The 120,469-nt window shown below is 32.4% G+C and overlaps 1 protein-coding gene across 1 annotated transcript; it reads left to right on the forward strand.

Moving 5' to 3' along the window:
• The first annotated feature begins 321 nt into the window (after window positions 1–321).
• Window positions 322–118,449, forward strand: LOC133335714 (putative mediator of RNA polymerase II transcription subunit 26). Its single transcript, XM_061544015.1, has 5 exons — window positions 322–1,218; window positions 1,300–1,586; window positions 1,617–1,852; window positions 114,264–114,424; window positions 118,360–118,449. Exons 1-5 carry the CDS (start codon window positions 367–369, stop codon window positions 118,417–118,419), a joined length of 1,596 nt encoding a protein of 531 aa, XP_061399999.1. The 5' UTR covers window positions 322–366; the 3' UTR covers window positions 118,420–118,449.
• The last annotated feature ends 2,020 nt before the right edge of the window (window positions 118,450–120,469 follow it).

Genomic DNA, 120,469 nt, shown 5'->3' on the forward strand with positions numbered 1-120,469 from the left:
GCGGAACCCATAAACAGGAAACAAACAAGGTGTATTGGCAAGCTACGCTAGAGAATTGCCAAAAAAAATAAGACCTTTCCTACCGAATCGATTTACATTATGAACAATTCCTCCCTGACTCTATACTAAGCTGCAGGAATATTAATCAATTTTTTTATTTTTCCTGAGAAAAATTCCCTGAAAACACACAGAAAAGAAAATCAATTTCTCCCCCTCCTCCCCCCTCATACTTCGGACAATTTTTCTCCCAACTTGGCAGTACCAGGAAATCGCATCAAGATTACGTTAACACATAGTCAAAGTTTAAAAGTGTTGAAAATACCGCCCATCATCAGTGACTACTGTAAAAGCCTTAACAAAAGGAAAATGTTTTTCTCACTGATACAGACACTGGTCTGTGTGCTGCTGGTCAATGGTGGCCTCTATGCCCTACACCTAACGGGCTCCAATGGTGGTGGTGGCGGTGGCAGCAGCAGCAGCGGTGGCAGTCTAAGCGGTAACAACAACAATCTTGCCTCCGCCTCGTCCTCCCTCAATGGCGGCCATAGTTCCTCGTCCCACCTCAATTCGGGTGGCCAAATGAAAAATCCCTCCTCGTCCTCCTTTCACAGTTCCAGCAATCGCATCAACGAGGAACTGGCCGATTTGGCCCAACGTGAACGGGAACGTTTGATGGCCATTGGTTTGGCCAAACAAACAGCCGAGGAGTCGGGCTATCATGGCCGTCCCGTCATAACGGGACGCATTAAAATGCATCCGGTCGATGACATGGACTCGGAGTATTCCAATTGGCTGAATCAACAGGCCCGCAATGTCATGTTCGGCAGTGTGGTCAAACAGCCCGCTCCACCGCTCATGAACGAGGAGGACTATGAGGATGAGTTGAGCTATGAACCGTTGGGTCGACGTCCCACCAAATACGAATATGGTCGGGTGGTACAACCCGCCGAAAGGGAATTTGAAAATCCCCACAATTTGGATTTGGATGAATTCATGGAATTGGAACAAATGGCCGATGAGGAGGATGCTTTCCCCGATTTGGATGGCTATGCCTATTTGGAGGATCTCATGGCTGAGGAAAATAAAGAGCGGATGCAACAGCATCATCAGCAGCAACAGCAACAACATCACAATGTTCCTCAATTTCCTGGTTTCCGACAGCAGCAGCATCATGCACAAAATCCCTATGGCTATCAAAGTCAGGAGCCACAAATGGAGGCCTTGCCTCAGACTTTGCAGGAATTTCTGGAAAAAGAACAACATCAACAGCAGCAGCAACAAAAACATCATGCCTCGCAGCAGCAACAACATGCTCAACAATACAACACCAAATATGCCAACAACATACGCTTGCAACAAAAATGGCAACGCAAACGTGCTCAAATGCAACAACCACAATTGCAGCGTAACATTTTCGGCCAAAAGAACAAGCAGCAGCAGCCGCACTATTTTAAGGCCGTCCAATCGACTCATAAATTCTCGCTGGCCAATTCCGAGGCCACTGCAACCAGTAAAATCAATCCTCATCTAAATGAATTCAAGGACACAAATCAAATGGATAATCACAGCGGCAGCAACAACAACAAGCAGAATAAAACAGAAAAATCCAGCAGCAGCAACAGCTCCGGAACCTCGAACAACAACATTGTATCAGCCATTGGTGAACAACAAAAACCCGATCAGCTGTTACATCCAAATCACAAACGTTCAGGTGGTGGTGGTGGCGGCACAGCTGGCATGTCAGCAGCCGCCGCTGCTGCTGCAGCAGCTGTATCCTCACCCCACAGTCTGGCCAATCAGTTAATGTTACGCTCAGCGCGTGGACAAAGGCAATATGATGTGCCACAAATTGGTAAGTGAGAACATTTTATTTCTATTTTCATAATTAAATTTTAAAGTTAAATATTGCAGTTGGGCGCCATTTTAAGGGTTTCTTTGTTGTTGAAAATTTTGGTTAACCAAATTTCTTGAAAAGTTTTTTTTTACAATTTTTATAACTTTTAACTATGTTGTTATGTCATTGAACCATACACACACAAAAAAGGATTGTGGCCATTTTATGACTTGTCGTCTCTGTCGTTAACATGTTTACCAAAAATAAAACAAACCAAAAAAGGGATTCTTGTCATTTTATGAGTTGTTGGTCTTCATTTGATTAACAACATTTTTTTTTTTGTTTTTTGAAAAAGTTGCAACGCAAACAAAGTCCTGATAAACTTAGTAGACAATGAAAGAGTTTCTATTTGTTTGTCTTCTTGTTTCAAATGAAGTTTCCAAACTCAGCAGACAATAAATGGAAAAACTCTATTTTGCAATTTTTTACATATCTTGAGGTCTGACCATTGACTTTGGAAGTCTTAGGAAAATAATGACCTTTCTTTGATAAGAAAATATTTTAGTAAGAAAAACATTAAGATAGATTCTAAGTAATTTTCTCTATCTGAATTATTTGGGTGGAAAAGCCCTTGAGAATATATTAAACTCCCACTCTAAAGCTCATTAAGAGGAGGCATTATATATGCTTTAAAGATATTGCAGGTCATTTTTGATATGACATGTCTTCAGTCAAATCGAATAGGGAATATTTTTGTAAAACATTTCATCTTTCTATCTCGGGTCCTTGGGCCCGAACTTAAAGTAAATACGGCAAGACGATATTTTTTGACCACCAAATAATTTAAAAAAATGAAATAAAAATCATATTAAATTCTCGTTGATGGGGTCTCTGAAGACGACTAATCGGCACTGTTATGTTTTATCGTCCTTTTCTACCGTTTTACTTGATCCTTGTTCAGAAAATTTTATAGCTACCAGTACTAATGAATGTTGAATGGTGGACAAAGTGAAATTTCGATCATCGGCCCCTCAATAATTATTCCCACTAGGATACTTCCTCCTCAACCTCTTGTTAATATAAACATTTTTTGGTTGATTAAAAAAATATAATTTTAATACTTAAAGACCCAGCCACTCTGATTCATTTCGAATTTCATCACAATAAATGAAAGCAAGTAATTATCGTAAAATTTCATGTGCCATGAAATTTGAAATGTGTATGTGTGTGCAATAATCCTGCAAATTTATTTGCAACAAAATCCTTTTTTGTTAGCGTTTTAAGCACATCAAAGAAATATATAAAGAAAATGGATTAAAATACTAAATGTTTACGTATGATTAGCAAAAAATTACCTCACCACACCCCGCAATCTTTATGTTCGTTTCCTAGAATAAAAGGTCAAATAAGAATATTTCATATGTTGCCTTTCTTTATGTCTGGCAGGCAGACAGCTTAAACATTTTTGCTTTCAAAAATATTTGGGAATTAGAAAATGGAATATTTTTTTAAAATTTCATATGAAAAATTTTTAGTAAGAGTTTTTAAAATGTGTGGGAAATATATCCAAAGCGAGATAGAGTTAAATAAGGATATGTTCGTCATCGATTTTTACTTGAAGTCCCCATTAGGTGATATCTCTGGATCAAATATAACATTAAGATGTTGGAAGTACCTAAAAGATCCATTTTTTGTTCTGTTTAATTTTGAAACCACTTCTACCATAAATTTTATCATCATTTAGCATCAATAGAAAAAATCGAAATCTCGAAACAAGTAAAAGTAACATAGCATATCGAATTATATTATAACTACTTAAGTAAATCGGAAGCGGAAATTCTAAATTCGTTAAAAAGTCACCAGGCAAACTTTGAATATTTGGGAAATTTTCGATTTTCAAAATGTATGAACCATACCCCTAGAAAACTTGTGATTTGCGGTCTGTAGATAAAAATGGATATACTCTATAATTTTATTAGAAGTTCGGAGGTAGTTGAAATATCTAAGGCCAACAGTTATCTATAAAATGTCATCCCAACTTGTGAAATCGATAAAAAAATAAATAAAATAAAAAATATTGTTTTTTCGATGTTTTTAAGTTTTTACAATTTTCTTCTAGAAATTGAGAATTTAACCATTTGGTGGCAAGGGAAAAAATAAGCTACGCAAAATTTCACAATTAATCTCCGAACAAACAAAATTGATATATTCGATAGATAGACACAAAAATTTCCTACCAATTTGAGTATATAAACAATTTTAATATACATTTAAAATTCCAACATTTTCCGAACTCAAGCTATATTTTGACAAAATTATTCATGTTAGAAGAAAACTATTAATGGGAAAAATATTCAGCTTTAAATTTTATCCAAGGTCTTCGAACAAACGAATGTTGTAGCTCTGTTTTACATCAATTAAAAGTGACCTTCAATTTTGGTATAAAAAAAATATTTTTTGAGGTATTTTCCTATTGTTTTTAGTTTAAAACTTCAACCGAGTAGAGTCAAAGAAGAATTTAATCCTCATCGAATATGAATAGGGAAAATATCGAATCGATATGACATATGCAAAAAAAAAAAAAAATATATATATATAAATATATATATATATACTGCACCAAATTTCACCATAAGTCTTTAAAAAAATTCTATATATTTGGGTACATTAAAAAATTGTGAAAATTTCGCATATTCTTTGAATTCCAGCTATTTTCTGACAAAATTCTTCAACTAAGGAGAAAATTGTTAATGGGAAAGACATTCAGCTTTGCATTTTATGCGGGGCCTCCCAACAAACGAAAGGTGTAGCTCTGCTATATATCAATTAAGAGGGACCTCCAATTTGGGTATAAAAATAAAATTTTTTTTGTGGTATTTTCGCATTTTTTTTTTAAATTTTATTTTTAAATTGTCAAATATATACGCAAAATAACATTTGAACCGACTAGAAATAAAGAAGAAGTTTATTCTCATCGAATCAAAAGTCTTCAAACAAGAAAAATCTCTAGAACCAATATATATCCAAAAACGCCAGAACGAAGTTTGATATAAGGAAATTGAGTCAAATTTGGGTTTTCTTGTATTATTCACTAATTTCGGTCCTCCGGAGGTTTGCTGACTAAGTATGAAATATTCTACACAACATTTCATGTATGTTCCGAACAAGCAAACTTTTCAAATATAATATATATCTAGGAAATTATCATTAATATTTTGAAGCTTTCAAAAAATTAAAAATTTTTTGTTTTATTTTGTCGGAAAAGTGACACACGCTAGAAGAAAAGTATGAAAGGCAAAAATATTCAACATTGAATTTCATAACGGGTCCCTGAAAATACCAAATCTACATCTTTATTAAAAGTGACCACCAATTTGGATTATATACCCAAATTAACAATTTGGGTTATACATCGATTTTCAGACATAAGATTGGAAGATTGGAAGACATATGAAGATAAATTGGGATGCTTATTTTGCATATAAATATTCTTTTCCATAAATTGTTGACAATTTTTTGAGGGAGGTACAGGTAGGAGTATACCGATATCTCATATGTTCGGACTTGGTCTAAGTTGAAAAAAAAATATTACAATATGTATGAATGATTTTGGATCAAATCCGTTACTCCCTATGATAGCCTTTGTAAGTCAATTGAACGCACCTATTTATATCGATTACAATTTTTAAGAGATTTTTATACCCTCCGCCTTATTTGCTGAAATATTGTAATGGGGGAACATATTCGTCGTATCATATATACCCTAATATGGCTTAAAGATCATCTAGTTCTATATTGAAATGTCTCCTCATTACAAAATTTCCAGATCCTTATTCAATACTAAAAAACCCCTTTTCGTTATTTCTTTTCTATGCCAAAAATAATTTTTTATTCACATGTTTCTTGTTGATCATCATCTTATATTGAAAATCCTTTACCCCTCTCTCCCTTCATTCCCAAAAAGTATTTCAAATGAAATTCTGAAATTTAAAATGTAAATCATCAACTCAACTTATGTTCGATAATTTGATTGTGAAATCTTCTTTTTACACAATTCAATTGATTATGGGATGCTTTAATGGTGGTTTTTTTCCAATACATATATATAAAAATACAAAAACAAGAAAGAAAAATCATAAATTGAGAAATTCTACCACAAGAAGAAGAAGAAGAAAAAATAAAGAAAGGAATTCCTTTAAGTTCGAACATGATGGTATTCCGTTTCTTTTTTGGCGGGTAGATTTATATTTGATGGCAGGATAATGCGTTTGATTAACATGGAAATTCAATTACATTCCAAAAGGAAAAAAAATCAACAAGGAGATGAAGAACAACAGAAAACAAAAATTAAAAAATGAAAACGAAAATTTATTCTGTAAAAAAAATTACGAAGAAAGAAAGAAGGTGGGTGGGTGGTTGTTTGTTGTGTGCAATGACATTTCAATTGTTTGGCGGTTAGTTGCAGTTAAAACGTAACTCCATATATTTTTTTCTTTCGTCTACTAATTCTCTTCTTTCCCTACTCTCCTCCTTTTCCCCCCTCTTCTCTCATCAATGCTTCTTTACTTTCTTGTTTGCTGTCTTGTGGCATTTCTGCTTGAAAAAAAGAAAACCCCAAAACAATAAAAATAAAAATTGCCAAAGCATAAACTTAAGTCAGAGACATTGACAAAAGCTTATCTTCCTTGGTTTGCTCTTTCTTCACTCTTCCTCTTCCTTGCCTTTACTTTTTGGCTGCTTGGCTGGCTGGCTTACTGTCGTCTACCCATTCATTCGTAAGCCATCAATATATAATCAATGAAAATTGTCTTTGTGTGTGTGAGTGACTGAGTCTCTTGCTGTTTTTTTTTTTTAATTTTAAATTTGAACGAATTGGTTTTTGGCCACAAGGAAGCTCTACACACACACACATACAGACACATGAGTCTGTAACCACATCCTTTGACATTCTTGTGTGACTGTTGTGTGCTGTATCTATGCAGACAGCAGCAGCCGAGTCTTGTGACAGCATCACCATCGGAATCCCTGTATCCATATCGTATTGGTATCCGCTTCGTATCGTATCCATATCAGCATCAGCTTATGTTTATTATCCTTCTTACGCATGCACATGTTTATGAGCGTCGAACTTTAAAGTGAAACGAAATGCCAACTTTACGCACGTAGACACGATGACGACTTGTGAACCTTGAACAGCAGCAGCATCAGCCGTTGATGGAGAGATGATGGAGACGAGGAGTAACACACACACACACACACATTGGAAATGATGCCATCAGTGGTAGCTGCACGAAAAAAAAATCAAAATGCCAAAAGCGAAAATAAATCTAGAAAAAAATATAATACAACAACGTTTTCGTTTTTTGCAACAAATTTAAAATAAAAAAAAATATTTTATTTATGTGTTTAGAATGGTGTGACACACAAACACACACACATTTGTTTCGCAGGGTATAACTGCTGAATGAATTGTGGCTGATGATGATGACGATGCTTTGACTCGTTCATTATTTATTCCCTGTGCATGCCTTGAATGTTATCCAATTTACTTTTCATTGTGGCTTAGATGAAGAAGAAGATGCAAAACACGTTAAGACATTTTTTTTTTGGTTGGTTGTAAAAATTCCCTAATGACAATGTCATTAGGGCATGAGCAACATGTGCTTGTCAAACAAACTCACACCCACACTCACACTTTTCCGGACACATTCAAACATCCATCCATCTATCCATTCAACCTGTATGGTGTGTTGCCCATTTATTTTGTTGATTGCCATGTCGTCTTTATTGTCGTCTTCCTTTTTTGCCTTCCTCGCTTCCTTGACTGCCTTTTAATCAAAATAATATCATTAATAATAAAATTGTAATTAATTTAAGTATTTGTGTGAGAAATTATTCACAAATGCAGACATGCATGCAATGTCATCTAAAGATTTTAATGCCTTAAGAGGTGGAGCGGAGGGGCTTGAGTTAGGGGGGAGATCTTAGTTTAAATTATTGGAGGTTAATGGGAGGAAGCATTTAAGTTTTATAGATTATTTGGTGTTAAACAAAATGGAGGAGGGGGTGGTAGGAGTAAAAGAAGGGAAATTTGGTAAAAGGTCATCATGACAAAGGGAGTTTTACGATTGATTCTTTCAGAATGCTTTAAATTTTAACACAAAATGTTATTTTAGCAGAATATAGTTAGAGAAGAATATCTGCATCACTGCAACGTACAAAGGATTTCATTTCGGGGGGGGCCCGGTAGTACAAAATGAAAAAATCGCTGTGGCAAACATAAATTTACTGTGAAAAAAATTCATTTCATATATTATTTTTTTTTGTGCATTTCTGTTAAATGGCAAGGGAAGAGGGATATTCGGCAAAAATCGCCATAAGAAGATAGAAAATATGGGAAAGTTTTTGTTTTTTACGATTTTCAAAATGTGTGGAATATACCCACAAAATTTTAAATTATGGGGGTATAGTTAAAGAGGAATATATTCTTCATCGAAATTAAGTAGAAGTCCTCAAGTGGCTTAACCCTCTGGGGCCAATAAATATCAATAAAATATCAGCTCCAATTGTTACATACATAGAAATAATAAATAAATGCCGATTTTTGTTTATTTTTCATTTTGAGCCGATTTCTTCCACAATTTTTAAATTTAGCCTTTTGGCATTAATGGGAAAAATATTCTACACAAAATTTCACAATAACTCTCCACATATATAAAATTGCTAGATTCGATAGATTGCCACAAAAAATTGGCATCAATTTGAGTATACCAAAAAAAGTCTGTAAATTTTAAACCTTTTTTGTATTCGTGCAAATTTCTTACCAAATTCTTCACTTTAAAGGAAAATTGTTAATGAGAAAAATATTCGCCATCGAATTTCATTATGGGTCTCCGAACAAACGAAAACTGCAGCTCTGCTATATATTAATAAAAAATCAACACCTATATTAACAAAATTCAGTATATCACAAAAGTATGGAAATTTTGGACTTTTTTAAATTTAAGTAATTTTTGGACACAATTCTTCACTTTAGGCGAAAATTGTTAATGCGAAAAATATTCAGAATTGAATTTCATTGTAGGTCTCCGAACAAACGAAAACTGTAGGTCTGCTATATATCAATAAAAAATCAGCACCTATATTAACAAAATTGAGTATAACACAAAAAGGGTATACATTTTCCACCTTTTTGAATTCAAGCAATTTTTCGGACACAATTCTTCATTTTAGGCGAATATTGTTAAGGAGAAAAATAATCTGCATCGAATTTCATGAGGGGTCTCCGAATAAACGAAAACAGTAGCTCTGATATATATCAATTAAATTTGACCAACAAAATTCAGTATATCAAAACAGTGTGGACATTTTTGACCTTTTTGAATTCAATCAATTCTCGGACTCAATTCTTAACTTTAGGCGAATATTCTTAATGAGAAAAATATTCTGCATCGAATTTCATTATGGGTCTCCGAATAAACAAAATATGTAGCTGTAACCTATATTAATTAAAAGTGGCCACCAATTTACCTTTATATAGGCAACAAGGTTTTTGGGCGATTTCTTCTGTTATTTCCAAAAAGGTGTCAGATTGACGCTCAAAACTTCAATTTAACCGACTAGAGTCAAAGAAAAACATATTCCTTATAATTTTTTACTATAAATCTTCTGATAATAATAAATTCTAGAGCCACTAGATATCCTCAAAACACCTGCACGAAGTTGGATATACACATATAGAATGAAATTAGGGGTTTTCTTGAATTAGTGCAAAATTCTTTTTGTTGTCGTCACTTTAGGATTTCGAATACAATGAAAGAAATATTCTACACAACATTTCAATATAAGTCTCCAAACAAACAAAATCTCTACATATTACAGTTTACAAAAAAAATGAGTATTAAATTCGATGTAATCAAATAAATAATGTAAAATTCGAGACTTTTCGCTTTGGAGCAAATTTTTTTCAACAATTCTTCACTTGAGAGCTTTGATATTAACGATCGAATTATTCTACACAAAATTTCACTAAAAGTCTCCAAAGAAACAGAATCTCTACATATTAAGGATTACAAGAAATAAATGTACATAAAATAAGATGTGTTCAAAAATAATGTAAAATTCATGACTTTTCGATTTGGAGCAATTTTTTTCCACAATTCTTCACTTAAGAGCTTTGATGGCAATGAACAAAATATTCTACACAAAATTTCATCATAAGTCTCCAAACAAAGAAAATCTCTACATCTCATAGATCTCAATAAAAATATTATATCAATTAAAGGATTCGAAAAAAGAACGTCAAATTCATGCTAATTCGATTTAGCAAAATTTCCCCCATATACTTTATCCTAGAGCTTTGGTATTAGTGGCAAAAATTTTCTACACTAAATTTCACAAAAAGTATCCAAAGAAACCATATTTGTACACATTATATAACTCAAGAAAAATTTTAAACAATATAGGCATATTATGAAATTCAGTGAAATTTAGCCTAATTCGACTTTTAGCATTTTTTTTCACATATTCTGCATTTTAAAGGTTCGCTGTCAATGAAAGAAAAATTCTACACTAAATTTCATTATAAGTCTCCAAACAATTTAAATGTCTACTCAACACGGAACTACGTTAAAAAATTATTTTCAATTTGTAATTTAATTCGAAATATAAAAAAATTTAATTAGGCTTTTGTTGGAGGTGATGCAATTTTTTGCTATAAAACTTAAGTTTAGAGGGCTGCCGTTAAAGGAAAAATTAAACTTCATTAAATTTCACTATAAGTCACGTCGCACAAAAAATCGGTAGCTATAACATATACCCTTAAATATATATGACAATCTTGAAGGGAGTATTACGTTTCATTTTTTTATCTCCATACACATATTTCTAAAATATTGTAATTCATTTAATTTAACTTTAAATTTTCAGAACCAACATCGTTTTTTATTACTTTTTATATGTGAAACGAAGTATTCCACGAATTCTCCATTAAGCTCCTGAGAATGTTTTCTGAGCTGTACAGGTGTTTTTTTTTTTTTTTTTGCAAAGGATGCACTTTATTTAAATATTTCAAAGAATTCTAATCCTAGGAGTATTTTCAGTTTTTTTCCTTTCCTTTTTTTTGATATGAAAAGAGCAAAGAGAAGAGAAACCTGATGTCAAAATAACTTAAAATAAAAAAACAGTCAGTCAGTCTGTCAGTCATTCATTCCGCCAAACAAGCAAATGTTTTTAAAAACCCCGATGAATATAATTTATCATATGAAGGAACAATTTCGCACGCTTACTTCATACTCCGCTCACCTCATAGATGATTGTGGGCTCTCTGCCTAAGATGATTTTTTATATAAATATATTTATTTCCATGTGTGTATGTATGTGTGATTGTGAATTATACAAATGCATGCAAACAATTATGAACAATTAAGAGAAGTGTGTTTCGCTAGCTCCAGGGTATTTTCAATCACATAGCTTTGAATTCAAGGATTCATTTCGTAAATTATTTGATGGGTGTGTGTGTGAGAGTAGAGAGGACAGAAAATAGAGTGCAAGTAGATAATAGTTATTGCTTAACGCCATACCCCCTGCAGGGTGTGTGATTCCAGCTAATGTCATCATTCTGAACTCAAAACCTCGACTGAAAAAGCGAAAAACTGGCCATTGACCAACAGCATGGTCATCTATACGCCAAATACCCTGACGATGCGAATGTGTACTAAAAATAATTGCAATTAAAATTTGAACTAATGCTGGCCACTGATATGTTTGGGTAATTGGCACATTAACAAGGCGAAAGTATGGTGGGCACACATAGGCGTAGGACCTTAAAATTAATCATTTGTTAAACTAAGTGTCCACTTTTCGTTTTTTGTAATCCTAAGGACTTTCAGAGATATCCTTGAAAGCTCTTATTTTATGTTGGTTGTTTTATATATTGTTCATAAATGAAAACAGGATTAGAATGTCCTTAAAAAACATTTCATAAATTTTTGAGGCAAAAGGGTTTCTCTAAAAGCCCTATGAACAAAAATACCCTTAAATCCCCTTTTAGTACTCATTTTAATACTCCACCAAGATAATATATGGCAAGGACATTTATGATCATAAACATAAATATTACTTACTAGACCAAAAGTGTTAACAACTAGGAATTTGAAAAAGGCTACTTGCAAATATATCCCCCACTATAACAATTTATTTTCATTTTTCACTTTTTCTGTGCGTTTTTGTTTTCACAAAAATTCGTTAGCTTCTTGTTCTTATTCCCCAATACATAAATATCTTATGTGCCAAAAATCCTAAAAAGGTTAAAAGTTTGCATGTTTACTCTAAAGTAAGTGGCAATCTCAACAAAAAAGGATGTGTACGTATGTATGTTTGTGTGTGTGTGTGTGCGTTTTACAAATATTTATAGAACAAACACCAGAACATAACCAAGTCTTTTATTGATATTGAATGGTGGAGAGAGCGGCAACATCCGAACCATTTTGTTACATCCCAAAACCAAAAAAAAAAAGGTTAAAGTTCGTTCAACATATTTTTTTGACTAACTGGCTGTTGTGCGAACATCATATCATAACAGTGTGATGGACACATGTATGTTAGAAATCACAACATTCCAGCATCTCCTGGGGGCACATCCAAAGAGTGCGGTGGTAGAGTGAATTTCATAGAACATAGTTTTGCATACATTTGTCGACAAGTCGACATTTTTTTCAAAAGGCCGTCCATAGCCTGCCTTAGCTTCTGAAAACTAAAAAAAAATCACAACATATGTGTGTGTGTTTGTTCGTTGTGATTTGAATTGGTTAAAGTTCAACACTTGTATTCACAATACCAATATTGTTTGCATTCGATTCACACTTGTTTTTAGGAAGGGGGATAAAACAAAATGAAACATTTTGTTTTGTTAAGTTTCCAATTTGTTGTCGATAGGTCAAAGGATGGAGGAAGGACAGAATAGGTAAATATCTATAATTTTGGAAAAGTTAATTTATTTCAAAAATTTTTTTTAAATACCTTTGGGTTATATACAATTGTTATTGATATTTCTGGATATATATTACATCTAGCGATTTTGTTTTTGTTGGTGACCCATAGGGAAATTTCGTGGAAAATACGCATCATTAACAAACCTGGCAAATTTGGTTCCATTTCGAAAATTATCATAATAAACAGCAATTTATGGAAGAGATAAATATTTTCATTAATAAAGCCAAATTGTAGTTGATTTTTGTTAAGATATATTACTTTTGGAGACATCTATTCTTCGGCGACCTATAATGTAATTTTGTGGAGAATATTTTCTCTCTTGGCATCATCCCGCTAATACGAAGTCCTGTGGCAAATTTGGTTCCATTTCGAAAATTATCATAATAAACAGTAATTTAATGGAAAAGATAAATATTTTCGTTGATATAGCCAAATTGTAGCTGATTTTCGTTAAGATATATTACTTTTGGAGACTTGTATTCTTCTGGGACCCAAAGTGAAATTTCGTGGAGAATATTTTCTCCCTTGGCATCATCCCGCTAACACAAAGTCTCATTGTATATTTAGCTCTATTTCGAAAATGATCTTAAAATGAATAAAAAAGGTAATTTCCGCTCATGTAGTGAAAATGAAGCTGTAGTGAAAATGAAGCTGATTTTTCATAGGATTTTCGTTAAGATATATCACTTTTGGAGACTTGTATTCTTCGGAGAACCAAAGTGAAATTTCGTGGAGAATATTTTCTCCCTTGTCATCATCCCGCTAGCACGATATTGTATATTTAGCTCTATTTCGAAGATGATCTTAAAATGAATAAAAAATGGTAATTTCCGCTCATGTAGTGAAAATGAAGCTGATTTTTGTGGAGACATATTTTCTCATAATGCATTTTTGTGGCATCATCACGCTAAAACATAGTTTAATGATATATTTGACCTGATTTAAAAAAATTACCATATTGACAAAGCCAAATTGCAGCAGATTTTAATTAGATTACATTTCTTTGGGAGTCTTATTGTCTTCGCTGACCTCAGTGAAATTTCATGGAGAATATTTTCTCCATTGATACCAACTTCCTAAACCGAAGTCTAATGCCACAAATTGACTTCATTTTGAAAACAACCATATTTAACAGTAAAGAAATAATCAGCATTATTTTTGGAACAGATTTCTCAAAGATTTATTACTTTTGGAGATTTATGTTATGTTTGGAGACCTGCCGGGAAATATTGTGGAGAATATTTTCTCCATTGACACTAACTCGCTAGGATACATTTTTGAGGGTGATCCAAACGATTTTTTAAAACTCTATATATTTATCTTAAGAAAACCCAGAAATACCTTTTAAATGATATATCCGATTTGGAGCTGATATTTCATTGGTATATATTTATTTTGGAGACAACATTTGTTTGGAGACGTATAGTAGAATTTTGTGTAGATTATTTTTTCCATCCACATCATACTGCTAAAATTACTTCTTGTGGTCCAAATTGACAAAAACAAAAATTAAAAATTAAATTGAAATTGGGAAAATACATATGTATTATAGCAATATATATGTATTAATTTTGCAACTGATATTTTCTGAATAAAATTTCTATGTGCGGATTTCTTTTGTTCGGTAACTTATACTGAAATTTTGTGCAGAATATTTTTTTCATGCAAAACCTTCCCCTAAAATGTGTTCTAGAGGGCTGAAATGACAATCAATTGAAGGATAACCAAATAATTTTTTTTTTTATTTTATTTTTAAGCATATATCCGATTTTTCAACCGATATTTTGCTAATATAATTCAAATATACATATATTTTTTGTTTGGGAGACTATAGTGAAATTTTGCGGAGATTATTTTTTCCTTTCACACCTGCCCCCTAAAATATGTCCTTATGGACGGAATTGGAAATAATATGTAAAGGGTCGAAATTTACCAAAAAAGGTATTTTTTCTATGGGTCCGATTTTGTGGCAATCTTTTTATTGATATTCGTTAGCTCTATAAAATTCTTCTGTTTGGCGACCTTTAGTGAAATTTGACAAAGAATATTTTCTTCCTTAAGACCTAGGTCCTAGGATGAAGAGGAGGGTGAAATTTTGCTCTCGTTTTAAATCAATTCACAAAATTGCACTAAAAACTGTTGCTTAAATTGATCGTTATTTTTTATGAATATATATTACAGCTACAGCTATTTTTATTGTTTGGGGTATAATAGGGAAATTTTATGAAGAATATATTTTTCTTTGAGGTCACTTCTGTAGGTGCAAAGGTTGTGGCAGATTTCGGCATTTTTCAAAAATCTAACCGAAACTTTGGGATTTTTTAGAAAACTACCCAAAAATGCCCCCATAATGCGGCGTTAGAGGGTTAATATATTCCGCAAAATTATTGCTTGTTGCATACATAATAATATTGTCTACCATGTCCCCAGGATCAGAAAAAATCATAACCTATTTTTTAAAGTTGATGTAGATTTCGGCGTTTTCTAAAAATCCAACCGAAATTTTAGGATTTTTTAGAAAGGTGCTCAAAATTACCACTATAATGTGGTGTTAGAGGGTAAATATATTCCGCAAAAATATTCCTCCTAGTCTCCTTAGTAATGTTGTCTATCATTTCCCCAGGATCAGAAGAATTCCTAATCTATTTTATAGAGCACAGAACAACAATTAAAGCAGATAACTTCCATCGTAAACACCATTTTAAAACAATTACCTAAACATTTGTGCATACTATGCTACTATAACAACAACAACAGTTGTGAGTGTTATCCTTACACATACACCATTTAATTTAAAATTACACACAGAGCCTACTAACATATGTACGCGTGTATTAATTGTCGGCAATGTGTGTGTGTGTGTGTGTGTGCGCGCGCGCTTAGTAACCAACATTATGTTGTGGCACTCTACGGCACTAACTGTAATTTACATTTACAGCCCAGCACCCCAGGGTGCATTGAAATTTATTTAGATCAACAATGAACTCTAACACTCGAATCCACACTCCTCGCACACATCCACACACACACGCATACATACCACACGAGCACACACACTGAGTCACACATCTACACCCACCACAGGAGCAGCAGCCAGGAAATTTTACAATGAAACCACTTTAGTTGTTAAAAACAAAATTGACAATGAGGATGACGAGGACGATCATCATCATCAGGATGGTGATAATGATGATGATGATGTTGTTGTTTGTAGTGATAATTGTCCAAGGATAATTTGCTTAGTTTGAAACAACATGTTTTGAAATAAAAAAAGGCTAGTGTTGGGCTGGATTGTCTTGGGGAAAACCTTAAAACCGTTCACAATGCTGCTGCCTGATGAATTTCGTTCGTTAGTTGTTGTTGTTTCATATGAGCTATAAGGACTCACTTAGCGAAAAAGAGTCAAGTGGGTGCTAGGGTATGTGTGTGTGTGGCTTGGGCATGGACACGTCTCATTTTTAGTTTTCTTACTAATTGCTACTAATTTTCAGTTACTTGGCTGTTTTTTTTGTTTTTTTTTTGCTTTTCGGCAGTTATCCTTGCCATGTCACCAAAAGGAAGCCGCCGCCGTCACTTAAGTATCCGTTTCACTTTTTTTCTGCTGGTATTGTTGTTGTTGATTTTTTTTTTAATTGTAATTTGAGTAACTGTCAACCGTGTGATGGTAGTTGTTGCTGTAATTGGTCACTCAGAGAACAAAAATTGGGACTTTTTTTACTTTTAAGTGTGAAAATGTTCGTCAGTAAGTCTGCCCACCCGGAATATGATATCTTTACCTAGCCCTGTGGTGGAATGGTTGCTTTGCAGCTCATTTGATGGAATTGTTCCATTGTGACCCTTGACCGACCAAAAACCCTAAAAAAGGGTGTTGACAGACATGTTATTGCGCAAAAATTTCCATGGAATTTTGGTTATTTGAGTCATTTTGCGGACAGAGAAGAGGGGGTCATTAAGGCATTCATTTTGTGGGTGAATGGTTGGTTGGTCGGTCGGTCGGTTGTTTGGTTATGTCACAAAAGAATGAGAGTAATTTTAAAGAATTCGTTGAGTACCTTTGAGAGTGTGTATGATTGTTTCTATGTGTGTTTGTGTGAGCCAATCCAAAATGTCTTGTTGTAATATATGGTACATGTATGTGACATACTTAGATCATGGCATTTATTTGGGGCGTCTGAATGTCTCGTTTTCTAGTGCATCAATATCATCGCCATCACCACCATCATCCTCATCATCGTGATTACTACTACCACTTCTAGAACGTTTGCCACAATCCAAGCCATTTACTATTTGTTGTTGTGGTATTTTTTGTTTTTTTTTTGTTGCTCATTGCATGTGTGACACACTTTTTCTCATCTCCTCTACATTTTTCTATTCATAAACGCTGTTTATTTCCTCGTCATCATCGTCGTCGTATTGCAATCTGACTTACATTTCTAAACAGAATAACGCAACAACAACAACTGGAAAATAATTTCTTGTTTACTTTGGCTTTAGATTTAGTAGATATTTGTAAAGCATTCCACACAAACACTAATATAAATATGTGCTGGTATATGTGTGTACTTGTAAGAGTAATGACATAGAGTTGGAAAAATTATAGGATTTTTTTTTTTCATTTTTAGCCATAAAGTAACTACTTGGTGTAATGTTGAAAATGGAAAATTTATGCAAAAAGTTTTCAAGTTTCATTTTTCTTATATCTGTTAAGAAATTAAAACTAATTGATAGAAAGGATGTGACAGGATATCGTAGGGGTATTATAAGGATTAGCGTAATCTGTTAAAAGTGTGGAAAATATTTCAAGAACGTATTATGAAAATTTTTTGAGCAAAGGGAAGATATTGGGTAGATTTTTTTGAAGTCTTTAAGTTTTTGGCAATAAATATATTTAAATATATAAGCAATTTTGGAATCCATATTTTATGAATATAATTTGTATATACAGATTTATTTTGTTCGGTGACCTATAGTAAAATTTTATGGAGATTATTTTTTTCCTTTCACTTTCTCCACCTAAAATTGGTTCTTATTGGCTAAAATGACAAATAATTGGAAGGGGACTTAATTTGGAAATAGGCTTTATTTTTATACAAATATATACCCGATTTTATATCCGATATTTTACTAATATAATTTAAAAATTTGCAGAGAATATTTTTTCCTTTCACTCTCTGCACCTAAATTTGGTTCTTATAATATAAAATTGTAACTAATTCCCCAATTGCATTATTTTTCTATAAATATATAAATTGCATTATTTTTCCATAAATATATAATAAAGATATACATATATTTTTTATTCAGAGATCTAAAATGAAATTTTATGGAGTGTATTTTTTCCACTCACACCCTCCTCCAAAAATATTGTCTTGGGCCCTAAAATAGAGAATATTCTAAAATATTTGCCCTATTCAAAAATATTCTGAATTTTTAGGGCACTGGGGAGATATTTGTATCACCTGGAAAATTCTCCAGGTGTTTAAATTTTGAGGATCAACATAGGTATTTTTGTAATGTATTTTTTATAAGGATATATTTTTTAGGGATATTTTGGTTGAAAAGATTCGAAAGGTATTTTAGAGGGATTATTTGAGATGTTATAGAGTTATGTTATGAAAATTCAAAGTACATGAATTAAAAAAAAAAAATATATATCTGATTGAACTAAAATCGACTCAAGCTATAATCTTGGAAAAAAATTGAGTGGAGTAGTGATTAATAATCAGGACAAATTGAGAAATATTTTTCGAAGAACTATCTAAGATAAAATCGGGGGTGGGGTCCCCCCCATTCTCGGGGTCAAAAATTTTTTGATTTAATTCGAATCTACACTAATTCAAGAATGTCTCTACAAAATTTCAAGTGAAAATCTCAAGAACTCTTGAAAATATAGCCGATTTATGGTGTCAGCATCAAGTGACGGCTAAAGGGCTTCTCAAACTTTAAACGCGTTTTTCTCGTTTGCGAATGGCGGGCATGATAACTCAAAAACTAATAACCTAATCGATTCCAAATTTTTACACGTTTCTCGGTGAGTGTATAGCTATCGTATGAACTAGGATAAAGCCAATCGGTAAAGATCTTCCTTATTTTTTAACTTGGTTTTTGGTAAAAAATCGGCGATTTTCCAAAAATATTTTTTCAAAGGTCCACCATTTTGTTAATTTTAGAGCGAAGTCAATAATCCTAGTTCATACGAGAGCCAGACATGTACTCTTTGTAACACCGTTGGAATTTTCGGATTCCGATGTTCCAGTGAGGAGTTATCATGCCCGCCATTAAAAATAAGGGCTTTTCTTTAATTACAAAAAACAACAACAAAACAGTAACAAAAAATTTTTGTAAATTATTTTTCTTCTCTTTTAAATCCTCAAATATATATGAGCAAAGTTACAAACCTTAATAAGCATTGGTATTGATTTAACAGCCCATTGAAAACCTTGAAAATTTTAAATCCAGAATGGGTGGGGTTCCCTTAAAGAGAAGATGTTTTCAGGAGTCATCTGAGCTGTAGGTCGGATTTTTCGGTTCCATCAGATTTTTTTCTTTTAGGTAAGCTTCGTTTTTTTTAATTAAAAGTGGGTTATGGTCACATTGATTACATTGGGGAAAGTCAGAGAAGACTATAGTTTCTCTTAGCTTTTAGCTTGGGATGTTATCCCAGGCAGTCATGTATCACTCCACTAAACTAAAAACCCTTCTTCACCAATTTTGTTACGTTCACAATACCAAACCTACATGCTACTAGAGAAGAGCTCTGTTTGAGAATAAATTGAAATAAAAATATTGAAAATGGCCCAGGATATTGTAAAAAATCGTCAGTAGAAACCGAAAGTTCTCCAGATATTCAACAAGTTCAAGGCATTCTATAAAAAATAATAAAATAAATAAATACTTTTCTTAAAATCTAACATGGTCGAAATGTCCTCTTACAATATATCCCATTTTAAGGGAAATATAAAAATTTCTATGGGGATCCATTTTATTAAATTCAAAACTCTTCCTTCAATCCGTTCCACAAATTTGAAAATTTTCTTTTTTTAACAAAAATCATCCTTCAGTTTTTTTTTTTCGAATAATTGAAAACCCCAAAGGCATGTGTGCACATAAATTGCCTCAGTTTACAATGTAATTGTTATAAATTATTTGTTACACACACACAAGCATACACATCCATTTAATTTATGACTTATGTGAACTCATTTAACAGCAATAGGTGGTCTATCAATCAATTTTACTGCATACCGACAGAATGCAAGGCAATTCAAGTGTCCTGAAAACGTATGGAAGGATGAATGGACGAATGACCATTTTGACCATTGGTGGTATTTGGAGCAGCACAAAAATCGAAAAATAAATTGTTTTGGTATAAATTATGGAATTTTACAAACAAATACAAATATTGGGAATACAATAAAAACACGAACAATTTTTACAAATTGAATTAGAGGATAAGAGAAATTTGATATAATAAGAAATAAAAAAGAAATTCTAAAAATTAAATTATGAATGAGATAAAAAGTTTTTGATATACAGGATCTGAATTGGCATGGGAATAGGTGAGAAAACATAGGTTTGCATTTTAAAAATTAAATTAAAAAAATAATCATTTCAAAACACTCTTCCCTAATCCCCTCCCTAAGACTGACAACAAAATTTGATATAGAACATTGCCATTTGTTATCTAATTCATCATCATAAGCAGCCTCCACTTTTTTAGATTTTTTTGTTATTGTTTGTTGTTGTTGTTCTTGCAGTATGTTGTTGCCTTGCCCATTGTTGTTTGATAAACACAACATGACCTATAAATTACAAAAAAAAAACCAGTAAGGAAAGTAGTAAAGTCGGACGGGGCCGACTATATGATACCCTTCACCACTATGGGTATATTAAACAGGACTATTACAGGACTATTCGTGCAAATCGAAAGATATATAGAGACTTGGGTGAACCATATACATGAAATCGGACGAAACTATATATGGGAGCTATATAGAAATCTGGACCGGTTTTCTCGAAACTTGGCAGACATCATTCTAGGCTCAATTCAGTACGTTATGCCAAATTTCGTGCAAATCGAAAGATATATAGCGACTTTGGTGCATCATTTACATGAAATCGGACGAAACTATATATGGGAGCTATATAGAAATCTGGACCGATTTTCTTGAAACTTGGCAGACATCTTTCTAGGCTCAATTCAGTACGTTATGCCAAATTTCGTGCAAATCGAAAGATATATAGGGACTTTGGTGCACCATTTACATGAAATCGGACGAAACTATATATGGGAGCTATATCTAAATCTTGACCGATTTTCACGAAACTTGGCAGACATCATTGTAGACTCAATTCAGTACGTTATGCAAAATTTCGTGCAAATCGAAAGATATATAGCGACTTTGGTGCACCATGTACATGAAATTGGACGAAACTATATATGGGAGCTATATCTAAATCTGGACCATTTTCTCGAAACTTGGCAGACATCATTCTAGGCTCAATTCAGTACGTTATGCCAAATTTCGTGCAAATCGAAAGATATATAGCGACTTTGGTGCATCATTTACATGAAATCGGACGAAACTATATATGGGAGCTATATAGAAATCTGGACCGATTTTCTTGAAACTTGGCAGACATCTTTCTAGGCTCAATTCAGTACGTTATGCCAAATTTCGTGCAAATCGAAAGATATATAGCGACTTTGGTGTACCATTTACATGAAATCGGACGAAACTATATATGGGAGCTATATCTAAATCTGATTTTGAAACTTGGCACACATCATTCTAGACCTAAATGATTAGGCTGTACCAAATTTCGTGCAAATCGAAAGATATATAGGGACCGTTTACATTAAATCGGTTAAATATATATATGGGAGCTATATCTAAATCTGAACCGATTTTTCCCAATTTCAATAGGGTTCGTCCTTGGGCCAAATAAGTGACCTGTGCCAAATTTCATTCAAATCGGATCATAAATGCGACCTGTACTTTGTTTACAATTTAACATCTACAGACGGACAGACGGACGGACAGACGGACAGACGGACGGACGGACGGACGGACGGACATGCATAAATCGACTCAGAAAGTGATTCTATTATTCTCAAAAGGAACCATGTGTCTATCTCGTTTCCTTTTGCCTGTTACAAACATATGCACAAAGACATAATACCCTGTACCACAGAGTGGTGAAGGGTATAAAGAAAGAAAGGCAATACAAAAATACCCCATTTTCATTTTTTTATATAGACATGTTTACATGACCAGACTCACTAATAAAACACACACACATAAACGCACCCATACACACACACAAATCCATATGACAACATACAAGCTTCGGAACAGCTAATACTAGTAAAAAACGTATGGCAACAAAAAAATTTGTCTTTCATTCATAAAAGTTTGAAGCTGGAAAAAAAATGAAAGAAAAAATCAATAAACCGCACTCATACAAGCTACAAATTCATATACAGCTTAATTATGGTGTGTGGATGTGTGTGTGTGTGTGAAACTACACCACACGCACACACACACACATAGTTCGTATGGAGTGCCAAGCAAACGACACCACTCATCAGGACACCAACGCTTGTATGGTAAGTTGTTGTTGTTGTTCGTGTTGCTGCTGTCGTTGTTGTAAACTTTGGTTTTAATGAATGACTTGGTTATCCTCCTGGTAACAAGCATGTGTTTTTCATCTCTATCTGAATATTCTCTGCTTCATTTTTTTGTTTTTGCTTATTCATACACATACACAACGTGTACATTCATAAGCTTGTTTTGTTTTTGTATTTTTGAAATGAGCCTAAATGTCTGTAAAAATATATGCAAGAACAACAACAACAACACTAACCGACGACAAGGACTACCACACTAAAGCTATGACGATGATGACAACCAAGAGCCAAATCACACACATCATCATCAACAGCCAGCCAGTCAGCCATCCATTCAGCCAGCCAGCAATCCAGTCATGCCATAACAACTTCTCTCATCTCTGCCCGTCCGCCATGCCCATTTACCACCTCTCTGCCAACTCAACTTAACTGGCTGTTGACAACAACATTGCATCATCACTGAAAAAAAAAATGCGAGATGTCCGGGTTATGACTAAATACTGGTGATGTTGTTGTTGTTGATACTGCTGCTGGCTAGCTGGTAAATAGGAAAATAAAAACGGGGCTAAACAACAATAAGAATAATATTCTCTCTCGCATGTATGGGAAAAGTCCTTGACGCTTCATTGACAAAAAATGTTGAAAAAAAAAAACAAAACAAAATAAAAATTGTAGGAAAAAAAGCTACAACAAATTTCAAAACAATACCCAATGCAAAGAAAAGCCCCCAGAATCCTGCAGACAATCAACAGCGTCATCACTTTGCAAAAAAAAATTCTCAACGAATTTTCATAGAGCTTAAATTGTGTTTTTTCGCTTGATAAGGAGCCTAAGCTTGGGAAAAATGAGAGCAGAGCGGAAACAAATCAAGAGTCCTAGCTGCTGGCAGGCAAATGAGCGAGCTGAAAATTTTAACACAGTATTTATTGTTGTTGTTGTTTTTTTTCGCCTGACAATGAAATGGAAATTTGTTGAATCAACGGCAACAAAATAAAATTCAATCACAACATTTGATTGGCCACAAAAGAAGAAAGAAAGAGCGGGTGGAATCTCAAGGAGCCCTTACCATAATTTTTAGATATTTATACCCTTCACCACACTGTGGTACAGGGTATTATGTCTTTGTGCATATGTTTGCAACAGGCAAAAATAATCGAGATAGACCCATGGTTCCTTTTGAGAATATATATAGAATCGCTTTCTAAGTCGATTTATGCATGTCCGTCCGTCCGTCTGTCCGTCTATCTGTCTGTCCATGTTAAATTGTAAACAAAGTACAGGTCGCATTTATGATCCAAATTGGATGAAATTTGGCATAGGTCACTTATTCGGCCCAAGGACAAACCTATTGAAATTGGTAAAAAACGGTTCAGATTTAGATATAGTTCCCATATATATATTTAATCGATTTAATGTAAACGGTCCCTATATATCTTTCGATTTGCACGAAATTTGGTACAGCCTAATATATATATATTTAATCGATTTATATGCTCCCATATATAACGGTGCCCCAAAATCCCTATATATCTTTCGATTTGCACGAAATTTGGCATAACGTACTGAATTGAGCCTAGAATGATGTCTGCCAAGTTTCATGAAAATCGGTCCAGATTTAGATATAGCTCCCATATATAGTTTCGTCCGATTTCATGTAAACCAAAGTCCCTATATATCTTTTGATTTGCACGAAATTTGGCATCTGAATTAAGCCTAGAATGATGTCTGCCAAGTTTCGAGATAATCGGTCCAGATTTGGATATAGCTCCCATATATAGTTTCGTCCGATTTCATGTAAATGGTGCCCCAAAGTCCCTATATATCTTTTGATTTGCACGAAATTTGGCATAACGTACTGAATTGAGCCTAGAATGATGTCTGCCAAGTTTCATGAAAATCGGTCCTGATTTAGATATATCTCCCATATATAGTTTCGTCCGATTTCATGTAAATGGTGCCCCAAATTCCCTATATATCTTTCGATTTGCACGAAATTTGGCATAACGTACTGAATTGAGCCTAGAATGATGTCTGGCAAGTTTCATGAAAATCGGTCCTGATTTAGACTCCCATATATAGTTTCGTCCGATTTCATGTAAATGGTGCCCCAAAGTCCCTATATATCTTTTGATTTGCACGAAATTTGGTACAGCCTAATCATTTAGGTCTAGAATGATGTATGCCAAGTTTCGTTAAAATCGGTCCAGATTTAGATAGCTATAGCCCCTTTTATTATAGATTGATATTAAGTAATTGACGCACCATATATATTTTCGCCCGATTTCAAGTAAATTGGGCATCAAGACGTCGACATGTCTGTTTGGGTCATAGCTGAAAAATGTTAGAAACAAACACTTAGAAATGCCCACAAACTTATATACAAAACAAAAAAACATACACACATTTTTATAATGGGCATTCCCAGTAATTTTTAAGTTTTTAACAGCAAGGAATCACTCACGAACATATACACTCAAACGAACATACACACTTACACCTATCCAAATAATATAGAAGTATAGAGAAAGGAGTAAGAGAAAAATAAATTGTTATCCAAAAGAAAAACAAGAAAGGAAACCTAGGCAAGACAATGAATGATATAATTTTATGTTTATGCAATTTTCACACACACACACACACACATACCCTTCCACTCTTACTTGCACATCTATCCGTGTGTGTGTGTGGAAGATATTCTCCTCGTTTTTGGCACTTTGACAATAGGAGTGAAGGAAAAATAACATATGTATTTTTGTATAGCATTGGCTGTGTGAGTATGTATGTGTGTTTGTCGGTGTGTGTGTTTAAGTGATTATGCCATGCGGTTTATTTAGGTTTTCTTGATTCTTTAGATATTGTGTTCTCTTTACTATTTTTTTATATAAAACTATGTTGGAGTTGAATTTTATTGCTTCCTCGAGTTGTCTTCGTTTGGGATATAAAAATTAAAAATAATACTGAATGTGCCAAAAGTGTTTTGTTGGTTGGTTTTTTGATAGTAGAACAGTGGAATCTACTTCTTGTGGGGCTTCAAAAATATTATTATAAATGGTCTACTTCTAATAGAACTTAAAATAAATTATATAATCCTAGAATATTTGAAAAAGTTGTATATGTCAATAATATACGACTTCAATTGGATTCCTTAAAAAAATCCTGAATGATAGAAGTAGAATTCAAATAAATTGCCTACCCATCATCTGTATGACTCTAGATGAACGACGATTTGTTTTACCTATATAACATAAGTAGTTGGATTCTAACAAACACAATTACACCAGGAGACATTATACTATAGATTTTAAGGTGCGCTACATATCAGACAAATCGTCACTAATTCACTCCCCGGACCGAATTTACTGATTTTCTACAAATAAGACAATCCCAAAATTACAGCTTTATATAGACTGTAAGTAGCGTCACCTATCGGACAAATCAATTAGTTTTGTACTTAGCAAATATCTCAACCTGTAATTAATTCTGATCGAAAAATATTGAAAGAAAAATTTGTGGGTCTTAAAAATATTTTTACAGATGTTTTAGCTCCAATAGAACTACAATCATTACCAATGTTAAGCCAATAATTAGATAATTTCATAAGAACTATGCTAGAACGACATCGGACAAAACCTAAGACTATATAATTAGCAAAGATACTCACCAATATCAAGTGAGAGGTGAAACATTATAGCAGCAACTATTACCAAAGTTCCTTACCAATATTAGACCAAGACTCAGAAAAGCATCAAAGCTTTGCAAGGGGAAAATTATTGTAATACCTTTCAAAAAACCGAGAGCATGAAGAGGGAAGATGGGAAACAGTATTTTTTCCGTATAAATCTTATTTTTTTATTTTACTGGAATATTAAACCCTAACATGAAGTTCTTATATAGCTCAACCTTTCGGAAAAATTGCAATTTTTTTATATTACTGGAACCAAATATTAAACCAAAATATTTAAAGGTGTTTTTTGGAGACATGATATTACAATTTAAAGATCAGGTTCAGCAGGTTCACGGCTCGATGCAAGCTATATAACTAGCAAAGATCTGCATCAAATGCTGAGGAGAGGTTCACAGGTTCACGGCTCGATGCAAGCTATATAACTAGCAAAGATCCGCATCAAATGCTGAGGAGAGGTTTGGATGCCGGATAAAAATGTAATCAAATATGATCTTGGTCTAGTGAATCACCCTTTAGGTGTATTTCATAGACAAAAACCGACAACAAATATCGATTTTTGCATGCCGAAGGTAATATAGCGAAAATATGTGTTTTCCGGCGATATTTGTCCTGTAATGACAAAATGGTACTTTGTCATTACATTTCAAAATTAAATATGATCATGGCCTATTGAGTCGCCCTTTAGGTGTATTTCATAGACACAAACCTTACGAGAATAACTATCGCTCTCTCGCATAGCAAATTGAGAATTTTGAGAACATGTTCAACGGCGAAATTTGTGCTGAGTAGTGACTAAATTAGTCACTGATTAGTCCTGAGAGAGGTCGTTGCGTTTTATTGAAATTACAAAGCAATTTACGCGATCTCCACGATCGGATGGTGTTCGAACAGTTCATGAGAGTACATAGTCGAGAATCTTCACATAAAATAGTGGAAAATGCATTTCTAAATATTTAAGATCCTTCTCAAATATAAACCTCAAAAACTTCCACCTATCGTAAGAAGGAGAGTGATATAGATGACATATAAGGTCACCTTCTAAATATATCACATAAAACCACGTCTATCCGCAGATTTGGCATTTTTTAATTAAATGTCATTCTGGCCTAGTGAATCACCCTTTAGATGCATTTCTCAGGCATATATTTGGGCGGCGAAATTAGAACTGAATATACTCAAATATAGAGGTCGCTGCTTCATAGTGCGATCGACCTGCTGTTTTTGAGGTTAAAAAGCAGTTGGTAATGTGTTTGAATAGATATGATGGTGTTCGGATAGCTCAAATTTTGAAATGGTGCATATCTTAATTTGTTATCGATATGAGTTTTTTTGAGCGCTGTAAAGTCTATAGAGGGCGCTCAATTTGTAAGACTACTTGAATAAGAATGAAAATTTTAAATACAAATAATCCAATAAAACCTCGCCAATATCCTCTTTCCTAAAATTGTAAATACAAATAAACCTATAAAAAGACCCCTTTAATATCCTTTTCCCTCAATTATTTCCCTGAGGGACTATGTGTAACCCTTTGTGATTTTCATTCATAAGAATTTTCCCCCAGTTGGGACCTTGCTCTATAAAAAGGAAAAACTCTCCCCTCCAAGCAAAACAAATCACATTCGTTTGTTCGTTCGCTCCCGCTTGCTCAATGTCACTGTCATTAAGCTGCAGCCGTTTTGCAAAACTAAAATTCAAGTCTATTTTGGAGGGATAGATAGAAATGGCCCAGGAATTGCATTCTCGGTATCAAAACATGACATTAAATGCCGCCAGGCTTTACCATGGGGTTTCCTACTGATGCAATGATGGTGATGATGATGATGATGACTGGAACTGGAAAAATGAGAAACGGATGTGGTGCTGAGGTCGCCACTGTTGTTGGCAGCAATAACAAGTGTTGCTCCACGACACACAATGACATACACACAAAGAGACACACTCATATACGAAGCAATGAGACACACATATACACAAAGCAATGAGGCTGGCAGGTTACACACAATGCTGATTGCATGATGGTAGTATCTCGGTTATGTGTCTAAGGGTGTCTATGTGTGTGTATGTGAATTTTTGCTCTAGTGTTGATGATAGTGTTATTATTAGGTTGCACACACACACACATATGGTTAGACGGGGATGTGTTGGTAAATACTGAATGAGTGTAGCTGAATTTTTGCATTTTTAACACATACTTATGCCAGGACACACACACACACATGGACTTATTGTTGTGATGAGCCTGGTGATGTTTGTGACGCCTAGCCATGGTGATGATTATATTTCACAGCAAACACTCACACACATACATGTATACATTCATGTATACTCAATGTTAGTTAGTGTGGGTTTGAGGCATATTGTAAACTAGCGTTGCTCTTCGGCGGATGCTGTTGTTGTCGTCATATTTTTTATTGTTTGCAAAAATATGCCTTTGTGTGTGTGGAAAAGGAAAAATGCGGGAAGGATAACAAAAACCCACTATATTATGCCATAATTATGAATCACAGCATTCTTCTGCTTCTCTACGCCTGCATATGTGTGTGTTTGTGTGTAAACAACAGAGTCATTCAAAACAAGTGCAGTTTTATTTTTGGGTATAGCAGAAAACACAAATACCACGTCAACGCCTGGCTGGCTCTTCCTTTATTTTTATGGAGGAGAAGGAAAGATTTTTTTTCTAAAAATAGAAATTTAAAAACTGGGTAACATTTTTAACAATTTTGGAATGGAAAAATAGACAACGAAATTTAAAAATAAAAATATTCAGATTCTGTAAAAAATCAGATATTTTTTAAATTAAAAAAATATATTTTTTAAATTAAAAAAATATATTTTTTAATTAAAAAAAATATTTTTTTTAAAAAAAAATTTATTTTTTTAAATTTAAAAGAAATATATTTTTTAATTTTTCTCTCATTTAGAAAAATTGTGAATCACAGTTCCCATTCCGTTTTATTGTTTGTTTGCCATTTTTTTTAGTTTAGTCTGCAGCTTTTCTGCTGGTCCATACTATATTCCGAATGCATGAAGATGATGTCATTATTTATTGATTTCAGAGACAGACAGACGGACGGTAGAGACAAAAAAGAATGCACAAGAATGAAAAAGCAAGACGACAACGACGTGGATGGCAACAAAAAATAAAACGGCCAACAAAAATAGCAAAAGTTCAGAATTCATTTTGAACACGTGCCCTAGGTATTATATCACCGACTCTTGACATGTCTCTGCTTTTTCTCACACACACACACAGACACTTCGTGTGTGTCTCATACAAATTTTCAATGAATATAGCAGTCAAAGAGGAGGCAGGATGTCATCTCTTTAAGCTGCCTGCTGCCCATGTGTTGGTGTGTGAGTGAGTGTGAAAAATAGCGCTTAAAACCAACACCACCTCGACAATCATCACAAACCGGTAAATGTTACATCCTAAGGATTTACGTCATAGCTATTACCAAAACAACAACAGCAGCAACGCCAACAACAACCACATGACTAAAAATATATAGTATTATGAATATAATGACACTAGTTTTAATAGTACAGGCTCTCGCACACACACACATACATATGTGCACCCATAACTATTCAACAGCATACATTTTTGTGTTCACCATCAATTAAACCGGTTAATAAAAGGGGTCATTAACTTGGCTAAAAATATCTACGCTTTGGTTAGCAAAAACAAAAAGGTTAATTTTGCTGCAGAAAATAAAATGGATGGATTTTAAAATAGCATGAATTGCAATTTTTAGATGTGTTGACTTTTAAAAATATGCTATTTTAAATAGAACATGAAATAATTTTAGATAGTGGTGCATACTTTTGGGGGCGAACAAAAAATGAACATTTATAAATATATAATAAAATATTTGAATGCGTTCGGACTTTAAAAATAATGAATTATGTATTCCAAAGCCCAAATTATTTATTAAAACATGTAGCATATTTATAGGAGTCTATAACAAAAACTTTTAGTTTTTCTAAAGAAAAAAACTTAGAACAAAAGTTTCAAGAATTTTTTCTATAGAAAAAAAACTTGGACCAGAGGTCCTGACGAATTATTGGTGTATTTTACGGACACAAACCTTGCGAGAAGAACTTTCATAGTATACAAAATCGGGAGCATATATTTAGTGTCAAAATTAGTACTGAGTATACTTACATATAGAGGGCGCTGCTTCAAAATGTAGTGTGACTACTATGGTTGAGATTAAGAAGCTGTTTAAACATTCAGGTCCCTCATATTTTCCCATGGTGAATATCTTGATTTACTATCGTTTAAGATTTTTTTACCCACATGCCTCCACTTATAATTTTGGTCCCAGCTCTGCATAAATTCTTTTGATGAAGTTCAATTTCTAAGGCTATTTGGAGAAATGAACATTTAAATTTCAAATTAACCAATAAAGACCCCTTAAATATCCTTTTTCTGACATCATTTTCCTGAGGGATCATGTTTATCCCTTTGTGATTTTCATTCATAAGAATTTTCCCTCAGTTGAATTCTCCCCCATTTGGGAACTTGCCCCCATTAAAGAGGGAATCTCCTTTCGAAGTAAAACAAATCACATTTGTTTGTTTGCTCACGCTTGCTCAATGTCACAACAATTAGTATGCAGCCAGCATAAAACTTGAATTAAAGTCTATTTTGGCGGGATAGATAGAAAGAAAACGTCCTGACGAATTTTTTCAATAAAAAAAAAAAACATAGACCAGAGGTCCTGACGAATTTTTTTCAATAGAAAAAACATAGACCAGAGGTCCTGACCAATTTTTTTCTATAGAAAAAAATAGACCAGAGGTCCTGTTTTCTATAGAAAAAAAGTGGACCCGAGGTCCTGACGAATTTTTTTCTATAGAAAAAAAGTGTCCTGACCTATAGAAAAAAAGTGGACCAGAGGTCCTGACGAATTTTTTTCTATAGAAAAAAAGTGGACCAGAGGTCCTGACGAATTTTTTTCTATAGAAAAAAAGTGGACCAGAGGTCCTGACGAATTTTTTTCTATAGAAAAAAAGTGGACCAGAGGTCCTTACGAATTTTTTTCTATAGAAAAAAATAGACCAGAGGTCCTTACGAATTTTTTTCTATAGAAAAAAATAGACCAGAGGTCCTTACGAATTTTTTTCTATAGAAAAAACTTTGACCCAAGGGTCCTGACGTATTTTTTTCTATAGAAAAAAAAGTGGACCAGAGGTCCTGACGAATTTTTTTCTATAGAAAAAAATAGACCAGAGGTCCTTACGAATTTTTTTCTACAGAATTTTTTTCCATAGAAAAAAACAAAAATAGACCAGAGGTCCTGACGATTTTTTTTTTATAAAAAAATAATGGACAAGAGGTTCTGAAGATTTTTTTTCTTTAGAAAAATCTTCACAGATTTTAAAATAAGCTTAGAAAATTTTTTTTCGATTTTAAAGATTTTATAAAACGCTGTGGGATAAAAAAGTTAGTATATTTTTGGGATATAATGAAGTAATTTCTCAATATTAAAAATTATTTTGATATAATTCTATATTTGGAACGCTTCAAATACGTAATAAGACACTGAATGGTTTCCAAATGTTAGAAATAAACAAATAAAGAAATGTATCATCCTTTTGGGAGAAATCAAATGCAAATCAAAATAAACTGTTGCCTATTTATAGGCAATAAAATCTAAATATGAATGAAAAGTAATTCCATACAATATTTATGTCATTTTTTCACCTAGAAGTATGCTTTATTATTTGAAATTGTTATGAAAAATATTATCTCTTTATGGAAACAAAATATTGTTTTTCCTAGAAGTATGCTAGAGCTGTTTTATTATTTTAAATGCATACGAATCATATTTTTGGAAGAAATCAAATGTAAATGAAAATAAAATATTGCCTATTTTTTAGGAATAAAATGTTTTAAATTCTAACGACGGACAAAAAGTGATTCTAAAATGTTTCTCTTTCTCTCTCTCTCTCTCTTTCTTTGGAGTATGCTTCATCTTTTTTTGAAAAAAAATATAAATATACATTTATATATATATATATATATATATATAACCCTCGTTTGTTTATTTGGAATGTGAGAAAAATTTGCTAAATGAACAAATGAAGTATACTTTTAGGATTACAGGTGAATGGAAAATATAGCCTATTTGTAGGAGCATAATAAATAAATTTGTATTAGTACAGTAGAAAATACTTTCTAGTATTTGTGGAGAATATTTATAGCATTGATTTCCCTAGAAGTATGCTGCATTTTTTCATTTTTTTTATTTTAAAAATTTTAATAGGTATTTCTTTGAAAAAATAACAATTTTATTATGCATATTAGTTACAAAACTTTATTATGTATATTAGTTACATTATAAAAAAATAAGGGTCATTTCCATTGATTTCCTGTTCAGTATATACATTTTCCCATGCTGAATGTGGGAATTAAATAATAAGAAAAATGAAGCATAATTTTGGGAGCATGTAAAGAAAATATTTTCGTTTTCTAGAAACGAAACAATTCTACTATTTATAGTATTCCCCTCCTAAAAGTATGCTCTATTTTTTGTATTATTTTTAAATAATTTTATCTATTTTATTTTTCTATATTAATTTAGAATTAGGAAAAATCTAGTATTCTGGCTATTGAGGCATACTTTTAGGGGGTCCAACAATATTCACCACTTCCATTGATTTTTTGGTATTGCATGGTACCTAACTTTTCCCTCCATTGCCTTTTAATCACATCATTGGCTAATCTCTATCAATTTATTTATCAACACTCATTTGCTTCTTCGCCTTCGCCTTTTACCCTCTTTTCCCTGTCACTGTCAGAATAACAAATCCTTTAACTGTAATTTGATAGATAACTCTGTCTTAATTTAGATAGAGTAGAAATTGCTTGGGATTTAAACAATTTCCATCACTTGTTGTCTATCTCCCTCATCCTCACTCTCTCTCCCTCTGCCTCTCTCTATCTATGTGTGTGTGTGACAAATATTACCTCGTTAGAGGCTATTGTCCATTATTGTTCGATAATTCATCAAAATGTTGAGAGTGGGGGCTGCTGGGGTGAGCGAATTGAAGTAAAGCTACAAAATGAAAACTTAAGTGACCAATCAATATGACGTTTTTGTTGTTATTGAGCTTGATGAGTGGGTTTTAGTAACAAGAATAGCAGCAACTATAGCAAACTGTATTACAGTTGCAAGCTCTAGTTGCCAAACGAGCGAACTTCATTTGGCAGCAGTGTTAGCAGCTAAGCCTGCAATAACCAAAAGCAAATCCCCAAGAATTGTGGCATTTGTCTTTCGTGTTTTTTTTCTATTTTGTTATTTATTTTCCTCTACTTTTTTTCAAAAGTACAGAATGGTAGTAAGGCAAGTTGTGACAACAAACAAGCACAAAAAAATATGATTGATGACAAACTGTCAACTGACAAAACAATTGTTGTTATTTTCACTTCGTTCGTTTCTTTTGCATATTCTTTTATTTGAGTTAAAGCTGGATTACATTAGCCCATTCACCGTACACCGCCCTCCGCCCGCCATCGAACCTGGCTACAAAATCTTTGGAATTTTAGAATTTAACTTGGTGTTGGTGGTTTTGTAAAAAAAGAATGAATAAAAAGAATTGAAAAAAGGTAGAAAAAATAAAAAATACTTAGCAAGTCAAAAGTTAAGAGAACACAGAGGGGTTGTGAGTTTTTAACAAAAATCCATAGCTCACCTCCATTATCCAGCCCAGCCAACAACCATACATCATTCAAACCATCACCGTCATCACTTTGCTTATTTTGTAGTTGCGCTTTTTTTCTCCTGTTTTTAAGTTAGAGCTATGATACGAACAAGGCATGCAACAAAGTGGCAAATATTATGATGAAGATTAATGATAACTCACAAATTATTGAAATGGCAAGCCATCATCAGTGTAAAAGTTTTTCAGAGTCTACCAAAGGGAAAGATAGGAAAAGGGAAAAAGAGAGAGGGGTAGGGGGCCAAAGGAATATGGAGATGAGCCAAAAGATGTTAGCAAGTAATCTTTTTGAGAATTTGCATTAAAAAAAATAATAAAATGTTAAGTGATATAAATACGAAAATGCAGATAAGCCCCTTAAAGGTATGCCTCAATTTTATTGGGAACTTTGTATGGCATATTTTTAGGGTAGGCTAGTAATTTTTATAAATATGTTTTTTGTGGAGGTGTTGCATACTTTTAGGTGAATTATTTTTTAAAATTTTAAAAAATAGTTTATTATGAAAATGAAGCATTTTATTCATATTATAAGAAAGTTTACAGAAAAAGTGTTAAAAATGCTGCATACTTTTAGGAGATGTTTTTTTAAAAACGTGCAGAAACTTCAAATTCCTCTAAAATTAGTTTGAATGTTATTTTTGTATACTTTTTGGGGAAATTCGGAAAGCTAAGATTTAGTTTTTATCCATTAAATATGCTACACATTTATACGGAAAATATGTTGCATACTTTTAGGGGACTTCAATACTTTTTCAAATTTTATAAAATAGTCGAATTTGGGAAAAAACTTATATTTTTTTTTGAATTTCATAACAAATTGAATTAACAAAAAAAAAAAAAACTCAGAAATACTGCATATTTTTAGGAGTTATTTTTTATGAATTTTTGGTCTCTTCAGTATGTTTCAGATCGTTGGGGAAATGTATTGCAAACTTTTAAGGGCATTAAATATTTTTTTTTAAATATATTGTTTTAGAGAAGATTAATAAGAAATACGGCATATTTAAAAAAAAAAAATCAGACAAAAGTTATACCCAAAAATTATTTGGAAATTATTTTTGTAATGTTTAGAAAACAAATTCTGAAAATGTTGATTTATTTGTTTGTATGTTTCCCCAGTGATATGCTACAAAATTTTTTTTAAATTGTATTTGAGATGCAAGAAAAGCTCAGTTCATCTATAAAATGAAGACCTTTTGATGCCATTGCTTCCATAAGAATTAAAATATTCTCTTCTGATTGAGAGAGAGAGGGGAAATGTTGATTATTCGGATATGTGGGGAAATGTACTGAAAACTTGTAAAGGACTTAAAGGAAAAATTTGTAACTTTTTCTCGTGGCATATATTAAAATCCTCAAATGTTCATCAAACAAAACCCAAGATGGTTTTGGCGGCACTATTTAAGAGATAGTATTAAACTAAAATTTTTAACATTCTTTGAGGCTTTATTTTTTATAGAGGTAAGAGATTTATTCTCTTGGCATATATAAAGATACATTTTGAAAAAAAAAATATGTCGCATACTTTAAGGGTATACTGTTGATAATGCAAATATTCATCAAAACTTTTTTAAATTACTTAAAATAATGTGGTTGAAACTGGGGTTATGATTATAATTAAAAATATAGCATACTTTTTGGGAAAATAGTAAAGAAAATGTTTAGCATATTTTAGGCATGTAATTTACCTTAAGAAATTATACATTACAAAAAAACTTCACATTAAAACTACATCGTTAAAACTTGCTGCATATTTTAAGGCATTTAACGTTATATTACATAAAAACAGAAAATAATGGAAGAGTTTGATAAAAGAGGGGAATATGTTTGCATACTAAAAACCAAGAGTAAATCTTATCGTATAAATGTTTTATACACACATTTTAATCCTAGATTAAGTTTTGCATACTTTTGGGCAAACTGATTAATTTTTGCTTATGCAAAGCTAATTCCTTTCTACTCTTCATAGAAAACCCATAACTATTTTAATCCCCCAATAAATAAAATCTTTGTGGTTATGTGATAAAATTGCTGACAAATTCCTAAGTCAGCACTTCTAAGTCGTAAATTAATTTATACTAATTTAAATCAATTCGTATTCAGGCCGCATATAAAAATGCCCATAGTGTAATAAATTAGAAACCCCAACAAAAAGAAAACATTTCATCATAGAAATTTAATACCGAAAATATGGGTTTGACGTATTTTCCTCAGAATTACAATAACAAAAAAAGCAACAAAATATATTACACCTAGACAGGCATCATCGCAAAACAACACAAATTTGCACAAATATTGATATTAAGAAATTCTGACACAATGATAGAAAACCAGACGCACAAACACACAAATATCCCTTCTCTCTGCCTTCCTCGCCTTTTAACCATCATCAAAAACCTGGTGTGTGTTGGTGTGAGTTAGAGCTTCGTTAGCGTCATCAATTTATTGATGGTCATTGGCATTGACCAAAAACCATCATCTTCATCATCATCGTCACCAACACCACCACCACTGCCGTCATGGTGCTGATCATCTGTTTTGTTCTCATCATCATGGTCATCACCAATAAATAACCATCCAATTGATAAATGTATTGGTTTTTCCCCCAAAAAGTGAACGAGAAGAAGAAGATATGTATACGTATAAGGCAATGTGTTATAGGTGTGTATGCGTTTGTTTGTATTTATGTGCTGGAAATAAACTCCAGCACGCCTTCTTGTTGCTGAGGTTGTGTGTATGCGTAGGATTTGCGACTTGGTTATGTATTTGTGTTTGAACGTATGTGTGTGTCTTCGTGTGCGTATTGCGGTTTTTGTGGTTATTCCATAGGCCATAGCCAAACTGTTAACCATATTAAAATGACCTTTATATAAACTTGTTAACATCATCTGGCAGCAAATATTACAAGAAACCCACAACGCCAGCAACAAGAAATTTGTTATAGGTTTTTGATGTCCAAGAAAAAAAAGCAACAGAGTTTTTTTTTTTTGGGTTGGCTCGACCGACCACTCTAAGAAATGAATTACGGTTACGGGGTTTTTTATGTTACCCACCAATAAAAGGACAAAATAAATAATATATAAAAATGGTGAATATATATAATTTTTATATGTGTGTAACAATTACTTTTTTTATGTGACATCCTAAATGTATGCTATGAAAATTGTTGGAATATATAAAATGCCGGAATGTATGCAGAATAGAAAAACGGGAAAAATAGAATTTTGAAATTTTAAAGTTATTAAAAAAAAATATTCAGGGTAGTATAAAAAATACCTGGTCTCCTAGGTAGTATATTATTAAAAATGACTGACCAATATATTTCATATAAAAAAAAACGTTTGTTCTAACCTAATAAAACATCCGATATTTTTTTCTACACAGTTAATCCTACAGGACATATTTACCAATATTTAAATTTTTTTTTATTTTTTATCCAAAATATCCAAGAATTTTTAAGTGAGAAGACAAGACAAAAAGCAATGCCATCAGAAAGTCTTTATTTTGTATATGAATGCATAGTTTTTCTGGCATCTCAAATATAATTTAATAAAATTTGTAGCATACCACAGGGGTTATGATTAGGATTAAATATATAGCATACTTTAAGGTGAATATATTTCATTATTTAAAATTATAGTATAATTTAGGGAATATTTAAAAATTAGATTTTTAGCATATATTAGATGGAATTTTTAATAGTAAAGAAAGGTATAAAGTATAATTTATAAAATTTTTCTTAATTTTTACCAAGCATATAATTGTAACTATTTACAAAATTCGATTTAAAGCATATTTTGGGGCAGATTTTTTTTTTGATTTATGGAATATAATTTAATAAAATTTGTAGCATACCACTGGGATTATGAGTAGAATTAAATATATAGCATACTTTAAGGTGAATATATTTCATACAAAATTGAAATATTTATAAAATATAATTCGCTATTTTTTTATAACTGTAGTATAATTTAGGGAATATTTAAAAACTAGATTTGTAGCATACTTTTAGGTGGAATAGTAGGCAAAAGTGGATATTTATTGAATATTTACAAAATTCAGTTTGAAGAATATTGGGGTAAGCATTTTTTTTTTTACAATTCCATATATACGTTGCAAAAACACAAAAAAAAAAAATATGTACAGGCACTATGGGGCGTGAGGAGTGTTTCTGTTTGAAGTTCGTCCGACAGATGGCGCAATATTTTTTTTTGTGTTTTTGCAACGTAGCTCAAGAACTACTGCACCGATTTTGACCAAATTTATGTATTTGCTATTTTTTATGTCTTTGCTCTATGGGGCGTGAGGAGTGTTTCTGTCTAATATTAAGTTCGTCCCACAGATGGCGCGCTATATAGCTTCTTCGAGTTTTGCCCGATTAGAGATTGTGTGCTAAATTGATGAAATTCTGATCAGGGATGGTCCGTGTGACGAATTTTTAGGTTTTCGACTGTCACGTTTCGACGTTTTCGACGTTTACACCTTGAAAACGTCATATACCTGTATAAAATGTAATAAACGTAGTAAACGTCATTTATATCAATATTATCAGCATACACAGTTATTTTCAAGAATATTTATTATTTTTACATATATATGACTATTCCTTACTAGAACTGATAAAAAAATTTTTAAATTTTTCGAAAAGAAAATTTTTAAATTTTATATGGATTTGAGTAAAGCATGCGTAATTTCCAAATTGATTAATGGAAATAGCTATTTTGTAAAAAACCTAATGGATTTGGGTAGGTTTCCGACGTTTCTGACGTATGTATTATACGTCGGAAATGTATGTCATTTACGTCACTGTTTCTGACAGGCCATCTTGATTCTGATAGGGCAAAACAACGTTTGCCGGGTCTACTAGTATATAATAAAATATTCCATATTTTTTGCACATGTTTATCAATATAAAAAAGTATTTTTTTTATTTTTTTAATCCAAAAGATCTATAAAAGCCCCCAAAAGTAGGCACCTTTTCTAATATTTTATAACAAAAATGTCCTAGGAAACTTGGCAAATTTATGGAGTCCTTACTAAGAATGAATTATTCTTTTCTAAAATAATACACGTTTACCAATATTATTTTTTTGTTATTTCTTTAAATCCAAAATATCTATAAAAGCCGCCAAAAGTATGCACCTTTTTTAATATTTGATAACAATAATGTCACTGACTGACAACTAAATGATATATTTATTGAAAATATTTACCCAAAACACTAACAAATGTATTTTGTCGTTGGCTTATTTCAAGATTTTATCAAAAAAAAAAAAAAAAAAAAAAAAACAGAAATTACAAACCCAAAAAAACTAGACATTGAAGACAAATAAAATTATTTTATGGGTCGATCTCAATCTATGTCAAAGCTGTCCTTATTCACATATTTTTCTATGAGACCCCAGAGACAAGTTTTATTAATTTGTTCCCCTAGGCTCGTTTTTTTCTTGTTTTCATAGAAAAAAGTGGACATTTTTTTTTTGCTTACAGCATGCAGACGTTTTGAGCTCTAGCAGAGGCGGCATGACTCGGCTAGGTGTGTATTAGCAACATTAGCAATTCCGTTTGGTTTTTCTCTATGCCCATTTATGTGTATGTGTGTGTATTCGTGTGTGTGTGTGAGTTTGTGTATTATTTATTTCTTTTTGAAAAGAAAAAAAAAACTGTTGTCCTTTCATTTTCATTTATCTGTCTGGCCGCCTGCCACCCTGTGAATGTGGAATCGGACTCCCCCCTATGGTGATATATGTTTTACAAACAAAACAATGTATGTGTGAGTGTACATGTGAAAAATAGATAGATGTAATGTTTACATACATGTGAATGGTGGTTGGCTATCTGTTAATCCTAATTTAATTGCAAATAAAATGTCATGTCGATCCGTATCCTATTTCGGATTATACATTGACATTTTTCTTGTCGTTTCCATTTTTTTTTGCTCTGCAGTAAATTATAGTTTTTTTCTCTCTCGATTCTTCTTTTTTGTATTACCCACAACTGCCAGTAACAGCTGTAACGTTCTGACATCAACATCATCATTCAAACATTACAGAAATGTCACAAAGAAAAAACACGAGACGGCTACATCGAAGGAGAAATGTTGTAAATCAAACAAACATTGTAAATTCATTGGCCACCCACACACAGCGAGGATAAACAATTAAAGGATACTTTGTCCTGGCAATAAATAATAGTCTTGTGGGTTATACATGGGATATTTTTGTAACAAAAATATATGTTTGTATTTGTGTTTCCATTTCCATTTTGTGTAAACAGTTAACTTCATTAGTTAACTGCTGCTGGCTTAGGTTAGGACTAGGCTTCAAAAATAAACAAAGTGTTAATTTGTTGTGGTAACACACACACACACCAACACACCAATAAACTGCCAACAAATGTAAGGTAATTAATCAAAAGCTTTGCATAGTTTTAGGATGTCAATAGTAACGTAAATATTATGAAACTAATATTAATTAAGATATATTGTTTGTGTATTTTTTATGAAATCCTTGCGGAAGAGACTGTGTTCCATAGAAGAGGTATTCCTCTTTGGTAAATATTCTTAACATAGAAAATCTCATGTGGAGAAAAAAATTAAGCCTATATATGTTTTTCTGTATATAAATAAATTTCTAATAATGGCCTCCAGAGCGACTAGAAAATCTGTAAATCATTGCACTCCTTGAATATAATATCAACCGAAAGTGATAGGCCTCGATCTTGACCTATATATATACTATAAACTTCTCGGATCTATTTCTTCCAGGAGTAAATATATTCGCCTTAAAAAAGTCAATCCTTGCTAAACAGGGATCTTCTTTGGCCAGAATTTATAGCAGATTCTTCTTCTATCCTCTGTGTACCCCAAAGAGCTCTTTAGGTTGAATATATTCTTCAAGGACCTTCAAAATCCAAATTCAAACGTTTAAGGTTATTATATGGGACCTATTTTGATAATTATTTATATGGAGATATTTTTTCCTCTGGGAGCTCAATATACCAAATTATAGGTACTGTGGTTGGCGAATGATGAAAAGGACCTTAAAAATACCGATAATGAAATTAGACTTTTATATGGGAACTATGTCCTAATGGAACCGCTTTGGATACCTTATTTTTAGGGGCTAAGTTAAATTAAACGGCAGAGTGGAGCGAAATCATGATATGTCAAACCTTGGCTCTCTATATGAGACTTAGGCCGAAACATGTACCAAAATTAGACCGCCTGGATGTTATCTATCCTCTGAGTATCCGAATGAGACATTTTGTGTTGAAAAGTTTGGTAAGAATCTTCAAAATATAGAAATCGTGTCGGGTAATTAATTAATGGATCCAAATTGACAATTATTTAAATGAAGAAAATGTTTCCTCTAAGAACACGAAATATCAAATTACTGCCACTCCGATTGGAAAATGCGTCCAGGGCCTTAAAAATGCCTTAGATGGGATGAGATCTTTATATGAGAGCTAAGTCAAATTGTCAAAGCATAGGTCCCCTATATGAAACTTATGCCAAAAGATGGAAAAATTTTTAAATAAAATTATACAGCCAGAATATTTTCTATGCTCTGAGTACCCGAAACAGCTCTCGTGGGTTGCATGATTCGTAAAACGTCTTCAAAAATATGTAAAACGGGTTCGGTAATTTATAATGCAGAGAACTCTAAATAACTGCCACTTGGATTAGAATATGTGGCTAGGACCTTAAACATATCAAACGGGACTTTTTATAAGGTCTATGACAAATAGAAGCCGCTTATGTAGAAGTGGACCCATATTGCAGATTTTCTGCAAGCAGAAATCTGACTCACATAGAAAGTGAATTTGCGAATTATATGCACTTCGAATAGCGCCGGGAGGTATTTTCTCCGCTGAGAATTCGAATAGTCACTTCGTTTCGAAAATTAGACTAGGTTCTTTATATTATCTATTACATGGACGTCATGAAAACTCGAGTGTAGGACATTAAAAATGACTAAAAATGTGCGCTGTAGTTGGAAAAAAAATTTAAGAGGAAGTTTTTAGACTCTGAGAACCAGTATGCCGTTTTAATGGAAAATCCGTCTAGGGTCTTATAAAAGAGAGCAATGCCAAATAATGATTCATATTGACAAATTCCCGCCAACATTTTCCTGAGACCTTAAATTGCATTAATTTCAGTTTTTTGAAATGTGTCAGACCTTTCAAATACCTTAAATAGGGTTGATCTTATATGCCAATACATAGCAACATCGGAGGGAAAACGAGTAGATGGCAATAATGCAGAAAAATTTGGAAAAATATTTTGTAAGGCGGATTTATCTAAAAACATGCAGGACCATTATATAGGAGCTTTGTCACAACATTGGTTATTCAACTTAAAAGTATAAAATTGGCGGTATATCCGGAATATCCTAGATATATTAGCAACTTCAGTGCAAAATTTCAATGCTCAATCATATATATGGGATGTTCTACGGTTATTCAACATAAAATTGGCCTATCCTCCAAGCTGGTCGTGGACGCTATAATTAACACCTAACAATACATAAGTCATGACAATATTTTTATTCTTAATTTCGTTTGTGATTACTAAGATTGATTTGAACAATAATTTCATTTTCATAGTTACATTCTCTGCCATAAAAATTGTCCCCTTTCTTCAGAAAGTCCTCGGGTAAAATATTTTTTTGAGCAAAAGTGTTAAAGACCAAATGTAAAAATAGGACAATTTATTTTAATTTTGTTATCCTAATATAATATTTTAAATACATTTATTTCATCCTAACAAACTGAATATTTTATTCTCCGTTTCTCCCAATTTGATTTTAAAATAATATTTCTAAAAATTCCCATTCCCATTTAAAAAATAAAAAAATATTATTCACACATTTCAATACTAAATCAGAACAAAAAACGCAATGTCCTTGAACTACAACATTTAGCTATGACATTTTCATACGCATTTACTTTACTTTGATATTTGTCTATTATTTTTTTGTTTGATGTCCTTCGTGCTGTCGACGTTCTCTTTTTTGCCTATTGTCATAAAACATCAAACTGGCGAGGAAAGAGAAAACACAAAAAAGCGGCGCTTGACAATGGAACAATCGGAGAGAGAAATTATCAGCACGACGTTCATTTTCAACAAGCTTTTATTCTAGCATTCATTGCGGTGTTTATTGTCACCAGGAGAGTTAGGTGTGGGGATATTTTTTCGTATATCACGCTTGAGGTTGTGATTTTGTTGAAGTAGGAGATAAAAAAATGCGTAAATTTTTTTGGGGTAACAAATAATGAACATCCCCTGAATAATGACTAAAAACGAAAAAAGTAAATAAAATAATTTATATGTATTTTATTTTTCTAACAAAAAAAAAAAAAAAAAAAAAAAATACTAATAACAATAATGGCAGCAATAATTTACAAATGAAAATAACACAGACACGCATAACATTATTTAACACCGACCTCCCCCTCCCCCTGAAATTACAAAATTTGTTTTACTACTTCACAATACTTACAAACAGAACATAAAAAATCCAACCTCCCACCCTCATCCAAAAAACAAATCAAAACAACAGCAACTCAGAATATTTTCAACAAATCAGTAAAAACAACAACACCAAAAAATATTGACTTTAGCTTAGGCCAGATGATGAGAAGAAAATTTAACGCGCCTGTGGTTAATATAGAACGGAAATTAAAAACAAAATCAACAACAACAGCGAAGGCTTTGGCTTTCCAGGCAATGATGGCAGTTAGTCAAGCAAAAGAGGGAAAGAGAAAGGAAGAGTGAGAGAGTGGGACTTTCAGAGTGTGGGGAACCAAAAAAAAACATTGCCTACCTTTAGGCTTTATGTAAATATCCATCATTATTTAAAGTTATGCTGTGTTATTGTAGCGTTTCCTGCTGTTGTTGTTTTTCTTCTCGTTTCTATTTTTCTTGATTGTTTAAATATCGTGGGTGTTGTTATTGTTGTTTCGGCTATATTTATAAATTCATTCATTTTTCATTGATTTAAGAAAATCTTAAATAAAATCTTCATTTGTTTTTGGTTTCTTATATAAATGATGTCCGCGGGCCATTATTAGGCATAATTCTTCAAAAAGAAACTTAGTGTAATTTTGTGCGGATAATTCCAGTGAAAATACTTTGAGGGACTCGGTCAATGTTTTGCGTACATTGTGCAATGACCTCCTCTGCTACAAGGCCATAAATTTCATTAAAAAATAATATAAATTATGGCAATATATTTGTTCCTTTTTTTGAAAAAAAAAAATAAATTATCATCTGAAGTTTCGTTGGACTGAGAAGATAAATTAATTAAAAGAAACGAAATCTTATTTTTGAGATGACCTAAAAGAATGCCATTAAAATAAATCATACAGATGAAAGCTTAATTGTTAGCCTAAAGGTAGACGATGGAAGATAAATTTAGAACCTAGATAATTAATAAAATATTTTGTATAGAAGCAATAGAGTGGAGCTTGCTCTATATACTCGAATTTTCCTGAATATTTTCGCCTAAAAGTAGGCCCTACAAATGGTCGATTTTTGATTAGTCTTTGCCTAAAAATATGCTTTATTTTTATATTAAACTAATTGTAATTAATTATATTCTTACTTTCGAAAAAAAAGGCAGAAGAAGATAAATTAATGAAAAAAGAAATTTTATTTTGAGTTCACCTAAAAGTATGCCATTAAAATAAATCATATAAATGAAAGCTGAATTGTTAGTCTAAAATTGGATGCTAAACGATAAATTTAAAACCTAGATAATTAATAAAAGAAATATTTTGTATAGAAGCAAAAAAAAAAGAAAAAGATTCCCCTATATCCTCCAATTTCCCTAAATATTTTCGCCTAAAAGTAGGCCTTACAAATGGTCGATTTTTTAATACTAGTCATTGCCGAAAAGTATACATTATTTTTAATCATGTAATAATGTTTATTTTAAGTATTAAAGAACAGTTTTAAAACAGCAATAAATTGCAATGTCTACTTTCCGATATTCCTTAATATCTTGCCTAAAAGTAGGCTCCACAAATTGTCCATTTTTATTTATAAATAGTCTTTGCCTAAAAATATTCATTATTTTTAGTTATGAAATAATTGTTATTTTAGGAAATAAATAATAATTTTAAAACAGCAGAAAATTTCAGTGCCTACTTTTAGGCAAAAATATTTCAAATTTATTTTTTAGAATCCTTTCTCGAAGAATATAAACATTTAATATTATCAAATGCTTCCATGTATGAGACGTTGGGGATTTTAATTCTAATGAGAAGAAACGAATTTTTTGTGGTACTTAGTTAGAAAACCAAATTAAAAGCTCACATCGATTTCCTATATTTTCATATCGATCAAAGAAAAAGCCATCACCAGGAAAACGATTATGGCTTCTGTGAACCAAACTGAGTACCATGTGTACCAAAATGAGCCTTTATTGTATTACTACAGAATATTATATATATATATATATATATATATTTGTATGTAATATAATGGGTCTCATGCATAAAACGTGAGCTTAAGCTCGGACTCGATATTTTGAGTAAAAAGTGCTTGTCGTATGCATAATAAAATTTGATGTATTTGCTTTTACTCATTGCTCACGTATGATATCTTCTTGCTCAGTTTGAACTTAGAAATTGATGTTGGATGAGATTGTTCTCATTTTCATATGCATAAAACAAGCTTTTGCTTACTTTTGTGAGCTCTTGCTTAACATTTGTTGAGCATGCCTCTTAGTTGACTCGCGTACACTAAAAGGAATAATTATCAGTGATTGTGAACATAATTTATCACAGAAAATGATTTTGGAAAAATATTCTATGAATATTTTGTGTTGAAGCTTGACAACAACCCCCAAATATAAACCAAAACATGTCAACGATTGTTTGCGGGAGTCTAAAATCCGGATTTTATGATGGCCAACACAATTATCAGATCTTCACCCTATAGAAAAATCTTTGGATCATCATCGATAGCAAAATTCAAAGCGTTTCACTAACAAACAAACATAACCTCTTCCCAAAGGTTCAGGATGTACCAGTGTATATATTTTATGGGGTCTCAGGTGAATATTTCGAGATGTTATAAACGGAATGAACAGTTTAGGAATATTAGCCAAGTATTTGCAAATATTCGGGTTTCAACAGACGGGTATGGATATACTTTAGGAGGTCTTCGACAAATATTTCGATGTGTGGCGTATATGCACTCCGACTTATGGTGCGGATTATAATAATATAAACCCTAATAAAATAATAATATAATCCGTTATTTCTATTCCAACTGTTTGCTTCATTTCTTTGACACTTGGTAACTGACTTTTTCCAAGTAAATATTTATATTCTTTAATTTTTATTGTACTAAAAATGCCGATATATCGTCAGTTTCTATTTTATTATTAGTATTTAATACAACTTCTAATTCACTTCCACTTGACGAGATGTTTGCATTTTAATAACAATTAGAAGTTTGATCTCAATTTGCTCAAGTATTTGCAATTGGTTTGAACTCATTTTTATGCATACGAAATTGAGCAAAAGCAGTTGCTGTTCGATCTAACTCAACTTACGAGCAATTGCTTACTTGACTCAACTCATCGCTTTTGCTCGTTTTTATGCATGAGACATAATATGTACCCAAATGAGTACCATTTATACAAAAATGAGCCTGTACTGTATTAGTTCTGAATATTTTTGCCTGAAAGTATACTCTTAATTTTTTTTTATTATTCGACTTTATTATACATTATTTTTTAATGTCAAAATTTAATACCTGAATTTCAAAAAAATTATTACTCAAGTCTTATGTATAATATCTTCAGGATTAAAAATCTATACTTAATATTTTCGCCTAAAAGTAGACTCCACAAATTGTGGATGTTTTTTAAATGCTTTGCCTAAAGATATGCATTAATGTAAGACTTGCTATTATATTTATTTAAAATTAAACAGAATAATTAAAAAATCAAAGAACCTCTATTTCTATATATTTTATAGAACCACTCGAGGCCATAAAAATTAAATTTCTAGTTTCATTCTCCAAGAAAATATTTAACATTTACCATATGCAAACTATACTTACAGCAATCTTCTCCAAGTGGAAGTGTTTGGGGAGGACTTATATAAATTATAAAAACTTCTTGATTAAAAGACAAAATTTTTGAAACTAAACTAAATACGAATTTTAATATAATTGTTTTATATTTCCTAGACAAAATAACGTGTATCAACTATGTACCAATATGGTGGCGTATACATTGTGAAAGCACTCATACGTACCATTTAAAATATTGAACATGGTTTCGTATACTTAGTGACAGTGGTCATACGCACTTGATATTATATTTATTTAAATATGAACAGAATATTTAAAAACAGCAAAGAACCACAGTGTATATTTCTATAAATTTTATAGAACCACCCGAGGCCATAAAAATTAATTTTCTTTGTTTCATTCTCCCAGAAAATATTTAACATTTATTTTCTTTTAAAAATTGTATACAAACTATATTTATTTCTTTCAATAAAAAAAATTTCCTCTTCAATCAAAACTCAACTTCTTGCCGTTCACTTCAAAAACTAAAGTCTACCTTTAGGCTAACAAAATTTGAAAAACACAAAGCCCACTTTTAGGCGAAGTATGCTTCAAATAAATGCCATTTTGTGTTTGTTTACAAATCATCGCAATACGAATTTTTTATTTTGTCAATGTATTTCCAATTGACTTGTATTTGATTTTTCTTATACAAATTCCATTTAAATTGCATTAAAATTTAATGAGCAACTTGTAATGTTTTTTTTTTTATTTTTTGGAAAATGTTTTGATTTGTTTTTTTGTTTTCACTTACTTCTGATTACCTACTTACCTTACCATTCGATGGTAGTAGCAACAATAAAAATGAAAATAAACACAAACAAATTGTCGACAAAAAAGGCGTTCGTTCTTCTAGACGACATTCAACAATTATTTTATTTTAGTGTTTTTTTTTTATTTATTCGATTTGATTGATAGATTGATTTTGGTTTTTTTGTATACCTGAGTGTGTGTGATAGACCTTGTAATTGTGTTTTTTTGCGTTGTGGTAAATTGTTATTTTATTGCGTTTGTTAATATTGGGGTTTTACAGGTGGCTATTTCTAGGCAACCACAAAAATGTTGTTGTGGGTATCTGATGAATTGCCTATAAAAACACAAGGAGATTATTTGAAATTGTAATTAATGTAATTAATTTATTTATGGGTTCCAAAGGAGATGAAGAGATTTGGGGAAATTATTTGGAAGCTTTGTAAAAAAAAAATATTATCTCAAATTGAAATATAAATCACTTATTCCGATTTCAACAATTTTTTTCTTTTTGTCAATTACCAAAAATTAATTTTTTGTAGGTATTTTTTATTAAATTACTTTTTTTTTTGAATGCCATTGTGGTCATATGTACATACTGTTGAAAATGTAGAATATTTACTCTATGTGCCAAATAACATGTTACTAATAATTTATTTTATTTTGTATCTATTTTTAGGTAAGTCATCTAAAATTTCCTTTACATTAAATGTAAAATATGTAAGTTTTTAACTATTTTCAGACATTTATAATATATATATATATATAATTCCACTATAACTGTGTTATATAAAATATGTAACTATATTTATTATTTATAGACTGTATATATTTTTTGTGTGGTTATTTTTTTAGTAAGTTAATACTCTATAGAGTCGTATTTTAACTGCTCTACTACGAATTTTTAGGATTTTTTTTTAATTTTCAAAATATTGCCTCGTATGACATCGTCGGATTTTTATTAGCTTTTCGAGAATAAACTAAAAGATGTTGGTCTCAAAAAGAAGACTTTACACATGTTGTGAATTGAAAAAAATCTTATATTTTTAAATCCTGCAAATCACAGCTGGATGGTGAATTCCTCATTTTACATAGCTGACAGGAAAATGTATTCAGAAAATTCCAAATATATATTGTTTAGGAAATCAAATAAAAATTGCTTAAAATATAAATTGAACTATGCTGCGTATAATTGATATTAAATTTGAACATTCTTAAGGTGGCGTATGATTAATGCATAAATAATAATTCCAAATACTCATACGCATAAAAACTTCTTATGGTCTAGGCTTCTTTCAGACGACAAATATTAAAAGTTTGTTTTACCCAAAAGTTGGAAGTACCCAAAATAACAGATGTTGTTGCGTTCTCAGAGTACACAAAAGTCTTTCCTTCCTAATCAATATCTACCTTTATGAATATATCTAGATATGTAGACATTTTTTTTTTGTCAATTGAAATATTGGGAGAGGGTTTGTAAGGGGTTTGTAAGGGTTTTTTCATATAGCTTATATTTAGAAGGGAATATACACAAGACCCTCGGAAAGCCTATCTCATTCTGACAGCAATTATACGCATCATTTTAAATACTGAACGCTGTAGCGTATACTTAGGGAAAGTAGTCATACGCACCATGGCACCATTTCAAATTTCAAAACTTTTTAAATAATTTGTCTTCTTTACAAGGGTTTACAACCTATAGAAAACCTTTTAAAATTATAATTTGCATAAGACTTTGCGAAATAGTCCAAATTTAGAAGGAAATCTATACAAGACTCAGAAGGCCTTCTCTTCTATGGTAGCCCTCTCAATTTATGTACTCTAAATATTAGGCGTATATTTTTTAATGAATATGTTTTCAGAGCCCTATTAATAGCGTAGATTTTTTATTTAAAGAATATTTTAGAATATATTAGATTATTTAAAGAATATTATTCCCAAGGCGTAGTTTTTGTAAAGAATATTTGTCCAGTCCCTATTAAGGAGAAGATTATTTAAAGAATATTTTTTCCAAGGCGTAGATTTTTTAAAGAATAGATTTTCCAAAGCGTAGATTTTTTAATGAATAGATTTTCCAAGGCGTCGATTTTTTAAGGAATATTTTTTCCAAGGTCTATCTAAGGTTTAGATTTTTTTAAAACAATATTTCTTCCAAAGCCTATCTAAGTCGTAGATTTTTAAAGAATAGATTTTCCAAGGCTTTGATTTTTTAAAGAATAGATTTTCCAAGGCGTTAATTTTTTAAAGAATAGATTTTCCAAGGCGTCTATTTTTTAAGGAATATTTTTTCCAAGGCCTATCTAAGGTTTAGATTTTTTTTTTTAAAAAAATATTTCTTCCAAGGCCTATCTAAGGCGTAGATTTTTTCAAGAATATTTATTCAAGGACCAACATAAGGCGTTGATTTTTTAAGAATATTTTTTCAAGGCCTACCTAAGGCTTAGATTATTTATAGAAATTTTTCAAGGCCTACCTAAGGCTTAGATTATTTAGAGAATATTTTCAAGGCCTACCTAAGGCTTAGATTATTTAGAGAATATTTTCAAGGGCCTATTGCGTAGATGTTGTAAAGAATTATTTTTCTCAATCCTATTAAGGCGTAGATTTTTTACGGAAAATTTTCTATTAGGACGTAGACTTTATAAATAATATTTTTTCCAGGGCGTAGATTTTTTCAATAAAAATTTTTTAAGGACCTATTATGGATTCTTTGAAATGGTATTTTAGAAGGAACGTCGATTTTTAAGAAAATATTTTTTCCAGACCCTATTAAGACGTAGATTTTTTGAAAGGTGCGTCGATTTTGTAGAGAATATTTTTCAAAGCCTTATTTAGGCACCATTTTTTTAAAAATATTTTAACTCTCTTTTTGAAGTACATTTATGGAATACAATAATAATTTTTCAAGGCCTATCAGCTTTTTAAATATTAAAATTTTATATATTTTCGAATTGTATACTCGAATTTTACTTTATTGCAAATCCTGAATCCTGAAAAGAAATGTCTTCAGATTAGAGTACATTTTGTGATTTAGATCCAAAAATTTAACACATCAACCCCTCCGAGTTAACAAATTTAAGCCTCTTTTATTCCATTTATGTCCCATAATTGGCTAACAAATTCAATGCTTCCCCTTAAAGAAACACAAAATTATATGTTCCGCCATAAAATGTCCCTGACCCTCAAATTTATATTGCCTTGGCAAATATTATTCCTCCCTATTTTATTTCTAGACGACGCCAAATCTAAGAGTAGTTATTTTTAGCATTACACTTTTTTATTTCTTTTTTTCCATATAATTTACATTTTGAAGGTAATTTCCTTTATTTTTTTAAACAAAAAGACGCCCAGCTTCCCCTTTTCCCCTCTCCCTTGTTGGCTGGCCATTTATCAAGAAGATGTTCCTTCTTTTCCTTTCACAAATTTTATTAAATCAATTTCTCATTTCATTCTTATTTAATAATAACAATAATACAACAACAGCAGCAGCAACAACAACAACAACAAAGGCGACGACGACAACAATTTGCTTTGCAACCCAACACAACAACAAACATACAAAAAAAGGGTAATTCCCTATTTGTCATTTTATTTACTTGTTATTATTGCTATTATTATTTCATCCTTTTTGTGTCCTTGTCGTCGGGACAAAACAGGAAGGAAGCAAAAAGGGAGAGACAGAGGAGGGTCGTATGAGCAAGTGTACAGACTTATCTTTAACATAGAACTTGGAATCTTTTCCTTGGTTTTTTTACTTCTTATTCTTCCGTTGTTTGGGGTTTGAGGAGGAAAATGTTGCTGCTGTTGTTGCAAGGACGATTTCCACAGACAACAACACCAACAGCGTCAGTAACACCACCACGTTGAGAATTGACTTATGATCCTCTCTGCCTGCCTGAATACAAAACCTTTGGAGCATCGTTTTCATTCAAGGGTAACACAAAGTTCACATTTGTTGCCGTTTGACACGGCATTTCAAGGGGCCATAGACGGAGGGGCTGATGCGAAGTTTGCCACATATAGCAGGTTGTGTCTGAATTTCCACTGTGTTAGATGGGTTTTTGTTGTTTTTGGTGTGATTTGAAGTGCTACTTTTTTTTTAAAGGTGAAGTTGTTGTGTTCTCAAGTATCCCACAGTCGTCTCGTCATACACGGCAAGGCATAGAGTTACTACTGTTACCCGGCCCGTGAATGGTCTTATCATCATTCATGTTCCATCACACACACACACCTCCCCTCATGTTGTTGTCGCTGATCACTCCGTTCTACGTTCGTTGTTTTGCTGCCTTTTTTTTACACAAAAAGGTTAATCATGTAAATTTTTTTACTGCCGCTATTCTTTATTTCACACACACACACACACACACGGACACATTTGCCCCTCCACCCCTCTCCTTCTTGACACGGGCAAAATAATGTTTTACTGTGGGCCTTTGTTTTCTCTGTTCTCTGCTATTTTTCACTTCGTTTAACTCGTGATGTGATGTTGTTGCAAATGACAATAATGTTGGTGTTGTTGGTTCATGGGGTGTTGTTGTTGCTGTTTTGTTGTTGCTAAATTGTCTGGCTTCAAGACAAACGACATATTCATTCGTTGTGCGTTCATTTGACAGTTAACAACCGTTCAACACACACAGACACACTCTGCTGCACATGAAGTTCGAATTGGGGTTCGAAGGAAGCTACTTTCACACACTCACATGATGAGGTTGAGGGTTGCATTCAATCTTCAATGTCTGAAGAAGTATCTTTTAAGAGTACTGTTGTATTCGCTGTGTGTGTTCCCCTTAAGTAGGCCTGTTGTTGGTTTACCTAACCGGCCTGGGGGAGTATTCTCTGGCATTTGTTTGTATATTTGTCATAAGTTCCTTCTTGTGTGTGTTTTTTTTTTGTTCTTCTGGCCCCTAAGGTTAAATCATTTTAAAAAAATATTCGAGTGGAGGGGTGCTCGCTGTTGAAATGAGATTCTGAAATAGTCTTCATGTTTGGTTTTAATGAAATGAAACAGTTGTAGAGTTCTTGTAAATTTTTTGCATGCAGGATAATTTTTCATGAACTTGATGTGAAAGGAGTTTCAGCAGGGGGACTAGGTCGAAAATTGTAGACACTTCTTAGGAGAAAAAACTAGAATGGAATAAAACAATCTGAGAGAGATAATGTACCTTCATGAGAAGACCTTCCGAAGGAGATCTCTGAGACTAAAACAATTTCGACAAAGATTCCATAGATTCGTTAGAGAGGTTTCGTATAGCATATGACACCTGCGTGAGGTCTTCTATGTGTAGTAGAAACTCTTCAAAGCCCCTCTAGGAGATTTCTGAGTGTAGAAGACCTTCCAAACAAACAACATGGGAGAATATATTTCTTCAAAAAGATTTCTATACAATGGGAGACATTGGAGAGGTTTCGTGTCCAGAATACTTTGTTAAGGGCTTATATATGTACTAGAAGCTTTTCAAAAGCACTCAAAATAATATAAATCATTGTAAGTATTTTTAATATCGGTATTCTCTAAGATATTGAGTAGAAGGTCTTTAAAAATTATTCTATGAAATCGAAGACATCTGAAAAGTTTATTGTAATACCTTTCAGAAGAACTTCAAAATGTATTCTGTGGCAAATATTTCGATAGATCAGCTGTGGAATAATATGCCCTCTAAACGTCTTTTTTTAAATTTGAAAAACTCCAAAGGTCTCTTAAAAACGTAGCGGACTCTTTAAAAACGGAAAAGATTTGAGAGTGATCCAATAATATAGGGAAACTTGTGGCTAAAAGTCTTTCGTGATGGCTTTTATCTTCCATCTTCGAGAAAACAATTTCTAAAGCAAAAGAAATAGAAAACTGTTGGGTTATAGGTTATAGGACAAAGTGGAGGACATTCGGATCTGTGCAATTAAAGACCTTATAGAGGTATTCTATACAAATAAAAATCCCCTAGAGATATTTTATAACTTGGAAACAGCTTAAGAGGTATCAGAATAGATTCAGAGAAGACTCTAAAAAAAGACCCGTCAAGAGTTGTTCGATAATGTCGGAAAACTTGTAGAGCTCGTCTATTCCACCCTCGGCAGGCATTTTTTTCTTTAAATTAGTTTTTTTTATAGAATCCATCAAAAATCCTAAAAAAGTAGCAACAAATATCAACACGGTGGCGTATACGTTGTGACATCAGTTATACGCACTATTGAACCATTTAATTTATAGAACACGGTGTCTCTAAAGGTCTCTTAAAAATGTAGAGGACTCTTAAAAAACGGAAAAGAGTTGAGAGTGATCCAATAATATAGGGAAACTTGTGGCTAAAAGTCTTTCGTGATGGCTTTTGTAATTCAGAAGAAACTTAAAACAGATGTTCGGGATCTTCGAGAAAACAATTTCTAAAGCAAAAGAAATAGAAAACTGTTGGGTTATAGGCTTTTACAAAGAAGAGGACATTCGATTCTGTGCAATTAAAGACCTTATAGAGGTAAAAATAAAAATCCTCTAGAGATATTTTATAAATTGGAAACTGCTTAAGAGGTTTCAGAATAGATGCAGAGAAGACTCTTAAAAAAGAAAACCCATCAAGAGTTGTTCGATAATGTCGGAACACTTGTAGAGCACGTCTTTTCCACCATCGACAGGTATTTTCTACAGGAGAATAGTTTCAGGACAATCTCCCGAATGAAATCCGGTAGGAAATGCTTCGAATTAATAGGAAATTTTCTGAAAAGTCCTTAAATAAGATTTTTTTTAGAGATTTATCAAAAAATCCTAAAAAGTAGCAACAAAAGTCTTTACGGTGGCGTATACGTTGTGACAACAATTATACGCACCATTGAATCATTTAATATATAGAACACGGTGTCGTAGACATAGTTGTGGAAGTCATACGCCACACGGCACTTTTTTTGAAATTGAGGGAAATCCTAGGGACATTGCTGAAAAATAGAGAAATTTGAAAACAAATATCTAGAACGCATAGCAAGGTGCTTCGATTCTACAGAAATCCTTAAAAAAAGTAGTTTTTCAGAGGGCTTTTCCAAGTAACATCTATTCTATACAAGATCCTCGAAATCTTTATAGAATATTTCATAGATCGTATTAAAGTATTAACAAAGTTCCATCACTATGACATATACATTGTGACAGCAATTAAACACACCATTGTACCATTCTAACTATTACACACGTTGGCGTATACATTTTGACAGTAGTCATACGCGCCAGGGTACCAAACCTCAAATTTGTATTAAGGCATTGAAGATGGCTTATATTTGTTCCTTGAATCTTTTAAAACACCATACAATTTTTGAATGTTTTATTAGAATTTTGCGGAAATGGGCCCGAGAATTTTTTTATGAAGATGTTTGAAAGGATCTTCCAATACTGGTAAATAGCTTGCTACTCTGGGAGCAGATAAGCCTAATGTTGGATCTGACAAAAATATATATTTGTGGGTGAAACTAAATTGATATAACAAAATTGAAAAGAAAGTGTAATAAAATGTTATGCGAAGTGGGGGCGTATACGTTGTGACAGTAATCATACGCATTATGGTACCAGATCTCATATAGCTATTACGACCATGAAGGTGACTTCTATTCGTTCTCTGAATTCCCGCTTAGAAGTCAACTAGGATTTGTGGTATATTTTAGGAGAGAGGGAGAGAGTTCTAAGTAATTTTTGCGGAAATATTTCCCTGAGATTGAGAGAAAACTTTTGTGTAGAATATCTGTTGCTGTTTCCTGCTTTAAGAGAAGTCATTAATAATTTAAGAGGATACAGGGCGTATACGTTGTGACAGTAGTCATACGAACCATTGTACTATTTAATCTTTCTTTGAAATTTATAGTTTTCCGACCGAAATAATAAGTTTTTTATTGAACGTTGGAATTAATTGTAAAGTGTATATCTGAAACTCAATATGTTATAGAAATCTTCTCAAGGACTCTTTTTCTGAAGAATTTTTAAAGTTCCCGATATCTGTTATAACCTTCCATGAGCATCAAACATACCTCCCCTAATTTTGTAGATCCTCGCCGCCTTGGGAATAATTCAAGATTACAAAACCTTGGGGAAATGTTTTTGCATTTAAATGTCCGTTTATTTGTCTGTCTGTCCCCCTCATGTTTTCTGTTCTGTTCTGCACGTTTGATTGTTTGTTTGTATGCCATATGTCTGCAGTACTGTCTACTGACGTTTTTTGTTTTTTTTTTTTTTGTGTTTCTCTCCATTCAACTTATTATGTGTTTTCATTAAGTGTTATTAATTTAAAAATGTCCTCACTACTGCTGCTGCTGCTCCAGCAGAGTCAGCATTTAAATGCAATGTCAGTCAGTCAGCCGCACAGCGCCAGCCTAGAAAGGGTTCGAGTTTTTCCCCGGCTTTGTTGTGTTATTCCACAAAATGTGACATAAGTATGGCGGCATATTCCTACGAGGGTATACACTTGGGTTTTAAATGTCGTCTTGGCACAACTAACGGGGAATCGTCTCCCTTCCGATTTAATTTACAACAACAGCAGTTGCAGCAACAAAAAAGGGAGAAGTAAAAACAACGATGATGTCTGAGTGGTTACAAAACGATTTATGAATGAATGACGACTGCCGGAATGACTGAATGAATAACGGAGAATGAATGGCTCAATGACTGGCCTTAGGTTTCATCTGTGCATTTTATTATTTTTTTTGTTTTGTTCGAAGGGGAAGTTGTGCTTGGTTTGTTACAGGATATGTCAATGACAATTGTTTTTGTCTAGCAGAGGAGATCGCCACTTTGCCACAGAGAATGCCAGAGAACAAAACAAGAACACACGAAGAAAAAACTGCATTTGCACTTGAATTAAATTGTCGCGGTATAATTTGTCACGATAAGTTCATTTACAAATGAAGTGGTTGGTAGGAGGATATGGCTAATTACATTTAAGTGTACAACAACAATTATTATTTGTTACAAGGATACGTGAAACTACGACATAGGGGAGACCTTGAAACATGGAGGCATTCATAGGAAACTGATTTCATTATTACAGAGAAGCGACAAAATATTACATTTTCTCTTCCTAAAACAATTCTTTGAACCAAATATCGTATTAATCCTATTGTTTTATTTATATTTGCATCTCCTTCCCCATCCTACCTACCACCAAAAACCTAAAATTTCAAATTATAATAATAGTTTTCGCCTGTTCCAAAAATAATTACAAACAGTTTTCAAAAAGCGCCCTAGCTAGCTCTCCATGCCACCACACAACAATTACACCCTTCCCCAGGCTCCATGCCGCCTCCTGCCAGCTACAATTGAGAGCCTACTTACGGCTATATTTTCTCACTCTCTTGCGGTTTTTTTGGCTGAGTGGTGCAATAGCTCGGCTAAACATTGTGGCTGTTTGTTATTGCGGTAATATTGTTGCTGCCGCTGCTGTTATTGTGCTACTCTTGTGGCAATGTTGATAATGGTTAACCGCGGAAATTTGTATACCATGTCGGTCGGTTGGTTGGTTGGACGATTGTTCCGTCGTTCGGTTAGTTGATGACCGTCATCTAATTGTATGTGTAACCATTAGGGAGGGTGTTGGTTTGTCGGCCGTCGTCATTGTTGTTGTTTTTGTTACTGCTGTTGGCCCAGTCGGCCATTACTTTACATTTACGTGTGCGTTTGAGTACTCATTCAGTACATTTAACGACAATGGCCACGAACAATAGAGTTGTAGCGGGAGTTACAGTGGGGTTTGTTACGCACAAAACAAACGCCGAAGTAAAATAATTTATGTTTATGTAAGGAGGTTCAAGGGGCGTATGATGTGTGACAGTAGTCATACGCACCACCATCGTTTTAAAGAATATTTATGAGTCAGAATAAAAATATATTAAAAATAAAAAAATGAATACGGTAATATAAATTGTAATTAATTTACAAAAGTTTGCCATAGAAAATTAAAATGTAGATCTGCTATAAAAGTCCATATGTATCCTACATAGTCGCCAAGATAAATATTATTCTTGAACCCCATTGCACCATTGCTGACGTATGCGTTGTGGCAGTAATCATACGAGTTATGGTACCACACTCCATAGTGGTATTACGACCTTGGAGATAACTTCTAATTGTTCCCTGAATTCCTCTTAGAAGTCAACTAGGATTTTTGGTTTATTTTAAGAAAGAGTTCTAAGTAATTTTCTGAAGAAATAGTTCCCAGAGATTTAGAGAATTTTTGTGTAGAATATCTGTTGTCGATTTTAGCGTTAAGAGATGTCATTAATAACTTAAGAGTATACAGAGCGTATACGTTGTGACAGTAGTCATACGCACCATTGTACTATTCTATCTTTCTTTGAAATTTATATTTCTCCGATTAAATTAATAAGTATTTATTGAAAGTTGGAATTTTTGGAAAGGTGTATTTCTGAAACTCACTATTTTATGGAAATCTTCTATTCTATAACCTCAAAAATTGTTTCTATACGTTTTCTTATATTCATTGAAGTCCTTCTTAAATGTGGCTTAGGAATTCTTGTTCCTATGTATGTATATATTCTTGATTATAATTCGAGGTAGTCCTCTGTGAATTTGATGGCTATATATTCAAGGAAAATTTATGGAAGAAATTTGTTCTCTGCCTTCAGCTGTGAAAGAACCCGATCTGTATATCTCAGCATTTATATAGTGCCCTAGTCCTAGCTAATCACCTCAAATGGGGTCTATATAATACAGTATGAGATCTCTAGGCCTAAAAATCAAGCTTGCAGCTTGACAATTTACAAATAACCGTAAAAATGAAATTAGTGAGAAAATAGTTATCATAGATTTTGTGCCAAATGAATTTATGCTTATGGGAAAAACTTGGGCGTATACGTTCTGACAACACTCATAAGCACTATAGTACCATATAAATTGCATCACATCATTGTTCTGGCTGACTACATCCTTTCCTCCATTGCAATTTAACTTTAAATATCAACCTGTCTTCTATGTTCGTTGAAATTATCTATAAGGAAAGACAAAAGAATTTTCAATTCGTTCTTGGGAGTCTTGGGGGTACAGAAAAGGTTGGAGGGCCCCATTGTCATGGTGGAAATGTTTTAAATCTGCTTTAATAAGAAATGGGAAATGGTCTATTATGAAGCCTGTCGATCTAATTTTTTTATAAAAGACAGTTACATTTGTGTTCCATATGACGTATAAGTGACAACAATAGTTATACGCCTAGTATGCAAGTTTTTCTTTCAAATCGTTTTATTTTACAGAAACTTTTAGAAGACTTTCTAAAGAGTTTTTCAGAACCCTACGAATAAAGTTCGGCATTTTTATGGGATTTGAGATTTCTAAAATCTGCCAAGAGAGATCGTTTTGGGCAAATGTGGCGTATAAGTGACAACAATAGTCATACGTCTCAGTGTACCATATATTTTCTTTCTATTGCTTTATTTGAGTTAAAAAAATTAAATAGATTAAAAATATAAAGGAGCTATTGAACGCTATGCCTATTTTGAGAGGAAAAAAAATATCCAGAAGAGATTTGTAAGATTCAGAAGATTTATAGTGTATCTCTTTGAGAATATTGTATTTTATATTAAAATCTCAAATCGGCCAAAATATTTAGATTTTATCAAAAGGTGTAAAACCATATCTCGAATAAAATTTCTTTAAATGACATCCAGTGCATGATAAGCTTCTATCAGAGAGGAAAAAACAAATAAATGCAATTTTTATATTGGTCCACCTTGGCGTATACGTTGTGACAATACTCATACGCACTATTGTGCCATTTGAAATAATTTAATATTTTATATTTGTCCGAGCTATTTAATTTAACTATTCTGATTTGGAATTAGGATTGTTTTGAATTAGGAGAGAAAAGAGGAGTGGATGATATTCTTTTCATACATCAAATCCTATTTGATCCCACTGTCCCACTTCTCATTCACGACCTACCATTTTTCTTTTATTTTTGATATCATAATGACTTGCCTGCCTGCAGGTCATAGTTAAAGTTGTTGTGTGGTGGCCATACGCTTAGGTTTAAAAATAGCATGACTATACGAAAAACTTACACCTAAAAACCTCTAAAAACAAATGCTAGTAATAATGACAAAAGCCCTCTACTGCTACACTAATACAGACACAACAGAGAACAAAAAATAACAGCAACAACTAAAAAAGAGAGTACGCAGCGCTTTATTTTCGGTGAGTACAATTTTTGTGTGTGTGTACTTTATGTTTAAGCAACAATAATACAACGACACAATAACAGCAACAACAACAAAAATTCAAAAGTACTTTTGTCTGAATGATTGTAATGTTGTAATGGTTGGGCAGGCAGCAGCAGGGTGTGTGTTTAGGTGAGTGTTCCCAAAAGCACGCCATATTTTGTTAGAAGTAGGTTAAAAGGTAGCTCAGACACTTCAGCAGCAGCAGCAACAACAAAAAATAAATCCATACAATTAAACGTAGACATCACAGATGGACGGACACACCAACACACACACACAGTCAACCATACAAAGAGTGAGAGAGGCCCATGGCCCGAAAACAACACATGGCAAATTTTCAAACCCCTTAGTCTTGGCAACAATGACCACCCAAGCCTCCAACAATTCTGAATATTAGGCATAAAATTTGATGCGATGTAATTGTCGTTGTGGTGGTGGTGGTGTTAAAGTACTTGTAACAGGTCTTTGTACTTGTGTTACAGATGTCAGTGTGTATGTGTGTGTTTGTTTGTATGGGTCCTCACAAAAAATAAAACTCGAAAATTTAGCTTGAATTGTTAAGGAGGCACTTGTTGTTTAGTTAAAATGTTTCAGAATTTCTTTTTTTTCAGTTTTATTTTTAAAGACCTGCGACTCCACAGAGAAATATGTCCTTCAACTTATAATACACGAACAGCAACAACAACAACGAAACAACTGATGAGCGTGTATTTACTTGGAGGCCTGCATACATTCACAATTTTTTTCCACAGCAAATTTTTGTTTTGTGAAATGCAAAACGTGTATATGTATATATGTTTAACTGTCTGTGTGCGTGTAGTGGTGTTTGTAAACTTGTCATATTGGTAATAATAACTGAAAAAAAGAATTGCGTCCTCGTCAAGTAATCTTCGTGTGGCGGTAGGCAGGTAATTGCTCTCCAGGTTAAATGCTTTGTACAAATTCTTCTTGTTGTGGTTTTTGCCGGCAATTTTTTTGTGGTTGTTGTGGTTGCTGTTGTGTTATTGACGTTATATTTTTATTGTTGGGGGGCTATTATTAACTTTTTGAGACTCATTACATTTAATATCAATACAACAACAAAAAACCACGAGCAGAAAAGCAAAAATCTATTTTGATTAGGCCATTAGCCAAGAGGATATTTGTTATCGTTTTATTTTCAGTAGTACCTATTATTTGTAATTTATATATATTAGGTTTAATTGTAAGTTTTTTTGAGAGAGACTTAATGGCCAAAGATAATTTAAATAAATGGGAAAACTTAAGGCACAGTTAGTAAATCAGTATCAAAAAATAATTTATTTATTGGTAGCGAAGCTTTGCATAGAAGTACATGAACGGCTGAAATGAGAACTTGAAGAAATAATAATAATTTATTAGGTAATAATAAATAAAATCTTAAAATACTTTCAAAAGTTCCACAAGTTCTAGAAATGTTGATCTATGTGGCAGAAATTTTAAAATTATGACCCAGATGAGATTTTGAAATCCATTTCTCCTTGTGCCAAGTAGGCGTATTTTTATGAGAGCACCTTGGGCGTATACGTTGTGACAACACTCATACGCACTATAGTACCGTACAAATTGCATTGGGGGTGGCACATCGTCTCTCCTGGCTAACTACGAGCTTTTCTCCAATAAAATTTAACTTTAAATAGCAACATGGCTTCTCTAAGTTCGTTGAAATTATCTATTATGGAATACAAATAGATTTTTTGCAATTCGTCCCTAAAGTCTTGTGAATAAGAAAACTTCTTACAGCCCCATTATTATGGTGAAAATATTTTAAATCGGCTTCAGTGCACGCAAAATTTTGACAAAAATCAGGAATTTATCTTTTCTGTAGTCGTTAGATTCGATATTTTTGCACAGTCAGTTAATTTTTTGTACCAACAGGCGTATAAGTATTAATAATTGTCATACGCCTTAGTGTACCGAAAATATGACCGTTTTCCTTTCAAATTGGTTTCTACCACATAAATTTATAGCAGAGTTTTTAACGCAAAGAATTTCAGAGCCTAATAAAAAATCTAGCAGTTTTGGGATTCCTCAAATATATCAAGAGAGATCGTTTTGGACAATGTGGCGTATACGTGACAACAATAGTCATACGTCTCAGTGTACCATGTGTTATCTTTCTATTGCTTTATTTGAATTAAAAATTACATTTATATAGAAGTTAATACCAAGAGACATCGTTTTGGACAATGTGGCGTATGAGTTACAACAAGAGCTATACGCCTCAGTTTACCACATATATTTTCTTTCAATTGCTGAAGTAAAGAACGGCTAAAATGAAGGAATAATAACAATTTATTAAATACTAATAAATGAAATCTTATAATACTTTTCAAAGTTCCACAAGATGATATGAGTAAGTTTTTTTTTCTATGTGTCAGAAATTTTAACATTATGACCCAGATGAGCTTTTGAAATCCATTTCTTCTTGCGATTTAGTCTGCAGACATTGTGTCATATAAGTAGCTTAAAAAACATAACAAATCAGCATATAAAAATATTTATTTTATTAAATTTGCTTAAAGAACATTTCAAACTTGATAATTTTGATCGAAATCCTGTAAGAGTTTTTCACCACTCCCTTCCCATAATTTTCATGCTGATCTGATGTTACTCCCATAATATTAAAATTGGCATTATTCTGAAATCTCCGAAGAAGAGGCTCAATTAGGCTCTGAAATGCAAGAAGATATATTTTCTTTGGTCCCATATATTGTTTTTTTTTATAAAAGTCTAAAATAATACGTTCAGGGTACATGGAAATAACAAAATTTTTCTTGCATGTTTTGATGTTTGTTAAAATTCTGTGTGAATAATTAGATATTAGGGCATATACGTTGCGACAATGGTCATACGTCTCAATGGACTATGGATGCTTCATGCAAAAAGCAGGACAAAGTCAAATATATTGTATTTTTTTTTTTATTAAATTCTAAATCAATGATCTCATTCGCAATACTAGAGGTCGTTGCGAACTATGTTTATGGAATTTATAATTGGTATCAAATGCCTAGGAAATTCTTAGACATTAGGGCGTATAAGTTCAAATAAATTTTTTATTTAAATTTAAAGAGAAAACCTCACAGCAGAGATTTTCATTTCACAGGTCATTTCAAATAGATTTTATATTTACATTTAGATTATGGTTTTGATTTTGTTTTTTTCAATTTTTATACAAATAAATTAGACAAATTATTCATATATTTTTGGGCCTGAAAGGTATAAATCAATTCTGTAAAATTTCTGAATAGGCTTTGGGAATTAAGAAGCCTTTCAATTTACCTCAAAAAAACTGCTAATAATTCTAATGTTTTTTACATACCTCGAACTTCAAAACAATCGAACTAAAAGCTGTTTTTTTAATTAAAAATAAAATACCCGAGATTTGCCAGAGGTTAATGTCATTATATGGACTATTTGGGGTATACGTTTTGACGCCAATCATACGACCCTGTGTACTCTGGTAGAAATTTGTTTCAGTCAATATTTGTTTATACTTTCAGTTTAGATTTGGCAGAGATTTGTCAGAGATAACAACATATTAATTATATGGACTATGTGGCGTATACGTTTTGACATCAATCATACGACCTATGTACCGTGGTACAAATTTTGTTTCAATGAATATTTGATTATACTTTCCGTATTAATTGTGATCGATTTGTTTTTTTCGCACACTCCGATCAATGACCTCGGAATTTTGTTATGTTGCCTTTTAAATGTTGCCTTTTAAGTGACATTTGAAATTATAATTTATATGGTAATTAAGTAAATATTCAATGACAGCGACTCCTCTTCTCCACAGAATTTGAAAAACTTGTCGAAAGAGATTTACATAATTAGTTGAGAACGTTGTTGAGCAACAATTAATAGTCAATATTTCATTAGTATAACGTTAAGAATACTAAAAAGGATCATTAATTATTTATGTGGCAAAGCAGGCTATAGGGCAAGGCGGACAATTGCAAAGTGAAAATATGTATAGCATTTGCAATGGAGACAGTCACTTAATGCAAGGAAAGTAGGGAATTTAGTATCAAGAATTAAAGCTAAGGCTCTGCAAATGTGTTTCAATTAAATATTCCCTTTAACTAATTTAAATGTTTTTTTTAATTTAAAATTAGACATGTGTCCTTTAAAAAAATTCCCCTCTTGAGTTGTTGTCTTCGCAATACGTAGAATAAAAAATAATACAGGTATTTTATGGTATTGCGGTTTAAGCGATATTAAACCATTGGCTTACAAGCCGTCATCATTATCTATTTGACTGTCTGCTCAAAATGGAAAATTATTTTGTTTCGTTTTCCATTCTTGTTTATTGATGGTATGGGTACAAGGACCTTTGCTTGATCTAAATAATTCCTTTACAATAATCTCCCTCTATCCCTCTCTCTTCCTGTGGCTAACTGTTGCTATTGGTATCCCGTATATATTGTTTCTGCCTCTATATTTCTCCTTTATTTTGTTGTTGTTGTGTCTTTATAACCTACAGCCATGAAGGATATTAAATACGCCATAACGTCATGTTGGTCAGTTTAGATAGCCGTTATTTGCCCTCTTCCTTCCCCTCTCCCTCTCTCTCTCTCTTCATTTTATTCCTGTTGTTGTTCGGTTTGTGTAACTGTCGCGTCAGGTTAAAGACCGTTGCTGTATTTATTTCAATGACTTTCTTGTGTAGTGGTTGTTGTTGATGTTGTTGTTTTTGGTTAAAAATACCTATACAATATTATATATTTACCCACTTGTCTCTTACTATAATTATTATGGTTATTTTTTTACATTTCTCATATTACATTACCCCAGTGATATTTATTCGGTTGGTCAGTTTTTTCTTCTGCGTTTGATAGACAATGGAATGTGGGACTTTTGTAATGAGGGAAAGTGAAAGGGAGGAGGAATGAAAATTTAAGGTCACTAAGAGGAGAAAATAAATTGGCACAAAATAACAACAACACATTAGTGAAGATGTCATTTAAAAATAAATTAAATGCAATTTAAAAAATTTTGTATTCTTTATTTTTAAATTTACTTTGCCTGGATCCTTAGAGATTTTATAAATCATTTACCAAAATTTTATTCAAATAGAAGGAAACTAATTAAGAAAATTTTATTTAAAAACAATTTTAATTATAAATTTGTGAATTGTATAAAACATTACTTTGGAGTTTATGAATCCTAATGGTCGTATGACTGTTGACGTAATGTATACGCCACCTTTTCCATTGAAGATAAAAAGTACTACATCGTGTCGTTAAAGTATTTGATATTGTAGATTTTCTTATATAATACTTGGGAGTAGCCCAGGGGCGTATGATTGCTGTCACAACTTATACGTCACACATTTTCTTTAAATATATGACAAATTGATGCGTTTATTCTTGTGTAGGTTATGCTAATTGTTTAGAGTTTCACAGTGGCGTATGATTGCTGTCACAATTTATACGCCACAAATTTCCTTTACATAAATGACAAATTGAAGCGTTTCTTTTAAAAATTCGATACGTCTTAAGATCCTTTATATTTTCAACTTAAATACTACTTTTTTATTACGAGATGCACAAGAGCGTAGGATTCATGTCACAATCATCATAGACTAAAATATTAATTAGGATAAAATTTATCTTTAATTTTTTTTGTTATTATTCCTTTAGTAGACGGATCACGAGGTCGTATGATTGATGTCACAACTTATACGCCACTCATTTCCTTTGAATTAAATGCTAAATGACAAGTGTTTCTTTATAAATTAGATGCCGTAGATTAAAGTGAAACATCTGCAAGATCTAAATTATAGATTTCCTTTTAAAAAATTTTAGTTCAATTGCAAATTTCTATAATACTTCGGCATAACATAAAATTACACCTTACACCCTTCCCCATTTCCAACTACTTAAATGTCACATTTCATGTATGTATAAACATTTTTTTGTATTATAAAAAAGGCAAGTTTTATATTGTTTATCGACGAGACCTTAAGACAATTTTCTTTCTTTGTTTATAAATAACAATTTTCTTGTAGGAAAATTGTAATAATAAAAAAAGACATATGTAGGTAATAATAATTGCGGCTGTCAGTTGTCTAACAATAGACGGTTAATGTCTTGCCCTGTTTACCATACTTGAGTAACGATTAAATATAAATAGATTATAGTACTTAGATCGAGGCAAGTAGATAAATGGGGAAAAACAGTGAATATGAAAATTGAAATGGAATTAATTTTCTAGGTTCTTAAGGGAATAAAATAATAATAAACATATGCTTTTCTTCAAATAAATCGCTGACTACTTTAGTAGGCAAACTAAAATTTCTGCAAAAATTTATTCTTCTTTAATTAAAATTTTCTTAAAATATCACAATGATTTTTTTGTACACTTTTCTGCAAAAGAATAAGTTTTCCCCAAACCAAAAATTATATATTTTTTGCTTTGTAAAAACTTTCTTATAATTGCATTGTTTTCTTTTAACTAACCAACTGCCCACTTATTTTTTGGGTGGCTAAAGAGTCTCAACTTAATTAAAAGCAGATACCATTATCATTAAAACTATAGCCCGTGGGAGTGCAGCGAAAACAGACCATGACATTAACGATGGTACCGGGTGTGAGCAACACATTTCCATTTAAATAGCTATGCTCTGGTCTATTAGCATGAGTGGCCATGAAAAGTTGTCAAAAATAATGCAGAGAAATAGAAATGACTGTCTCAAAAAGTCCAGACAAAGTTTTACATATTTTTTCCTCTTCTTTTTTGAGGCGAAATATGTTAATGAAATTTCTTGGGAACATTAAAAGTTTGAGCCAGAAATGTTAGGCTAAAGTAATATGGAACTTTTTGTCTTTTATACAAGTTAAATTTCTGTAGCAGTGTTATAACGATAAGAGTGCATTAAATCACATTAAAATTCCTTTAAATTTTCAAATTAGTTGAAAACTATGAAAACGCCAACATTGGGCGTATAATTACCTACAATATGTATACGCCATAGTTTTGAGTGTGGAGTACACCAGAGCGTATGATTATTGTCATAATGTATACGCCATAGGCCACAATTGCATTTTGTTTCCTTTTTCTAAGCGTAGAAATATGAATTTAATTTTTATGGAAAACAAAAATATCCCCTGGGAATATCACGACTTCCCAAAAGGGTTAAATCCTAGCACACACAATCGTAAAAAATCGAAAAAAGAAACATTACTGCTTTGTGGTGGCACATGGAAAACATAGATTTATGGGATGTATATTTTTGGTAAACAACCACAAAATAATAAGAAATATCTCAACTCATAAATAATAACATAAAAATTAGAAGACAAACAACAAAACACATAAACCTCAGGCATTGGACATGTAGACACACAGACACACACATGCACACCGTTCTTGAGACTGAGGAAAGGACAAACGAACGGATGGATACTCGGTTGCTTGGCTGCTTGACTTGCTGCTGCTGCTGCTTGGCAAAGGAACAACAAATCGTAGAACAGCTTCTTTCGAGGAAAAAAACTATAGTTAAAGGAGGACAATAACAGATCAGGAAGAAAACATAAATGTTGTAAAGTAGAAGAAAAAATGAAATAGACGAAGAAGCCAAGAAATTTCCTTTATGGTTAGGAAAAACATGTTGACAGCTTGAAAACAAGCATAACTTTTGCATATATATACACACAAACACATACGCACTAAAATGCAATATATATATACTAACCCTTTTTCTTCGGAGTTTTCTTAGAAAAACGTACAGAAAAAAATTAATATGAAGCAAAAAATAGAAGTGTATGTAATTGCTGATTGCTTTTGGAGTACTTTGGTGACAATTCACAACGTTTTCATGGCTTTTCTCATCCAAGTTTCTTTTGTTTTTCTGGTTGGTTTTTGGCCACATAAGAAGTAAAAACCGATAATATTTTAACATAAAAAAACTATGGTCGTGTTTTTGTTGATATTTTCTATATGGGGGTTTTTCTTTAGTAACATTCCCAAATGACCAATAGTTATGGGATATTATGACCATAAAATATTTTCAATATTAAAGTAACTGGAAGACGATAAGTTGCAGTAGCTAAAAATTATGGTTGAAAAACAATTTTAAAGGAGGGTTATATGAAATTGGAATATTTTTTAATGAAACTTTATCTTTTAAGGAGTTTTGTGAAAGGATAAATAAAATTGAATTTTTTTTAAAAAGAAACAATAGTTTATAGAACGAAAATCCAGCCTATACTTTTTAAGCTACAAAGCTATCTTAGTTTAATGTAATTTTCACAGAAGTGTTAGGTGGCGTATGAGTTGTGACATCACTCATGCGCCTATGATGAAATTTTTTAACCCTTTCAGTGTTTTGGTCATTTTTTTAATTTTTTAATAACCGCTTGAAATATATATGCAGAGTTCATATTCCGATTTGAAAAATATTGTCGTGGCCTAGTAAAATTGTAAATTATATGTTTACCATAATTTGGTGAAATTAAGTAATATTTTTATATGGCGTACATCACTCATACGCCTATGAGGACATTTTTTTAATATAACGCAAGAAATATATGTATCATAGTCCGATTTGAGGCTAAATTACACTGATATGTGATCCAAAGAATTTCGTCCTGGGCTAGTAAGTGCTATTTCCATATAAGTGTTAGGTGTCGTATGGGTTGTGACATCATTCATACGCCTAGGAGGACAGTTTTGTAATAAACCGCTTGAAATATACGTAGCAGAGTTCGATATGAGACTGATATGTGATCGAAAGGCTGATATATGATCCAAAGAATATCCTCCAGGGCTTAGGAAATGTGAAACCTTAATTATACCCTACACAACTATGTTGTCCGGGTATTATAGCTTTGGTCAGCCCCAAGAGCTTGTAACGCCGGGAAATATTGGTCCTAGACCCACCTTTAAACATACCGGTCATATCCCGACTGGCTGAGTCGATTCAGACATGTGTGTCCATTATAATTTGTAAACACGATACAGGCCACAGTTATGGACCAATCTACACGAAATTTGGCTTGTAGGATGGCATGTGGGATGGGTTCTTAAAGATCGGTTAATATTTAGAGGATGAAAAGGACCAAAAACTTTATTTTTGTCTGATTTTCTGCTCGCTCCAGAGGCCATAATTATGGCCTGAACATCGCGAAATTTTACATGGGGAAGGGAATCGGGCCAAAGAATAAACATGCCTGTTTTGATAAAGATCGGTCAATATTTAGCGGTTCAAATGAACCCTAACTTTTGTGTGAAAAATTACAAAATTTGTTTTCTATGGGGTATAAATTTACTCCTGAAGGACATAGACCCGAGAAGTTGATATTATATCCAAGGCGAGTGGTTGGCATTTACATTGATACTAATTATATTGCCGTATGTACTCGGACGTGGGAGTTACACTTAAATATTTACAGGTGCTTACGTATTAATATATTATTTAGTAACCCATTACCACACTAGAGGGCGCATAGCGCTGATCGCTTTGAAATTTTCCATGAGGTTCCAGTTATGGTCAAGGACATTGGTATGAAGTGGACCGAAAACTTATTTTTTGTGTGTTTTTCGAGTCGATCTAAATGCCACAATTATAAGCCGAACATCACAACACAACCCACAGGAATCTGAACAAGTAATTAAAAGGACTGTACTAAATATTAGTAATATTTGGAAGAATGTGCAAATATCACGAAATATTGCCCAATAAACATCCGTAGAAAGTTAGTGTTCTGCGGTAGTTGTGTAGGATATCGTATGGTCGGCCCCCTCCGACTATACTGCTCCGCTCACTGTTTAAAGTAATATACAAATAGGTTACAACAGGCGTATACGTTGCGACAGTATTCATACGCCAAGGAGGACATTTTTTTTTATAAATATAAGGGAAGTAATATTGGTATTTAAATCTGATTTTAGGTATATCTATGATCGAAAGAATATTTATTGATTTATTGATTAATTAATTGACTTTTAAAAATAAGTTATACATGACGTATACGTTGTGACAACATGTATACGCCCGGGAGGACTTTTCAATATAAATCAAAGAATTGACGTATATGGGTCTTATTTTAGACTTTTTTATGATCCAAAGAATTCATATATCTGTCCTTCAAATCAGAAAAAGATATTATGTTTCCCTATACCCTATTTTATTTCTATAATTTTAATATCTCATCAGCCCTCATGAAAAATATTGCCTTGACCACACACCAAAAAATCCCCAAAAAAAGGTTTACAAATTCAATTTATTGTCAAGAGTCGTCTTCACCCAAATAAAATATATATTTATTTTTCCATTTAATAATAATAATGTTGATGAAATACAATATCATCTCGAAGCTTTCATAATAATTTCCCTCCCACGGGATACTTGTTTTTTTTTTTGTTATTGTTGGAAATATGCAATTTACCTTAAGTTTTTTGGTTATTATAAATAACCAGAAAAAAGGTCAATCATCAGAGTTATTATATGGAGAGAACAACAACAACAAACGTATGAGACAGACAATAATTTCTTTTTTGGGTTGGCAGAGATAGACAGACAAGTAGTTATCAGCACGTGTTGAGTGTTGAGGTTGAATACCCAACGAAAAAATCAAATTAAGTGATGAAAAGCAAATGACAAATGAAATGGGAATACCTTTTGATAGCCTACCTTATTCAGAAGATATTTTCTTAGTTAAGTTGTTCAAATAGTTTATTGTGGCGTATACGTAGTGGCAACAATCATACGTTCCGTAGAATAAATTAATTTGACAGATACTGAGTTATTGGAGCCACTGTACGACAACAAATTCTAATAGTTTTTAATCGGAAAACTTCGAATTGTATATATGACTTTGCGGCTATATGGGTAGGCTTAATAATTAATATATGTGTAAAGAAGTTACCTTGATAAGGAATTAAAATTATATATTGTGTATGGGCTGTCATCTTTGAATGGCTTGGTATATCGTTTTTTTGTTTTTTAATAACGATGGATTAGAAGTTTATATTATGATAATTTTAACGTTATATTCTAAACTACAAAAAATATATGATCGAATCGTGGCGTGTACGTCATTTGTGGCGTATAAGTTCGTGGTATTTGATATATTTTAAATGTTCATACGCCTATAGGTTTCATGGAAATCGATTTGAATGAATGAATATTTTGCTAAATACGATTTTACAAATTGTCAAATATCCACACATAGCGTCAATTGGTTCATACAATATGCTTTTAAACTGGCAATCGTGGGGTATACGTTGTGACCATAATCATACGCCCCCTACTACAACCAAAATTAATAATATTCACAGAGATGCGTACAATGGCTGTATTTATAATATTATCCTGCTTATTTTTTAATTTAACGATTCAATTGTCCTTAAGTGAAAATTGCTATCTGAGTCTTCGGATTTTTTTCATAATTCTGACTTCTGTCAAATTTATAAAATCTTTATATCCTTTAGAAAGGGTCATAGATCACTGAACTGATTATAAAAATAAACTAACCCGAGGCTAATCTGTGACTCCCTGTCTACAAAAATAAATTATTACCCCGTCTTTAAGGGGTTGAATATTCCCATAAATCCATTCTCTTCCAACCGAAAAATTTGTTACAAACCGCCAATCCATTTAATGAAATTTTTATGAATGATAATCTAATTTTTGTTATGTGGCAATAAATTCTGTGCCCATCATTTGATTCTAATCGCAAGAGATCTCACAAAGAAATAAAATAACAAAAAACCCGAACTCGTAACAAAAATAGCAGCAAGCCAATTATCCTTGGCTAAAAATAAACTGAAAACAAGAAGAAGAAAAAGAAACAAGAAATGGCAAAAAAAAAAAAAAACAAAAAGGAACACAAATAATCTATATTTATATCTACACACATGGCTTTTGTTGCTGTTGTTGTTTTTCGTTTTGCGACAACAAAGATGTTTGCATGCGTGTGTTGGCAAACAAGAAAAAAATGAAGAGAAAAAAAAAGATACAAAAAAATATTCCAAGAATATGAATACAAATGTGGATAAGTGACTCTATATTTGTTTGTTTGCCATGTGTGTGAGTGTGTGCTTGTCTCCTTGTCTGTGTGTGTGTCCTATAAGGTGTGGTATTATTTCTTTCCCAACCATTGTCGAAACAACAGAGAAAAACGAATCATATAAACGAAAATAAAAAGTCAACAATTTAATATCAGATGACTAAGGTTACTTAAGGGAATTTTTATTAGTTCAATATAGTCAAAGGCGGAGGAGAGAGAGAGACATGTTAACCCGACTCAACTGAAAATATAAACACATTCACACACACATACACCCAACCCTACATACATAACGTGTTAGGTTCCCTGGCTGTATTGTCTTATATGAGAGAGACACTATAAAACCAAATAAAGGCCGAACAATAATCATGAAAAAAAGCTACAACATATTTACACACACACCCACCCATACTAACGCACACACACACTCATGCACATCTCATGTTCGTGTAAACAAAACAAATATTTGCCTTTTACAGGCCAAAAAGTATGAACAAGAAAAGGAAACAAGACAAACACACATCAACATCAACACATTGAAAGAGGAATTGGGGGAAAAAGTATTTTTGCCAATAAATGTTTATTTGTGTGTGTTGGTGTGTGTGCGAATGTGTTTTTGCCAATATTAAAGTTTAACTAAAGCTATGGTTTTTTGTTTTAGAGTTTGTCGATGTGTTTGTGATGGTACGTTGGTTCCAATGGAGGTGTGTCAATATCGAAAGTAAACGAGTATATGGAAAATTCTTTTGGGGACATGGAAAGTGTTAAGAGGGGGAGTAAATTTGCCTTTACCCACAAAACACATTACCAAACTTAGGATTTTCGTTTAGTAGCTGGCTTTTCAAAACAGATATTTGGCTGGAATTTTTGTGTACTCTAGAATAAGTATTTTTGGGATCTGAAAATATTCTAAACCAAATGCAAAACCAGAAATCGATTGGATTGTGGAATAATATTCTTATAAAATCAGGTTCTGGAGGTCAGTTGAGAACTGATTTTTAAATTGATTTCTTCAATATCCAAGATTTCAAGGACATTGAAACATATTTTGTAATTAAAATATTAAAAATATTCTAATGTCCTTAAAAATATTTAAATACAAATCTTTATTTTTTTTTAATCAAAGCCTGCACTTTCCCTTAAAATATATTTTTTTCTGTCATTCACGCCTTTATTGGCCCTTGGAAAACACTAGCCTATTTTGAATCAACACATTGTTGTCATATATATTTTTGCAAGTCAGCACGTGATTGTCCAGAGACAGATGAGGTCCTAAAAACATTCAACTCTATAGGGATGTTATTTTCAAGTTCTTCAGATAACTTCCATTATTACTAGGTATCAACATATTTTATTTTGGGCAAAAGCAATAGAGTCCCAGTAAAGCTATTCAAATTTTATGAATAGTTCATCGTAGCGTATACCTTGTGACAACAATCATACGATCCTCTGAATAGAATAATATGACACCCATTCAAGGTCATTAGACTCATTCAAAACGTACAAAAGCGAATAGTATTTAGTGGGAAAGCTTAGGAGGATTTTTACAAATTATTTGTATGTATCCGCAATAAAGATATTCCGATTTCTCAAATTGTCTATTATGGCGTATACGTAGTGACAACAATCATACGTTCAGTTGACAGATACTGAGTTTTTGGAGCCACAATACGACCACAAATTCTTCGATCTGAATATATGAAATTGTGGGAGAGATGAGGTGCTTGAAAAAATATTTTTAAAAATCCAGTTGAACAGATATTTTTCAAAAAATTCGCCTTGCATAAAATAGGGCATTTAAAATGCTCATCTTTTAAGGTCCTTGACAAATATTTCATAGCACGCCTTGCTATGGTGCTTAAAAAAATATTTTTAAAAACTCCACGCCTTGTTAAGGGCATAAACATAACCAGTGAGCGGATCAGTACAGTCGGACGAGGCCGACCATATGATACCCTACACAACTTACACGAAAATATAACTTTTTGCAGTGTAATTCTGAGCTTAGGCAATATTTCGCTATATTTGCACCCTCTTAACCGACTAGAGGGTGCAACAAATATTACTAATATTCAGTACAGGTCTTCCAATTACTTATCCAGTTTCCCTTCACCGTGCGTTGTGTTGTGATGTTCGGCTTTAAATTGTGACCTATAGATCGACTCGAAAAAAAACACAAAAAATTAAGTTTTCGGTCCACTTCATCCCAATATTATTATTATCTGATCATCACCGAAAATTAAAGGCGTTGTCCCTGTATCCTCATAGAAAATTTCAAGGCGATCAGTGCTATATTTCTGCCCTATAGTGTGGCAATGGGTTACTAAATAATATATGAATACAAAAGCATCTGTAAATATATACGTGTAACTCCCACATCCGAGTACATACGACAATATAAAATGGGTGTCAATTTAAAGGTCAACCACTCCTCTTGAATATATTATCAACTTCTCGGGTCTAAGTTTTCCACGGGTAAATATATAGGCCATAGAATACAAATGTTGTCATTATTCATTTAAAAGTCAGGGTCCATTTGACCCGCTATATACTGACCGATCTTTATCGAAAAAAGGCCTGCTTATTCTTTGGCCCGATCCCCTTCTCCATGTTAAAATTCGCAATGTTTGGGCCATAATTATGGCCTCTGGAGCGATCAGAAAATCAGACTAAAATAAAGTTTTTGGTTTATTAACCGATCTTTATCAAAGTTTATTAACCGATCTTTATCAAAAACAATAGGGGTCTTCATTGGCCAGAACCCATCCAACATGAAAAATTTCGTGTAGCCTGTATCGTGTTTACAAATTAAAATGGACTGACTGACGGACGGACGGACACACATGTCTAAATCGACTCAGCTAGTCGAGATATGATCGGTATAATTAAAAATGGGTCTACGACCAATATTTCGCGGGGTTACAAACTCTTGGGGCTGCACAAAGGTATAGTGCCCTGACAACATTGTTGTGTAGGGTATAATTAACTAATTTTTAATAAATAGTTTTATAAAACGGACCTTGAAAAATATTTTTTTGCAAAAAAAAAAAATGTATTTATAGATGAAATAGTCCTTTGAAATTTGATTCTTTAATCCTTTGCGTAGGGTACCACAAAACTTGCCCAGCCATAACCCATCTTTATGATCGCCTTTTCCCCATTTTTTGTTTGTTTGTATGTTCTTCTTCGAGCCTCGATGTGTCTCTTGTTGTTGCCTCCTTGTAAGACAAGGCAAATTTTCTAACACAAAATTCATTTGCAAATTTGTGTGTGTGTGCAGACGTCAACTTGTGTGCCTCCCAGTTTCAGTGTGTAGGAGAAGAGTGCGTGCGTCTTTGTATGTGTCTGTTTTAGTTTAACAAGATTTCTATTTTTAGCCAAAGTTATAAATTGGTATGGCATACATTTTGTTTTATAACTTAGTCAAACAATAACACATATAAACACACAAACATACATGCATACATCATACAACGTACGACCATGTCTGTAAAAACGTTGTGCCTGTTGTGAATTCCTGGTTATGGCAAAAATCCCACTCTGTTGGTGGAAAGGTAAAATGTTTTGAAACCAACCAAAAAATAAACTGTCGGAAATTAAACCAATAAATGTTTAAGTTACAACTAAAGCTTCATGTGGTCGTTGTTGCTGTTGTTGTTATTTTTGGTCTTGTCTTGTACTAACCTACCGTTATGTGGTCCCAGCCATGTTTTGTGCTGTATGACTTTGTTTATTGCTGTGTCCTTTATAGGCAAACATTCAAGCAGGTGGTAGTGACACTCACTCACACACACACTCATATCCGCCCACACATAGTTGTTTGCAAAATTGGTTTATTTCCCATAAAATTGAGATGTCGTTCCTTTTGTTGCAAGCAAGGAAACTAAATGCTGTAAAATGTTTTTACTATATATCACAAAATGGAACTTATATGTAGACATTGTGCTCATATACACACACACATACACACAAAGAGCCATTTGACACGCCATTGTGATCCTTAAAATTAATTATTTTGTTATTCATTGCCGAAAAAAAAACGATGAAGAAGCATAGAACAGAAAATTAATTAGATTTTATTATGCCTAAATGGAGTTAATAAATTTTGTGGCAATAATAATAGGAAAACAGAAGAGGAAGAGACGCTGTATAAAGGAGCAAGGAATGTGATTTTTTTCTCTTCATATTAGAGGGAAAGGGGAATATGGGGAAGTTAATATAATGACTTTATGATTAAAATTATCGTATATATCATAAGAAAACTATTTTTAAAAATCCTCGTTTAATCTACATCTACTTGGTTAGGTTAAAAACATTTTTTAAAAAATCTATGTCTCATGAAAATTTGAAAACTATTTTTTTTAAATCTCTTTTTTTAAATTGTCTTGTGGAAAGTTCATAAATATTTTTTAAACTATCTACGTTATATGAAAATTATATTTTTTATAAAATCTAAAAATTCACGCCTTTACTAATCCTTGTAGAAATATTTTGTAAAGAACCACCCCGCCCGTACTGGTCCTTGAAAGATTATATTTTAAAAAATCCACGCCTTTAGTAATCCTTGGATTGCCTAAAAAATATTTTTTAAAAAATCCACGCCATTAGCAATCCTTGGATTGCCTAAACAATATATTATAAAAAATCCACGCCTTTAGTAATCCTTGGATTGCCAAAAAAATATTTTTTTTTAAATCCACGCCTTTAGTAATCCTTGGATTGCCAAAAAAAATTTTTTTTAAATCCACGCCTTTAGTAATCCTTGGATTGCCTAAAAAATATTCTTTAAAAAATCCACGCCTTTAGTAATCCTTGGATTGCCTAAAAAATATTTCTTAAAAAATCCACGCCTTTAGTAATCCTTGGATTGCCGAAAAAATATTTTTTAAAATATCCACGCCTTTAGTAATCCTTGGATTGCCGAAAAAAATATTTTTTAAAAAATCCACGCCTTTTAGTAATCCTTGGTTTGCCTGAAAAATATTTGTTAAAAATCCAGGCCTTTAGCAATCCTTGGATTGCCTAAAAAATATTTTTTAAAAAATCCACATCTTTAGTAATCCTTGGATTGCCTAAAAAATATTTTTTTAAAAAATCCACACCATTAGTAAACCTTTTTTTTGTCTAAAAAATATTTTTTTTAAAAAATCCACGCCTTTAGTAAACCTTTTTTGTCTAAAAAATATTTTTTTAGCAAACCTTGGATTGCCTAAAAAATATTTTTTTAAAAATCCACGCCTTGACTTGTACTTGAGTTTGTTTTTTAATCTAGGCATAAAGATTTCTTGCAAACTTGTATAAATAAATTAATTCATTAAGTGGCGTATACATTGTGTAAATAGTCATACGCACCGGTGTACCATAATAAATATTTGGTAGAATTTTCAAAAAGGTCCAGATTTTATTACGGAAAGTCAATTAAAGTAATTTTAAAAAATACATACCATTAGAACTCTGCTTTTCCCAAAATCCGAAAGAGCGAACAGTTCTCTAAAAATATTTTCATTCATATATTTCAAAACTTCCCTTTAACTATGAAGAATTTAAATCTCAATTACCACTTATATACATTTTTAGCTACTCTCCCTTTTATTGCTAATTTTCACAAACAATAGGTGCGGCCTTTTTCATCTACTTTTGTACCCTCAACCCGCTCAGCTTCAACTACGCAACTATGTTTTGCTTGTTTATTAAAAAAAATTCCCACACAGAAAAGGTGAAGAAAAAAACCAACATTTCCTTACATTCTTACTTACTTACTTACTTAGCTGGCTTGTTACAGAACGGTTGTTCCATAAGCCGAGCTTAAAAAAGATTTCCAAGCGCGTCGGTCTTGTGCGCAAGTCCACCAATTTGGAAGACCACGTTCTAAGATGTTGTTTTCTACTTGGTCTTTCCATCTAATACGTGGCCTTCCCCTTCTTCGTGAACCATCAGTAGGCTCATTTTTATATGCCTTTTGAGCTGGGGCATCTTCATTCATCCGCACAACATGGCCTAGCCACCGTAGTCGCTGCAGCTCAATACGACTGACTATGTCGATGTCCGCGTATAAATTGTAAAGCTCGTGGTTCATTCGACGCCGATATTCACCGTCGACGCAGATTGGCCCGTAGATCTTTCGGAGAATTTTTCTCTCAAACACCCCAAGAGCTGCCTCATCTGCTTGCGCAAGTACCCATGCTTCTGATCCATATAATAGCACGGGTAGTATCAGCGTCTTGTAAAGTGTGAGTTTGGTCTGGCGAGAGGTGGCCTTGTTTCTAAACTGCTTACTTAGACCATAGTAGCATCTGTTGGCCATCACAATCCTTCTCCGAATTTCAAAACTGATGTCATTCGTTTTATTTATGGCGGTACCAAGGTATATAAAGTCTTTAACTACCTCGAAGCTGTAGTTCTCAAGTTCCACAGTTGGTCCGAGTCTACTGGACGCCTTGCGCGTTGATACCATCAGCTTGGTCTTCTCGCCGTTTACTGCCAGACCCACTTTGGCAGACTCCTTTTCAATTTGTTCAAAGGTGGCTGTTACCGCTCGCAATGTTCGACCCATTATATCGATGTCATCGGCGTAGGCGAGTAACTGGTGTTGTTTGGTGTACAGAGTGCCATTTCTGTTCACCTTTGCGTCTCGTATGACCTTTTCCAGTAGGATGTTAAAAAGATCACACGACAAACTGTCACCTTGTCTGAATCCTCGTTCGGTATTGAAGGGCTCCGATAGGTCCTTTCCTACTTTAACGGCTGACCTTGTGCCACTTAATGTTATCCTGCATAGCCGTATTAATTTTGCAGGAATGCCGAACGCAGACATGGCTTTGAACACCTCTGAACGGATAGGGCTGTCGAAAGCGGCTTTATAGTCGACAAATAGGTGGTATGTGTCGATGTGTTTTTCGTGGGTCTTTTCCAGGATTTGGCGCAGAGTGAAAATCTGGTCAATGGTGGATTTGCCAGGTCTGAAGCCGCATTGGTATGGTCCGATGATGTCATTGACCATTGGCTTCAATCTTTCACACAGCACACTGGATAGCACTTTATATGCGATGGGAAGGAGACTTATTCCTCTATAGTTGGCACATATCGTCTTGTCTCCTTTTTTGTGCACGGGACACAGGATGCTGAGGTTCCAATCATTGGGCATGCATTCATCTAGCCAAATTGTGTTAATCAGCTGGTGCATGCTCCTGACCAGCATCTGGCCACCAGTCTTGAATAGTTCGGCTGGTAACCCATCGGCTCCTGCTGCTTTGTTGTTCTTGAGCCGATTAATTGCTTTTATGACCTCATCTTGGCTAGGTGGTATACACTCTATACCATCATCTCTTATTGGTTCTGGGGTATCTGCTTCATCGCCACTATTTGATACAAGTAGCTTTTCGAAATGCTCCTTCCAGATTCTCAACACGCTGTCTGTATCTGTCACCAGGTTTCCTTCTTCATCTCTACAGGAGGATGTGCCTGCACCAAAGCCTTCGGTTTGGTGTTTTACTCGTTGGTAAAATTTCCGGACTTCATTCTGACTCCTGTACATCTCGATTTGCTCACGCTCACGTTTTTCTTGTTCTTTCTTCTTTTTTCTGAAAATACGTTTCTCCTCTCTCCTTTTCTCCCGATAATTCTCCATCACGTTACGTGTTGCTACTGTCTGCAGGGTTGCCCTATACGCTGCGTTTTTCACATCAGTAGCATTACGACACTCCTGATCGTACCATGGGTTTCTTGGTGGTGGTTTTTGGTACCCAATTGTTCTTTTTGCTGCAGTTTGTAGGGAGTGGGCAATTCTTTGCCATTGTGCTTCTATACTATTATCGGGACAAGAAGTGCTTTCTTCAAGCAGATGGGTAAGTTGAGCGGAGTAGGCCTCGGCTACCTGTTGTGTTTGCAGCTTTTCGACGTCGAGTTTCCGTGTTGTATTAGATCGCACCTTTGCTGCAACATTAAGACGGGTGCGTACCTTGGCTGCCACAAGGTAATGGTCCGAATCGATATTCGCTCCTCGGATCGATCGGACGTCTAAAACACTGGATGAATGCCTTCCGTCTATCACAACATGATCAATTTGATTTCTCGTTACTTGATCAGGAGAAATCCAGGTGGCCTTGTGTATATCGAGATGCTTGAATCTGGTGCTGCTAACTACCATGTTTTTTGCTGCCGCGAAGTCAATCAACCTCATGCCGTTGTCGGATGTTTCTTCATGAAGGCTGAATTTACCGACGGTGGGGCCAAAGATATTTTCCCTTCCGATTTTTGCATTAAAATCTCCTAGCAGAATTTTAATGTCATGGCCAGGGCAACGGTCATATGCTGTTTCTAGGCGCTCGTAAAATATGTCTTTGGTCTGTTCGTCTTTATCTTCGGTCGGAGCATGGGCGCAAATTAGACTGATGTAAAAGAACTTCGCTTTTATACGGATTATAGCAATTCGCTCATCTACTGGAGTGAATCTGGAGACAAGGTCTTTTATTCTCCTGTTAACCATAAATCCGCAGCCAAATTCATGTCTCGTTTCATGGCAGCTATAATACAGGGCGTAATCGTCTGATTTACTTACGCCTGTCCCTTTCCATCGCATTTCCTGTAAGGCAATAATATCGGCTTTGTACTTCTTGAGTATATCCGCCAAAGCGAACACTGCCCCTGTTCTGTACAACGTGCGCACATTCCACGTGCAGATTCGCAGATCGTGGTCCTTTATACGTTTGCGGGGGTCGTCAACATTAGGGGGGTTTGGTTTTCTTTTTCTTTGCTTTTTCATAGTAGGTTGGGTTTTCCGAGGGTGGGCAACTAACCCGACGCCTCAACCCATTTTTTTATAGTTCTTATGGGTGAACTCGCGGCACATATTAGCTCACTATTTCATCGGGTGATGAGAATAGCTCCCCAGGTGGCACCGCGGGGAGGTCAGTGTCCACAATTGAGATGAAAGAGGGACCAAGATAAGCCTGGACTTCGCCATGTTAAAGCCAATCAGAGCCGTTGCTTGGTATCTATCATCCCCTACGCCACCCTTACATTCTCCTTTCCCTTTTTTCGCATTCCATCTCCTCTATCCACTTTGTTCATTTATTCTCATTCATTCATTTCTATTATGTCCAAAAACGTTAAAGGTACAAAAATAGTGTCCACTTAATATTTAGTTGCAGTCTTGTCGCCTAAAGGTATGCTACGCTGTTCACTCAAGTGCGTTAATTTGCAATGGTATGTGTGTGTGTTTGTGCTCAGCAACTAAATGCATTTTTTGTAGACAAAAGGAGAAATGAGATTTGTTTTTTAATTTTGTTTTTGGTGCATTTGAGGTTTGATGTTGTTTTTGTTGTTGTTTTTTTAGAATAGCAATTATGAGACATTGTGTGTGTGTGTGTGTGTGTTTTTTTTTTTCTTAGGAGAGAGTGAGGGAGGGAGAGAGTTTAAGATGTGAAAAGAGATTTATTTAACATCTGCGACCGTAGCTAAATTAAGAGATGTGATTGTGTGGCTTGAAAAGAGATTTTAATCGTGTTTAAGGAAATCCAAGAAAAATCTTAAATAAGGTGAGTTGTATTTAACACCAAGGAGAAAGGACAAAAATGAAGTGAATTTTTTTTTTGCAAATAAAAAAAAGGTTTTGATACAAAAAAGGGAATAGTGAACCCAATTAAGGGCCGAAATGGAAATTTCCATGTTAAAAAATAATATTTATTTATTACCAAATCGACTTAAATTATTATTTTATTTAATATTTTATTAATTTTTACTAGAAAGAAAAAACTGAATTAAAAAAAAATATATTAAAATATTTTATAATTTTTCCTATTATAAGTCAATTTTTTCTCTTTCGAGTAAAAATAATAAAATATTGAAATGAAATAATAAATGAGGTCTATTTCGTTATAAATAATTGTTATATTTTAACATGGAAATTTTCCACTTGTGCCTTTAATTGCATTCTGTATTCCCTTTTTGTATTCAAACTTTTATTTTATTTATTTCAAAAAATAAGTTTCATTTCATTTTTGTTTTTAAAACCCACTAGGTTTATTATTTAATAAAAGTCTATAAATATACTCGTACACCAAAATAAGTTTGGTGTTTTTAATTTTTCGCATTCGCCAAAAAGTTTGAAATAACGAAAATGAACGTGCTTGGCGTTTACAATTTTTTTGTGGTGGTGGTGATGGTGGATGTTTCGTTGCGGAGCTACTGACGTCAACGAAAGTAAAACGCGTTATATATGCCTGTAAGTCAACTCTTAACGTTAGCAGCTACTATTTAGTTTATAGAGCTGCAAATGTTATTGTTGTTCTTGTTTTTGTTGCAGCTTGTTTTTTTGTTTGTGAGCTATTGTTAAGTTATTTTGTTAGTTCGGGGTTTTTTATTTTATTATTTTGGAACTAAATATGAAACGTGCAAGATTTTAGTTGTGTGAGCAAAAAAATAATGTTTGTGAGCAGAACAAATGTCATTTCATGGTAAAATAACTTTGCCAAACAACAAACAGAGTTTTTGGCTTTTGCGTTTTATGTTACATAGCTTAGTTGACTTGTTTGCTTTTTGGTGATATAGTATCTTTAGCTAAAATAAGCTAAAAATATTATTAAATTATTTTGTAAAGTTTTTTTGGAGTATAAAGTTAACACTTTCTTTTTAGAAAAATAAAACAAAGGAATTTATTAAAAAAGTTAAGGATTTTTTTTTTTTTGTTTTCATATAGTGAAAGATTATTACATCAAGAAAGAAGTAAATTTTTGTTTCATAATAAAAAATTGTGTAAAGGAAAAAATCTGTGAAATATTATAAAACCAAAAATTGGTGCTTATACATGAATGAATTTAATATAAATATATTTAGATTATCACTAATATTATTTCAATTTTAAATACGCCATACCGTAGCTTTTTAAGTTTATTTTGTTGAATAATTATTTGTAATCTATAATTTATTAAAATATTTTATAGCCACATTTTCACAAACTAATCAACAAATCATTTGAAATATATATTTCTATAATTCTAAAAATGAGACATTTTGTTGCCAATCCATTACCACCAAGCTAATTCCAATTAATTTCTAAAACCCAAAAATCCTAATTAGATTTTGATGATATTAAAAATAGCAATTTGTGGAGAAGCAATGTGGCAAATTTTCATTAATTAATTTGAAATCATGTGAACTTCTGTCAACAGAGGTTATGAGAGATAAACTTATTTTAATTCAAAATGTGGTTCATTAAAATGTTACCACATTATATAAGATATTTATTAAATTATGGTACACAGGTGCGTATGAATATTGACACAACGTATACGCCATATACGCCTAAAGGCTCATCTACTCAATATTGGGAAGTAACGAGCGCAGAGCGTGTGGGGAAGACAGTGAAGCGCTGGAACATTTCCTATGCCATTGCCCAGCATTTACATGCCTTCGGAGACAATTCTTGGGAAATGACACTCTATTTTTCTTCACTAATATACACTTCGCTAATTCTTGATTTATACTTTCTCCGCACATCTAGAGCGCACAACAGGCCTCATATGGCTTAAGTGTATGTCCTTCTCATGTTGGACATGTGGTGGTATCATCCACCTCTCTTTTCAACCTAACCTAAATTCCTGCACCTTTTTTATTGGCAATTCTCATTGATTTTTTAATAGTGGTACATCGGTGCGTATGACTATTGACAGAAGTATACGCAGATAAATTACTTACTTTTATTACTTTCACAGTGTATTGTATTAGGTTGGGGAAAATAAATCCATTATTTTTATATGAACTATAGGACTTTATTCTTTGGAATGTCCGATTTGGGCCAAATGCACAACGTTTTGCTGTATGTTTGTTGCCATTTTAAAGGTAACTTCATAATGCCTATCTCATAGAAGTCCTGCTCTCTATGCAAAAAAATCTAGTAGTCGATTTTCACAATCCTCCCTAGACACCAATTTGTTTATCATTAAAGAAAATTTTTAATACAAGAAAAATATGATAATCGCTTGGTGCCAAGTCTGGACTGTAATGCCTCTCTCATAGAAGTCCTGCTCTCTCTATGCAAAAAACTTAGCAGTCGATTTTCAAAATCCTCCCTAGATACGAATTTGTTATCATTAAATAAATATTGCAATGCAAGAAAACAATGATAATCGCTTGGTGCCAAGTCCGGACTGTATAGCCGATGCATGAAAAATTTTCCAACCAAGCTCCCGAAGTTTCTGCCGAGTCACTGTAGATGTGTGTGGTCTAGCGTTGTCCTGGTGGAATACGACACCTCTTCTCTTGGCCAATTCTGGCCGTTTCTGGTCAATTGCCACCTTCAAACGGTCCAGTTGTTGACATTAGAGATCAGAGATTCCAGATTCCAGATTCCCTTCACCGTGGGTTGTGTTTTTGTGTCCCTTTTATAATTGTGGCACATAGATGGACTCAAAAAAAAAAAAAAAAAAAAAAACACAAACACAAACAAACAAAAAAACGTTTTCGGTCCACTTCATCCCGAATTGTTATCTGATCATCACCGAAAATTGTAGGCGTTGTCCTTGACCATAATTGGAACCTCATGGACAATTTCAAAGCGATCAGTGCTATATTTCCGCACTCTAGTGTGGTAATGGGTTACTGAATAATATTTGAATACGTAAGCACCTGTAAATATTTGAATGTAACCCACATCCGAGTACATACGACAATATAATTGGTATCAATTTAAAGGCCAACCACTCCTCTGGGGATATACTATCAACTTCACGGCACTATGTCCTTCAGGAGTAAGTATATATGCTATAGAATTAAAAATTTCAGTCGAGATATGTATACTTAAAAGTGGGTATAGGACCAATATTTCACGGCGTTACAAACTCTTGGGGCTGCACAAAGCTATGATACCCTGACAACATAGTTGTGTATGGTATAAAAATGCTTTGAAGCTATAACAAAATAAGGTTTAAATTTTAAGAAAATTTAAAATCATTAATCATTATTTTATTATGGTACCCAGGTGCGTGTGAATGTTGACACAACGTATACGCCTTAATTAAGTTTATTTTTGAACAATAATTCTATGTATTTCTATTTTTTTATACAATAAATTAAACTCAGTGATCAGTAATCGCTTCTCCTCTGTGAGACTGAATAAAAATTTTGAAAATTAGATTTCGAAAAATAAATATTTGAATTTCTGAATCATTATGACTTGGATCTTCAACTTTGGAGATTGAACTCTTTGCCACTTTTTATTGGCAAAATTCATTGTTTTTAACGGCACTTTCCTCATTTTTCTAACGAAATGAAATAATTTTCATCTTAGGGTACATCGATGCGTATGAGTAGTGACACAACGTATACGGAGATAAATATTTTTTAGTTTATTAGTATTTTCCTTTTTTTAAATGATATTAAGTTCTAATTAAAATTAAGTTGGAATTTTAAGTATAAAATAAATTTGTATTACAATTATCTTAATAGTAATGATGTCAATTTCTTAGAATCCCTTTTGTATAGTTCCGAAAATTCCCCTGTTCCATCGATTAATTAATCACTAAGACATTCCAAGTAACTACTTCTGTAATGTCTTAACATTAATACATTGCCCCAACTGCTCTCCACCACTCTCTTGTTAATTTATTTATTAACTGAAATAACCCAAGCATAACATTATGACCATTGACTAGTACCTGTACTACCGGCTATTAATACCTTAATGTAGGTCTGGTCTTAATTTATAACTTTTACAATGTTGCTTATCCCATATATTTAACTTGTGTACCCCCTTCCCCTCCCCTACCTCCATTTCTCCTCCCCTTTAATGTATTTACTGCAACATCATCTTGTGCTAATAGTTTATTTTATTGAGCATTATTTTTAATTTGTCATAGTCAACGTCCCTAAAGATAAGGAATTACACACATGTTGGACAGCAAACAGACAAAAAAAAAAAAACCGGAATGAAATCTATGTCTTTATGGCAAATGCCTGTCTAATTCCACAAAAAAGAAATAATTCAACCAAAAGCAAGCAGAAACCCCCTTAACAATTAACTTGGTAATTTCTTGTGTAACGTTGTCTAGAAAAATGGTCATAAATGTAACTTTGGCTCGCTTCTCATACCCCTTAGCTGAAAAAAGAAACGAAAACTACCTGGCGCTAAATGAAGACCATAACTAATGTTTACATGCTTGTATTATTATGTTGTTGTTTTTTTTTCTTTATTTCATTCTCTATATCTCTTTTTTTTCTTTATTCATTTCCTTGGCTACTTAATAATGTAGTGGAGTCATGTTGCTAACCTTTTTTCTGCTGCTGCTGCTGCCACTGCCATGTGCAAGTCATTGGGGGTTTCTTATAACTATTTTTCTTAGTGTTTGTGTATTTTTCTTTCTCTTTCGCTTTATTGCTATTTTGTCTATTCATTAGTATTTATGTGAATGTTCAGGTGCTGTGCTCAAAGTTCTTAGGTAATGATGATTAAGTTGTAACAAAAAGCAAATTGAAAGGTAGCCGTAAAGAGTAAAAGTAGTAATGGATAAATGTTAAAATAAGATATAAATTGAAACGGGAGGAAAATATATAAATGGAGTATTGTGGCGTATACATTGTGTCAATAGTCATACGCACCGGTGTACCATAATTTATAAATGTTGGAACTTGAAAGGAATAAAATTGAGATGAATGCCTTTAAAGCTTTTAAATTTGTTATGATATAATAAATAAAACCTATAAGAAACTTAAATAAATAAATTAAATTATATCCAAGAAAACCTAACCTGAAATAAATCAATATTTGAAACACGTTCCCTTGATCGAACTGTTTGTCGAAATTCAATTTAAAAATTCTTAAAATTTTGTTTTTGCAAAATAGTCTGACTGAATCCCAGTTTGTTGTTTTTATAAATAACAACCATTTATTAGTGCGAATGTATGGCATTGTTTGCCGAGGGGTAAGGCAGGGAAGACTATAGTTTCGGATCACGCCACTGATCCTCATCAGTTCCCTTAGTTCCATTGGTATCCCAAATAAACCGTCAACACTACTGAAATTCTTCAAATTTTGTAAAAGAAAAATCCATCATTTAGAAATTATAAATTACTTCGAATTATACTTTCAATTTAAATTATCCCTCTTGGCAATTACTTGAAAGATGATTTATTTTTCCTTATATTTTTTTCCTTAAAAATGGCTACCTGTTGACGTTTCAATTGACATATGTTAACCAATATATAATTATTTGAAAATATATGTTCATGACATCTTTGTCAATTTTCTTTTATGTCTAAATGTTCATCAAATTATTATTGTGAAGACATGATTAAATCATTCTTTGCAACAAAAACATCCTATCCACGTGGTCTTATTAAACATGTAATGTCATGGTTTGTAATCAAATTTAGGCCACGTGTGTTCTTGGAAATGTCTCCCATGTGACATTTAAAGAAAGAAAATCTATTCCAAAGAAAACAGCATAATTGTTATTTTGATTTGAAGGAGATACCCCTTTTTACAAATTTTACATACAGTTCTGAACTTAAAAGGAAATTAAACTCCGAAGAGTCCTATTTTCTAAATGTATATCTAGGAATAAAAATAGATATTTTGTTAGTATAAATGCTTAAAACCTCCAATTTAGTGCGGTACACCTAAGCGTATGATTGTTGGCAAAATGTATACGCCTCAACATGAAGTTTTAAATAACAATTATCTCTTCTCTTGAAAAAATCAGTATCGAAGAAATATTCTTTCAGTTTTATGATCTCAGATAAATTTATAACAACTATAGACCCAAAAATTAAATTCGTAAGTGACAATCATAAAATATAAATTTTATTGTCTAAGAATTCTCATTAATTATGGAACAATGGTCATTTGATGGTATACCCTTGGGATTTCTTACGAAGGAATTACAAATGAATGGGGAAGAACTGTGGAGGAGAGAAATAGGAGGCTTCTGCTGTCTTAACCCCACTGACAGGATAATTATTTCCTTACATAAAACTATACAATAGCTTTCGTATCTCAACAGATAACGTATACATTTTATAGAGAAAATGGTTTTTAAGAAGTAAAATATCAACTTAATTCTGCAGATTACCTGAAATGTCTAATTAAATATGAGACAATGTCGGCCCACAATTTGTATATGGATGCTATGGTTTCTACGGAAGAAATTAAAAATAATAATCATACCTTTCCTTGAATAAATAGTTTCATTTGCTCCAATCTGAATGGAAGAAATGTTGTTTGAGGTTTATAAGCTGATTGTTTTTCAGGAACTTGTCTCCATTTTCAAATTAGGAAACATAACATAGTGAATCTATTGTTTGCCGATTGTGTTGAATATTTAATTAAGTAACGACACATAAAGAAAAACTAATACGCTCTATGACCCAAAGTACTCTTTTAGGGCATTTAATTTTTTATAACCAGGAAAATATTTTTTTATTTTATTCGAGAAAATGAATTGTTTCCAATATCTTTCTAGTTCTCTTTTTAAAATATTATTTTAATAATCCATTGCCTATAAAATTCCAATTAAATGTGGTACAGTGGTGCGTATAAATGTCGCCAAAATGTATACGCCTTAGAATTTCTCAGATTAAACTATTTTTAATTATTTAATATTAATAAAAATATGTCAACTAAAAATATTTCTCCATTGTCACAATTTAAGATATGGGGAAATATTCAGATGATTTAAATAATAAAATAAAAATATAGGTGCGGTATAAATAATCTTACAAGGCAAGTGTTTCAAACATATTTTGCATGGATATAAAATATAGAGAATTCATAATTAAACCAACTACTTTCTAGTCTATATATACATATATATCTATTTTCTTAAAACTGAGTCTCAAATATTATTTCGAAACTCCACTGGGCATTTTGGCTACAAATTCTAATTAAATATGGTACAATTGTGCGTATAAGTGTTGTCAACATGTATACGCCTCAGATGTTCTCAAGTAGATATAGCAAATAATTTTTTTTTAGGTGGACGAAAGGACTTTTCCGTTATCACAATCTTGAAATACATAAACTTTTGTTGGTGCCGAATTTCTTAGATTCTAAAAATAGTACTTTTAAAATATACCACAATCCGCATATGATAATCATAATAAATAATTCGCCCCTCTGTCCCAAGGCAATTGGTTGCAACCATTGCTATTAAACAATTCTAAATTTGAATACACTAATAAATAATTAAACCAAACCCAATTATTCCCCAATACCTATGTCTCATTTTCTTTCTAAAAATATATAATCTATCAATATAATGGCCTATAAGCAATTAATTATGGTGCTGATACGACAAACATTTATACGATTAAAACAAGTAGATAATGTTGCACAACCTCTAGTTTTAGTAAATTATTAACATTTTACTTTGGCTAAATGTTATTTAATCATTTTTTCGTTCTTCAAATGTCAAGTAGGCGGGCGTCGTTTAGTTATTAAATGGTAATTACCTACCAATCGTAGAACAACCAACTGCTCCCTTCAAAATGCCTTGCGAGGCAATTATAAACAAAATGTCAATTAATAATGTCAAGTTTTCTTTCAACAGCAGTTCAGTTAAAACAGCGACAACAACAACGACGACGATAATTATGATGTAGAAAGGCAACAGGTCATAGTTTAAGGGAGCACAACAACACAACAACAACATTCCATAGGTCGTTCTTTAGTTTGCTGGCTGAAACACAAACTTAGAGTCAATATTTATAACCCCTGGTTTTCCATGAATCCTTGGAGTAGCTGCTATTTCCACATCCTACATGGCAAGTTACCAGTACCACACATGTTGTTTACACTGCCCTGGTCATGTTTGATTTTTCCTTGAAATATTTGTGGTTGGTCCTCCATGTTGTCGCCGTCGCTGTTGTGGCATGCCACTCATGGGTCTCTGTGACTCTTTTCTATCTTTGTGTGTTGTGTTTCCACAAGTGGAGTGGCCTAAACATGTTATGGCCTTCTGTGCAGTGTGTACCCTCCATTGTTCATCTCTTCTCTCACATTTCACTCTCCCCTCATTTCAACTTCTACCATGCATATTCTCCAATAACCTTTTCTACAATAATTTCAATTAACCCACTTTATATTATTTTCACTTGTCGTTATGCATTTCTTGGAAAAGCGGCAACAACAACTCAAAACAATGTGTCCACCCCAGGAATGCTGATAACGGACGCAGTCGTCGACAATCGCTTTCCATAATTCTTAATAAACTATTTAAATTGTTGAGATTAAAAAAAACACACACACACACACAAAATGCTAACCATTCGAGCTGAGTTGACTTGCCAAAAGGCAAGTCAGGCATTCAATGGTTATGTCGTTCAAGTTGAGTTGTTTTTTTTTTTTTTGCTCAAATAAAAATACTTTCAAACATGCATATATACACACATACACATGTGGTGGCTAATAATCTACATATGTCGCCACTAGGCCAAATGAAATTAATTAAATGAACATACGCGAGTTCTACAGTGGAAGAAATTTGAATAGGAGCAATGCCCTTAAGTCAACATTGACGTCAAAAATCCAAAGATATTAAAAGAAATGATGTTCGTTTCTTTGAGAATAGCATTTTCTCTCATTTAGAAGACCTCAAGCGAAAGTATTTGTATAGTAGCAGTTCAGTAAGAATTTCGACAGAAAAATTGGGCCAGAATATTTCACGAAGTCCTTCAAATCTGTTCTATAGACAATAGATTTGCAGGAGAAAATCTTCAATAGCCTGACCTTAACTTTTTATTTCAGAACACCATTGAGAATATTGGCTAAAAATTCGAATTCGACATGGTACAATTGGGGCGTATAAGTGTCGTCAACATGTATACGCCTCAGATTTTCTAAGGAGGATATTACAAATATATAGAATTTCGGTGCGGACTAAATGGCTTTTTTGTTGTGACAATGTAAACGAAAATAGGATTTATGGATGTTATTTTAATATTTTGTATTCATTTTGTGGCAATATTATGTTCAAAATACAATATTCGGATTAAATATGGAACAACGGTGCGTATAAGTGTCGTCGACATGTGTACACCTGAGAATTTTTCCTAGGAACATATAATAAATAGCAATTTTGTTGGATTTTTTTTTTGGGCGGATTTTTGTTTTCTTGTTGGAGGTCTGAATGAGAAGAGCATTTGTTTAGGCTTATTCTTATTTTTGAGGAATAAGAAGCCTATTGTTCTTCTTATTGAAGGTCTTAATGGACTCCATATTGAATATCTTCATATAGATGTCCGGGAAAACTGGATTTTGACTTCACAAGAAACTAAAATTATGCATGCGTATGAGTATAGGCGCAACGTATACGCCCCATAGACTTCACGTTTCTGTTACTTCTTGTTCAAACGTGCGCAAGAGTGCTGATGGAACAAATACGCCTCATATCCTCATGATAAATATTTAATAATTAAAGTCTAGAAATATTTATAATAGACCATGGACATTTTATTATGGCTATACAAGATTTATTTTAGATGGATGGTCTTCTTAAGAAGACCTGAATGGTTGTGTCTCCTTCTCATAAAATACAAAAATTGTCTAGTGTGCCCAAAAAGAGTTTCTTTCAAATTACTGACATTTTTATAAAAGACCGAGATGGTTCCTTATGGAAAAATCAAATATATATTCCTTATGGGATGTTCACTTTTGCATACAAAAGGTCATCATTGAAAATATTGATTGTAGACTAGATTTTGGCTTGACAAGAAACTTTTGCATTCTCCATGATTAAGGTGCGTATGAGTGTTGACACAACGTATACGCCTTCATGATTACATTACAGCTAGTTTAAAGCTGCGTAAGAATGTATATGCGAGATTAATGGAAGACCCGATTTTTTTATAGAAATCCTAGAAACAATCCTAGAAGATTTCATTATTGAATATCAAATCTTGAAATTTAAAAATTTCTTCCTTGTAAATTAAAAAAATGCCTTTCAAAACTATTTTTCACTCAAAAGAAAATTACTTCTTTGTGTGGCCATACCATCTAGGGAATATTATATGATCCTCCTTTCATTTTCATGGGTCTGATTTATCTCATTTTTTCACCTCCAAAATAATTTTATAGACCATAAGTTCCCTGTTTCCTATTTTTATTACATTCCCCATCCTCTTTTCCCCATGCAAACATGCCGCACTGTGTAATCCATTCATTTAACAGTTAACTGCCAAAATAACTTTGCATGTTCGTAGGCCATTAAATCTATTCATTATAATTAAAATTAACGTCAATACAAAATAAACAAAGATCTAAAAACGTCACTACACCAGCAGTAACGCCAAGGCAATTTTTTTCCATTGTTTTTTTGGGTCCAAAAAGGAAAAATAGAAACGAAAGCCTGGTTAAACATGTAATAATTTTACGGCCCAGCAAAAAAATAAGTCAACAAATTTAGAACAACAATAAAAATAACCATTGCAAACAATTATAAGTTGAATGGGGGTCCTTTTTTGGCTTTCAGTTTTTTGTTGTTGTTGGGTGACAATTGTATTTGATTGCAATAATTAAGGCTTAAAGGTTTTGTAGGGCCTCGTGGTGGACCCTAAAATAATAAAATAATTTAATGCAGGCTCTTAAAAAATAATAATAAATAAAACAAAATTCGAAAAAGGTGAGACATGAGGATAAATATTTTTAAGGACCAAACAACTGGTGTTTTTTTAGGTTTAGAAAAATATTTAAAATCTCCGATTTTTTGGGGAACCCATCATAATAATTATTCTTTACTAAAAAAGCCTAGCTTCTTTATTGGTAAAGGAGCGTATACGTAACAGATTAGAAATTGGTAAAGGAGTGCATACGTAACAGATAAGGAATATAACTATACCTACGTATGATTGTGGTTGTTACTTATACGCATACATCTTCTATGTTGCTTATACGTAACGACCTTAATCATACGCCACCGGTTACAGTTGATTTGGATACGATTTAATTCACTGTTATATTAATTTTATTTTTATTTAGTATTTACATACATTTCCAATCAATGTTCTGCTTAAAAAATAAATTACATTTCATATTTCTTTGGCATTTTTTTTAAAAAAAAAAAAAAAATGAAATGCTCATATTTCTTGGTTACACATGTCAACAAACCAATGCCGGAATAAAGGATACGAACACTACAGACTATATGTTACTAAGAGAGAAAGACACGAGCACACCTTTTTTTAACAGAATTCAGGGAAAACAAAAAATCAGCATACCCGTGTTTTTCACATTTCCTCAGCGAATAACTGGAATAGCTATGAGTAGTAACCTAACGCTCAATATGCTTAGAGTTTTCAACATTGTTTTTGCTATTATGTTCACTTGTTTATATGTACATACATACATCCATCCATGTATATGTGAACATATGTGCATTATGGGATTGGTTGTCATATATGTATGTACATGTATGGGTGGGTGTGTTATCTTTGTTTTTTCTATATACATATTATTTCTCTATTATTTAATTTCAGATTCCAACCCGAGGGCCCTTCCATTACTAGAAATTTGTTTAGTAGTTAATGTTTATCTCTGTGTGTGTGTACACTCACACACAATTATTTAGTTGTTTTTTTTTTTCTTTGTTGTAAATTTCAGTTAATGTTATTTACTAGTCCTTGTTGCTGTTTTTTCTTTAGAAAATTATATTACCTAAGGTAGAATAATTGCAAAACTTTGTGCTTTGAAGGTTACATTGCGCCCACAAAAAGGGTTGCACAAATTACATATATTTTCACAATTTCCATGGAAATTTATAATTCGTGAAACATAATTAAATTAAACAATTTGAAGAACATGTAAACATTTGGGTTTACATTAATTTTTGCACTTCACTTAATTTCCATGCCACAGGGGTTGGATGTGTAATTAGCACATGCTTATATTTTACACCACATGGTTAGGCGGCCTGTAGGAAATATTAGTTATTCAATTAATCAATCAATTTAAGAATTATTAACGAGTTGTATGCTGCAAAATGCTATAGGAATCAAAAATTCCTTATATAGGGAATAAAAAACGTCTGGCGAAAATACCTGAATTTTAAAGTAAACTGTAAAGCCAAGAATTTATTCCAATTTTTTTTTTAACACCTTCACCAATAATTTATAGTGTTCGTCATGGCACAGAAACTGATATTCCATGAAATAATTACACCCAAATCAAAGGTGCGTATGAGTATTGACACAACGTATACGCCACAGATACTCCATGCTTAAATTACTTACCAATGTGCGTATCAGTGTTGACGGAACGAATACGCCTCATATGCTTGATAAAATAAATGTATTTTATAATATGAATAATTACTGAAGTCTAGGAAAATTTATAATAGATCTGGAAATGTTATTATGGCGTGCGTATGTGCGTATGAGTATTGACATAACGTATACGTCCCATATGCTCTCTGATTAATTTACATCTTGTTCAAAGATGCGTATAAGTCTTTACGGAACGAATAAGCCTCATATTCTCAATAAAAGTAAAAATTTAATATTATGGATAATTACTAAAGACTAAGAAGTTAGTTCTATAATAGACCATCGAAATTTTATTATGAATAGACAAGATTTTCTTAGAAACCCAATAAAGTGTTTTATGGAATGTGTGTGTATTTAATAATATGAATAGTTACTGAAGTCTAGAAAATTTTATAATAGATCTGGAAAAATTTCTTTTAGAAAACCTATAAGATATTTTAAACGAAAAAGATTTTTTTATGGATGGAAAATGGAAGGTCATGAGAGTCTCCTCCTTATGAAATACCAAAAATGTGCTCCTTATTTCAAGAGTTTCTTTGAAAATAATGAAAAAAAGCTTATCTCTACATTGAAAATCATATTTTCTTATAGAAGGTCTGTAAGGTCGCCACATTGAAGAACATAGTAATATTTTTATAGAAGACCAACAAAATCTCCTCCGGGAACCCCAAATATTTATTCCTATACACTTGACCATACAAAAGTTAATTTTAGAAAATATTGATTGTGCAGACCAGATATTGGCTTGACAAAAATTAAAACTTCTCGTTTTCCATGATTTAGGTGCGTATAAGTATTGACACAACGTATACGCCTTCATGAATGCATTACTCCTAATTCAAAGCTGCGTATGAGGGTTGACCACCAGATTGAAGACCAGATTTTCTTATAGGGTTGAAGACCAGATTTTCTTATAGATATCCTGAAAAATTTCCTGAAAGATTTCCATATTGAATATCAAATCTAAAAATGTTATCCTTGAAAAACATTTTCTCGACCTTGAAGATCCCAACTGGCTGTTTATGAAGAGTCAGACTGGTCTAGTTTACCTTTAAAATACCTTTTTAAGATACCAAAATTATTTTCAACCCAAAAGAAAAAAATATTTCATCTTTGATTTGATAAAATCTAGGAACAATTACATGATCCTTTTTTCCTATTCATGGGTCCACTCAAATAATTTTATAGACCATAAGTTCCCAGTTTTTATTTTTATTATATTCCAATACTCTTTTCCCCTATGCGTATGAGTGTTGACAGAACGTATACACCTCCACGAATGCAATAATCCTAATTCAAAGCTGCTTATGAGTGTTGACGCAAGATTAAATGAAGACGAGATGTTCTTATAGAAATCCTGTAAAATTTCCTGAAAGATTTCCATATTAAATATATAAAATCTTAAAATATTTTCCTTGAAATGAATAAAATTGTCTCGACCTTGATCTTATGGAAACAAATACAATAGTTAAAGTTAATCTTAGAAAATATTGATTGAAGGCCAAATTTTGACACTACAAAAAAACTTCTCGCTCTCCACGATTTAGGTACGTATGAGTGTTGACACAATGTACATATACGCCTTCATGCATGCATTACTCCCAATTTAAAGCTGTGTATGAGTGTTGACGCAAGATTAATTGAAGACCAGCTTTTCTTATAGAAATCCTGCAAAATGTCCCGAAGGGTTTCCATATTGAATATCAAATCTAAAAAAATGTCATTGAAGTGAATAAAATTTTCTCGAACTTGAAGATTTAAAATACCTTTTTAAGATACCAAAACTATGTTATATTAAAAAAATACTTTAATTTTTATTAACATTATATTTCATTTAATTTTTTTTTACTTTAAATTTTAATATAAATTATTAATTTTTTTAATTAATTTTTATTACTTTAAATTTTATTAAATCCTTATACTCTTTTCCCCCATGCCTATGAGTGTTGGCACAACGTATACGCCTTGGTGCGTATGAGTGTTGATGCAAAGATTAATTGAAGACCAGATTTTCTTATAGAAATCCTTGAAAATGCCCTCCAAGATTTCCATATTAAGAACCAAAACTTAAAATATATTCCTTGAAAATAATAAAATTTTCTCGGCGTTGAAGATCCGAACTAGCAGCTTATGGAGAGCCATAAGGGACGAAATTTTGTTACAGAAGTCCTGGAAATTTTCTTGGAAGATTTTCATATTAAAAACCGAAACTAAAAATATCTTCTTTGAAAATTGTATAAACCAAAAATTCCCAGTTTTTTTTTATTATATTCCCATACCCTTTTCCCCATGCGTAAGAGTGTTGATATACATCGGGTGAAGTATACGCCTCGGGTGATCCCAGTTCAATGGTGCTTATGAGTGTTGATGCAAAGATTGATCGAAGACCAGATTTTCTTATAGAAATTTTTTTGGAAGATTTTGCTTATTAAAATCCAAAACAAAAAATATCTTCCTTGAAAATAATACAATTTTCTCGCTGTTGAAAATCCGAACTAGCTGTAGAGCCAGAAGGGTCTAGTCTTCCTTTAAAATATATTTTTAAGAGCACAAAACAATTTTAAATTCGAAAGATTAAAAAAAAATACTTTTTTGTTTGACCATAAAAAATCCAGCAACATTTCTATAATCTGTATTTCCTTTTCAAGGGCCTGATCAATTTTTTTTCTCTACACAAATAATTTTATAATTTTTGAGTGTTCCTCGTGGCGTATGATAATATATACTCCAGTAAAAATAATCACTCATACGTTCTAGATATTTTTTTAATTTATGTTTATTTGTTTTTCAATTTATTTATTTTTTCTATATACATTTACCCTCACAAAAATTTCTCATAAGCGCACCTCGTGGCTTATGAAAATATTTCTCATTAACGGCATTACTTTCATGGCGTATCAACATATTTCTCATACGTCCTTATTGTAGCCCTTATCGACAGAATTTTTTATTTACTTACTTTTTTATAATATCACTTTTTTAATCTATTATCGTTTTTTCTATACAAACATACTTAACATTTGTTGACAGTCAATAGAATCAGTGGCAATTAAGTGCCACTCTTATAGTTAATAATTTATCTATTGACTGGCAGGCGATTACTGTCGAACAATTCCATTTCGTCTGACTGGAAATCAATTTGCCATTCATTGCTTGTTGATATTCGAAATAAAAACAAGAACAACAAAAAAATCTGAAAAAACAACAACAACATAGTAATAGCAACAACATTTTGATAGCATGAAATATAACACTTACTTAAAGGATTTATCAACGCCATGTAGTAACAATAACAGCAACACCACTACCTCCATTATCATTATCATCATAGCCAGCATTCATCAACAATGAATGCTGAATTAGGTAGTGCTGTTGGTGTTACAGTTGTTGTTGTTATTAGGCAACAGCAGCAGTAAGTAACCAAAACGGCATTACTTTTTCATTCATTCTCCATTCACCATGGTCTCGAGTCAAACACTTGCCACGAAGAGACGAGTGGCGGATTGTTGAATTAAGTAATGGTGTGAATGCTTGACTGCAAAATAGAGGTGATGATGAAAGGGGTCGGTGTTTCGAATGAAAGTGGTGTCACGTTGTAACCAAGTCATTTCATTATTACTACAAGTCATGACAACTGCCGACTGTATTTTGACAATGCTCCGTTCTCCGTTCTGTTCCTTTTAAAGTTGCAGACAATGCCATGATTATGATTTGTTGTTGTTGGTTTTGTTTTTGTAGAGTTGTCTGTGTTATTGTTTTGTTTTATAGTTTCTCTACGACTGTTGCATTGTCGTGTTGCCAGGCCAACAACAGATTTAGTTGTTGTCGTCACCCGCCTTTCTTTACTTCTTTTTTGCCACAGAGCAACAAAATGTAAAGCTGAACCTGATGATCTTGCTGTTAGCATAGTGGTTAAATGTAAGCAGGTAGGCAGGCAGTCAGTTGGACGGACGGACGGATGAAAAAAAGTATTCAGTCAGTCAACCATCTAACCAGTCAGACAGCCAGTAAATCCTTCAACTGCTTAATAAATATATTGTAAGGGGGTAAAATGGCAATGCAACAAAAAAAAGCCAACCCAACTAATTATACTTAACGAGACGAAATTTGATATTTAGCCATGTGATGTGCGGTGAGGTGTTTAGAGAGAGAGAGAGAGGGGAAAAAGTGCAGACAGCAGCAGCAGCAAATAAACAATGAAAGCATAGAGGCAATAATGCAAGTGGAAACAGATTTCCACCTACAGACTCCTCGTGTCTGGCTACAACTCAAAACTGGTATTGGCATTACAGGGAGAAGAGAGAGAGGTAGGGCTGGGAGACTTTCTCCTCCTTCCCTTTCTAAGCTTATATTAGCAATTCCAGCAACTCTTCCCTCGCTCAGCTTATATTAGCCATACATCTAACCCTTCTCTCTCAATACTCCTGACCCTCAAGTTGAAATCATGTAGTGGAGTGAGTTGGAGAGAGTGGCAGAGCAGTGAAAAAAAAACAACACAAGTGGCAAATGACTGGCAACGGCTTTAGCAGAATGTTGTAAATGGCATTACAATGAAATCAAATAAGTGTTAAATTGTATTATTTTTATGGCATATTGTTTAGTGATTGTCGTCGACGGTCGCATTCATCGTCATCGCCGTCATCATCGTCATAGACTGTCATTATTATTTTGCCAACGCTTTTGTTATGTTAAAGAGTAGTGATTCGTATTTTTTTTTTTTTTTTGCTGCTGGTTTTTATTTCAGTGATTGTTGTTTCTTTTTCATTTTTTTCCTATTGTAGTGGCTCTTCTTGTCTGCATTTGGTTTTATTACAGCTGTTCGTTTTTTTTTGTGTTGTGCTTCCATTTATTGCCTATAATGGTCGTTTAAATAATGATGTAGATAACAGGTAATTTTTATGTGGCAATTTCTATTGTCTTCTTTCGCAGCCGTTTTTTGTTTTTTTTTTTTTTGTATTTTTTGCAACTTAACAGTTGACAGTCCATACTTAAACGTGATTTTCTCCGGTTTCCATTTAGTCAGCCAGCCAACCATTCATTCATTTATACAGTTAGCCATTTGTTTGTTCATGCTCGGATTTTTTTTAATTTTATTGCATTGCACAATTTATATTAGTACTGGTAAGAGAACGGGTGAAGAGATAGGAGAAGCGAAAATATAATAGTAGAAATATTTCGAAATTAAATTAATATTTTTTCAGTACTAAAGTTCATCATGGCGTTTTTTCTGGAAAATACAATAATTTTGATTCAATTTGCTTTCAAAATTGTAATAAAATTTCAACACAATTAATATGAGATATAGTGACAGATTTAGTGACAGACTTAGTCTTAAGGGTCCAATTATTTTACTTTTTAAAGCAAATTTATTGGGCTCATCATTAATACCACCCGGAGTAATTCGTGGAAATGTTGAACAATACGAACACTATGTGTGAGGTTTTGGGTTTGAAAATCTTCCTAATAAAAAAATAGTCAACATTGGTGTACTTTTCAGGGTAGCCCCCCCTATAGAGGTACCTTCCAAATTTCGGTATTTTGGGCTGTTTGGACACGTTTTTCCATCGAATTGATTTAAATTCTATATTCTTTATTTGCTAAAGCAAATTTATTCAATTTTTTTAAATAGCAGCATACTCCAGCGTCATCATTAATACCACACTGAATAATTCCTAGAAATTTAAAAGAATACGAACATTATGTGTAAGGTTTTGGGTTTGCAAATCTTCCTACCAAAACTTGTCAGGGTAGCCCACATATTGTGGTACCTTCCAAATTTCGGTATTGGGCAGCTGGGACACGTTTTTCCACCGAATTAAGTGAATTTTTATATTTTGGATCTTCAAATTTTCCTACCAAATGATATCAATATTGGCCTATTTTATACGGTAGATCCCATATAACGCCAATTCTCAGATGTCGGAGTTTTGGGGAGTTTGGGCAAGGTTTTTCATCTAAATTGGCTAAAATTTCGTATTTTGGATTCTTATTCGGTAGAAAATCTTCCTACCAAAAACTATGAATATTGGTCCACTCTTTATGAGGGCTCCCATATAACGTAATTTCTCAGATTTCGGAATTTCGACACATATTTTAATAAAATTAGCTTTAATTTTGTATTTTGGATTCTAATTGGGTAGACATAATCCTATCAAAATCCATCAAAATTGATTCACTTTTTACGGTAGCTCTCATATAAAAAAGTACCCCCAACTAGTCGGAATTTTACCGCATTTTTCAGCCGAATCAGCTGTACTTTTATATCTCCAAAATCTCCCTACCAAAAATTATAAATATTGCCGCAATTTTTGAAGTAGCTTTCATACCGTGCCATATTCGCCAAAAAAAAACGTAACCCTCAAATTTGAAATGTTACAGGAGAAGGTTTGTTTTAATAAATTCAGATTTAATAAAGCTACTATTTTGTTTATATCTTCCTGATAGATGAAGAAAAAGCAACATTAAACAGTCAACAATTTATGAGCTTAAAACTATGTATGTATGTATGTGTGACGGTATGGCGGTACGGTACGCGGAGACCGAATAACATTATGTTGTGGCAGCGTCTTGGGTCATAAAATAAGCAACTATCACTACTACAGCGAAGAATGGTAGAAAATACATCCAAAAAACAACTCGACTGCTAGCCAACATCTATTTGCAGGAGGACATGAGGTGACGGACAAGGAAGGGAAAGTAAAAAAGGAGTAGAACAAAATGCTTAACAGTAGCAAAGATGTGGTAGTCGGTTGGATGGTTGTTGGTGTAAAGGTTGTGATGTTGTTGACGCCTGCAACCACAGACTCCAAAGTTTCTTTTTTCTAAAGCTTTGCCAGACGCTGTGTCTGCTTATCCTGGTGTTGGTGGCTCTGCTAACTGCTGCGCAATGAAAAATCTTAGAATAGGGGATTCCATAGCATTTCTTAGCCTCAAAGTTTGGCCAGGCCTTAGCAAATGCAGTAGTGGCAGCATAAGCAACTGCAAATAAATAAATAAATATAACCTCAAAAAAGAAAAGAAAATAATGAAAGAATCTTCAGATCCCAAAATCGTTGTATCTCTGTAGTGTTTCCAAATTGTTATAAAACTAAGCTAGAAATTGTAGCTAAGAGTATGAATGAAAGCCAACTGCATATATATGGGTGTGTGTGTATTTGTGAGTCGTCATGCGAAGACATCGAAGAAAACTTCAAGCAACATTTGCACAAACAAACGTGGCAGAGTAGTAATTTTTGTTCTGGTTTCGTTCGCCTTCTTTTTTTGTGGACCAAACAACAAAAATCAAATAGAAAAGAGTTAAACACAAAAAAAAAACAAACGACAACAAAAACAATCACAAAAAACTGAACAAAAATAGTTACAAAACTATTGGCAGCATTTTAGGCGCCAATCTGACGAGACATAAAACAGTGGGCGTTGGGTGATTTTGGCGGCATTTAGTTTGATGAATGCAACATAAGCAAATGTTAAAAATATAAAATAGACCAAAAAATACACAAACACATACACACACACATATCACTACATACAAGCATACAATATTTAGAGATGAGAGAATGAGTGGAAGAATTATCGATTTGTATGAGGGCATGGCATGTAACTCAATGATATAACTGTAATTTACTTGTAATTTCTGTTTCGTATTGTTTACAAAATTGTGTAAAATTATTGCATATATCTAGGCTCTGATAAATGGAGATCAAATATTTCTAATTTTTAAATTGGGAAATTTATAAAAAAAAGTTGATTAATATTACCGTAGTTTTCTATGTCAATACGAATTTTTCGTCCCGATGTATGCTAATTTTTATGGTACAACTTATTGTCCCCTAATGACATATTGTATAAAAAACTAGCATACCTGTAAGCGCTAAAATTGTATGCGCAGGCGTGATCATGAATTCCATATATCATAACATAATCATCTAATACATATTTATGTTTGACTGTGGCGTATAAGTAATATTAATTATTTTTCAAGCCAAATAGTATAACATACCCATTGGGGGCATACGAAATGGTTGGCAAATTTATTGTTGACTGGGGCGTATAAGTAATATTAATTATTTTTCAAGCCAAATTATATAGCATACCCATTGGGGGCATACGAACTAAAATCGCACCCACTTTTAATGCAGTTCTAATAATAAAAAATATCAGTAAGAAAACTGAAGCCTCAGAATTGTATATGAATATTAAAAAAAAAAATTCTATATTTTTAAAGTTGAACTAAAAAGCTAGCATAGCTGTAGACTCTAAAATCGTATGCACTTAAAAAAACTAAAATTTAATATTTTCATAAGTAAGCATCTAATAAGAATTTATGGTTGGATGTGGCGTATAAATGATATTAATTAATTTTCAAGCCAAATAGTATAGCATAACCATTGGGGGAATACGAAATGGTTGGCAAATTTATTGTTGACTGTGGCGTATAAGTAATTTTAATTATTTTTCAAGCCAAATTATATAGCATACCCATTGGGGTATACGAACTAAAATCGCATCCACTTTTAATGCAGTCCTAATAATAAAAAAATATCTGAAGCCTCAAGATTTTATATAAATATTTTCTAAAAATATATATATATATATATATATAAGTCGCGCCCACTTTTAATGCGGTTCTAATAAGAAAAAATATCAGAAAAATAATATCTGAAGCCACAGAATGTTTTTTTTTTGAATATTATTTAAGCTATAATATATATTTTTAAAGTTGTAAAAAAACCTAGCATACCTGTAGGCGCTAGCACTTCAAAAAAAATATACAATTTAATATTTCCATACTAACATTCATTTAAATATAAATTTAATATTAGTTCAAATTTAAATATTATTTTATTTAAATGCCTTTGGGAAATTATTTCAAGATTGCCATTAGACAATTGATTTAATTTCCAAGACTGCAAAAAAATAAAATTTTTCTTATAAAACTTCTGCATAGGGATTTGGCTGATGCACAGCACATTTCTATTGATTACATTTTAATGTGAAATTGAATTACTTTTAGAAGAAATCAATAGAATAAAATTGACAAATAATTCTGAAATTATAAAAAAATGGAGGCAAGGTAAATACTTTTTTGCGGATTGGTAAATCAATATTAAATATTTGAAAAAAAACAAAACAAGTACCAACGTCGTTAAATCCGATTGGGATTTCCGCAAAGAAGTAAACATTCCAAAATACCTTAAATCGATCGGGACTTTTATATGAGGACTATGCCATAATCGGATAATTTAACTCCCATTAAAAACCCAAAAATATCAAAAATTAGCCAATGGGGTACTGTTATATGGACCTTATCCCGAAGTTTAGGGCCCATATTAATCACTTTTGATAAGGAGATTTGGACCAGTGTTAATAATTTTGGTGGGAAGATTTGTTACTATCCATTGAGAATCCAAAAGTACGAAGTCGCATCTAATTTGATGGGGAAATTTGAACCGTAAAAACTAGACCCATATTGATCATTTTTATTATGGACCAGCATTAATAATTTTAGGAAGATTTGTTGTTACCCAATGAGAACCCATAATATCAAAATCCAGCCAATTTTGTTGAAAAATACCGAATATTTGTAGCTACCGCTATACAAAATAGTGGACGGATAAATCCAATTTTCAATACCAAACATCCTTGGAGTAGTAGCAATGTTTGTGCCAAATTTTAAAACTCTAGTTCGATGACGATGTGGGCTTAGCTCTCTTCGAATAAACTGGCGGTTTCCGTTGATATTTCGAAAATAAATGATAAATTTAATGTACAGTCTTCGGATGGATGCTAATATACGAGAAATAACAATGCCGAGGCGTATGAGTATTATCAGCAGGTACACTAATCATACGCCATGGTGAACGTGGGGTTTGATTTAAATTTTACGCTGCTCATTTCTAAAGGTATGAAAAGAAGGAAGAAGGATTTCTAAAGGTATGAGAAGTTACTCATCTTGAGGGTGTGTGAGTGGAAAAGGCTGAAGAACTTCATAAAGAACTTAGCATTCTAAGAATTATGGGGAGACCATTCTTACTATTTGTCTTTCAAATGTTTCCGTTCTAAAGCGCATAACAACGTCTTGCCTACCTTAAGTGCACCCCCTTTTCAATCTAACCTAACCATTTTGCTTTGAATTAGCAGCTAAATTTCCTTCGATTTCGATTAATGTTCTATCTTATTCTGTTCCCAATTGTTGTTTTTTTATCTCACCTCAACGGAAGCATTAGCAAAAATTTTGTAACTTACAATCCATGGCGATTTTCTGAATGCTTGTATGTGTTATGGTCTCCTTTACTAATTCATCTGGTCTGGTCATAAACTTTTTGGCAGCCAAAGAAAGTTAAAAATAGTTTTATTGCTTGATTTTTGTGTACTCTTTGAATTTCCATTCTTCTTCTTCTTTCCCAATTTTATTCTCCAAAAATAGAAACATTTCTCTTTTTTCTCTGTGCACTTTTTTATTCAACTTCCAGCATTCGATATTTTATTGTGTTATTCCAATGACTGGCTGATGGTGATTTTCAACAAGCAACTTGCAAGTTTTTGGAGAATATTTACGTATTTGTGTGTGTGTGATTTTTGCATCGAGTAGAAGATGAAGTTTTAGAGCAGCAGTTTTTGTGTTTTGTTGCTGCTAAAAATAACCAAAAGTATTGACAACAAAAATTGTGTAGTTTTCCCATTCTCTTTTCTAGTAGCTTTCCTGCTGTTGTAGTTTTGTTTTATGGCCCACCAAAAAAAAAACCCCCTACTTCAAATCGTACTACCATTGATATTTTGTTTATTTGGCGATTTCGAGTGAACGAAATGTGTGGAAAAAACACACATACATAAATTCCCCCCATTTCCCTTTTCTCCTTGATTCATGCATTCTCATTCATACACAACCATAACAGCCATAACTATACACCCATGGCGTTTTTTCTTTTTTTTTCATGTTAAATAAATCACAGTAAAAAGGACATATTGGCGCCTTTGGATATTTTGGATGGGTTTTTTTTTTATAATGTGTGTGTGTAGAATCTAGCCGGCGATTATCTAAAAATAAAATCCAAATCATAAAAACTACAAAACAGAATCAAAAATAATAATAATTACATAGCCCATATGAATTTTGTTAGAGATATACGCCTACATTTGCTACCGAGTCAATGAATTATATTATTTTGTTTTATTTTAGTTTGGCATTTATTTCATGACAATGCTGATGATGAAAATATTCATTAGCTTTTTTAAACAGAGAGATAATATGAAATTATGACGCCTTGGTGGTATGCTATGATATTTTGTCATTAATTTAATTAATAATACTTATACGTTATGAGGTACAATTATATTAATAGTACTTATACGACATGGGTTACACATAGCAATTATATTTCGATGGCACGTGTTTCTAATTGAAACTATGAAGGATATTATGTTAAGGGTGATATACCTTCCAAAAAAATAATTAATCATTCCTCAACGAGAAAAAAATCCTGTACTAAAAACCGAGACCACCTACTTGAAATAATGACAATGAAGCCCTAAGAACTAAGTACTGGACTTCAGATTCTTGGAAAATATTTATATTCTTCCTCTATCCAAAATTCGATTGTAGAGAACTATTTTCCAAACTTAATATTCCTTGAAAATTTTATTTTTTTTCAAATACCGAAAATTCCCTTCAACTCTTTGGCAAACCATCCATTATTGGGATATCCTTAGATACCCATTGATTTTATGGACATAGATTCGCAGTTTTATTTCAAACGTTTTTTTTTCTTCTCAGCTATGAATGAAATTATTGCTTTCACAAGCAATACACACGTGTCGTTGTGTGTATTGCTTGTGAACAACCAACCAACCAACCCACACACCAACCATCCATCCATTATAAGCCACAACATGCAAATGGACCCAAAGGACATATGTAAAAAAAAACAGACCGAAATTGCATTTCAAATGGATTTGTGTATTGCTCTGTAGCTGATTGCATTAGTTTGAGCATTTCGTTTCGGAGTTTTTTTTTTTTTGCAATGAAAAAAAAAAACACAGAGCAAACTAAAACACATCGTGTATATCAAATGTCAATGAACTTTTTGCATTTCATGCAAAGTTGGAGGAAATTGCCAGCAATTGCTGGCGGTGGTGGTGGTGGTATTGGTAATGGTCAGTTTAACACCCACACACACACACTCACCAACACAAGAGTTAGAGAACTATATAATTTTTGTTTGTGTTTGGTATGTTTCCCAATTGGCAAAAAAGATAAAAAGTTTGAAAGCATTTTTTTTTTGTTAGCAGCAGCAGAAAAAATCGTAATATTTAAATGCTAATTTATTTGGGGAATTGAAATTGATATGTAGTTTTTTCTTTTCAAATTCGATACCGAATTATAATTTTATAAAAAAATGATTATTGTATTTTAATTTTAACTGGGGATTATTTTGAAAAAAATATATATGGCGCATTGATACCATGTGACGTATAAGTAATAATAATTTTATTTATGGAATATTTTTTGCTGCATATTTTCAGGCGAAAATTTTTGTTGGGATTACCGAATGAATTTTTAGTAAAAGTTTAGTAGAAATAATATTGTGAATTTAATTCTGGTGTCATTGAAATTTAAATAAATTTCTTTGATGTCCTTATAAAATAAAGTATTTACTAGGATCTCTATATAAAAACCGAGATAAAGTCCATTTTGTTTTTTTTTCTAAAGAAGTTTTTAGAACACCTCAGTGATATGAAAATAATCATTAGCTTTTCACACAGAGATAAAATGAAATGATGACGCCTTGGTGGTATGCAATGATATTTTGTTATTAATATAATTAATAATACCTATAATTATTAATTAATTATATAATATAATTATAATTAATAATACTTGTAGGCTATGATGTACAATTATATTAATAGTACTTATACGACATGGTGTGGAGTACCGATTAGGGTTATACAAATAAATTATATCCTTAGAGCTCATAGAATTTTCCATAAAAAATTATTGATTAATGAATTTTTTTTTACAGTAGAATTTCTTTATAAAAACTTCCGAGAGGAAGCTCATCGTTTTTTTTTTTTTTTATTTTTTTTGAGAACATTTTTTGGTTCCCTAAAAGATGTTCTTAGAATACCTAAGAGATACAAAATTGTTCTAAGCATCTTTCTTTAGGTCCCAATAAATGTCTATAGGATTTTTTGTCAGTCAACAGGGTTCATAAAAATATCTATAACATGACCCTCAGAGCTTATAAAAACTTCCGAGAGGGAGCTCATCGATTTTTTTTGTGTTTCTTTTTTTTTAAGAAAAAATTTTGGTACCATAAAAAATGTTCTTAGAATACCTAAGAGATAAAAAATTGTTCTAAGCATCTTTCTTTAGGTCCCAATAAATGTCTATAGAATTTTTTTGTCAGTCAACAGGGTTCATAAAAAATAAAAAAATTCTATAACAAGACCCTCAGAGCTTACAATTAATTTATAAGGGTCGAGGACCCTTATGCTTCAAAAAAATAATAATAATGCATTATTTTGTGATCCTCCGAATAATTCTACAGTCTCAAATAATCGAATAGAACAATTTCAACCTTAGGGGTCATAGAAATTATTATAGGCACATTTGCAGATCTTTAGGGCGTATAAAAATGACTTTTTAAGACCCCAAGGGTTCATATAGCTGCATAGGTTTTGTTGTTGATAGCCAAATAGAAAATCTGTTAGAGACTTTCAAAGTCTAATAAATTTCTGTACTAATATCTTTTAACTTTTTATTTTTAGTTTTTTTAGGCTCATAAGACTTTTTATTGAATTTTTTAACCCTCAGACTATTTACAGGATTTTTATAGATCCTCAGAAAAACTTCTCAATACTTATTAATCCCTGAAGGTCTCAAAAAATGTTTATAAAATTTGTTTTGAACCCTTAGGGCTCCTTAGGTAATTTCTACAGCCATATTTTAATGTATAAAATTTTAAAAACTATTTTTCAGATCCTCAGAGCTTATAAAACATTATATAGAAAATTGTTGTGATCCTCAGAAAAATTCCGCAGTAAATTTTTTTTAATATCTTTAGGTCTCATAACAATTTCTATAGATTTTTTAAGGCCCCCTAAGGCTCATAAACATCTGTATAGATATTTGCACCCTCAAAATATTTCTATAGCAATTGCTTTTGACATTTTTGAGACTCATAGAAAGTTCACGATAAATTCTTTGATACTCTCAGGGCTCATAGAATTTTTTGAGACCCTAAGGAATCATATAACTTTCTTATTACTCTTGCGGCTACATATTTAGCGAATCTATCAAGGTTCAGCAAATTTGAAAAAAATTTCTATAGACAAATTTATAACATTTTTCTTGAGACCCGCAGGGCTCATTGAATTTCTATAGACATTTTTGGGGATTTTCGAGACACTCAGGGTTCATTGAAGTTTTTATGAAATTGTTTTAAGATTCTCCGGGGCTCATTTATATTTCTAAAAACGTTTTTGAGGCTCCAAGGCTCGCAAAAATTCCCATTGAATTTCTATAGACATTTGTTAAAACCTGAGGGATCATCGAAATGTTTATACCAATTTTTAAGACCCTCCAGGCCTCATTTAAAATTCTAAAAACGTTTTTGAGGCTCTACGGTTCATAAAAATTTGCATATAACCTTTTTGGTACCCTCAACGTTCAAATAAACTTCCATAGACAATTGTATGAGATCCACAGGGCTTTTAGACATTTCTTTACATTTTTTTAGGACCGTAAGGTATCAGAGAAATTTCTTGAGACTCTCAGGGCCCAATAAACGTTTTTATACAATTTTATAGCATTTTTCTCATAGAATTTTTATAGAATTTTGTTGGAGACTCTCGAGGTACTCATTGAAATGTCTACAAAAAGTTTTTCAGACCCTCCGGGGCTCATTTATATTTCCATAAACGTTTTTGAGGCTCCAAGAGGCTCATAAAAATTCACATTGAATTTGTATAGACATTTTTTAAAACCTGAGGGATCATTGAAATGTTTATACAAATTTTTGAGACCCCCGGGGCCTCATTTAAAATTCTAAAAATGTTTTTGAGGCTCCAAGGCTCGCGAAAATTCACATAGAACCTTTTTGAAACCTTTAACGTTCATAGAAACTGCTATAGACAATTTTATGAGATCCACAGGACTTTTTGACATTTCCCAAAATTTTTTTAGGACCTTAAGGTATCAGGAAAATTTCTTGAGACTCTCAGAGCCCAAAAAAAGTTTTTTATACAGTTTTATAGCATTTTTCTCATTGAATTTTTATAATAGCCTAGACATACGACAGCCTTAATTTGCATTAAAAGTTCTTAATTCAAATTAATTTGTATATTTCTTCATTTTTTGTGGTAAATGCGCAAAATCAAACTGAATTTATACTGAATTAAACAATTTCAATATGGCAATGCTGTAGAAAATAAATTATTTGTTGTCAAATTTGTTTACGTTTATGAAAAAAAATATTAGAAATAAAGGAAAATTTCAACATCTTTTCCAATCGGGAGCGGTTTTACTACGATTTTAGCTGTTATTCTTCAGCCCTGTGGATCTCACACTATTTCATAAAGATGTAAAAAATCCCAAAAAAGATTGGGAACAATGTGTGAAAAATTTCATCCAACACACAGTTTCATTTCTTTACATATTTTTGAAACAAAAAACTGGTTCATAAAGAGAAATTTCTTGAGACTCTCAGGGCCCAATAAACATTTTTTATACTATGACGACTCAATAAATCTGTGTATAAGGCTTATAAAATTTCAATAGACAAATTTGTAGAATTTTTCAGATCTTATTGCAATTTGCATCACCATTTTCTGAAACCCTCTGGCCTCATCGAAATGTAAATAAACTTTCTTAAGACCCTCAAGGCTCATTTAAGTTTTTATACTTTTTTTGAGGCTCTTGGGGTTAGTAGATATTTTTTTGATACCATCAGCGTTTATAGAAATTTCTATCGATCCCGAGGGCTTTTACAAATGTTAGAATTTTTTTTTATAATTTTTTCCAGCTTTTTTTCACCAACAACCATTTACATCCATATTTTTATCCATACACAACTTATAAAATATTCATATATGACAGCAAAAACAAAAAAAAAATAAATAAAAAATTCACTCTCCTGCCATAAATTGTTTTAATTACCATTTTTGGGTGACATGACATTTATACTCAACATTGTAGTCATATAATAACACACACACACACAGACACATTCCCATACACACCTGAACTGCAGGTGTAGTTGGTGTAATTTTTTATATATAATATAAATTGTATATAAATATAAATCATTTTTTTGTTTTTTTTTTTAAATATTTTATTTATTTTTAACGTCGTCGTAGTTCTTGTCGTCATCGTCATCATCATCATTGCCACCATATTTCAGTTGTCGTTGTTGTAGTTTTTGTTTTTTATTATTTTTTGTAAAGGCACTTTAATGGCTTTTGTGCTGTGGTACTTGTCTCGTTTACGTCATAATTTCGTTTATTGACTGTCGTTTTCATTGATTTTGTCATTAACACGGTGACAGTTTTTTTCTGTCTTTTTTTTGTATTTTTGTTTTTATTAATAGTGTTTTAATTCAATAATAATAACACTACTACAAATAAGTTGTTATTTTTTATCTCTGTTCATAAATGCAAATGCGTATATTTTTTATTTATATTCAATGAAATGTGAGGGAAAATAATTTTTTTTTCAGCGAAGGACATTTGAGTGTAGATACATTTTAATGGAAAATATTAAATTAAATTAAAAATATATAAACAAATCATGAAGCAAAAATATTCAAAATTTGTTTCCAACCATCTCTCTCCAAAAAATCTCTTTCACACAAAAATCAAATAAACATCTACATCTTTATTTTCTATGAAGAACAATGAAAGTCCCACTTGTCTCCTACATCTTATTTTAATATTTCAATCTCCTTACGTTTTCAATTAAACTGACATCAACTTAAAACTGACATTTATTGGCAACGAATTCTGATTTTATATACACAAAAAATTGAAACTGATTTCATTAATTGCTGATTCCATAAAAAACCCCATCTCTGCCCTACAAAAAAATTGATACTTGCCAATAACAGATCGTTGTGAATTAACGTGGCTGGCAGTCAATAATCACCGACAACTGCTAGCTCTCAGATGCTCATTGATTACACTATCCATCCACACCATTACTTATTTACATACATCTCCACATGAAGAAAAAAAGCAAATATGAAAAAAAAACGGATAAAAGCCGTTCTCTCTCTTTTGTTTCGTTGTGCGAAAAACTTGTAATGAAATTAATTCACACACACACACATACATTCACACAGAGACACCCACTTTGGCTACACTTTAAATTTCAATTTGCCAATTTGCTTCATGCAAACACCGAGGAACGACAGCATGCATGTGAGCTATAAAAGCTACTTAGCAAATAAAGTTTGGAATCGATGTATCAATACAAGAACAACAAAACTCAGTGATTGATAGAAAAAAAAGGATCAACCTCAATTTAAACAATAACCCAAGTTGTAGGTTAAAATTTTGGAAAAGGATTTTTATCTTTGAAAGTTAGTAGGATCAGTTATCAATTATATAGGATCCCTCCCAAGTGGATTTGATATCTGGATATCTACAATAAAGACTTCAGATTTAGAAATATAGGAAAAGAACTACGCTTGACCCACATTACAAAAACTTATTTTGGCATTTGGCACTTCCAAGTCCCTTTGGAAAAAATATATATACTTTTTTTTAATCTAGGGGTCTTTTAATAGTCCAGGTGCTATGGCCCATAAAAATTTTTAAAACAATCAGGGTGGCCGAGGCTTTATGAATAATATTTTTATATCCTTCACCACACTGTGGTACAGGGTATTATGTCTTTGTGTATATGTTTGTAACAGGCAAAAGGAAACGGGATAGACAAATGGTTCCTTTTGAGAATATGCATAGAATAACTTTTTAAGTCGATTTATGCATGTCCGTCCGTCTGTCCGTCCGTCCATGTATTTTTGTTAACAAAGTACAGGTCGCATTTGTCATCCGATTTGGATGAAATTTGGCACAGGTCACTTATTTGGCCCAAGGACGAACCCTAAATTGGTAAAAATCGGTTCAGATTTATATATAGCTCCCATATATATTTTCGTCCGATTTTAGGTAAATAGTGCACCAAAGTCCCTATAAATCATTAGACCCGCTAAATATTGGCCGCTTTTTATCAATACAGGCCTGCTTATACTTTGGCCCTTTCCCCTTCTCCATGTAAAAATTCGCGCTGTTTGGACGATAATTGCGGCCTCTGGAGCGACCAGAAAATCAAAAAAAAAAGTTGTTGGTCCATTTCATCCCCTAAATATTAATCGATCTTTACCAAAAACAATAGGGGTCTTCATTTGGCAGGACGCATCCTACATGCACAATTTCGTGAAGATTGGTCCATAGCTGTGTATCATGTTTACAAATTGTAATGGACATGACTTATAAAAGTTCTTGGAAATATATTTAAACATCCAAGACATCATTAATAGCCCTTCAAAATATTGAAACAAATATCCTGAAAATCTTTTTTTCTAAAAAAAACATTTTGAACTTTTTTATAACTTCTATTTTTTAGGCTATTTTTTCTAATATATCTCCCAAAGTCCTTAAAAACCATATCTTAGTTTAAGATATTAAAATATCTTTCTTCCTTCCCGCAATTTATATTTTTAGCATCCTACCACCTCCCACCCCCTTCAAAAATAATTTATTATTCCACACACGATTTGAACATTTTACATTCTTAACGCTAAGCAACAACATGTCTTCTTAATAAATTAAATTAGGCAACTGAGCTACCACTATGACATTGTTGGAACCTATTTGAAATTCCAAATATGCTACCCACTCTATTATGTAGTGTCCTCTTGCATACACATAACACACAAACACACACACGTACCATTTATTTGATTGGCATCAACACCCATTGTCCCAGCCTTAGTAAATGGCAAGAGAGAGATATACAATCAGAAACACACACACACGGACACACACAAACATATAGGTACACATATGTGTGTAACTTTTCAATGAATACCAAATATACAGACATTCAGCACGTCGCAAAAATGTTTTAACAATGCCCGGGTATGAAATCAAATTAAGTATTGACGTCAAAAGGACAATGACAACAAGCTAACAACCCAACAACCAACAACAGCTCGAACAGCAGCAGGAGCGGCAGAAGGAACAGCACCAGCAAAACACACAAAATCTATATGTGAATGGGTTGGTTTCCCTATTTTTTCAGTTGTTTTTTTTTACATTCTTGTTGTTGGTATAAGTAAACACCTGTAGTCGCACACACAGACACACACACGGAGAAAGAGAGATAAAACACACACGCTGACTGACATGTTAACACATGTATGTAAGTTTTGCGGCCATGTCGAATACATTTGCTTACATGTTACCGAGCGAATATACGAACGAACAAACGATGCTTTCATGTGTGTTTGGCTTGTTGGTGTCGATGTCAGTGTCAGCTCTTGTTCTTCATTTGTTGTTGTTGCTGTTGCTGTTGTAAGTGTTTTGGTCGCTCTCTTTGTTTGTGTTTGTTGTGTGTGCAGGGCTGGTTATTGTTAAAAAGTGTTCAATTTCAACCCCATCATTGTTCAAAATGACATTGTGCTGCCACAAGTTACAGACACCAAAAAAAAAAAAAACGGAACACCACCACAACAGCAGCAACAACAGCTGAAGGATAACTGTTTCTGGGTCCTGGAGGAGCAAAGGATGGGAAAACAATATTTGAAACGTAAAAAAAAATATACCAAACACAAGAGTCAACGTCATTTACACCTTTGGCTATATTTTATTTCCATTTTTAGTGGTTATTGTTATCGATACACATTCGTACATATGTAGGTGTATGTGTGTGGGAGTTAGGGTATAGTTGTTTCTTAATTTGATATATTGATATTGAAGTAACTTTTTTTCGTTCGGCAATTTATATTGATATGTTTTCTAATAGCAATGTGTTTTTTTGTCTTCTTTTTTCTCTCTCATTTTAGAATGTCCCACCGCCATGGATGGCATGGAACGTTTTGCATGTCCGACACCCGACGTCCAGGGCAGATATCGTTGCATAGACGATCATGTCCTGTGTGATGGCTTCATTGACTGTCCCGAGGGTGAGGATGAAGATCGAAGATCGTGTATGTTCTACAAGACGGTAAGTGGAAAATTTAAAACGAAATCAAAATGTTAATTAACTATAAAGATAAGAGATTACCAAGGACATTAAGGTTCATATATAATCTATTATATTTTTCTGGAAACCGAATTTTTAAAAATTATTAAAAGGGGTCTTCTTTGATCCGCTCCGAACATACATATACAATTTCGCGACGATTGGTTCATAACTTTTGCCTGACCGTTTTAACAAATTTTAATGTCTAGACGATCGGTAAACTAAAAGGAGGGTCTACGACCAATATTCCGCGGCGTTACAAAAAGCTATTATATGCTTACAATATATTTGTGTAGGACATAAAAATCCGCTCAAGTGTTTGGTCCTTCAAAAAATATTAAAAAAGCCATCGCCTATTTGTGGTCATTGAAAAAAAATTATTTTTAAAACTTTACCACATTTTTGGCAAAGAAGCCACGCCTATGTGTGGTTACCGGAAGGACATTTTTTTAAAGAATACACCTATTTGTGGTTCCCGGAAAGAAATATTTTTTTAAAATCCACTACTATGTGTGGTCCCTGAACATTTTTTTTTAAGTCAAAGTCTATTATTAGTCCCTTAAATATATATTTTTGTAATCCACGCCTAAATTTAGTCCCCGAAAAAAATATTTGTAAAAAATTCTGGCTGTCGTAAGCTTTTAAAAAATATTTGTTTTTAACAACCATGCGTATATTTGGACACTCAAATAAAAATTTGTAAAAAAATCTCGACTTAATGTGGTCTCTGAGAAAAAACAAAAAACAACCCATGTGGTTCCTAATAAAAATTATACAAACTCAGGTTCTTTTTTAGGTACTCGAAAAAAATCCATACGAACCACTTTAATATTTTTTAAGCGTAGATTTTTTAAAATATTTCTTCAAGCAAAACTTTCGAGGGAAATTAAGTCAGTCACTGTTTCTGAAAAACATTTAAGATTACAAGATCAATCAAAAAACATCCTTCTTCAAGGATTTACAATGCAGTTATGCTTAATTTTTTTAAACCTATTTCCTGATATGAGCCCAAAAAGTTTTCCAGTTCTGGATGCCTGGTATGTTTGAGAAACAAAATAAAAATTTTAATCTGGTATCAGTGTTCATGCACATTAAATTGTATTAAATACTTTATGTAGTTGATTTATTAGAAACAAATAAACGCATAGATTAAAAAACAAAAACTAAAAATGTTTTTTTTATTTATTTATGGAAGTCTAAAAAATTTGTCAGTGGGGGTTCTTTATAATAGTTTCTTAATATTAGCTGTCAAATGCCAATCGTGGCTCCGAAAGAATTAAAAAAAAAATATCCCAAAAATGTTCTGCCTTTTTTGGTAAATTTCACAAAAATACCAGGCTCTCAGAATGTAATAGCTAGTTGCCAGGCAGAAAAATTAGAAGTTTTAATCAGGCATCATCATGCTTAAATCTAAAAACTTCGATCTGGCAACTCCCTACCAAAAATGTCCAAAAATATTGGTCTGACAGCCCGAACATTTTTTGTTTTTGGTAAATTTCACAAAAATACCAGGCTCTCAGAATAAAATAGCTAGTTGACCGACAAAAAATGCAAATTTTGATCTGGCAACATCATACTTAATTCTAGAAATTTCGATCTGGCAACTCCCTACCAAAAATGTCCAAAAATATTGGTCTGACAGCCCGAAAAACATTTTTGGTAAATTTAACAAAAATACCAGGCGCCCAGAATAAAATAGCAAGTTGCTCGCCAAAAAAAATAAAAATTATGAAAAATTTTGGTCTGGCAACACCCTACCCGCCAAAAAATTCGAGCGCCTAACAGCATGCTACAAATTTTGTAATTTCATGTAAGGCGTTGCCAGATGCAAATTTTATCTATATTTTTTTTATTTTTGGCGGGCTACTTTCTATTTATTCTGGGCGCCTGGTATTTTTGTGAAATTTGGCCAAAAAATGCACCTAACAAGGTGACAGAAAAATTGTGACGTCATCACATAAATGTATGTCACACTCATAGAGGCATTTATACTTACCGCAATTGAATCCGCAAAATAAAAACAATATTTTTTGATTTTTTTTTTAATTTTTATTAAATAGTCTTTGTAAAAATCATATGAATACATTTAAAAATGTTACTTTACTAACAAAAAATTCTTAACAACTTAACCGACTTATTTGGTCTTTACTGTATTGAAATCCTTAATTTTTGAATTTTACGATTAAGCGAACCAGTTCCAAAAGTTGCAAATAATTATCGTTATAGGCGGGCCTGCCGCCGTAATTTGGAATCATACGGAAATCCGTGAATATATAATTCACAACAACCTTAAATGAGAAATAAAAGAGCTTAAATTAAAAAATATAAATATATATATTTTTAAGATGAGAAATATGTTTTAGTTTGAAATTAAACGTTTGAATAACATCAGTCAAATAAAGTTTAAGCTTTAGTTTGGTATTTGTTTGTCTAGATGACTGTATGTGGGTTATCAGTGTTTTTTTTAATTTCAAATTTATTTTAAACTTTAATCAAGTTCGAAGATGGGACCCATCATTCCACTCCTTCTTCACAGAACAAATTAAATGGATATTGATACTACCTCGATTATCCACTACGCCTTCATAGGACCCTTAAACATATTTTTACAAAAATCTAAGCCTTGATTGGTATCTTTAAAAATATTTTCAAATAGTCCTTAAAAACATATTTCAAAAAATCCACGCCTTGAAATAGTCCTTAAAACATATTTCAAAAAATCCACGCCTTCAAATAGTCCTTAAAAACATATTTCAAAAAATCCACGCCTTCAAATAGTCCTTAAAAACATATTTCAAAAAAGCCACGCCTTCAAAAAGTTCTTAAAAACATATTTCAAAAAATCCACGCCTTCAAATAGACATTAAAAACATATTTAAAAAATCCACGCCTTCAAATAGTCCATAAAAACATATTTCAAAAAAGCCACGCCTTCAAATAGTCCTTAATTTTTTTTTTAATTCACAAATATTTTAGGCTCACTAAAATATTTGTCAAGTCCTTAAACATTGTTTTTTAAAAACTCCACGCTTTTTTTAGTCCTTAGAAATATATATTTTTAAATCCTTGCTATAGAGTCCTTCAAAAATATTAAAAAAAATATATCAAAAATATTTTTAAAACATGCCCTAAAAACTTCGACGTCCTTTAAGAAGAAAAATAATTTACAAAAAAATTTTGTTGTTGTTTTGTTGTTGTTTTTTGTAATTAAAGAAAAGTCCTAATTTTTGATGGCGGGCATGATAACTCCTCACTGGAACATCGGAATCCGAAAATTCCAACGGTGTTAGAAAGAGTACATGTCTGGCTCTCGTATGAACTAGGATTATTGACTTCGCTCTAAAATTATCAAAATGGTGGACCTTTGAAAAAATATTTTTGGAAAATCGCCAATTTTTTACCAAAACCCAAATTAAAAAATAAGGAAGATCTTCACCGATTGGCTTTATCCTAGTTCATACGATAGCTATACACTCACAGAGAAACGTGTAAAAATTTGAAATCGATTGGGTTATTAATTTTTGAGTTATCGTGCCCGCCATTCGCAAAAAAAATGTTTAGAGAAAACGCATTTAAAGTTTGAGAAGCCCTTCAGCCGCCACTTGATGCTGACACAATAAATCGGCTATAACTTCAAGAGTTCTTGAGATTTTCATTTGAAATTTTGTAGGGACATTCTTTAGTTAGTGTAGATTCGAATTATATCAACATAATTTAAACCTTAAACCATAAAAATATTTGTTAATAAATCCACGCCTTTCTATGGTATCTTAAAATATTTTTTTAACACACGCTCCTCTATAATCCCGCAATATATATTTAAAAAAATTCAAGCCATTTGGTAGTGCTGTTTTATCTTTTTTTATTAATTTTCACAATTAATTTATTTTTAATTATATTTATGTATCTCTTTTCAGACGAAAGCACATCTGGATGTGCTGGCTGATGCGTTACTAAGATGGGCCCGAGGCCGCTAGGTCTAAGAAACTGTAACATAGTTAAAAAGATGAAAGCCAGCAGTAGCAGCAACAGTAAATAACAGCAACAATAAAGTATGAAAAACATAACTCCTCCGCCATTCATGTAACCCCCCCAAAAAAGAGACGACGACGATGAAGAAGAAGAATATGAAGCAAAAAAAATTCCTAAATTAAATTTACCCAAGAACAACAAGCAATCGAAAATACACATCGTAGTGGACAAGAAAATTCTAAAACAAAATTCTCCTTGATCTCCCTTTTCCCTACTACCACAAAAGAAAAGAAAATTCGGTTCTCTCTCTTTAAAATGCAAAACAACAACCAACCATTCCCAGAACTACAGAAAAGTCCCCAATTTTTAAAGCACATAATTGGCAGTTACAAAGAAAGCAATCAGGTAATATACTTAACAAAACAAACAAACAAACAAATTCCAGAAATCAAGAAATAAAAATCTCCAAGCGAACACACAAAACACACATACATGCCACTAGCAACAAAACAAACAAAAACAAAACTCTAGTATGTTTAAAAAAAATCGTATATATACAACAACAAAAAATGGTAGCAGCATGAAGATACCAAAGAAGAAGAGTATGTAATCTGTATAAAGAATGGTAATATATATTTAGTATAAAGACAAAAAAACACAAAAACAACAACAGCAGAAAATAAGCAAAGAAAACGAAGACGAGGGAGAATAAGAGCAAATATAAAAAAAAAATTAAAAACCAAAAAATATTATATATAAAAAAAAATCCCCCCCAAAGAAAAACCAAAATTAACTATTATGCATATTATTATTAATTAATTATTATTATAAATTATTATACAATTATATTATATATACATATAATTATTATTATTAATTATTATCAAAATTTATTAATTATGGACTTTAACAGAACAAAAAATCCAACAAAACCAAACCTACAACCAAACCAAAAAAAGTAAGCCACATCCCCATAATTCAAGAAAAAAAAAACAGATTCCTTAATTATATTTAAAAATTCAAACCCGAAAAAAATATTAACAAATACACACACTTGCATTCAGTTAAATATTTTTTTCTCTCTCTCCCAAAAAAAAAAGAAAAAAATCAAACCAAAAATTCTCTTCTAAAGAAATGCAAATATTTTTATGATGTGTATATTTTTTCTTCTTCTTACTATTTTTTTCAGTGTGTCTGTGTGTGTATATGTAAGTGTTTTCAAAATAATTTATCTCCTCCCCAGACTCCCCACAGCAAATAAAACCTTTTTGTGACCTTTTTCCCTCCTCCAACACTACTTCCCCCCAAAAAAAAATTACTTAAAGCTCCAGTGTATGTATAAATAAAAAAAATAAATACTATTATTAAAAAAAACACACAAACTATATACTGAAAATAAATTATATATATTTATAAATATATATACACATATTATACATATTGAGAAAAAAAAAATAATTTATTATTATTATCGGTGATGAAGATGCAGATGATGATGAATGAATTGTAAAATCTTTAACAACAACAACAAAAAACGTAACATAAATTAAATGACAAAAAAACATACACATATTTCAGAAAATATATATGTTAACAGGGTGGCCACAAAAAATAATGGTTAACAAAATGAAGCTACTTCAATTTGAGTTATGGTCCTTAAGAAGGCAGTGATAAAAAATCTATTCTCGAAGGAATTATCGTCATACATTTCAGTATCGAAATTATTTTCATAAATTTCGATACTGGAAGAAGGCTTCTCTCATTGAGGCTTTCAATTTTTTTTTTTATTAGAAGACACTTTTATTTTTTATATAAATTCTTGAAATCATTTCAGAATTCAAATATAACTCCAAATGTTTGGCAAAGAATTCACGCCAATGTGTGGTTACCGAAAGGATTTTTTTTTTTAAAGAATCCACACCTATTTGTGGTTCGGTCCGGAAAAAACATTTTTTTTAAAATCCACTACTATGTGTGGTCACTGAACATTTTTTTAAGTCAAAGCCGATTATTAGTCCCTTAAATATATTTTTGTAATCCAAGCCTAAATTTAGT

The sequence above is a fragment of the Musca vetustissima genome, unplaced genomic scaffold (assembly GCF_032173495.1).
Source record: "Musca vetustissima isolate MV318-11 ecotype Yass unplaced genomic scaffold, APGP_CSIRO_Mvet_v1 utg7804, whole genome shotgun sequence".
Taxonomy (NCBI): domain Eukaryota; kingdom Metazoa; phylum Arthropoda; class Insecta; order Diptera; family Muscidae; genus Musca; species Musca vetustissima.

Excerpts from the sequence above, each read along its gene's own strand:
- LOC133335714 (XM_061544015.1), top strand. The coding sequence starts at position 367 with ATGTTTTTCTCACTGATACAGACACTGGTCTGTGTGCTGCTGGTCAAT. Across the intron at positions 1,587-1,616 it reads AGCGGCAGCAACAACAACAA|CAACAGCTCCGGAACCTCGA; the intron begins GCAGAATAAAAC and ends ATCCAGCAGCAG. Across the intron at positions 114,425-118,359 it reads CGTGTATGTTCTACAAGACG|ACGAAAGCACATCTGGATGT; the intron begins GTAAGTGGAAAA and ends ATCTCTTTTCAG.